Source organism: Nesoenas mayeri (assembly GCF_963082525.1).
Source record: "Nesoenas mayeri genome assembly, chromosome: 11".
NCBI lineage: Eukaryota > Metazoa > Chordata > Aves > Columbiformes > Columbidae > Nesoenas > Nesoenas mayeri.
Window position 1 is genome coordinate 1,318,141 of NC_137563.1, and position 144,179 is coordinate 1,462,319.

General features: G+C 39.4%; 3 protein-coding genes across 3 annotated transcripts; 1 reads left to right on the forward strand and 2 right to left on the reverse strand.

Annotated features, from left to right (window-relative positions):
• Positions 1-1,632: 1,632 nt before the first annotated feature.
• On the reverse strand, positions 1,633-10,629 carry CYP19A1 (cytochrome P450 family 19 subfamily A member 1; the record flags this gene model as incomplete). Its single annotated transcript, XM_080351195.1, has 9 exons — positions 1,633-1,884; positions 2,547-2,788; positions 4,233-4,395; positions 5,041-5,155; positions 6,059-6,173; positions 6,835-7,011; positions 7,331-7,485; positions 9,017-9,167; positions 10,485-10,629. The coding sequence occupies 9 exons, from the start codon at positions 10,627-10,629 to the stop codon at positions 1,633-1,635; spliced, it is 1,515 nt and encodes a 504-aa protein (XP_080207321.1).
• An 18,841-nt stretch (positions 10,630-29,470) lies between these two features.
• Positions 29,471-47,076, forward strand: GLDN (gliomedin; the record flags this gene model as incomplete). Its single annotated transcript, XM_080351164.1, has 10 exons — positions 29,471-29,782; positions 33,067-33,118; positions 35,329-35,346; positions 36,390-36,497; positions 37,877-38,023; positions 38,663-38,782; positions 42,126-42,212; positions 42,294-42,419; positions 43,155-43,305; positions 46,617-47,076. The coding sequence occupies 10 exons, from the start codon at positions 29,471-29,473 to the stop codon at positions 47,074-47,076; spliced, it is 1,581 nt and encodes a 526-aa protein (XP_080207290.1).
• A 1,509-nt stretch (positions 47,077-48,585) lies between these two features.
• DMXL2 (Dmx like 2) lies at positions 48,586-97,971 on the reverse strand. Its single transcript, XM_080350861.1, has 44 exons — positions 97,785-97,971; positions 91,361-91,486; positions 89,698-89,769; positions 88,928-89,006; positions 88,124-88,280; positions 87,128-87,194; positions 86,076-86,254; positions 85,195-85,378; positions 84,028-84,202; positions 83,011-83,244; positions 82,028-82,305; positions 81,154-81,850; positions 79,471-79,592; positions 77,820-77,909; positions 76,864-76,981; positions 76,381-76,500; positions 75,689-75,916; positions 73,281-74,960; positions 72,887-72,997; positions 71,982-72,151; positions 70,632-70,729; positions 70,304-70,469; positions 69,099-69,363; positions 67,323-68,422; positions 66,034-66,225; positions 64,430-64,506; positions 63,623-63,753; positions 62,769-63,017; positions 61,031-61,212; positions 60,540-60,670; positions 59,194-59,279; positions 58,750-58,951; positions 58,308-58,425; positions 57,443-57,505; positions 56,960-57,046; positions 56,759-56,880; positions 55,870-56,008; positions 55,223-55,283; positions 55,009-55,136; positions 53,443-53,520; positions 52,751-52,842; positions 52,165-52,217; positions 50,843-51,060; positions 48,586-50,098 (listed from the first exon to the last, which is right to left on the reverse strand). The coding sequence occupies exons 1-44, from the start codon at positions 97,869-97,871 to the stop codon at positions 49,889-49,891; spliced, it is 9,222 nt and encodes a 3,073-aa protein (XP_080206987.1). The 5' UTR covers positions 97,872-97,971; the 3' UTR covers positions 48,586-49,888.
• Between the last annotated feature and the right edge of the window lie 46,208 nt (positions 97,972-144,179).

Below are 144,179 nucleotides of genomic sequence, written 5' to 3' on the forward strand. Positions count from 1 at the left end.
ACTTGTCTGTGTTGTAAAATTAAACGTCTGTGCTTGAAAACATGAAACAGAATGCAAAACCAGCACTTACAAACAGACATAACAGAGCTTAAGGCTTACAGTAGTAGTAGATAAGTAATGCTGGTTTGAGCCCGACCAGTCTTATCTCTCAAGTCCTGGGTAACTGCCACTTTAGAATGAGTAGATTAATCTATTACTTAATCTATTTCGTACTATTTTAAAAAATATCTTTACAATACTATATCCTCTGAAAGCAGTGGGAAATTTGAGTTTAGAACATCCCAGATTTCATCCTTGTGTCTAATACTTTAATAATCAGTTCATCCAGGCATACACACATTGAAATACTTTTTTGTGAGTCTTAGATTGGAAAAACATCATGAAACATTATTTAAAACTTGGTTTTGTGCATACGACTTTTATTTGATAATTACTTTGTTTTCTAACATCCACATCTATGTGCTGTGAGCAGCCCATAATCACAGTGATGTATAAAACACAGTCTTCAATTTTGGTCTATGTTGATGTATTGAACGTTAATGGAATAGTCACTTGATATAGTCACTTGATGTGGCTTTAAAAATCACTTAAATTTTTACAGTACCTGGTAATATAACAACATTTAAAAGGGGAGCTCTGTTTCGTACTATGGCATACATACATTGAAAAGATGTAAACTGTTTATATCTACATGGCAAGCTCTGAAACATTGCTTCACCAACTGCAGGGCTCAAATGTGCAAGTGTATGAGGAGGGGAGATGGACCTTATTGTGCAAATATTCATGCAAATAGACCACTGCAGAACAGCAATAATAAAGATATGGAGAACAGGGCTCAGACTAGTTAATAGCTCGAATTAATTAATTGAGCTATTTTCCAAATGTGGACAAAACTAAGTACTGTAGAAATCTGAGGACCAGAAACACTATATGCAAAGCTTATCAGAAAAAATATACTTAAAATACAATGGGAAATAATTCTGCAGACTTGCTTACAAAAAGTAAAAAATGGGACTTTTATTTCTTCCATAGAATAATTATGGTAATAATGTTTCTGAAATTCCAGCCTACAAATTCAGTAAGATATAATACATTAAATAAATCAGAGCAGCATGCATTCTCCATATATCTACATGATTTCATATAATTATTTCAAAATTAGAATGAGAAAAGTAATTTATTAAGTCCAACCTCATGAAAAATTTTACTCGGGGAGAGACCTATAATTATGAGATGGAAAAGCAGAGAATAAATTACGGCCATAAAAAGGTTTTGTGTGTGAAATAAACCAAGATGTGCATACTGTGTATAAAATAGCAGTCTGTTCCCAAGAAGAAAGATTCTTCAGTGGGTTTCTTTTTAAAGTTCTCATACAAATGGAAATGTGTGACCACTGAAGTACTCTTTTTCCCCTTTTGGTGCTTTATGATACAGAATGAGTAAGAATGGTGGGATGTGACCTGTGCGGTGGGGTTTTGTTTGTGGTGGCTTTTTTGTTTTCTCTACCTAGAGCTCAAACAGTTTCTTAGTTTAAAGGGCACAGAGAATGTAGAAATAGATGTTACATTAGGTATTCCAATTAGGTGTTTCTTAGTGGCTGGGAAAGCACTGTCACTTCAGTGCTGATCCAGTTTACTCATCCTGATTCTTCTTTGTGCTGCTTCTTGGTGTGAAAACCATTTCCAGCAGAGGCTGCTGTTCTATGGGGTGCATGGATAAGTCATTGTTTTTCTGGATGTTGTGAAGGCCTCTTCCTTTCATTGTCTGTACTCTGCACCGTCTCAGGAGAGTCACCAGAATTGCTTTCATCATTACCATGGCGATAAATTTTCCTACACAGCCCCGAGGGCCAAATCCAAATGGTTGGAAGTAGCGTGAAGGAACCTGCGCAGAATAACATGAGGAATAAACTTTACATTTTTCTTCATAAAAGTAGCCAAAAATATGATGAAAATTGCTAGTAGATATATTCTGAAAAACTTGTGGAAAGAATCTCTTAGGAGCAATTCCTTCTCTCCTTTACACTGAAGAGCCCTCCCACCCAAGTCAGGCCAAAATACAGATGCCTATAGAAGGTATAGTATTCTAAAAGCTAAGATAGCAGGGAATGTAAAGTTAAGCAGTTGGATTCTGCCAATATATTTCAGTCTGTTCACCCTGTTAACTACAGGGATTTTACCACAAGCTATGAAATGAAGCTTTCTCTCTTTAATCTACATTAAAGTTTACTAAAAGCTTTTCCAGAAAATGTTCATCGTAAAGCTCACAAATGTCTGAGATACAGGCTCATACTTTGTCTAAAGATAATGACAAAGCCATACACTAGGATCGGACTGGATGATCTTTCGAGGTCCCTTCCAATCCCTGACATTCTGTGATTCTGTGCCCAGCTTAAATAATAGTAATGAACAGGATGTATGGCTAACTAGGCACTTAGACAAAGAGAAAAGTCTTATGGTCACAAGGTTCTTGATCAAAACAAGAGGAAGATACATAGTCAATAAATAATACCCAATTTCCTGAAAGAAATAAGATAGCATACTTACATTTTTCTCAAAATTTTCTAGAGAAAACTCATTAGGCTTTGGGAAGAACTCAAGCTTATGCATACGTCCAATATTGAGAATAATGTTTGTCCCCTTTTTCACAGGATAGCCATCAATCACATCATCTTGTAAAGCTTTTCGCATGATTAAGTCCACCACTGGCTGGTACCTCATGCTCTCATAAATGAAATTCTCCACGATTCTTAAATTGGGCATGTCATCACTCTGTATATCTCTGTCACCTTGAGGAATAAAACAGATGGTGAAAGGTTGGTTATGAATTTAATAGCTTCATTGTACAAATAGTGAAGCATTTTTGGAAGAGTCTCAGTTGCTGAAATGGTAGGAAGGATCTAGCAGCTTCTAAGTTGTTTGATGTAGCCTTACCTATTTGGGAAATCTGGCATATTGCTCATCAGCATAAATGCTACTTTATTAATTTATGCTGCTGCTTCTTGAAACACTGAGCCTTGTTCTGCTTTCTTGTCAGTGACAAAACTCAAAGTCCTTCCCTGGCTTTTGTATGGCTGAGACCATCAAGTCAACAACAAAGAAATCTGAGAGCTGACAGCAAACAGAATCCGGGAATAGGCTGCAGATAGGAAATAACTTTGTAGGGACCTGAAAGTTTCAGCAGGTGGTTGGGTTTGGCTGGATGTGGAGCTGTGTCCTGCTGCGCCCTGGCTGTTTCAGTGACCACCGGTAGCTCCCTGCCAGCTTGGTTCCATCAGCAGCAGCATCAGTGCCACGATGCACCGCCAGTGGGAGCCTTATTTGAACTTCAGGCTCCAAGCAGTTCAAGAACTCCAGGCCGACCACTGTGGTGGCCGTTTTTTGAGCTAAAAGGCATCTTTACTACCCTAGTTGATCCTTTACTTAAGGAAAAGGCAACAAAGCTCTACTTTGGCTATCACAAAGAAATCAAGGCTTTCATGAAGAAATAGGGAAGATGAATGAGTACTCAACTCTCATGAGGACAACAAAATAATGTTTAATAAAAGCACGTTAGAAAAAGAGTAAAGGAGTTGTTATACGCTTTCCAGTGTTTAACTGAGCAGAAGCAAATCTTCAATAAGAAAGGATGAAATGAGTTTCTATATTAGTTCAGTGTCAGGCTTGGAATGAAGTCTAGACAAAGGGAAGAATACAGATTTGGAATATTTTGATTATGTTTTGAATAGTTAGTAAATGGTACTTAAAGCAGTTGATATCAAAATGGATGACAGCAGAATACAGTTTTGATTTTATCTCGTCTTTTGTTTCTGCAGTCATAGTGAAACTTATGCTCTGTACATACACAGAGAAACATTGGTGGTTAGGAATATTAGAAATGACCATATCCTTTTGCTATTTTGAGGGAAATGGAAAATAATTTCAATGGAACTTATGAGGTGAGTGTTGATTTGCGCTGCTGTAGCTGAGGAGTGAATATAGCACATTCTTTCTAATAGATTGTTAGTTCTTATGATTCCCATTTCAATTTGCCTTACGAATTGCTCATCTTCTCCCTCACATTGCTCATCTTTAATAAAATCTTCTACATGTAATGGTAGTTCATATATTTTACAGCAAATGCTTCTGCTAGAAGAAAACACTTAGAATTTTCAGCCTTTGAAAAACTGAAATGAGATCAGTGCTGAAGCAAAATTATGTTCCTGCATCACTGACTTTGCAGCTCCTGCTTACCCATAACAGTCTCAATTTCTCTCATCATCTCCTCTTCCACTGTGGGGTGCTCTGCAATCAGGATTAGCATGAAGAAGAGCGTCACCGACAGGGTGTCGGGAGCAGCAATCATCATCTCCAGCACACACTGGTTCACGTTCTCCGCGGTCAGGTCCCCTCTGTTCTGAAAAAAACGGGGCATTTGGGGCCAATGTTGGTTGCCGACCTCTGATGGCAACAAAGGTCGCGATAGCAATAGAACGGGAAGGACCTAGAAAATCTGTTTTAAACAAAAGAAAAAATCTTGGCAGTCTTTCTCATATGCTAAATAACATTTATTTTTTGTCTTTTGGAGAAAATCAGAAAATTCATGTTTCAACGACTCTGTATAATCCTACAGAAAAATAAGAGTTTATTCTTAGCTCATATGCCTATTGATTTCTTGCCTTTCCTCACAGAGTTTGAGCTGTCGGAGATTATACATGATAGGATTTATGTAGTATTTGAAGCCTTGGTGGACAAAAGGCAACACATCATGATAAAATACAGAGGTTAGGGAAGGACTGGAGGATATTCAGGGATAGATGCAAGAGTTTTAAGGGTGTTGTTTAAGCCATGAAAAAAATCAGACAAGCACCTGTTCCCAAAAATGCAACTGTGCAAAGTTTGAATCGCTTAGGGATTCTACAGAGCCAACTAATTTGTGCCCCTTTATGATGATACAACTTTCAGATAAATACATGAAGTTCAAGTTTTAAAGCCTGTGTTGGTTGTGACAGGAGAATGTCAGAAACATTAGTTAGCCGTATTTTGAGTACATCGCCAATACCTGTGCAAAAATCAACTGGGATGCAAAATCCATGTGTTCATCCAGCTTTTCAACAGTGGAAAGCTTTTGTCGTTTCTGTTCTATTAAGATTTCCATTGCTCCTTTCAGATCCTTGCTGAAAACAGATGAAATCCAACATACTGATAAATGTCTGCACCTTTTTAGTATATACTAGGGTGTGATTAGAAACGTAGAGATGGCAAGAAAATGTTAGAGAGGATAAATCTTGTGTCTAGTTCATAAGACTTGTCAGTCACTTTAGATGAACCTCCATCTTCCCCTTAAAGCCTTTAAGTTATATAGTTCTATCAAAGCAGTTCATTACACATGCCTCATAAGTAGTAGTTTCCTGTCAATAGATGGAATCCAAATCCAAAAAGAACAAACTGATTGCCAGTTCTTTTTATATCCAGTCCTCTCTTGGCAGAAAACAGCAAATGAGGTCATAAAAACAGAAGCGGCACTTCTTATTTTTGCAAAGAGGAAGATGGTAAAAGGTATTTGTTCTTTATTTAGCAAAAATCCCCTTCAAATGGATTATAATGCTGAGCACCAAGTTTTAACTCAAAAATGAGTTATTGACTCCAAAATGCACATTGAGGGAACCAATAAATAGAACCATTCTCATGGGTTGGCTCTTCTGGGACAGTTTGCTTTTGATCAACTGTAGCCTGTCCTTGACTGCATAGCAAATGTAACATCACGCCATGCAATGGGTTTTTCTTGTCTGTTTAAACTGAACCAGTAATTTCAATTTAGTTTCACATCTGAGCTGGCATTAATTAATCTTTCGGTGAGTAAACGAAGGTCGAATAGACAAGGGCTTTAAATAATCCCCTGAGATCAGCAGCAGTGGCATCTCATTCTGTTGCTATCTTGGGTCTGCAGGTAGGGGACCTCAGCCAGCCACCTTTGCAAATGTCACCATTTATTTTCTAAAAGGCAGAGGAAAACATGAACCTCCCTTGCAGAAAGAAAGTGTCTTTTGCAAAAGAGCTGTAAAACTCTTGATACTTACGCTGCCTCTTCATATTTCTTGCACAGCCAAGAAATCTTGAAAAAGATGTCAGGCTTTAATAAAAGCGCTTGCCAAGCATCAAAGTAGTTCTGAATCTTAAGTACAATGGCATGTTCTGAAAATAAACATTAAGAAAAAGCAGCATAAAATATAAACCTCAATAGTCAAAATAACAAACGTTTCAGAAAAATGATTAATAAGGCTCTGTTCCCTACTCCAACTAAATTAACTGGAATTTGATAAACAATTGGTTTCAATGGTGGTAGATGACATCAGGAAACATTTCTAGTATACTGTAGGAAAGGTATAGATCGTTGTAAGGAAACCTTCTTGGTAGCTGCCTAAAAGGAGATAGTGGTGTGTCAACCAAGGCAAATAGTAACAATTCAGACATCATGATAATACTGTTTCAGTCATATGCTTTGGAGGATGAAGAAATCACAGAAGACGTAAGTTTTAAGGCAACTTTTCAAGGCAATCATTTAGTTTGGTTGAAAGAATTAGATTCTTACATGTGTGTAATATTGGGATTGTACCGACTTGGTGCATAAAAATCTCTTTAAGTGGTACTATTTATTAAGATGAGTGTGGCAAGCTAATGTATAGTTTTGGTCATATAAAATCTTTCAAAATTCAATTTCAGTTAATTATATGGTGGTAAAAGAGTCTGGTTTTGCTCTGTTTTCTGAAAAAAACCTGCTGAGTGATGTCAATGAGTTTTCCTTGGAAATGTACTTTAGATTCATCATAAAGTATAAAAATAAAGCTGTTAGTACCATCCAAAGGGATGCCAAGAAAAAGCTTGTTGGATGTGTCAAGCATGATCCGTCTCATGAGATTCAACACATTGATGTTTCCGACTTCAGTGGTTACTTCCTCTAGTCTGTCCAGGTGATCAATTGTCGATTCAACACAAATCGCAATCATACGCACCAGCCCGGGGCCAGACAGAGCTGAAACACATGTGCAAAATGACCAAAAGATTGGTTGACTTTCACACCTCGTTTATAACTTATCAATTGGCAAGAATGGTGTCAATAAAATCTGAAGCGTTATCAAGTGGATGGTGTAAAATCATTCTAAAACGTACTGATTTATCGCCTTTTGAAAGAAAAATGTAAGCGTTTGGAGTTAAAATGGCAATGAACTCCAAGCCTGAACTTTCCTTGCATCCAGCCACGTTGTATGTCAGCCACACATTTGACGCCAGGTTCACACCATGGTAAGGAAAGAGATTGGGCATCCTCTGTGCATTAACGAACACTGATTTACCTTTGGTGAAAAAGGGTCGAATTTCTTTCCAGTGTGCTGGGTTGTTATTAAATATGATGCCATTTTCATACATGCCAATGCACTGTAATCCAAGCTTGCTCCCAAATCGAGAAACATAATGCCAATGTTTCATTACATGGAACACACTTGAGGATCTGGGAAAGAAACAGGGAGAAAAAAGCCCAGAACAAAATACTGTTTCATAGATTGCACAGACAGATTTTATTCTTACATGTATAGTTGCTCTGAAGCACTGACTTGCACTTTTAGCTTGGCAGAAAGTACAGTGCTTGACATTACCTGTTGTTCCTTTTACATACTTCAAAGTCTTGATGATAAATGCCTTGAGAATGTAATTAGAGCAATAACGTATTCTGTTTAGATTTAAAACTTTTTCTGTTAAAATGTAAATGGTTACCAATTGTTTTCAATCTGAATATTGTGTATACATAGAAACATGTACATATATAAGGTACACTCAGGCAATGACCAATATCAGATACTTCAGAAGATGAGGTATAATATATTTGACAGTCAATCATCTAATCGTGATGTGTATTAAATCACAGCTATACTTTCACAGCTATTTGGTTATAACCAGACACGTACAGAAAGTGTAAATATACATGCATCATTTAAATATGCAGCGTCATAATATGATGAAATGTGTGAAAGAAATATTCCTAAATAGACATGTTAGGGAAACCTGTGATATGTATAATTCTTTTTACATTTGACAATATTTATTTCCATATGCTGGCAAACAGGTTGTGAGCAGCATTATTGCTTTAAGATAGAAGTTTCTTTAGAGGGAGCCAGCATTTCAGAAATGTCGACAATGCAAAACATGATCACATTAAAGCCAACAAAAAGAAAATCAGAATAGAGATTGAAATGAAACAATGCACTACTTTCTTTATCATGAAGCATACTCTATGGGCCAAATCCTAGATTTCTTACATGGGTTTAGTTCATCTTTTTTCAGTCAAGTGAAGTAAATGGGACTTTTGCTATTGACTTCAGCAGTGCTGGGTTTCCACTATAGATTTGCATGACCAGAGGTGAAGTGAAGAGTGAGATGCTGTGCGGTACAAACGGACAAACACGGATTAAGGAGTAAACCAAGAGTAAAACCAGGGACGAGTGCGTCTGCAGGTCCAGCATGATGTTTAATACTGTGTGTAACTGGAGTCTATGAGCAATCCCATTAATTGGAGAGGAATTACTCATAATCCTAGAACACTGCATTTGCTTAATTAACTTGCTGGATTGGAGCCATAATCTTCAAGCATTACCCCCATTTTAAGGAGAAGCTTAAGAACACAGGAAACTAAAATTTGGCTTAAATCCTGCATTGCAGTCAGTCTAGGTTCCTGTACAGTACGTTGCCCTAATATTAAATGGAATAGTATAAGAGATAGTAAAAATATTTTAGTATTAAGCCACAGTGCTTAATCTTCCTTTCCATGATGAAAATGAGAAAATTCACCCAGACATCCATATCAGTGTTTAAAGAAACAAGAGATTAGAAAAAGCTCTGTGAACAGCAGGAAATAAAAGGTTTATGTTGGGATAATTTTTGAAAAGAATAACTTCAATTGTACTTTAGGAAAAAAGCAGCAAAGAGGTTGTAAAAATATGAAAAAAAGCTCTTCATATTATTAAGGGTAGAAAATAAGGATTTACTTGCTAATTATAAATGTTTCTTCACCGCTGATCCAAACTCTGACAAATTCTCCATATGTCTTATTGTAGTAGTTGCAGGCATTACCTACTCCCATCCAGAGAAATCTCCCGTGTGAAATGAGGGGACCGATCCCCATGCAGTATCCCGGCCCTAAGGAATGCGATAAGAAAAGTTTGCTCTCAGCAGCGCTCACTGATAACGTACCTTTGAGCATCACCCTCTGAAAGCAACATTTTAATGTGACAGTCGAGATCTGCATTGGGCAGTTCACATATATAATCCTATTTCTCAAGTTCTGTCTCAAACCCACATCTCTGTTGAAGCCCCACTTACTATGTATGGAAGCCTATCGCCTTTTTAATGTATATACAACTGATGACACACATTACTTCTTTGTACAACTTCAAAGTGCAGCTCTGAGATTGCTGGCATTTAGAGGGGCAGTGGCCAGATATTAGAAAGAAGAAATTATCTAGGAACAAAATGCATGTGGTTTATTAATTTGTGATTTTAACAAATCTTCTAGGGATCTTGACTGAATTTGTGTTGAAGTGTCATAGTAACACCTACAAAAGTCAATATCCTTTTCATGTAATTAATGACACTTCAAGTCATTAATACCAGAATGAGCAAACAGACAATTAAAGGAAAGAATACTGTACTGCTGTGAACTTATGAAAACGTACCGACGTGGGAGCTCAGAACGGATTAGTAAGCATTTAGTCAACAAAGTTCTCAACTAAATCTTTCCACTGTAACTCAGCACCAAGTTTTTGTCTTAAAACAAAACGGAGAAAGTGGAAACAGTAGGAGAGAATTTGCTTTTAATTCTTTTAAAGAAGTTTCCTTCTTCAGTGAAAGCGAAATTGGCCCCTTTTGTCTGTAAAACATAAATCTAACACCATAAACCAAAATAAATTCAGTATTTACTAAACTTTTTGTATGCTGCTTAAAATTTCAAAAGTTGCTTATGACTCCCCTGTTTCCTACCAGGAGTCGCAAGACCTCAGATTATTTAATGCTTGTAAACTTAAAGCATATTAATTTAGTTCTACCTTCTAGTTGATCTGACCTCATAAACTACCGTGTACGTGGGAAAGTATTCACAGAGGGCTATGTGTTCTGCTTGAGAGCAATACAAATAAGGTCCTAGATAATAATTTGTTTATAGCAAAGGCAATTTAGAAAGCTTTAAACTTAAAACATATACAAAGTCATTTATAACACACATGAAACTGAACATCTAGAGTATATACATAATAAAGCAGAAAACTAAAAGCTCTATAGTTATATAGCCAAGCCAGATTTATTATGGAAATTCTGAGGTTAGAGTGAGCCTGATTTCTTTTATCAGTTATTTTTACAAGCCTGTTAGTTTGGTTAGCACACAATCATAGTTCAGCATTATTTTCTCGCTTACATTTGAGAAACAAACCAAAAATACACTCAGAGCTAAAGTTAATTTACCTGGTATTGATGAAGTTTCTTCATGATTCCACATCAGAAAGAGAAAGAACATGAGAATGAGGATGGGCACTGTGGCCACGGGCACAGTATCGGGCACGAGGCTGCTGAGGTTGTAGTGCATTGGATTCAGAGTTTCCAGTACCATCTTTTCCCAGAGATTCTGCTTTGCCTTAGAGAGAGAGAAAGGGGAGAGAGGTGGATTTTCAAAGCTCAGATATTCAGCTTTAGTTGGTACCTCTCAAGCCCTTGGTAGGTCTTGCAAATGAGCGAAAGAGCTCTTGAGGTAGCTTTATTTTGTAATGAGAGTGGCTGCCGGGACAGCTTGCCAGGACACGCTGCATCACAAGTCCAAACAGACATGCACCAGACACCCTTTTTACTTGGAAATAACAAAGCTTTCCTGACCTTGCTATGGCTGGATAGCTGGGCTGACAGGCAGGTTATCTCTAATATTGACTTGGCTGGCCAAGACTGAGGTTTACTCCTTGCAAATTTCTAACCAAAACACAAGAAATTAAACTTTCAGCAGGTGTGGAAGCATTGGATGAGTTCACCTAACAAGCTTTTATCTCTATTGTTTTTCCTTCATGCATTCCTGTAGTGCCCAGAGTCCTTGAATTTCTAGAAAAACTCCGGTAGTTTTTCACGATGCAGATAGTGCACCCATGTACAGCAGTTTTGTGTGCTTTCTTCTTTAATTGTCAACATTTCTTTATGCTTCTTCTGCTGAGTACTTTGAAACCTATAGCATATGCCGTAAGAAACAGGATCGCGGCTTGTCTGGTACCATAAGCTTCCCCAGGCGCTCAGCAGCACTTGACACAGCGGCCGGGGGTGCAAACACCAAAAAGACCCCACAAGACATGCACAGGTGACCGGACAGGTCTGTTCTGCATAGGAGGAGTAGAAATGTTCCTTACAAGTTGTTTTGTGTGGTTTTGACTTAAATCATAAAATATGAGAGGTGGTTGTACCTGAGAAGGAAGACGTTATTCTATGAGTGAGAACTCACGTAACCACAGAAACATACTGCTTGTAACTACACGGTAACTTATTAATAAAACACCTTCTTAATTCTGCTCTGACATGAATTAAGAATAGATTTGCTTTGTTCCTTCCTGTGACAACATTTCGAAGTTGAAGGATGTATTTACTTAAAATGAAGCTTTTTGTTACAGTTTGCTTTCAGCAAGTGCTTTCTTATTTATCTTGTGCGTTGGCCTCGCATTGCAGAAGAAAGCGCAGTTTACCTTGTAGGAACTGTCAGTGCTGCAACTCGGCCAAGTAAAGTCACTGAATAGACTGGAAAAGTTTAGAAATGGAACAAAGCTTGAGTGCCCATTGTGCACGAAAGAAGCTTTCACCAGTCCTGCTCATTTTGTCTTGAAATCATGTACAGGTAATTTTCTTTGCAGTTGGTTGAGATACGTGTGAGATCAGAGGGATTCGTTGGTTCTGATTGTTACTTATTATGGTGGAGGGGGAGTGGGAATGGGGCAAAACAAGCTTTAAAAATCGAATAGTTGGAGGAAAGAGACTTATAACAAGGAAGTGCTGTTGTGACATAGTAAATGGATGTGCACAGGCTGCCTGACCTGGCACCAATTGTGGCTTTAACAGGCAGGAAAGCACGGCCAGCAGAGGGCCCCTCCGATCGCTGATCTTTCAGTTTTGACTACAAAGCCTGGGAGAAAATTCTGGGTTCTGTTAAAGGTTTTCTTTGCAACGGGTGAGATGGTGAATGATAACAGGGTCCACAGTAAAGAAAACAGTCCATGTACGTAAACAGCTGTGAGCCCTTTTACTCCAGTTAGAGCTTTGTGCTTAATGACTGTGTCAGCAAAGGAGCAAATTACATATTGTGTTATAGGTTAGAGCTGAAATTGTCTCATGGTTTTGAGAAGGAGCTCATACAACTGCCTGAAAACTCTTGAAGAGCCATTCTTGAGGGCCAGAATTCTTTCCTCTGTAGTGGTTCATCTGCCAGCAGAGATGTGAGGGGGGAAATATCTGCTACTTGTTATAAATCCCCAAATATTAGTGACCAATATTAGCAGCATCTGAAGCAACAGACCTGGGTTTAACTGAAGAGTTTAGAAAAGTAAAAGCTTCAATAGACTGGTTTCACACAAAAATCTATTGGCTTCTACAAGCCCAGTAAGTGTCTATTTTTCCAGATTAAACGTTGTAGCCTTCCTTTCTTTATAGAAGTTGATTCTACATATTGCCTGTTAAGAATGACAGTTTCTTGCGGACTGTAAAGGTTCAGCCTTTAACATTGAAGCCTGTAGATGGCTTTTGGTGTGCATTGCACAACTAGGAGGCCAATGTCTGCTTGGATTTGTTCTGTGGGTGCTGCCTGAACATGCAATCAATTTACTGTGGAGACGTATTCTAGCAATGTTGTGTGATTACTATAGCCTTGCAGAATAATCCTGTACCACTTGCTTACTATGAAATCTAATCTAAACGGCATTTATAAATGTATCTGTTCAAGTTAGAGGAGGAGGAAGAGGGAAGGAAGAGGTGGCAGCTTTCAGCAGAAGCTGGAAGTGGGAATACAATAATGATCATTCTGGCAATCTAAAGGGGTTCTTGACAAGGAAAGGAGGCAGTGGGAGCCTAATATTGTGTCAGAGGGTGAGACAAATGCAGAATATATTAATGATTTAGTGGTGTTGAAAAAATACACTTGTACCGTAAGTTTAGAAAAAGCATATATTTGTTGTCGTTTGCTATTATTCAGAATTGTGGTTTCCTCAATTGCATTGAGCTTGCTTATGGCAGCATTACCTTGTTTCACAGCTGAATAGGATGTAGCCCTAGGGCATGTTTCAGTTTTTAAGCTCTGTCAGCTGCCTTCTAAAATGCTGTTGCTTATTCATTCTATGTTAGTGGTGGCCACCGGTGACTTATCCTGTGAACAATACTTGGCTTTTCTTATCTGCCTTAGTGGCCACAGAACCTGATTTCTTGTTACCCCTCCTACTCCAAGTGTACTGTAAGTGCAAGGCGAAGAGCTGGTTGGAGTTGCAGTCCTGTTGTAAATGCTGACATTCCTCTTGTTTGGAGTCTGGTCACTTAGTTTTCTGGGCACCAACTAGTACCAGCATGTGTCTGGGACTTAACTACTCAATGCGGGTTGAACCCATTGGCAGAGAAACAAATACATTAAAAATATCTTCTATGAATGCAGGACTCTATTTAAATATTACTGTTTGGGTAACTGCAGTGAAGGCAGTGCCTCTTTTATGTGCCTTTACATGGTGGTTGCAACCTTCATTTTTGAACTTATCATCTTTGTGCCTGTCATCGCAAGTCATCTACTGAGGTACCTTTGGGGTTAAGTCAGAAGTTGTAATGTATTAGATGAAGAGTAACTTACACATGTATTTAGGTATCGTGGAGGAGTCATTTGAAGCCAGTGTAATCAGCTTGGACCTGTAATTTCTGCAAGGTGATAGTCAAATAAGATATCCTACAGGCTCTTCTTCTCCTTGTGATTTATGTAAATGATTTTTCTGGTACAATGGAGCTATAAGACCTGTCTTTAAACATTCCACAAAGTTATTGGATCCTTTTAGTGACCTCTAATGCCAAAGATCTGTTGTTGCTGATGTATAACCAAGTACTGACCAGGATGCTAAATTCTTGCTGAAATGGCTAAATGAACTTTTTGTGTTGCTATTGATCATAGGGCTTAGCGAGCTTCCAGAATAAAGTGTTTATAATATACTGTCAGGTTGGTTTGGCTGTTGTCTTCAAGCCCAGCCAGTGAAAGTTCTGATGTTCTGAAAGTCTTGATTCAAATGTATCTTCCTAGAAATCACTGGTTACTTTGAATGTCTGCATTGGTCTTCAGAGCATGAATATTCACATGCTGAAAAATCACTTTCCACTGGAGTCTTCAGCCTTCAAATTACTAACCAGTTGTGAAACCACAATTGCCTGTGGTGAGCAAGACTTGGAGTGGCAACCTGCTCTGTGTAACTACAACTTTGGTAGTCATCTCTCTCCTTTCTGGCCAGTGTCCTTACTATTTCCTTGTAGCTATTTGTAAAACATGGATGTGTGAGGCAAGGTACACTATGTGCTTCCCAAATGACTGTACAATAAGAGTTTCTGCTTTCTGAACACTCTGTAATTATCTAGTGATTTTTCCTTCAGACGAAGAATGATCTAAAATTAGAATTTGGACTGTGTCCTCTTCTGGGGTGTTAATTGCAGTCTGAGATATGATTTGGAAAAATAACTTGCTGGTTTAGTACTTTTCACAGAAGATCTCATTGTTGCTTAGGAACCAACATCATGTCCATGAAAAGTACTATCCATGTTAGATGGTAAAAGGGTTTAATCTGAAACATACATCTCCTGAGGCAGAATTGCTGTGTTAGTGCTTGTAAGTCATCAAAATAGCTATGGAGGTATGCAAACCTTTGCAGTGTTGGCAAGAATATATTGTACTGCTTGCCTACCTCTGAGTTTCCTTACAACACCAGAAGCTCAAAACTAACCAGAAAATGATCTGTGGATAGACACAGAAATTTCTCTCTCACACACTTTTTATCAGATTCCTCGTTACGACTATGGCAAAGCAGACCTATATGAGGAGGGATTTCTCTGTGCAGACACTAACAGTTTGCTAATACTATTGAGTGGGAGATTTTGTTTCTAATTTGGCAGATAGCCGGCAGCTCTGCCATAACTGCATGTGTGCTGTAGCACTTTTATTGCTAGCAAACACTTGGACCAACTTAAGCAAAAAAAGTTGGTTGACACAGAAGGATCATTTTGTAATAAATGTAAATGAATTTTTTTTTATTTTTTTATTTTTTTTATTTTTTTTTTTTCTGCTTATAAATGCCAAGTATTCTACCAAAGTATCTAAATTTATCTGGGTATTTGAAAAAAACAGACCAAGGAAGAATGCATGACTATTCTCAAACTATTCTTCCTGCAAATGCTTTTATAAATCAGAGTTAACTAAAGTGTAGTAGCTTAAAGACAGCACTTTTCCACAGCAAATACCAACCGAGAGAGATCAAGCTATGACAGAATAAACAAACCCTCTGGGTCGCTTCCAGACTAGTTCTACCTGATGACCTTTTAACCATCTTCTCCTTGCTGCGACAATGATCATTGGAAATGTTGGTTTGTCCAAATTGACTCACTTTCCAACTAATTTTACATTGCTATACATCATCAACAGTTGACAGTGTCCACTTCATGCTATGTATTGTACCTTAACTTCATTATGGTACACATCTTTGCATGAAACATAGTGAAAGGAACAAAATCCACATTAGAATAGACAGAATGAAATTGGAGACAACAGCAACACTGAACAGGTTTGGGTTTTTTGGTCAGTGGAGCCTGTATTTATAAAGCCTATAAAGTCTTAGTATTTCTTGATTCTATAAACAGTTAGAAAGGTTGAACGAGGTGAGCACTTTCTAAGGATGACTATTGTGCAAGAACATTGAGCCATTCTTTTCAGAAAGAAACTTTGTAGAATACTTACAAAACATATAACACCTTACTGTTATTTAAAGACCAAAGATTTAGTTTAAGACCTGCAGATTTTCTACTAAAACCAACCTCCATTTAGACAGCAACAACATAGAATCTACACGAAGTTAATGGCAGTAACTCAGAACAAAGCAGGTCCAGAAGGCACACTCCCTGCGCAACAACAAAGAGCGTTTCTCCAACAGCTCACTCACACTGTTTGAAGAAAAGTGCTAGAATATGAATTAAAGATTTACCTGTGTCCTCTCGTTACTTGTTGATTTTTGCCAGTGAAGAGTGCTCTCTTTGCTACTGATGTGCTCCGTTTAAAGATCTGGATAGGTTTTCTGGTGCTCACTCTCTGTGGCATCTTTTATGCAGGTGCTTCTCGTTGCTAAGAGATCAGTTGCTTAGAGATGGAAGTTTGTTTTTTGTAATAGATCAGGGGCCATCGCTATTGAGAAGAGAATTTTGTAATTTTACCTCTACAGCTTAATGTATCTGCTGCAAAATAGCCAATGATAGAGATTCACATGCCCAATGCTGATTAGAATTGTAACTGGAGAATAAAAACAGAAAAGTAAATGAAGTTTATAATGATGTTTGGCTCTGAATATCAAGGAAAGAGGTTTGTCATTTAAATGAAGGTGCAATTGGCAGGCATAATATTTTTTCCTAGCGTATCTACATGTATTTTTAATTTCCAAACGAAAGGAAGAAAAGTCCAAACATTTTATTCTAAAATTGGGATGCACAAAGTTGTCAATCACCTTTTGAAAGATACAATCTTGCACTGACATTGGAAAAGTCTTACTGACTATCCAAAGTATTTCTGTGTGTGCTGTTTCCTTTATATTTCCCAGTTGGTTTGATAAATTGTCAGAACTTCCTATACAAAATAAAGGCTGCTTTCTGATGCTTCTCTTTTTGCAGTAGCCTGGGGAAACTTGAACAAACTTAACCTACAAAAATCCAATATTCCAGGTGTGGTCTCCCCAGGGCAGAGCAGAGGGGCAGGAGAACCTCTCTGATCTACTGACCACCCCCTTCTAACCCACCCCAGGTACCACTGGCTTCCTGGCCACAAGGGCCCCATGCTGGCTCATGGTCACCCTGCTGTCCCCAGGACCCCCAGGTCCCTTTCCCCTACACTGCTCTCTAATAGGTCATTCCCCAACTTCGACAGGAACACCTATATTTTTTATTATACATGCAAATGTTAAGAATAAACTACTTAACTACTTGTATTATTTATAAAAGCCTCAGAACGATTTCTGTCTTTGTGAGCATGCTTTGCTTGAGGCTGAGGAGTCCAAGAATGATCTGGACAGTTTGCCACACAAACACATTTTGATTCCTTTTCTGAGATCATTTATTTAATCAAAACTACTGATTTTTAAAACTGAAACCTCTGAAGTTTTTGTTGGAGCTCTTTCTTCTCTCAGTGCTACGTATCTACTTAACATTATAAAGAATTGGTGCCTGAATTGTAATTCAGGGACAAGAAGGCAGTTGAATTGGTCATGAAAAAGTCACAAAAGGGGTTAAATAATGTGAAAATACTTGTTGATATTTAAACTAGGTTTTGTCAAGACTGACTTCTGTGGGATATATCTTTAAATCAAATATTATTTCTGTATAGCAGAGAAAATGTACTTAGGCTCTTTCATGCCAAAGAATTCCCGGAACTTCGTATAATGCGACCAGAATGATTGGACTTGTTGTTCACTACAAAGATCTGTGGTTGAATAATACAAATTCCTCAGAGCCTGAGTGGGCATTCACTGAATTAACAAAGTTCTTTTTTATATCATTAAAAATGGTATACTAAATATTTTACAATAGACTTTTGAGGAAAAAGGATGCAAAATGCTCTTCATAGTTCAGCAGAGGGGATGCAACCCTGGAGAGACCCTGTGGCTCATGTGGCAAAATTGATTAGACTTCTGTTGTAGTAAAAAGGGCTTGAATCTGAACTAGAAACTATGCAGAAAGAAAATAACTTCCATTAAAACAGTGGAAATGAAATCACTAATATCAGAATTTTGAAACTAGTAGGATGGTATCAGGCTCAGATCTTAATTCTTTTTATGTCCTGATGGTTTCACTGCAGTCATTAGAGTATGAGATAAATTCTCACCTTACCCCACACTGGTATATCTGTCCCCAATATACTCCATGTTGGTTTAGGATAAAAGGAAAGACAGACTTCTGTATGAACATCGGCTGTCAGCACCAGCTCACGCTAAAGATCCATCTGGCTTCGTGCTCTGCCTCAGATATTGGCCAAAACCAGATGCCAAATGGAGAGTATAAGCATTGGGCAAATATATATACTTTCCTCCCCCTGCCTTCCCTCCACTGTTTAAGGACAAAGAAATTTCAAGTGACAGTGTTAGCCATCCCCATGCTTGCAGTAATGGCTACCTGTCTTTTCCAGGGACTTCAAGAAATACATCGTAGTAACTTGACAAGGCATTTTACTCTTACCTTTTCTCCTAAACAAGTCAGTTGTCAAGTAGTGAGAGAGCTGATGCTACTGCAAGTATCTGTATTAAATACTTCCTGTGCTACTCTGTGATTTAGAAAAGTGTATCAGCCATGGGAATAGCTAATGGTTCTCCCACTGGTCAGCAAAATTGTTCAACAAAGCATTCACTGGATATTTCAAAGCTTGTAATTCCTTAAACTTGTATTGGGTGAACTGCTTGCAATTTTTATTTGTTTGATTGTGCTTCAGTCCACTGTTGAAGTAATGAGAACTATAACAGTGAAGTGCAAGGCGCAGCAGAGGGTTTACGGGCAATCTGCTTGGAGCCACGTCTTCCACGTCCATCCCAGACCCGCAGGTGTCTGAGTGCTGCTTCCAAGCTGCTCCTTCCCTTGGCCGGCACGCACTGCACTGCACCCCGAAACCTCTTTGTGTCTCTCCCATCAGTGTTTCTCTGAGTAACTCTCTCATACTTTTACAATAATGTATCTATTCATTGTCATAATTTCACCCCTTTAAAGAACAGCGTGTACATGTGCAGATGGATGTTGAGGGAGTCAGTAGCACACAGTATTGGAAATCACTTAATGCACATTTTGTGCATGAATTTTTCCCATGCAGTGTCCTGGCAGGAGCTGGTCTATTGGCTGTTCTAACATTACACTCAGTGCAGAGATGATCCCCTTTTTTGCCACCCCAGCAAAGTTTTCTTAATGCAAATCAGAACTTGGCTTCTCTAGCTAATGTCATTTTTAAAGATCATCTAAGGATTCCTATATCGTGGGATTGGCTGAAATCCACTGGTACTGCCCACAGTTTTTCTTTTGTGCCTAGATTTAGAAGATCTATATTGCGTGCATTTCAAACACAAGACGGGTTTGACAATGCGGTTCTTAAATCTTCACAACTCGCTTTCTAGGGCATCTTCCAAAACCCCCAAACTTCCAGAAAATGCGTGTATTTTAAAGTAAAACATAGTTGTGTGGGGAGGTCCATTTCTCCCAGGAAACTCATGTAAAACATTCGACTGAAGGGTGTGGTAAAAAGGCTCTCTGCACTAAGGCATATGTAGGGTATAATGCTGTTGGCTCTGAAGTTACAGTTTTCCCTATATTGAATATAAAAGCCTATATACTCAGACAGTAAAGTTCAATGGAGTTTTCACTTGAAACAATGGGATTTTCATCCTTACTTCAGTGGGAGTAGGATAAGGTGTCCTTTGAAGTATATGCAGAGATTATAAAGTAAGGCACAGTAAACAGTTTTTGAAGTTTGATTGTTAAGGCTTGGCTTATCTCTGCCTATTTTTACCTCAAAATCTTACCTTGGAATTGAAGCGTATGCTAGTGGTGTGTATTAATAACTTGTCCTTCATGCTAATTCATGGTCATCTAGAAAACAATTTCACTTATCCGCTATGTTTTCCAAATATATCTGATAAGGTTGTTATTCCCTTTCTAATTGTCAAAGGGATCCAGGACTGAACAGATGTATGGGGCTTTGAGATACTCGGGGATGGGGGGAGGATTATGTTGCTGTCATCTTTTGGAACAGGCACTAGCTATTATTCTGCACTGTTCTTGCCTATTAAGAGGATTTAAACCTTGTAGTAAAATTAGGCTGTATTTTCTCAGTTAGTCCCCCCAAAATCACTCTTCTCATTCCGTCCAAATCAGGTTGGTAGAACAAAATTCCTAATGAAAGTCAAAATGGAAAGAGTTAACAATATGGATGTTTTCCTCCTATTAGTCTGCCTGCAGATAGTTCAAACCTTCAGACTATGGTAGACTACACTTCTTAATTCAAGAAGTACTGCTTATTTTGAAGATGGGGACAGTGTGTTCTTGTCATAGGCAGACGCGGCTATAGTGTTGTATGATAGGAACATGTCATGGATATGCTGTCTGAAACTCTGTATTAAGTATCTGAGCATCTACAGTTTCAGCTTGTTAGCTGTTAAAATCGTTTATATTTTCTTTTCTTTGCTGAACTGGTATTGCAGCTGGCAAGAAGAAAGGGATGTCTAAGGACTTGGTGTCCTTGGTGTGCAGGAACTAGTGATGACTATGTCAGATTTTCTCTCTTTGCCTGTGAATATAATAAGACAAATTTGAGAGCATATCTTTGGGGTATATGGAAAGGTGCTTTGAGAGACAACCTATTTCCTTGTCATGGAAAAACGTTCAGGCTATCCAGAGTAGTTTAGGGTGAGTCTTCAGATTTCTACAGGCCTCTTTGACAGCTAATACTCTTTCTTTTTAGTAAGTTCTCCTGCCACTGAGTAACTATCCCTGCAAGTCTCGTGCAACGTTCTCTCAGGTGGTGACTGCAATAGAAGCGGTACAGAACTTGTGCCTGAATGCGCAGCCATAGAGGCAGAGTGCATTTTCTTGAACTTTTAAACCACTTTGCTTCAGCAGCTTGAATACACTTGCTGTCTATTGGTGCCGTTTTCAGGAAAATGCTCCAGTATCCACTTAATTTTCCCAAGCCAATTTCTGTTATTTGGCCATTATAGTGGGAACAGGAGTCCACTGCGTTTTTGTTGTATCACATGGAATTATTTCTAATGGTTACTTGGATATATTGTGGGATGTTTCAGGCATTTTTTTTAACTAATAGGGATGCTTTCCACCAAAAGTTAAAACCAAAAATGTTAAACTTTTGCTAAAAGGGAAGTGCAGCCAAACCTCTAGTGCACTATAGTCCAAATCAGTCAAGCAGTCATCATGAGTGCTGACAGAACAGAACATCTTCAATGTCAAAGGTGCTGCAGGCGTTTCTTCAGTAGGAATAACCACTCAACACAATGCTCAAGATGAGCTTGGAAAGAAGGTGTGTGCAACAATCAGATGAAAATGCTACTAACCACTTAGAGCTGTTCTCAATCTCCTAAACTGCTTCTTCAAGTGTTGTTGGTGATTTTATTAATGGTACCAATTTCCGCATCAAGACACACTCTGAAGGGCTCAGAGAAGCCTGTCTGTAGCTGCTTCCCGACCATCGTGCTGCTCTAAGGCTCAGCAGCTTTGCAGAAGTGTGTTCTGTGCACGGGTCTTAGTGCTTATCTAAGAGAGGTTTCTGTATTAACTTCTATCCATGAAAGGCTGACAGTTTTGTATAAACACACGGGCTGTATGTTCAGGCCCTCTCATGTAAGCGTTTGGTGCAATGCTACAATTTTATGCTATACAACACAGTGCAATAATGGTAATTTTCTGCAGAACAAGCTGCTGGCAAAACCAAAATAGTTACTTGTGATTAAGTACCAAAACAACCAAAATTGCCCTTTGTTTGTGAGCTCAGAATTCACGAGCTCTGAGGGAATATATCCCAAATACTGTTACCTGTAAAAAATTAGTTTTGACTTTAAAGTTATAGGAGGTAATTATGCTTTTTCTGGGTCCTTTCTGATAAGCTATGAAATGCAAACAAAGCAGAATTTATCATAGCCTGCGCAGGTAAAATTTCTGAATCATCTGTCATTATGGTTATCTGCCAGTCCTACAAGGAAATCTTAACTTGACCATTACAAAACTGCTCATAATTACTGGGGTGTTTGCACAACTAAAACACACCGTGTTTACTGAAACTCTAGTTCTAACAAGCCAAACTCAGACTGCAGAAGCGGTACTGAAATTCATTCCCCCGAAGAGACATGTTTGCTGAAGATTTTGTCTAAGACAGCAGCATAATGGAAACAGTGCCAAGTCCTGTCTGCACACTCAGTGTTTGCTGGAAACCAGTCCATTTCAATACCAGAAACACTCAGGATTAGTATCAGCTCTAAATGAAGCTTTTGTCAATAGTCTCACAACATCCCTGCTTAGGGCATTACTCCCACACTAACACTTTTAAGCTAACACTGAAGGAAACACCTTGGTGGCTGCCAGCAGAATGACCATGTTATTTGGTGCTTTGCACCTGCAGAAGGTGCTTAGCACCTTTGAGACTGCAGTCCTATAGCATCCAGCCTGTTCTACACATTCAAAAGTCTGATAAAATTACTCTTAAAGTCTTTCTGACATGATCTATTTGTTAAGAAAATTACTATTTTTTCCTAAGACATAATTTGTGGTATTTCTTGTCCTTCTGCGGTATCTTCAGACATCGCGTGTGGAGACAAGGAACACAAATTCAGGCAGTGCAATACGATGGGGCTCTTCCCAGACGTGGTACGTGCCAAACCGCTTGCTTGTTGATGTGGGCTGGAGCTACAATGCCTGTCAAGGAACTAAGTATTCTGCCAGCGTGCCCCCTCCATCCTGTATTCCCAGAACAATTTGGATGTTGTGTCATAGCCATGTGCCATTTGGAGATCTGCACAGAGCTGCACATTTTCTGTCCGGTAAATTAGGACTTACACAGCTCTGAAACGAGGGTGTTTGGGAGAAGGGGAGGGAATGTGCCCCTGCTTCCCACTGGAAGAACCTCTGTGTCTTCCACGCTGCCTCCCTAAATAAGGCAAAATATTCAAAATGCGGTTTGATGTGACTGCATTTTATTATTTAGTTATATGAGCCTACTTAAATTTGAAGTCTAATAACAAAAATCTAATACAGAAGGAGTCAATTTTATGTTTTTTGCTTGGTTTGTATTTCTGTGGTGTGATGACTTGAGAATATAAAATCTTTGAAACAGACGCTACCTTTGAGGAAATGTGTCTGAATAAGGTCGATCTTATTAACCCCCTTTCCTTGAGTGGTAATACTGCTATGGATATGACTCATTCTTGCTTGAGTTCACCCAGGTGTGTCTGAACCTGTCCTGCACTTGCTTTGTTAGCGGCTCTCAGGTAGAAGTCCATGTGGTCACTTAATTTCCATGCCTGTCTTTAAGAGGCACTGAGGTGTCACAGATGAGACTATTGAAGGTTCCTCTAAGGCTCCTCTTTTACCATTAGAACCTCCAAGAATGTGTTCCATGGTTTTGACTTGAGTTGATATGTAGTGTCTATAATAATATACCTAATACAGCTAGCAGTCCTGTTTCGCTTGTGAATGTTGTGAGATCACATCACCATCTCCTCCATTGATAAATTATCTCAGTGCAGCTGGTGCATTTCTTTTGCAGCTTCTTTGTGGCTATTATTGCGTTTGGTTTTCTGAAAGTCGTAGATACCTTTAGTAAATTAATTATTTGAAATATCTCCTGTATTATTTGTTAAACAATTTTATAGTGCTATTTCTTTCTCTTGGCTTTATAAATAGTCTTATGATATATTTATGGTGTGTATAGTGATATACCAAATGAATATGTTAAAAGTGCTCGAATAGCAAAAACGGTTTTAATTCCCTGTGAATCACGATGGTTAATAAAATGAATGACAGAAAGATGATGGGAAACAAGGTGGAAAGTTGTTGATATTCCATACTTTCTGACTGCAAATTACCAAGTGGCACAGCCAGCGTTAGTCAGCTCTTTGTTAGATTGCACTATGGGCAATATTAGTTGTAGGAGTGATGGATGCAACATACGTGTGATAGAACGTGGAGAGGAGACATTTCTGAAGTAGAGCGGCAACCTTAATGCTGCTCTACTTTATATCCAGCTGGTTTTCATCTTCCAGTCTGGTACCCTTGGTCCACAGAGACATCCACACTTTCCCCTTGGACAGATTCCTGGAGGGTGGGTAGAGTTCCCACAGTGCACAGACTCCGAATTTCTCCTGTGTTGTTGGAATACCTTCAGCAAAATATGTTCTTTGTTGTTGTGTGTACCACTCTCAATGTAGAGACCATTTAGGTTTGATAATTAGTCTGATAATGAGTGGCTTGGTTTTGGGGTGGTTGAGGAGTGTTCTGTTCTGCGTTTGATTCCTTCCTGAACTGCAGGATCCATTGCAAAAAGAAAGGACTATTTTTCAAGGATAGTTACCTATGAATTTCTCCAGTTCTCTTAATTATTTTCAGATTCCAATGGTGTTACAAAGATGTGTCAGATCTGTTGAGCCACTTATCATTTGTCATGTGTTTGGATCAGTTGCTTTTATTCCTGTACTTCAAATTATGAATGGGCGGATGTAGCCATAGTGTTTGAATTGTTCTGTTTGAATTTGCTTCTTAAGTCATCTATGATTCAACTCTCATTTTTTCTAATGTGTGTTGGAGGAATTCTGAGCAATTTTCTGGGAAAAAACTCTTTAGCTGCCAGTGCCCTAATGATGCATCTCTAAGGCATCTTCCTCCAGGATTACTGAATGTCCATTCAAGACAGTGAAACATTCTGCTGGCGCCATTGAATAGGACTCTTTGTGCTGCGCCACTTGCAGATGTCTATGGGGTTTATTTTGAATTTTAAGCAGCAGCCTGGCTTACCTAGTAAGAAACTGGTCTTCATTGGTTCTTAATTTATGATCTAACATCACCACCAGATATTTCAAAATAACAGCTGGTATAGCCTTTGCTCTGCATATATTTATTTATTCTTGCAACTCTGTGTTTAGTAGGAAATGCCTGCACTCAGAGGTATTTCTTAGGGAATATGTTGTTGATTCCTTGAGGAGCTTTATATCCTTGTGCCACTGCAATACACAATGGAAGCGTAAAGGGGCCGATGTATGGCTGCAGCTGTCACAGACAGGTATTTGGTAAGCACTGGTCAGCGATTCCAACTCCTTCCATACAGATTTTTTGCCTGTAAAATGTTGCCTGTAAGGACGATGCCCTATCTAATTAAGTGTTGGCATCATCATTAACTTATTCCAGCACTGTTCAACCTGTAACTTTTTTCTTTTTTTTTTTTAAATTTTTAAAATTTTTTTTAATTGGCTGCTGTTTTGCTAATAATAGACATTTGCTCAGGGTCCACCCATCTGCTGGAATTGAATTCATGATTAAGTCTTCCTGCCAAAGTATAGCAATTAAAAAATAATTCCACGCGTCTTCCTATTAATACCTTTTACCCAAGGCTGATATACAAACCCACTACCTCTGATACAAAATTACCAGAATTATACTATTCTCTGTATATTTTCCTTTAACTTTGAAAATACTTTTTTATCTTTTTTTTGTTTGTTTTTTTTTTTTGTTTTTTTTTTTTGTTTTTTTTGTTTTCCCTCCATTTTTCTCTTTTCCTCCCTTCTTGAAAACAAGCCTGTGTACCCCTATGTTATAATCTGTCTGGAATGTATATGCAGACAGCGAGTGGGCTGCATTCTGGTGTCTGTCACTGGTACGGGGCTGAAGCAATTCTCTGGGTAGGGGTCACCATGGAGCCCGGTGCAGCCCGAGTCTCTGTAAGTCAGCTCTGGTAGCTGACCTACACTTATTGCAAAGACATTTCAAACCTACGGATTCCATTTTTTTTCTGAACATGAATAGACTAGGACCTAATATGAATTTCAAAATCAAGCCTTTCTTTCTGCATGTTGCCAGAAGCCTTTTAACATTTTCAAGCTAAGCCTTTGCTATAGGAACAATGTTGGTCTCGGTGCCAATCTTGAATTGCAAGTGTGATTTGGAAGGGGGAACCGTGCAGCTGCTCAGCTGTGTCTCATGGTTTGAGCAGTGAGCAGAGATGGAGAGAAAGGGCATTTATAGCTCTTCCTGAGTCTATCCCGGCTGAACACGGGTCCAACAGTCACCAGCATCAACCGCTCCAAAGGAAAGCACAAGAAACTTCCTGAAAAGCATTAACCATTCATCAGTTTGGGAGTCCTAGTAATGATCTTTCCCTTCTGCTTTGCAGGTTTGGAAACTAAAGTAGATTTGGAAACCTAAAACAAATATATTAAGTCTCTATCACATTTCCTGGGAAGAAGGGTATTCAATAAAATCTGTAAGTTATCATGCGAGGTTGTAAAAGCTTTATACTAGTTACTAGTAAATATATATATATATGTATACTTTAACTAGTTGAGGAAAAAATTACCTTCTTTCTAATAGCATTCATAAAGATTTTAATCTGTATAGCTTTCAATGGCATCAGCAGAGGAAGTTTGGTTATCTGTCTTCTCAGGGCATCATCCCCAGCAACTCAGTCCATCCTTCAGCATGAATTATCCACGGGCAGACAGCATGGCAGTCCCTGGTGGGCTGTGTTGCTGCGACAGCTGCCTAAATAGATGAGTTTTCAGTAATAACAACCTTTGCAAAGTAAAACAGCAGTGGGAACATGAGTTTAAGTGTGACACCATCTGAATACATTCTCAGCCTCAGAATAATCAAGTGATATTCTTTATTATACACATAGTGTGTGATTTGGATACAAAAATACCTCTTATGATAAAGCTATGTTTTATCCCCTGACGCTTTATTTCAACTGTACGACTAAGCTGGCATTGTGAAAAACATAGATGTGATGTTGTATCTACAGTTTGCATATTTATATTGATAGTTTCGTTCTACTTTCCATATAACTTGGGCAGATTTACACCGGTTTTGTATGCCATACTTCACTGCATGTCAGTTACGATGCATGGTTGTGTTAGGACATACTTTAGAGAACCAAATTCTGAAGAGGCAGGAAATAATTGAAATGCTGCTTGCTGGCATTCTGCCTTCCTACAAAATAAGATAAATAAAATAAAATAAAATAAAATAAAATAAAATAAGTGATGGGTGCAGGGAATAACAGTTTTCTCACATTGGTGTAGATTACTACTGAGCATATTTTTTCTGTCCTTTTGGTAAGGAAATAGGAGTAAGTTCCCAGAACTTATGAGCAGCATCCCCAAACTTCCATTCGGCTTTGCTGAGCACCAGTCTACCATTGGGACCTTTGATTTTTGTCATGGAGAGCAGACAGAGCCATCAGCTGATGACAAGTGCTGTACAGATGGACCAAAATTTCAGGTGTGTTATGTAGGGACAAGAGATCTAGAGGGACACATAGGCCATAGGGTGGTAGCAGAGGATGAGAGGATATGGAGATATTTGAATGAAGTGCTGGTTATATGGTATGGGGAGAGATTCGGGAAGGCACGTCCACAGCCCGGTAAGACAGCGGCTTCTGCCGCTGCAGTTGTTAACAGGACCGTCAGTCTAAGCTTGGGAACCCATTTGCCACAGAACTGCTGTCAGCTGGTTCCTGCCTTTCAAAAAGAAGGTGATTTCTTGACAGAAGTGAAACTCTATGTCCTAGCAAAATAACCGCAGTACTGCACAGACGTCATCTCATCTGTGGTACAGGTAAGAGCTTTGGAGCAAGTAACAGCCTGGGGAAGAATCCTGCAACCCTGCCAGCTAAGCAGGTTCCGTACCTCAGCCTTGGGTAGGACGTTCACAGTGACCCAATGGCCTGTGCCATTATTTTACTTTATTTAATAAAAAATGCTCCATTTATTTTTATTGTAATGCAGAGAAAATCCTGCAAGATTAGACAGATGGGGAAACAAGAGCGCTGTGTTGCTTCTGTTATTCTCCAAACGGCAGCTCATGATTATTATACTCTTTTTACTCAATCATTATGCTCTGAAATGGACAATAAAGATGAAGAATTGCTGTTGGTTATGTTACATGGTCTCTGGTGTGCAGTTCTATTTATGTTCTCAGAAAGAAATATTTAGTTTGCTGTTATGATAGATACTTACTAGCTTTATGTCTATGAAATTATAAACTATGCTTGCTTAAGATATGTCTTCTGGGAATCTGAATGCAAGGTCATTCTTTTTCCTTCACAAGATTAATACTATAAGCAAAACTCAAATATGCGCTTCTATGATAAGCTAGGATATCAACTGCAGAGCAAACAATTATTCTTGTATTTGTATCTTGTATTCAGAAAGACTATTTGCATAGAAGTAGAACTTCATGATAGGTTCAGGACAGTCTGCCAAGGCTCCAGGCCTTGGAGATGACCTTTCAGGCAGTTTTGTGCATATTTGGTTTTGTTATTATTCCTTAGAATGTCAATATGTGATCTGTATGACGTTAGGAGACTTACATACAATAGATTGTCTGCAACAGTATGGTAAAGAGCTCAAGAAGTAATGTAACATTCAAGGAGATTCTGTGTTTTGATGAAGATTTCACTGAAGGCTGGTAGTGGGAGTAGAAATAGAACTGGACAATGAAGTTGCACTTCTGACAATGCGTTTACGTTGTTGTTTTTTTTGGGTTTTTTTTTAATAGCAAAATTAAGTTTTAAATGGTGTACTGGTTTCTGAAAATACCCATTGAGGCATCAGATTCCTGATCTTGTTTTGTAAAATATAGAAAGCTGAAAAACTTCCTGTGACATGGCAGGAGATTCAGGCCAGACGTGAGGAAGAAATTTATTCCAATGAGGGTAGGGAAACACTGCAACAGGTTGCCCGGAGAGTTGGTTCTGAGTTTTGTAACTTTCATATTACTAGTGAAGTCTTCGTATTCAGTCAAATTCTGCTGTGCTTTACAACAGTGTAATTCTGGGTAATTAATTTTCTTATCTTTACTATGAATTAATCAGGAGCAAAATTTGTTATATTGAAGATATCCCATGTCACAAAGGAGTTAGCAGGAGTAATTTGGGAGAAGTCTGTGCTTGAGCATGTAAAGCAACAGGTAAAGTGTTATTAGTGAGTGATGAAAACAGCAAAGTGCTTGTATGAGCTTGTGCTTGTAAGGAGGGATTTTTACTATGCAGTAGCACTTACGCTTGCATCGCAGCTTTGGGGAATGAAGTTAACGAGAACCTCGCTAGCTAGAAAAAGTCATGTGCAATTTGAGTCGTGCCAAAGGCGGCTGTGACTGCAGGCGGGGGCAGACACAGGCGGTCCGAGCGTTCCCCTCGGGAAACGACTGACAGCGCTTCCCCGTCCTGCCCGGCTTCGCTGGGAGCGGGGAGACGTGTCCCCGAGGTGCCAAGAGCCGGCGGAGCGCGGTCCCTCTGCTCGGCGGCGCTGCCTCCCCGCGTCCCCCGCCCCGCTCCGCTCCGCACCCCGTCCCTCCGCTCCGGCGCGGCCCGGCGCGCCGCCACTCCCTCCGCCCAGCCAGCGGCCCACGGAGCCGGGGGGCATAAAGCCCTCCCCGCCGGCGGCCCGCCCGTCCGCAGCCACCCCGCGGCGATGGAGGCGGCGGGCGGGCGGGCGCTGCGCTGGCTGCTGGCCGCCGTGGGGCTGCTGTCGGCGCTCAGCGCCGCCGGGACGCTGTTCCTGCTGGCGCAGTGGCGGGAGCTGGACGCGGCGCTGCGGGAGCTGGAGGCGGCGCGGCCCGGCGCGGACAACGGCTCCGTGCGGGACCTGCTGGGCGCCGCCGGCCCCGGCCGGGCGCCCCCCGCCGCCCGCAGCAAGCGGAGCCGCCGCGGGGAGCGCGCCCGCGGACACGTGCGCGCCGACAACGACGAGATGCTCATGCTGCTGACATACTCCATGGTGCCGGTAGGGCGGGGGCGCCCGGCCCGGCGGGGTGGGGGGCGGGCACCCGCCCTCCAGAGGCTCCTGCTGGGGCCGGGGAAGCGCCGGCGCGTCCGCCGGGGGTCTCTCGGAACGCAAAAGGTTCCACTTAAATTTGAGAAGAAACTTGTTCCTGGTGAGGGTGGCAGAGCCTGGCCCAGGCTGCCCAGGGGGTTGTGGAGTCTCCTTCTGTGCAGACATTCCAACCCGCCTGGACACCTTCCTGTGTAACCTCATCTGGGTGTTCCTGCTCCATGGGGGGATTGCACTGGATGAGCTTTCCGGGTCCCTTCCAACCCCTGACATTCTGGGATTCTGTGACTTGCACAGACACGAGGCCCCGATGGGGGACCGGTAGCTTATTCGAATTATTTCAAATTTGAAAACATAAATGGCTTTTTAGAAACATATACCAAAAGAAATGGAAAAAAGCAAGGGGTATTTTGTTCATTTGTTTTGCTGTTTGTTTGTTTGTTTAATCAGATGTTAGAAAACTTGCTACTCCCGTGAAATGTTTTTGTGTGCTGTAGCTACGCTTTTCATCACAACATTTAGTCAAAGCTCCTTCCTGTTTGTTTTAAGAAATCATCTTGGTGTTTGGCAGCTGCAACTCATTGTGTCCCATGCCATAAGAATTGCTGCTTTGAATCTGAGGGGTCCACAAATAAAATAATTGGAGAAAATATCCCAATCCTGACCCTGAGTGCTGTTAATCCCATTTATTGTTACGTGCTCAGGCTTAAATCATGTATGGCAGTCGGATGTCTAGATGATTTTGACAGTGGCAGTTAAATATGCTACTCTGCTGTCATTAAGCAGCATGTACGGATTAAATGAGTATTATTGCCCTTTCAAAATAGTACCAAGTGACATTGTGTATATTTTAACAGCATGCAGCAAGACTTGTGTAGCTTCTCTGTTTAAATCACCACTGCGACTACTGCTGCGTGCAATGCGCTCCATTTAAGCGTATGTGTCCTGCAGGGAGCTGCTTGGCGACTTTTTGTGCCATTTTGTTCTTACACATTCCCATCAAATATTTCTCCTCCTGGCTGCTGCTCCAAAGGGTGGGTGACTGTGTGCAGACCCACATGCCCAAGAGGAAGAAAGTCCTTAGAAAAATTTTCAAGCACCTTGCAGTCCATCGTTTTTATATTTTGTATCCAACTCCCATTAACGCAACGTGAAAACCCGAATGCTTTTGTAGCACTGAACAAGTTTCCTGACGGTTGGTGAGATGATCCCCGTTACATGGGATGGCCCTAGAGCCACGGTGCAGCCCCTGTGAGATGTGGGCCCTGCAGGGAGGGTTTGCGGGGGTGGGATCTCTCATGTGGGGAGGCACAGATTGCTGCACATTGTGACTGCAGGTGTCAGATCCTGCTGCTCTGCACGGGGAGATCCGCTGCGCCTGCCCTTCAAAAGTCTTTGAGATAACTTTAGGCATCAAAAATCATATTTTAGCTTTTGTGGTATGAGTATATTTTTGGTTCTGTGCCTCTTATTTATTTATGCATTTATAAATATATATATTCATTCTGTAAGAGAACAAAAATAGGAAATTGGCGAATCTGTTGCTGTAGGAAGGTTGATGAGAGGGTAACAGTCTAAGTTTGTGAGCATTAAGTTTGAAAGTGAGATTTAAACCAGTGCAGGAAGTGGCGGCTTATGGATATTGAACGATCTGAGTAGTTGCTTCATAGTTTGGGTTGTCTCTTTTTCTTTTTTCACCCTTTCTTCATGGGAAAACGAATCTTTTAGCATTTAAATAAGATACTTCTTGGTGTGTGGCTGCTCTTCATGGCAGAGGTGATGCTGGCTGATTGCATGACTGGCGGAGGACTCATCTTCTATGGTTAAGTTGGAGGTTCTAGGCTATTTGCTATAACACACTCACTTCTTGAGTGCCAGGTGTTTTAATTGTCACCTGAATGGCACTGATTGGTAAAAATAATGCTGAGATAATGAGAGGGCTGCAGAGCAAGCTGTGATCACTTCAGCAACCTCAACAAAACCATTCGGATTAAAATGCAGTTGGGATTGGAACATACGTGGACAACACGTGTTTTAGAAATGACAGGGTAGAAGCCAAGTGTTCTCAAGGGGTGTGAGGGGAAAGAGAAAAGCAAATTCTGGTATTCAAAACCAGTTAGCTCTTCTCAGCTCATTTGAATTGAGTCTAAAACTTGTATTTATAAGAGCTCTTCCAGCAGAGTCTGGAATCCAGTAAATTCTCAGCATATATCTGACATAATTGAAATCCATACTCAAATATAGTTTGATTTTGCAGCAAAAGAATACGTACCATGAAAATGATTGTCTTCTATTTGAGTCTGTTAGATTTGTCACTTGAAGCTAATGGTGCGTTGATTTTAAAGATCATGATTGACAGCAGCAAATAAACTTGCTGGGATTGAACGTCAGGCTGCCTTTCAGATTGACTTGCACTTGGTTTTTTCTGTCTTTTGGGAATAGTGCGTTGCGCTATTTGCAAATAGGGTAATTGCACCAAGATGAATACAACGGCAGCTCTGAGTAAATTATTGTAGATTCCACAGCCCTGAAATAATCATATTTTTCTTAGCATAAACATTAGACTTTCCCATAAAGACCTGAGGCACTTCTGGTGCTCGTGTTCATAATATTCTCATTTTTGCTGGATGGTTTGATGAGTGTTGACTCTCAGCATGTGGGGTGGAACATGAAATGTGAATGTTTGCCCAGCCAAAAGCCATGTGTTTTGCAAAGATGACCTTTTAATCGATAAACTTGAGTCTGCTCTAGATAAACTTGATCGATATACTTGGGTCTGCACCGGTATGAGTGTCTGTTAGTGCTTGGTTTTTATAAAGCCTGTCATTGTTAGGATGAAGTATTTTGAATGGGCGAAGGTCCATTCCACATCTGTAGATGGTGGTTATTCCAAGATAAGAAATCACTTACTTGGAGTGTAGGTCATCTTTCTCCCTGGATATGCTGTGTTGGAAAAGCGTCTACCCTTTAATACGAATATAAAATAAAATTGAATGTATTATTTATTGGCTGATTTTGGCCTTTATGCCTGCCACTGATAGAGGCAATGGATGGACACCAACTCTGTTTTACAGATGGATGGTATCACAATGTCAAGGTAGCTCCAAACAGCTTATTCTTATAAGCACAGAGCAGACAGTTGTATGTTTGGTTTTGGAATTATTTCTCTAGGCCAAGCAAACTAGCTACTGTTGCGATGTGCATTGTTTTCAACTCCACTTTCTTTGCAATATTAGGTCCGAGTGATGGTGGATTTGTGTAACAGCACAAAAGGGATATGCTTAACAGGTATGTTTATTGCCTTAAACATTGCACCTGTGTTAGCTTTGGAAATGCAGAATCTCAATATTTTCAAAGAACTTGAGGTCAATGACTCTGTCAAAGAACTACGCTATTTATTCTCGCGGAATGTACATCTCAATTGGGTTATTTATTAAAAAAAAAAAAGACAATAGGTGCTACTTTGGGACTTATCTGTACCTGCATATTATAAATGTCAGAATTTGAAGAGCTCGGTTGATGACACTTGGAGCTATTTCCTTCCCATGTAGTTTTCATAAGCAAATCTTATAGACTTGTGTGTTTAACACACTAATTGAGGTCTGAGGTGGGTATTTCTGTGTATGTCCACACACTTTGAGGCTAACGGGGGGTGAACACACAGGGTGTAGACACTTCCTTCCGTCGCTGGAGCTGCTGTGGGAATGTGTTTGCACCCCCTGCCTTGGCCCATGGGAACAGGCCATTGGGTTTCACGTGTTACTGCTGGGGCTTGGAGCCGCTGCTGCTGGGACCGGGTGACGGCAGCATTTTCTATGTTATTTGGCGAAGAAAATGTCAGGTAGTAGCCAATTGAATGGCTGTGGTCTGGCTTCGAAGTCTGTCACACACTGAGTCAGGGGTTCTTTTTGGAAATAAGAAGACTAGAAATAAGCCACTTTCAATGAGTTTAAGAAAACACTTCACTTGCCGTCTGGTTTGTATTTTCAAATGACTGGAAGGTCCATTTGGCTCCACCGATTTCAACGTAAACGAGAATTACCACAGTACACACAGGTGTGAAATGCTGCTTCTGGAAGTTTAGATCAGTCCTGATGGCAACTGAAGCTGCATCACAGGCAACCTGAGTTTGTTTCTTTGGGCTCCCGACTTCGGAATTCATGCTATTTGGTGCCTTCTGCACCTTTTGCTCTCTTGATGCTACCAAATTCTGTCTCTGTTACTGTTTTTCTCTGCTGCTTTTCCAGGACGTTTCTCATTTCTCTTATACAAGGATAATCAAGCTCCTCAGTTTTTGAGCTGAGGCAGTGACTGAATGCACTAATGGATGTAACATGGTAGTGTGGAAAAAATGGTCATTTACTGGAAAATTGGCAGAAAGATGGTAACTGATGTTACTGCCTGTACTGATGAAAAGGGATAATTGCTGTAATGGCATTCTAAAATGGTTTTCACTTTACTCATAATGCTTTCTAATTAATCCTGAAAATTGCCTTCCTTGGGGGAGTCTAGTAATTACTGTTATTTTCTGTCGTAGAGAGTTTTGTTGAAACAATACAGTACTTTGTTGGCTGGAGAAAAATGTTCACAGGACTCATTTGGTTCTTTAATTGCGACTACCACCTTCCTTTGTGTTCCCCTAACCTGCTTTTCCTCTTTGTGGGGTTTCTTTTGGCGCTTTCTTTCTAGAGGATCACATAAGATAAATCTTGTTACAGAGGCATTTTCTTGCTCACTTTTGCCTGCTGCGCTTTCTTCTTGTGAAGGTCCTGTGCTTGAACTAAGAGACAGATTTTATTGTGTTACATGTTGCTGAATAAGTGAAGCAAGTCCCATTTCTAGTACAGCAACCGGGTTCTGTGGGGAGCTGCCTCCAGTCTGGAGAACAATTACATGTGAAAAGCCCGATTGTTGATAGGAATGAGAAGACTTTTTTCTTCTTCCTATTCAAACAGTCTGAATCCTGAACTACAATGAAATGTCTGTAAGACACAGAAGTGTACCATGTATTTTTAATGTGTCTTTGCAACAGGATTTTCAATTGTGACATTCACAGTGTTGTAAAGCTATTCTTCTTCTACTGAAGCAGGATCTTGGAGAACACTTGTATAAATTAAATATAATGGTTGTTACAATGCCATGGATGCAAAGCACGTGAAGGTACTCGAGCCCCTGCCAGTGAGATTACATTGTAGAGGTGCTTGTTTGTCAAACCTGTACCAACTGATATTTGCAAAAAGCAACATGTGTGTATGTAATTGATTTTAAGGACATTCTTCCAGTAACTCTGAGTTTCTGCTAATGCTCAAATAGTTAATTTTAATACAAAGCAGTTAAATCCATAGATGTTAATTTTGAATGCTGAGAGGTTTTCCTCCCCTTTTACCGTTATGAACTAATACTAGTCAATTCAATTTGGAATAGTTTGTTTGTTTTATTGCTGGCTTAAACTCATCGTTTCTTTTTTTCTTGTTTTCTTTTGCTGCTCCTTGTTGCAGGTCCCCCCGGCCCCCCAGGTGAGACACTCGGATAACTGCAGTTATATTTTTGAGTAATTGAAACAGTCACGGGTACAAAACGTTGAAACGTAGAAACGGATCTTTTCTAGGATAGTCTTCTTGTGCTGATGAGAATGAGGGAGGGTTGGATGACTGCCTGCCCTCCTAAGTGTTTATATTTAGGTCAACTTGTGCCCCTTCTGAGATGTTTGGGATGATTTAAACATTGTACTTCTCTAGTGGAGGAAACAGAATTGTTTCATGTTTGCTAAAACATAGTTTATCAAAACCATATGGAATTAAGAGTGTTTAAGTAACATGTAGCTGTAGAGATGACTGTGTGTATATATATAAAAGAGTAAACCGATAGTATAATTTAACACCAATAAAACACCTCTTTAAAAATGTTGGTTACTGATTCCACCCTCCCACCTCCCCCATAACTTTTCCTTCTTTCTTATTTAAGTCTCTGCTACCACTCATGTGGTTGCTGAGCTGTAGAACAGTTCCTTGCCCTCTTTCTGTGCTTGAGCTGTGGGTCTGCTTACAATAATTCTCTGTATGAGGAAAGGGTCGGTGCTTTTTGTTTGGGGGGGTTCAGATAGTGATGAAGCTTGTGTGGTTTGTGGACGATGCTACAGTCACCGTCAGATTGAGAAACAGAACAAGTTCCGCTGTCTTTTCCTAGAAATGGAATCCGAAAGGCTGGTCACAAGCAACTTACCTTTGTTTTTATAGTGTTTTGTTTGTTGCGGGTGGGTGGGTTTTGTTTGTACTGTTTGCTTTGGTGGTGGGTTGTGTGTTGTGGCTTTGTGGGGTTTTGTTTGTTTGCTTTGGGATTTGTTGGTTTTCTATTTTAATTATTGTTATTGAGGAGGATGCTCTATTGGCGTGGAGAACTTAACGCTCAATTAGTGGATTTGGTGTGTCTAAAGAATGTATAAATATATATATGTATATATATATATATATATAAAAGTATACTATATGTAAATGTGGTAGATTTAAGGATAAATTGCATTTAAGAGTGAAAATTCAATTATACTGTCTGGTTTGTTCAGGGCCTCCTGGACTGGATGGACTGCCTGGCTACAACGGATCGGATGGAGTCCCAGGTGCTCCGGGACAAAAGGGAGAACCAGGAATAAATGGAAAAAGAGGAAGAATAGGTATATATATATATATATATATATATATATATTTGGTAGCTGTTTAAAAACCAAACCAAACCATTCTTACTGTTTTATTTTAGATCTTTGTATGGGGACAAGGGCTTCAATGTTTACAAAGAAGTTGCGTGTTCCAGAATTCTGTAGCATTCATTTTCTTACGCTAAGCTTTGGTAGATTCCTTCAGACCCAGTCCCGTGAGGAGGGTGCTGGACATACTCACAGAACATTGCAAACTAAGGTTATTGAATACATTGTATTGATTTCCAGTATTCTGAAATTCCTACTAAATACTGTTATTGTAAGAACATTTCAATTCCCTCAACCTGCCAACATAATGGCCCTTTGACTTCACGTCTTAGAAAAAGCCAGAGTATGGGGCTGGTAGTTGTTGCACGTTACCACAGTTTTGGTTCCAGATTGGTAATAACTATGGCAGGAACAGTATGCTTCCATATTTTTCTTCTTTTTTGCATTGCCGAAGACACATTTTACCCCCAAATTGTGATTCCCATTTCACAAAATAAATTTAAATAGTAAAGCAATTAGTTAAAAAAAAAAAAAAAGCGTTTTCTTCTCAAATACTAACAAATGTAATTTATTTGAAACCTGTGCGTGCAAGAACACTGACATTTCAGTTTTACAACCACTATGTTTCTCCTAAAGCGAGAGAATACCAACTGCCACCAAAGCAGAGGATGCAGGTGTTTGGTGTCTCGGTTGTGCAAACTCACATTGTTTCCCTTATTGCAGAACTAAATCATGCAGGACAATGGAATATCTTGTTAAATATTTTACTGTGGTTTTACTTCGCTACATGGTCAAGTGCAAAATCTACGTGGAATGTGGACTGTTCGTGCTTCTAACAGGCATAGAACGAAGGTTATAAAGCCGTGTGAAAGCAATACTAGGTGGCTGTATCTGTGCTCTAGTGGGACAATGCAAAAGATTAAAAGTGCAATCTATGTTGTAAAGTTAGTGCATAACTGCTTTAAGATCAAGTCTAGAGACAGCATGAACATGCCCTTCTGTAGCACCTTGCAAATGTGAAATAAGGGTATTACTTCACATCTTTCTTTTGTATTCCTGCTCACCCAGAAATTCTCCAGCCAATGTTAACAAGGCCCAGGTCTGTGTATTTCACGTTCAAAACTCAGAGATCCCTAAGTAAAGAGTGTATTATTTGCAGCACACAATTGTGCACCTTCTCCCTTCATATTAGGTTACAGTGTTGTTTTGAAATTGGAACAAATTACAGCTGTCCAGCTCAATCTGGGCGAAAATGACAGCTAAAGTGAATATGTTTTGTATTTAAAAAAAATGATTGGTGCTTCATGCTGGACCAGAGTTCTTGGTACTGAAATGCTCTTTATTTCTAGGTGTGCCAGGACCAAAAGGTGATCGGGGACAGAAAGGAGAACCCGGAGAAATGGGTTTGCCTGGCAAGGACGGTGTGCCAGGGGGAAAGGGCGCAAGAGGAGCGAAGGGCGAAAAGGGAGATGCGAACAATGATGTGATATTAGAAGGTAGGAAGAAGCGCCCTAAGGAGCTTTCTTGTAACTGTGTACTCGGCAGGAAAAGAAATGCTCTGCTTCATGGACGGAAACATGAGTTGATCTGCAAGAGCAGGACCAAGCAGCGCGTTGTCCTCAGCGCAGTGTTGAGTGTTGCCCAGCCCAGGGCGTTCTGTTCTCTTTTTAATGCGAGTCTTCAAAAAACTTTCCTGCTTGGCCATTAGGAGGTTGGTGTGTACATGAATTGCACCCTTTCCAGTACACTTCCAGTTGGCCTCCTCCTGCTCTTCCTTGCAGTGTAGTTTTATTTTTCTGTTAGAAAATAGGGGGCAGATTTCCACTCGGGAATAAATGAAGCAGCCAGAGATAAGCTGTAGTGCTGTAGCCTCTGAAGCTGAGGTCTTACAATACGGTAAGCAAAAGGCAACAGAGCTTTATAACTCTTAATTGTGCCTGTAATGCAGGCAGATAAATTGCCTTGATGTCCTACAACTTATGATGTTCTGTACGGTTACATTCCAGCCAACAGCATCCCAGTGAGTTCGTTGCGCTGTATTTCTGTGTGCACAAACCCCTTAAGAAGAGAGAGGCTGGTTTAGAAACCTCAGAGTCCATCATGTAGACACATACAGTTCTCTGCTTTGTACACAGGTGCCAAAGGTGAACCTGGACCAGCAGGGCCCCCCGGGCCCCCGGGACCCCCAGGGCCTCCAGGGAAACGTAAAGGTAAAGCACAGCTTCAGGAGAACGTGTACAGCAGCAAATCCACAGGTCAGTTCCTTCCGCTGTTCCTTTTAGTATTTAAACAGTTTCAAGATGAAACCTGTTGCTCCAGGTCTCACAAAGCGGGAAGCAAGTGTTTCATTTTGCTGACATCAGTAAAGCTGCATGAACTTAAAGCTGAGCTTAAAGCTTTGTGGAGTGGGTTTCCTTCAAACTGCGGCTGCGCATTGCACAGCAGACACTGTTAAAACCAAATAACGAGTATCCAGATTGGCAGGGCATAGACCGCGTGCTGAGCCCAGCAGCTGCTGCACTTTTGTTTTAAAGTCATTGATTATTATTATTATTATGAGCTGGTGGTTTGGATGCTCAGGAATTTGGGTTCCGCAAACATTGCGCTACGGTGATAACTGTAAATTTTGGTTCGAGGTATTAGCTGGTTATGGAAAGCAAAGAGAAGCAGAGAACAGCTTACTCCTAGCTTACTCCAGCTTGGGAATGGAAGCCAACGTTTGGGTTTGGATCTGCACGCTGGACCTGGGTGGTGTCGCACTCGAGGTGGTTGTTCCAGCCCTACAGTTCTGGGGTCGTTCTCCTCCCGGCTGAGATGCGCCTGTTCAGGGAGGGCAGAGTGATCCTACAAAGGATAATAGCAAAGGATGGCTCAGTCACTAATCTGTCACATTTCTGCAGAATAAGAGAGTTGCTGTGACAGTCTTTGGTAACGTGGGGTTTATTTTGTAATTGGGAATGTGGTTTCTTGATGGGCGTACCGAAAGGGAGCGCCACAAGGGCTTCATGCACTTACAAAGCGTGAAACAGCAATCTGTGTGTCTCACTGTTAATAGAATGACGTGTTTCTATGTCACCATCGCTCTGTACAGTGTGCTGAGATGAAAAATCTTTTAAAAAATATTATCATAAATGCTATTAACCAGTGAATATTTCATATGGAGTGGAACATATATCAATTATTTCTGCCTCTTATTTTTAATGTAGCATGTAATTGTAATTTTAGTGGCATGTAGGAACCTCAATGAGGAGATTTTGGGTGTTGAATATCAGAATAGAGTGCGAAGAGCTGCTTAACAACAGACAGTAGAGAGCTGGAGGAGATTTTCATCGTATTTCAAATTCAGAAATGGATGAACTGTTGTACAAGATATAATTGGAACAGCTACTCAGGTCACCTCTTTTCAAGTGGTGGAACAGGCTGAAGTGCTTTGGAGAAGTTATCTGGTGGGTTGGTGATGGACGTTACATCGCAGAGTCAAATGGGAGCGAGGAGGGGAACGTCCTCAGGGGCGTTTGTGCCGCATGAGGCAGGAGGCTGAGGGATCTCATTAGCAACATTCAAAGAGTAAAACAGCATTTTTAATTAAATATTCATATCCCTTTGTAGAGAAGAGAATACACATAATGATTTACAACTGTAATTGACTTATTACATAAGAATACAAGAATGGTTTCTTTAAATTAAATTTTGAATCAGGTCAAAACTTCATTTCTCCGAAAGAAGAGAATAATGAGTTGGAAGCTCAGGTGTATTTGTTCCTATTTGTTCTCAGTGGTACTGGGAACCGTTTGCTAGTTCTAAAAGAAACAGAACGTTCTGATCCACTCCCTTGCTCTGCCTTTCCCACCATCCCCAGACAGACCAACTCAATGGGTTTAATATCTTGCAAACTCCATTAACTCTCAGCTGGAATATTTTATGATAGGAATCAGTGGGATATTTATATTTTTATATTTTTTTTTCTTTGTGAAAAGCACTGTACATTTCTAATAACAGTCTCTGATTTAATCGCAGTTGCTTTCAGTTTCATGCAGCTGAAAATCCTGAGTACTGCAAATATCCTCCAATGCAAATAGTGCACTCAGCTTCATTATAAACACTGACCTGGTTCTGGGCTATTCTATAGTCCTAGATAAGCTCCTGTACAGGAAACTGCTCATTCAGTATTTAACTGTATCGATTAGACTCAGCTCAAGAAAATTTACTTACGCTGAGCGAGTTCCTTTTTGAGGTGTTTTGAGGATATTTTGAGATCAGAGGCTGGAAGGGGATCCAGAGGGATTGCTGGATTCCAGCTATAGGCACTGATCCTCCCATAGGTGGATTCACTTATTGTGCCTTATTTCAGAGAGATGCTGTGATCACTTCCAGACTTTCAATGTGGCATCACCAAATGCCCTAGATAAATGTGTAGAAGAAATACGTGTTGTTCTCGATCTATCTTGGAGTAGTTTCCTTCTGCATGAACAAAGAGAGAATGTGACCTAGAGGAGAAAACAACAATGCAGTATAATCTGTCCCTTCTTTCCTGGATGTCACAGTACCCTTTCAGCGTTACTTTACAGCTATTTTGTATTTTTACTGTCTTTCTCATTTAAACTTCATCACAGCCCTGTAAATCCCAGAAAGATACTGGAAGGCAACAATGAAAATGAATGTCTGAAAGAATTTGCAGCCTGTGTGGCAAGCAGAGTGCAATGTGTTAGGAGATGGAAGTACGAATGGAATTAGAAAAGAAGGCTGCGGTGAGCTCAGGACACCTGCAGCACGGAGCTGAGAACTGCTCTCCCTGCCTTTTGACTCTAAGCAAACTGAAATGCATCACATTGTTTTATAGACAAAAGAGGTCTGTTTAAAAATGTCCATAAATACTTGCATTCAGACTTTTTTTAATAGTAAAAACTAAGAGAAGAGCCAGCCAGTTACTCTGTGAATTATTGAAGGGTGGGGAAAAATGTTGCCAGGTGTTTATTTGTGTCTAATGTGAACCATTTCTATGTGTGTAAGGAATATAGTGTATAATATCCCTCAGGCTTTCATATTGCCCCTTTAATAGCATGGATGACTGACCTCCATTCTTATGCATTACGTGCTCAGTGCATGTCTTAGTACTTTATTACGATTTTGGGCATTAACAGCACAAGCAAGATCTCCGGTGTTGCGTACAGAATACACCCCCTCTGCTGGTGTGTGTGGATTTGGGCGTGAAGCTGTTGAATTGAGCCATCGCTCATTCTCAGGAAAGCATTTCTGGTATTTGTGCTAAATCAGCCGGTTGCCGGTCCCCTCCGTTGTCTGAAGGTGCCTAAGGAAAGGGGCAGCTCCGTCTTTCTGAGCAGCTACTCAGACATTCACAGCGAAGGAGTTAAATCTGTTGAGCAAAACTGGTTACTCCTCAAAGCTGACTGTCAGCCCGACAAACCACACTGAGTCTTTCCTGAGCTCTTTTCTTGACCACACCAACCTAAGCTTTTTTTTCCCACCAGACGAAACAAAATCCCGGTTGTCATTCCTGCATTTTGGTGGAGTCACCGATGTGCACGTCTGTCATGTCAAGTATAGAAAAATGACATGTTTTTCCTGTCTGTGTCGCAGCCCTGGGGGAGGCGTGTGCAGTACCGAATGACGACACCCGGGCTGGAAAAGCTGAAGACAGAACCCCTGGTCCTTCCAGAAAAGCTGGTAAACTGCCCCAGAGCATGAGTAACTGCTGCTCACTGTTGGAATGGCCCAGGTGACCAACGTGTGCTTGTTCCCTACCAGAATGTGTCATAAGGTCTGTGGGAAGCCCTGTTCACTTTGTCACGCTTCAGGAAACGTTTGGAACTTGGATGCGGGAACCCGCAAACGTAAGCGATGAGCGGATTTGGCTCACCATGCATTTTTCAGGTAGGCTGGTAGTAGCCACTGATCCAAAATCAGTTGTTATATTAACATTGCTTTCTTAATTCCTTCAGGCTAAACTAATATTTTTAATCACATATTTACGTGAGTTTTGCCCATGTCTTTTTCAGAATGTTTTCCATCTTACCTGTCCAATACTTGACCATACATATGGTTATAGACATTTAGACATTGGTAGTATCTTCAGACATATTCAGAGTCCAAAACAAATTTTGAAAAAAGCTTGAGGATTGTGGTATTTTTGCTTGTTTGATGATTTATTTTTTAATACCTAACCCAAGTTTAAATGCCTGTTGTTCGTGCCTTTTTATTCTTTCCTCTGAACAGTTTCCTATGGCTTTACTTCCCGAGATTGTAGGTAGGAGTTGTGCCTTTCCATCCAGCTGGGCGTGAAAATGAATCCGGTGCTGCATGAGCTACATTTAGTGCAGGAAAAGTTCTAGGACCCAAGTGGAAAAAGGAAATGTTTTCTGTGTATTTACCAACTGTGTTCAGAATTAGGTCTGTGGGAAGCAGGCCCTTGAACAGCACCTCTAATAGATTTGCTTTCTCGATTCTTTTATTATTCCAGCAAGCTGAATCACAATTGAAAACACGAACAACAATTGTTGTCTGTCAGATTGAGATTGACTTTCAGTAGAGACTGAATTTTAGGGTAAAGGTTTCAAAATCAGATGAACCAAACGATAGTCCATTTTTCATGTTTTCCCCTTCATTTAGGAAGCTCTATAAAAGAATATGAGAATTCCAATGCCTTGCTGAATGACACCTACAGGATCGTAAACATCACCGGATTCTTTCATGGATGTGGTCACGCGGTACAAAACAATCATCTGTACTATCAAAAGGGAGGAACCAGTGTCATTCTGAAGTAAGTCAAACGTAGTTGGCTTAAGGCCAGTGGTGTTGTGGAAGGAGCAATGGGTTAGAGTGACACAAGTGAAGCTCAGAAAGCAGACCACTTCCTTGTACATTTTATATCTCCTTTTGGTCCTGTTTAGAATAGGAAGAGTGGAGGAATGGTTCAGAGTTCTTTCCAGAACAGGACAACTGATTCTTTCCAATCTGTAACTAGAACCAAGTCCTCATGTGTGCGTGCAGGTGCTGTGGGACGGCAGTGCAGGTCCATTGCTCTGCTGTGGCAGTTCCTTAAGGAGGGTTCAGCTCCACGTCTAAGTGGTAACCTGAGTAGTTACTGCCTGATAGGACGACTGAGCCTGCAGATTAAGCAGCAGCCGTGTGCAGAGGTGACAACCGATTTTTCTTTTGGCTATCCTGGGGTCCAGCAGGTTTCTATGGTACATCGCATTGCCGTGGGTGTCTTGCACTTGGATTCCTTGCTGTGCTTGTAGTTGTGAGAAAGATATGGGAACGGACTAAGGAATTTGGGGCTCAGAAAAGAATATCTGGTTTAAAAAATAAGCTGTGCGCCTAGCAGAGTCAGAGCTGGTTCCGCAGCAGCGTGGGACGCGGCTGAGCGGCTCTGTGACTGTACCCTGTGCAGCGTGGTTCCCGAGCTCGTCGCTGGGTGGGTGCCCGTGCTCAGCCGCTGCCCGTGCGGCGGTGCCGGGGGTGCACGGAGGCGGCAGCTGAGGACGTGGCGACCTGCTGGACTGCCCTTCCCGCTGCGGAGCAGCGGCTCCGCTCCTTGATTTCCTTGTGAAAAGAGGTTCCTACAGCTCTCCCAATGTATCTCCCTGAATTGAAACTGGGAATCACGTCTCTGTTTTTCAGTCTCTACTCAGGACAGAGACAGACAATACAAATCAAAACCAAAACCTCATCTTGTGGGAAGAGCCAAAGACAGACAGTCCAAGGGCAAGGGAAAGATTGCATCTGCTTTCAAGTTCTCTTACATGACTCTGATGTTTGAGCCAAGAACATTACTATACTTTGATGTCTATTCCCAAGCAGGTGTGAGTGCTGCCTTCCTATATTCATTTGGATGCCAAGGAATGTGAGCAAGCGGCTTGGATTCTATAATATTTATTCTGCCAAAGACAAGACCACTTTTTGGCAATCTCCTTCATCTTTAGGGCTTTTTGTTTATACATCTGTGAAAGACCATCTCTGTCTAAGCAATACCCAGTGACAGGACAGAGGTTCATCAGCTTTGCTTGCGTACCGTTAATTGGGAGGTGCCTTCACGCAGAGATGAACACGGGCTATGTGTGGAATCCAAAACCTCTGTAAGAGTTGCTGAGAGATGGCCTTGCTGTTCAGTTGTTCGCCCTGAGGTTATTTACCTTCAGCACAGGCTGAATGAGCCTGTGAATTCTATGACAGTGAAGCCCTTGATTTGGGGCTCCAGAAAAGCTTCTGAGAGGTTTTGTGTTGACTTTTGTATTGACTATAGAGAGAAGAGGTGAGGCCTTGGTGGGTTCGCTTTGCAAATGTTGAAAAAAGTATTTAAAAGGAGTTTCCTGTCATATTGAAAAGCTGGTGACACCAGGTCTGGCTGAGCTTAGGCAGGTTTTCTCAGGATGATTGCTTCGTCCTTTCTTCCTTTTTTGTTTCATAACATGGTTTCCCGCCTCTGTTAGTTTTAGTTGGCTTCATTTTAGCAACTGGAAAAGTGTTGGTAGCTTTAGTTCCTTGTGGTCGTTGAAAATACTACAGTACATCTTGCCATTTACCCCTCGGTGCCGGAACATTAAGGACTTTCGGAACCATTTGGAGTTCTAGACTGTCCTGACTGGACAGGGGACAGAACACAACCTCAGGAATGAAATGGTCGTTGTCACTTTTCTGCTCCCTTCAGGATTTTCACATGAAAGAGGAAAAGACAGGGTGTTCTGTGTTGCAGATCGTGCACATTTCTAATGAACATGTAGAGGCTTTTTATCCAGTTGTCTCTTCATAGGAAGAAAGAAAAAGAAGGAAAATCTGCATTTCTGTGTGATTATTGATGCTCAGGGCTGTCCTTCCAGCCCTTGATGAGGTTAGTGACAAATGTGAAGCAACTGGTGAGATAACTGGGTTGACACACGTTCTCAGAACTCTTCTCTAGCCTTGAAGCCTTTTGTTGTTATTGTACATGCGTGCTGCTGGGATATGGAGCTGCTGTAGACACACGTTTTAGAAGAGCTGAGGGGAATCATGTAGTCAGTAATTCTTGGCTTCTCTTAGGATGATTTTTCCAGCATTTGCTGTCAATGCCTCTTCCACAGAAAAAATATTTTTCCAGTATTTTTCCTTGCCTTGTAAGTTCCTGGATCTGGAATGTTCCTGTCATTGAGCCTGTATTTTTTCTGAGAACATTTGTAACTGTAGCAGATTCCTGTATTGAGTGCTGATTTTTTCTCAACTTGGGGAATGGAGCTGTACAGTTAGCTGGAATTCAGCCGGTGGGGTGCACTGTTCCAGAGGGCATTACTCTAAAGGATAAATTGTGCTCTCTGCCTTTGCTAAAACACTCTGTTATTCAGTAATTGAATGCAAACTGCAAATGTGTCTTGAAGGTACCTGGTTACGCTCTTAAACTAGTAGAGGAGCTCAATTTAGCTGATAAGTGCCACTGTCCTCAGATTATCATCCTCTTAAGGAATTTCAAGGAGTAAGACCAATTTCTTACATCAGAGATGAGACACTCAGGCTGTCCTGGTGGGGCCGGCTCAGGTCAGAATTTTGGCTCTGCAGAAGTGGAATTTTTATTCCTTTGATGTTTTCTTGGGCAAATCACTGCATTATCTGAGCTGTTTCCAAAGATGAACTGGAAGACTGGGTGAACCTGCCCAGAATTCAGGTTGGTTTGCTCAATCAGATTTTCTCTCCTTAGTTCTCACCTCGTAGAAAGCAAATAAACCTCTGTCAGACTTCATTTCACAGGCTTGGGCCTTCACCCGCTATGTAATTCTTTTTCATGCCCGTGCCTTTTAGTTATTTCTTTCATCCTGGTGATAATAAAGCTCATAGACTAAATAAAGTGAAACCTACCAAAGCAAGTTCATGGCCTTGTGCATCTTTGAGATTGGTTGTTACTTTGGAATTTTCTCCTAATGTTTTGGAAGGTGCTTTGAGTGCAGAACTTAATCTTAAAAGGCATCGGAATGGTCCTTGAACTCAAGTATTTTCAACAACGCTTCTATCACTAGTGATGCACTCGGAGTTGATTCTACCAAGAAATGTGTATGAAAATGGATTTTTAACACAACATACCGAATACTTTCTATCTCATTTCAGATTTGGGCTTGATAAAGCATCGTTGAGCACACTGCTAATTGAAAATGCCTTACATCATGGTCGTAACTACCTCTTTTCTAACTCGAAGACCTATTTCAACGTAGCAGTGGATGAGAAGGGTCTTTGGATTATATATGCCTCAAGCACGGACGAAAATATAATAGTAGCACATGTTGATGAAGAAACATTTTCAGTCATTCGGCATATCAACACTACATATCCCAAGTCTAAGGCTGGTAACGCGTTCATAGCATGTGGCATTATGTATGTTACTGATACAAAGGATATGACAGTAAGTTTTGCATTTGATTTATTGAAAGAGAAGCAGATTGATGCAAGGTTTGAGTTACGGTCTTCACAGTCTGTTCTTGCTATGCTGTCATACAGTTTAAGAGATAAGAATTTGTATACGTGGGAGAATGGAAGCTTAATGATATATCCTGTACATTTTGGCAGATGAAGATATTTTAAAATGTCATGTATGAGAGCCATATTTGACTAAATAGATGATTTCAAGCTATATGATACACACTTGGGGGTCTCTTCATTTGGTATAATTCTCTGTTCACTGGTGGTGGTTTCTGAGTGTGCACAGAAGGGAGATCAGGCACCTTGTATAAACACACTTCTATTATATAGGCAATTGTCGTCCTTTTAAAAGAGAAGCTGTTCAGTATTGCAGCTGGCACACAGCACAGATTTTGTTTTTCCCCTGTTATTCAGCTGATAATTATATCTAATGTACATTTATTATTCTCTGGTCGTGTGCTCAGCAGAGACTATTTATAACTTTCAGTTGCTATTGTCTTATCTGCAATAATTTTCTAGTCAGTGATTATGGTCTAGTATAAGTGTCTACATAACAACCTTTTGTGTACAAATACCTTTGCCATGTTCACTTACTACTTTCCACTGATTCTCGGGGAATGTTCTTCTTGGACAGAGATACACAGCTGTTAAAAATAATGGAGATAAAGGTGGTTGTTCAAATGGAAAAATCAGAAAGCTTCAAGTTCAGCAAGTCTAGTGAACTGTTCCATAATCAAAAGCAAAATCCAGCCCAAGTACAAGGAAAATGGGAATAATGGGATTATTAAATATTCAATGTACGTGAAATTGTGTTTACTAAATGGAGTGTGGGAAGAAAAGTAACGAGGTATAAAATTGAAGAGAGGAAGTAAAAGATATGATTAAAATTCCCTTTTTAACAGTGTTTGAGTTGCTTGTGTTGCTGCAGACCTTTCCTTGCCCTCTCTGCCATGTAAATTATACCGCTATAACTTGCTTGTAACTATGCTTAACTCTAGTAAGGTATATTGATTAAAAACCATCCCCACATTCATCCATACAAATGAAATCACAAAATGCGGGGTATAGGTTTTTTTGCTGATAGTCTTAGAAAAATAAAATACCTGGAGCAGGAATGCGTGTATTCATCATAGTGCTCAGTGACTTAATCTGGGATTAAACTTAATTCGGAGAATGCCCACTCTCATTCAAATATTTCAGAGCTGTTGGGGAGAAGTAATAGGAAGTTTTTATTTTAATTTTGTTCTAGTATTTAATATTCCTAAATTTAACATTGAAACATAAATCCCTACTGTTTCTTACAGTATCTGTATTCAAAGTCATGCTCCTAGAAAACCCTCACCTGTATTTCTAAGCTGCTTGTGTATATTGGTTAAAGTTCATAAAGCTCATTCAAATATTTAGAAGCAAAGTATCACTTAAACACCTTTTGGTTGAAAAAAAACCCAGAACCAGCAGCTTTCTTGCAGCTGCCTTTGGTCACGAAGAACTAAATTCTGGTGACCTTCTGGTTTCCTGGGACAGCTGAAAATAACATGCAAACAGCTAATCCGATTTATGTCAGTCCAGGCTGAGGCTCAGGCAATATCTAGTCAATCTACCAGATGTTTAGTTAAATGTATTTAAATAGAAGGAAGAGTTCTGGGATGGACTGTTCCATGAAATAAAAGTAATTTATTTAACTTACAAAGGGAAAACTAAACAATGACATTTACTCTTCTTTCTTTTCGTAACTCCTGTACTTCACAGCCTGCAATTTAAAATCACCTTTGGAGAAAGGTGCTTTTTATTCTGGTATATTTTACAATACAGCACAGACATCAAAATTTTCATTGGAGGAATAAGACAGCGTGTGAACATTTAAATATGCAGACACCCGTTCCAGTCTCTTAAGAACGTGGTTTTGTTTACAACAGAAAAATACATCTGACAACAGTAGCTAGTTATATTACAAGCAAACGATATTGAACTCTGCATAGTTTATACAACATACTGTGGTAATAATTTAATTACCAGTTTTATCCACTATTTACTAGATGGCCACATAAAGCCTGACATTCATCTGAATTGTGGCATTATATGTTCCATTGGTATTCTCTTAACAGCTTCATTTAATGAAGTATATTCTGGACAAATGAATTTCAAAACTAAAAGCTGACTAGAATCATGGATGTCTTCACTACAAACATTTAGTGCTTACAATACATTCCTAAAGTAAAGGCAGGTGACCAATAGATAACACAGCTTCAAAGAAAGGAAAAGAGTGTGCAAATTAAAACCATCGCATTTAGAAGTGTGTCGATGTGCAAGTTGCAGTATCAACGGTGTATTAGTACCAACTGGGAAAAAAAACCCTCAGCATTAAATGATACGTGTTACACAGTACGTTCTTGATTGCACATTTTCCACGGCATTGCATCCATTACACTTTCTCGCAAAAATCAAATACACTGAGTACCCTTAATTAAAACTGAACTATTTTACAATGAGAAGTTGTACACATGCTTCAATTAGTGGGAATAACTGGAATAAAAAGAACTGGAATCACATCAGAAATGCTTACTGACTTGTAAAGCCACAGTGCTTGTTAAGTGACTGACAAGTGTCAGAATCTTTACAATACACTGAGTAAATGCAGCTTGGGGGTTACTGAGCAATAACTGAGTAATAACCCCTCCTCTGACTGTAGACTCTACTGGGTGTAATTTACTTTTACAATACAGTACATGCATTTCCACCCCAGTGATCCTTATGGGCATACTCAAAATACACCTGCTGAAAAGTGTTGAGGTTTGGTTTTATTATTTTTTAAAGTTTTTTTTGTAATCTTTCCCCCCATAATACTTGATGCTGCAGTAACCACCTTGAAAGGAAACTGGATGTTTCCTTTCCACAGTGCAAATCACGGTGATTTTAGCCACTTAAAAGGACATTATATAAACCCAGGGTTAGCTCCCACACCACTACAGAATGTCAAAAATGCCGGAGGGTATGTTGAAAGCACTGGGGAGAACCCTCATTTTCAGCGTGCCGTCTGCTCCACAGGAGAAGATCCGATTGCCTTGCACAGTTTCAATCTGGGTGACTCCAGCACCAATATTTCTGAAAATGGACTGCTTAGCATGTTCATTTTTAAACGAATGAATTAAATTATAGCCAGTCAGTCTCCACACCTGTATCAAAAGAATAGCAAATGACAAAAGGAGATTAAAATTAGGATTTGTATCTTTTCCCTATTGTTTCAGATTCCTGTTTTAAACCCTATTCAGCAATTATAAAGGGTATTTTTTGTTCCTTATTAGCAACAATTACAAGTCCAAGAGGTCCAGCTGTAAGGAAAGAAACTGCTTTCTCCTTCTCTTTACCATGGTCTTGTATTTCCCTCCTCTCCTATTCAGGAAACAAGCCCTTTGAAACAGGGACTGTATTTCCGTTTTGTGGGGTTTTGTTACTGTTGTTTGTTTCTTACTGCTTGTGGCATCTCAGTAGCATCAAGCAAAATACCAGAGCTTGGTGTTACAGAAACTTTACATGATGTTGAGGTTACTGAGCGCCTCCTATATTAGAAAAATATCCAAAGGTAAAACCAGAACATTTTAAAGAGAGAAAAATAAGCCAAGATTTCAGAATCATACTGATACTGATCATACAGATCATACAGTATCATAGAGATACTTTGCTTTATCAACCTGAAATTCAGTCACACAGCTTAAAGGAAAAACTGGTTTATCTTCTTTAGCAGAGAACAAAACCTACTTGCTTCAGAAGGACATAGTTCAGTTTACGTTATTAACATCAGGCAAGCATGCTCTACCCCAAATGTAGGTTTGGGGGTTTGTTTGCGTTGTTACCACATTCATCTGTCTATTTACAGTGCTAAATACTCTCCTATGCAACTCAGTCCTCCCGTATCTTACCTTCATGTTACCTTCCGCTGAGCCTGTAACAAAATAGTCCTCAGAAGGATCCAGGGCAAGGGCCTTCACAGCTGATTCGTGTGCTTGGAAGCTGGAAAGGATTTGCCTCTGTCTGATGTCAAAGATGCAGACGTATCCCTTCCTGCCGCCAGAGATCAGCAGCTGATGCTTGGGTGCGTACTGAAGCACCGTGGCCCCGTGATCGTGACAAGTGAAGGCTGAAGGAGCAACATGTCAGAATGTAATAGATTTGAAACTGTAAGTAGCTTTCAATGTAAAAATGCATTTCTTCTATAAATCGTTATCTGAATATTTTCTAACTTGACAGATAACATGATTTCACATGGGTAATGTCATACCAGCTGGCAGCTTTTTGCTCTCAGAAGAGCTATATAGATCTAATGCACGAGAAAGCATGATATGCAATCTAATTTATTTTAGCATACAGGTGCATACCCAAATTAAAAAAATAAGAAAATAATACATTCACCATATTAACTTAGATAAGTTTCTTGAATTAAAAAATACTACAGCTGAACATTAAGGTAAATATTAATTAACTTATAGATATGTATTATTATATTCTAATTTCCTATTTTTCATAGGAGCCCAGATTCAGTTTCTTTAAAATGAGGCCAAACTTGTGTGAAATCTGCTAGTTTTAAAATGTGGATCTCAGCATGCATCTGTGGCTTATTCAAGTACTGCAGTTGTTTGCAGATGTTTATGATGGTTGAATTTGTTTTGTTAAAAAGCCCAGGATATTCTATTTGCCTTTGTATGTGTTTTTCTTTCATAGCACAACGTGACTGAATTTTGCTTTAGTTTGTTACATAAAGATGAAATTATTGAACATGGTCAAACAGACACAAAGGTCCTTTAAGAATTGAGTCCAAGTGCTGACAGACAAGGCCAGCAGACAGAATGCACTGCTTCTACTGTTGCCTACAGTTGTCTTCTCCTCTGCCCTTCAACAGAGTACTGGATATATTAAGGGCCAGTTTAAGTAAAAGCTACATACATATGAGAGTTCAATAATGCAGCCTTCATTAGTTAGCTGTTAATTTTTTTTCAGGACTGTATGCAAATATTTCAGACCTTAATACTGTCACAAAACCAGCTTTGTGTATGACATTCTTTCTTCATACTTTTCTACATGGAGCTAGAGACTACACAGTAGCAGTTCTGGTGTGTGCACTAGTGTGCAACGCATATTTAGACCAGTTCCCAGGGCAAATTTTTCCCCTTAGCCAAAAGCACACCCGTGTTCTATTTCCTTAGTCAATAAGAAGCAGAAGTTTAATTTTCACTGCAGTACTTACCGTGTATGAGACTGTTACCAGCTGAAACCAAAGTGTCCCAGAGGCACACGTTTCTGAGGGGAAAAAACAACAAGTCACTGTGGCCTGATGCTCAGTGATTCACAGGGTGACACGACTTGGGAAGTGTTCACATTTTATGTCAAAACATAGAAGGTAGAACCGAACAAGGAGCCCTTGACTCTCTGCACTCATTGGAGAGCATATGCAAAGAGTTAAGAGCTTTAATTCATTCTATGCTCTTTCAGAATTCTTAGTGGAACAATACTTTCTACCTTTAAGCTGTGTACTAGTCCTAAGTTGTACCAAGAAATTATAGAAGTTGTTCTTTTTGAAGAATTCTCTTGACTTTGCTAAAAATATTTCTCCCCCCAGCAACAACATTATGTCAAATGAGTTGCATTTGGAATACACCTTGAAAAATCTACTTAACTGTTGTTGACCACTCCTCACAAAAACTAAATTTGGGAAACAAGCTTACAACACTGAGCCTTAAAACGTCAGCAACACATTAATGCACAAGAGTAGCAAGTTAATGGAGATGAACAGGCAGCTTTGGTGAAATTCCTCATGGTTTCATTAAACACACCTGTTATCATTGGACTGTCCCGATGTAGCAACTAGACTTGAAGAGGTTATAAACGCAAAGTCACTTGTGGTTTTACTGTGGCACTGCCAACTCTATTGAAAACAAAACAAAAAAGATGCAATCTTACTAGTTATTATCAGTCTGATGTCACCGATAGCATAATACAAACAGTTGGTTACGCAGAGTTTAGAAACTGATGGGCAACACAGTTTGAAACATCAGAGAATGGAACAATGGATTAAAAATCCGTTATAAAATAAAAATACACTAAAATAAGTGAACTATAGCAAATCCAAATATAGTGTATCATAACAGCCTGAATTTCAAATTAAGCATGGTCTTCATGTACTGTTAAGCAGCAGTAAAAATAACTGAAGAGCGTATTTTTACTAAGTCCCAAGACTTAGGACAAATCTTTACTGTCAGCTCTGATTTTTAATTTAATCAAGGGTAAATGCTAAATTTGTAATTACATTGCAGCTTATGGTTATTGTATAACTAGTTTTCCAAAGATGTATCATTGAAGCTCTGCAGTTGTTTTGATACAGTGTGCCAATAAAAAAGCAGCGATATAAAAAATGTGTCTGTGAAACTCTGATGCTATTGATGTGTCTGAAGTCTCAAAGACTTAAATTTCCTCTCTAAAAAGGAAAAAAAAAAACCAAAACCCAACAACGATTCTGTGTACTTACCAAATAGGGCTTAGGATTTGAGGTGGTTTGGTTTACTTGCCAAATACTTAGAAATCCTTCGCCATCAGCAACTCCACACTGCAAAGATCGAACAGTATTTATTAAGCACAATGTACTGGTTACTGGGTGCTGACTTCAGGGAAAAAACACCTAAACCACCAAACCACTGCCTGCACATTAAATATCAACAACGATTGTCGGGTACAGAAAAGTAGTTTAGAAGCCAAATGAGTTCATTGCTGATTGCTTAATGATGATTTAATGATTGCTCTCCTACGTACCTAACTCTTTTCTGGAAATGGAGGCTTTGGAAGCTTATCTTTCAAATCTTCATTCTAAATGCTAAAGCTTACAGAGGCATCATTACTTTTCTTGAAAATGTTTAGTAAAGTAAGCAGCACGACAGCGTGCCATAGAAGCATTATAACAACAATTGTGGAAGGATTGTACGATACCATGAATGGTAAACTGAGTTAAATTTGTTCACCAAAACGCATAACAATACTGTATATTCTATACAGCATATTCTGTAACTATAAACATTCTAGAAAATGTTTTAGAAATAGTAAGACTTATTTTTTGTATTTTCTCCTTTTAGTCACATTTCATGAGTCCCGCCTGAGTGACCTCCGTGTGAAGCGCTGGGGACAAGCAGTACTCTTCATTTCTTAGTTAAAACTGATTCTCATGAGATGCTATGATTGCAGTATCTCTAAACATAATCAAACCACTATTTTAAAAAGGTTTAAATGAGTTTTTATGCTACATGAAAATAGGTATGCTGGAAGATAGTTTGTATTTCCAGCTATTCCTAGATGTTGAGCTTTTGCTGGTTTACAGCTATCTTACAGTCCTGTCCAAACTCCTTTAATTCACTTTTTATGTCTTTTTAAGTCTACTGAAGTTAAACAGTTTCTCAGTAAAGTGCAGACAAGACCTGCTAAAGGAACAGAATGGACAAGACGAGAAACTGAAAAGGTGGGTATTCCTCCCAATTTCTTTATTTGTCCACTCTGTTTTCTGCATCTCGTAAACCTCACAGAGTCATTTCTGGCCAAAGTGTATGGCTCCTTTGTACTCTCCACTGTACTGGAGTATACTTACATTCTTCAACTAATAGGCTGTCTTATTTATATATCTTTAGGGTCAAAACTTTCTCTTGGCCAGAATGCAAAGTGTGAAGCACTTCCAGACCTGTGCCTAGATTGATACAAGTTTGCTTCTACAAAATAAGTAAGCTCAATATCACTTTCAAATGTTAATTTTAAAAGGTCGCCACACAGGAACAGAGATTTCAGAACAGGGAGAACAAACAGTCTGAAAATGCAGCGAATGCGATATAGGATAGCAGTGTGAAAGAACAGAAAGGAGAATAGGAGTGAGTGTTTATTACAAAGCTTCCATATGCAGCCAAAGTGAATGAAATGATACTCCTGATGCCATAATTCTAGGACATCTTAACAGTTTTGTGTGTCACCAGTTCAAACTGTTTTACAGGTCACAGCACAACCATATGTTTCCTTGTGAAGAAAGAAAAAAAGGAAACACCCTAAATGTTGTACTTACCTTATTGCCCTGGGAATTGAAATACATTCTTGTGACCCTGGCATTCCCAGCCTGCCGGAAGCAAACCAGCTGCTGCGGCCTCGTCCACTCAAACATTCGGACGCTACCATCTTGTGCTCCTGTGAGATCTGAGGTTAAAAGATAGATGTTCATTAATACTATAGTATTTCACAGAACGTTATCTCTTCTGTACTATTAAGTGTGAGTCACTTACAATACTGATGGACTGGATGTGAAGCCATTCTCTTGACATTATTCAGATTTCTTTTAATGAGCTTGATATAAAAGAAATAAAAAAATAGTTTTGAAGAAAAGACACAAAGGCACTCTTCAGTTTTGTTTATACTACTACATGGTGAGTGTCCCCCAGCTTGTTAATCTAACATCATTTGCATCTAACTGCATCCAGTTGCAGTATAGTATATAAAGCCTATTTATGAGAGCTGGTTTAGACATGAAAGTTCAAATAGTATTAATATTCTACTATACAAAGAACTTAAGCACATGCTGATGTGCATGCTTTTGATATTAGTCCCCATGCAAGAACTGAAAGTTTGGGATTGTTCTGGTTTGGGTTGGCTTTGTTTGTTTGTTTGTTCCTTTATTTTGCTCCCAGAAACTCCAGGTCCTACCTGAAAACTCCCATAAGAAAGAGATTATTTTCTACGTCACAATAAATCTATGCCACAATATACAAGAAAATGCTTAGTTTGGCCTCCTTTCTGGCCAGGTCTTGGTCATTGTAGGCCTTTTATGTCAATATTGAATTAACAGTGTGACTAATGCAAGCTAGATCTCTCAACTGAATAATCCACTTAAAAGCTAACAGTCTCTTGAGCTGCATGCAGCAGAAGCACTTACCACACCAGCTCCGGTGCTAGTTTGACCACTGCCTAACCATGGCATTGATGAAGACGGTTGTATCTGACTCACTCCAAAAGACGGTGCGGTTGACTGAGTTAGTGTTGTGGTAGAACCACGAAAGTCAATATCATCAGAACTGTAAAAGAACAGCATTGTCCTGCTTTAAACAAATGTTTCTTTGCTGCCAATGCTGTCAGCTTATCTCATTGTATGAGCCTAATTGTAGTGGGTAGAAGAAGTGACGATAATGAGACAATGAATTGATAATTCCTGCACTTACGTTGTACAAATGCTTTCAACGTGCTCCAAAGCTTTTGGTGTTTAACCTCAACAGATGATCCTAACTGTGGCAGACAGATGTTGGGACTGTAGGCTCTTTTGAGAAGAATATTGTTGGAATACTCCTGACCTGCGTGTCTATATGTATATCTATTCTGTGCAATGGAGTGCGGTACAGATGCGTGCTTGTTGCAGCTGATACATCTACAGTTCTCAGCACAGTAAGGGAGGAGACAGGAACTGAGGCTGTTGCATTACGCAGCTAGGCTCGGCCCCCACAGCTGCTCCATGTTGCAATGATGCAACGGCAGCTTTTGTAAGGTAGCATTTCCTTTATTAGCTTGTGCAGCATGGGACTTACATCACCGAGCAGTGCAGATGTGCCCCAAATGCTCACACCCCTCAAAACCTTAGTTTTTCCATGTGTAAAGCAAAGACAGTAATATTCTTTGGACTTCCCTAACTCTTTTTTTGTAGAGCAATCTGGAACCTACTGAAGAAGAGTAATTGAAGTTTTTTTGGTATGATCCACTTGTGCTTACACAGGTATTATCTATGCAGACTCACAGTTAACCAGTACTCTCAGTATAAACACAAACAATCCTACCTTTTGGACTCCCTGTCATATTCTTCTCCAATCCATATAAATGACTGAGCAGCCAGTAGAGCTGAAATATCAAGTTCCTGAACATCATGTGTAGATGCCAAAACAATTTCATTGCTGTTTGCCTGTGCAGCACAAATAGAAGATTTATACTAACTATCATTAAGACTTTTTTTTATACTTACTGTAATATTTGAGGCTTACCTTATTAACTGCAAATGCCATTATCATATCTGATTCTTTGTGAATTATTTTTGCTTTTCCTCCAGGGTAGCCAAGATCTGCTTCAACCTACAAAACATTTATAAGGAATTTCAATTCTCATGAAAATCCATTTTGTAGAGGTACATTCAGACTGCAAAAATCCATACAAATTTCATGCAAGAAAAGTTCAGTGGCCTCAGCATTGTTTAGGAAGCTAAACTTTAGACTTCTCATACTCTTTGGTGTTCTAGAAGCCAATACGTTATATTTAAGTGTGAGAAACACAAAGCTGTGTGTGCAATACTATTTACAAGGTGTTCACTCATCCCAATTATCAGGACATCCAAAGTTAATTCAGTGATTAAAAGCCTGACACACAGACTCCACAGAACATAGAGCTTCTGTTAGTCACGTTAGAGAAAGAAAAGCCAGTTCCACAGAACTTTTAAGAGTGTGCTAGAGGTTTGGGAGAAGGGATACTACCTTGGTTTTGTGATCTTCTGCTACGCAGTTTTGTTTGACCTGCTCCACACGATCTTCTACAGACTACATAACATCACACAGTCACAAACACAAAACACATGCACAAACAAATATAAAAAAAGAATGAAACATTCCAAACTAGATTTTAAAGGCCACTCTGTCAGTAAATGATGACAAATGTATTTTTAAATTTTTATAAAAGGCACAGAAACTAAGACAGGAATCTAAACAAACTCACTTAAAATGTAATGCCTCCTAGATGAACACAAAATGTATGATATAGTAAATAAATGGAGGAGTAATACACACACAAAGTCCATACTTACAGGAAGTCTTAAAGATATTACCCAGTATACTTATTTCCCATGGTACTTATGTGCTGGTTTAAATTTTCAGTTACAACTCATTACAGTTGTAACTGGTAAAATTCGTAAAGCCCCATATTATATATTGCTATATAATATTAATTTTATATGTATATATTACTCATGCATATATACATATACATGAAACAATAGCTTATTTAGATCTCTTTTTCAATGTGACACACAAAAAATATTACATGAAACCTCAAATTTATTTACTTATGACCCTTATTGCAAATGTTCTGTTTCTTTATTTGGACAGTGTTCAAACACATAAAGGTAAGGTCAGGTACGTCTTGCCTAAAACTATTCAGTTCAGTTGATACTTCAATAAACAACATGACGGTCATGTTGATTTAAAAAAAATCCCAATGCTGTTAAATGAAAGAAAGGAAATTGAAACGCCAACAAAAGTGGAAAGAAAAATTAAAATACCGAAGAGACTGAGGAACAGTCCGAATAGAGCTTTTGTGTAAAAAAATGTTACATCCTTTGTTTACCTCACTTTGTTTTCTTTTCTTTGTGAATATATATCTTATGAAAGTCTCCTGAAGCAGCTCTTGCTTCACAAGGAAATGCCAGAGCCTTTTTGCTGGAAGAGCTGAAGAATCCTTGGATCTGGATGACATGGGAGGAAAATAAACAACCAAAAGAGAAAGCTGTAATGTAATTAATACTCAGTGAATGACTTCAGATGAAATTTCAATTTGAACAAAACCAAAGTTTAATGTCTCATTTCTTCAAGGCAAATATCGAGAGATATTTTTTTCCTTGTATTTTTTAAAACCCACAGCATGTTACTAACTTCCAAGTACTCCAGTTTAGTCTGCTGACTTGCTAAGATCTAGCCTACCTTCATTTGGCTCTTTAACTTCAGGTGGAAATAGTCTTTAGTAGTTCTATGATCAAAGAATGTGGTTTTGCTGGTAAAAATATACTTACTTGAACGGTGTATTTTCAGGTTCCATCATTGCTTTGTTGCGGAGGATAGCTGGTCCTGCGCCTATGCCAGGGTCACTAGGGTAAGTACTGATGTAGTTTGGTGGCGGGCCTTCAAATTGGTCCATTCTGTCTTGAAGAATCTGTTCCCAGTGTTCCAAATTTTTTATTACAGCAATGCCCAATGGTGATGTCACCGGCAGATCTAAACGGAAATGTTAATAAATTAAGGCTTAGCAAAAAAAAATCACTTAAGTTGCAGTGTGTATAAAAATACTAGATAATACAACCATCCAAAAAAAAAATCTTGTCAGGAAATGTACTTGTTGGCAATTGTAAAAAAATAACGCATTAAATTATTTAATTTTAAAACTGAAAGTTAAAAAGCAAAGTCTGACAGAAGGCCGTTGTACAGAAAGCAGAAGTGTAAAGCAGCATTTAACATACCAGTGAATTCCAGACCAGCAATGGGAAAGAAGTTCTTAACATTGTGCAGAACTAATTTTACCATGGTCAGATGAAGAAGAGCCCAGCTGTATAGAAAGAATAGATTTAGTTGTGTTAAAACAAGATTAATATAGTTATCTGCAGAATAGTTTTCACCTCCTACCAAATACACAGATCAGAAAACCTGTGTAGATGGTTCACTGAGGTTTACCCGACAGGTAGAGAAATACATATTTATTAGCTCTGCAACACAAGGGTGCCTCTGAGAGCACCTCTCTGGGACAGACTGTTCCCCTTCCCTCTGGTTCAGCTCCCAGATTATTTTACTCTTCCCGCAGAGAAAAGGGTGGGCATGCATGAGTCTCTGCAAGATGAGAATTAAGTACAAGTGCCCTAAAACACCTCCTGAAATTCTCCATTGAGAAATCATGATGAATACAGAAAAGACATTACTTGAGTTTGGCATTCATGGTAGAAGCTTTCACACTCAAAGAGTCTCACAGATATTAAAGATACAAGTCCTGTACAGTACAGTTGTAAGGGTTAATAAGAGGCTTGAAGAATGCATGAAAGAGACAAGAATTACAGAATGTCAGGGGTTGAAGGGACCTGGAAAGCTCATCCAGTGCAACTCCCCATGGAGCAGGAACACCCAGATGAGGTTACACAGGAAGGTGTCCAGGCAGGTTGGAATGTCTGCAGAGGAGACTCCACAACCCCCTGGGCAGCCTGGGCCAGGCTCTGCCACCCTCACTAGGAAGAAGGTTCTTCTCATATTTAAGTGGAACCTTTTGTGTTCCAGTTTGAAGCCATTACCCCTTGTCCTATCATTGGTTGTCACCCTCCTGTCACCCCTCAGTGTCCTCTTGTCCAGCTCCAGAGCCCCAGCTCCCTCAGCCTTTCCTCACACGGGAGATGCTCCACTCCCTTCAGCATCTTGGTGGCTGCGCTGGACTCTCTCCAGCAGTTCCCTGTCCTGCTGGAACTGAGGGGCCACAACTGGACACAATATTCCAAGTGTGTTCTCCCCAGGGCACAGTAGAGGGGCAGGAGAACCTCTCTGACCTATAGGAAGGGTTTTATTTGTTCCCCCTCCCCCCAAACAATACACAAGCCACACAGCTTTGACTTCCTAATCCGGTTTTTCTAGGCAAGTAAGTGAGGAACTGTTACTGTGGTGCGAATTTGTCACTTCTGTAATGCTATTGCTCCAGATAAGCCTGTCCAAAGTACTGAAATTATTTGACTTCAACTGGAAAGCGCAGAGGATCTGTATTCTCTGTAGTCAGGAAGAAAAGGTACGCACATGACACAATGATTCTAAAATAGTGGCAGCTTCTGCTAACCTGTAAGAATTGGCATCTTTGTGTTCCTGGATCTGTACATCAGAGAGGAAAGCATCATCTTCTTCCTCATCACTGTGAATGCTTTCATCTGAATCATATATAACACCGCTGTCTGATAAGGGAAGAAATGGCTGCAATGCAAAATAAGAGTCTGCTAGAAAAGCAACTTTCCAATCTCTCAATATTCAACTCTTATTTTAGTTATCACTATCACAGAGTTTAATTGACAACAGCTTAACCTATAAATCGGTTTCCCTAAAGCATAAACAAGTAGCAAGGAGAAAAGTGTTAATTTCTATTATTGACAAGAAACATGCTTTAAAAGTTAAGCAATAGGCTTGTAGGCTCTTCATCTTTTTGTACGAGGATAATATTCTGCAGCTTACTATGAAGGGCACTCAAAATCTTCACATTATTTTTGTCCTTTAAAACTTAGCAGAGAAGAAATACGCTTTTATGAACAGTAACTTACATTTGCCATTTTAAATTACCTTTGCCATAAAATAGTCCCACATGCTGAGCTCTGGAGGAATAAACTTTTCTTTGTAAGAGGGTCTTTCTGCGGGCACAGGTGGTGGGACAGCGCTGTCTTTTACTGGCCTTCCTGGCACCAGCATTCTCATATTGAATCGACGACGATGTTTATCCATTTCTTCAGATGGAAGAGGTGGTGCTAAATTCAGGTAATTTGAAAAGCTGATATTAATATTGCATCTTCGGAAATGGAGGTATTTTATAATTGAAGCAACTAAAACCGTCACTATTGGTACTAATTTCTACTGATTCAGAAATCAAAGCCAGCCTAAATAAAGTAAGTGTAATCATGCAAAGAGTTCACTTATGATAAGTTCAATAATAGTGGCATTTATACATCAGATATATAATGAGAAATACATTTTATTATCTGGATTAAGTTTTCAGGAGATGTAGCTTTTCAATAAAAAGCTATTAGCTGAAATCTATTCTCCAGAAAAAAATGAAAACAGTTTATTGAGAAATAAAATACAGAAAATGTCGCTAAACTAAACTGCACAATTAGCAGTAGTTATTCAAAATATAAGACAAAGAACTCTTAAGACAGCAAAGAGAATTTGAATACAGAAGAAAGGATTTTTGGCAACTGAAGTCTATTTTAAAGTGTTATGATTTAAAATGTCTTAATAGTTATCAACCTATTAACACAGAATTTGTTTTTCAAAGTGTAACTGGCCAGGCAACAGTGAAGATCACACTTACTTTATTACAAAGGAGCTATATAGTTGAAAAACTTTGTCTTTCAAGCCACTACTAACACTCATCTACACTGCAAGTTTTTACAAACCTTCAGTACCATCCTCTGAAACATCAGAAGCTGTAGCAGCTTGCAGGTTAAAGGAAACAGAATACATCTCAAATGAAGATGACTCATACAAGTTAGTCGCAGTAACATCTTGTGAAAATAACTTCCCTAAATAAGTTACTCCATGAATGACAAATACCTGCTAATGGTGCATTGCCTCGTTACTATTTTGTTTAATATTTCAGATATGAAATATCTAATTTTTGCACGGGTTTCAAGCCTAGCATTGTTTTCAAAGTCTATGTGAGATGATTTTCAGCATTGTTGCAGTGTGAAGCCTATGACAAATGGTTGTATTTGCCCTTGTCTCCAGAGCCTGAATTCAATCTCTATTTCTGCTTTTCCTCATGCAATATATTAAAACATGCTCATCTCTCTTTGCAAAATTTCTGGTTTTAGTTAGAGTTTACAGATACATAAAGTATTTTTCTGACAGATGAAGCTGATATTTCTTCTCTGTGGACTTGTGCAAGGTGAAATCATATCTTGCAACAGAAATTGGTTTCAGAAATACTGTTTCCAAGTTACTGCAGTCGTCAAACAATAACGTTCATCTCTCACATACAGAAAACCACAGGTATTAACACCGATTCATACCACCTGGTTTTTCACTAAAAATAATGACATAAAGTCCCCCAAAGCTGTTATAAGTAAGCATCTAATAGTAATATTAGCAATACAATAACTGTACAGTTTTTATGCCAAATTCAAAATGTGCTGGGTGCCATCACAAAGGACAACTACAAGACTAATAATTTTTCTGCTTTTTAATTACTATGACAGTTTTCTTGCCAGTAGCTACTTAAATTCTGCTTTCTTGGGTTTAGTTTTTAAAAGGAAGGAAGGTATAAAAGGCAAATTGTTAGGATGCCCTTTAGAGAACAAGGTACCTGGAATGTTTTCTGACTGCCTGCGAGGTTTCACAAGAAGTTTCACTCCTCCACCAAAAACCGCAGCCCACATTCGACCGTTCAAAGGATGGGCTGCTAGTCGAAATAATTCGTTACATGAGTTGGTTGCAAGGGCGTGTATAAGGAGACTCAGGTAGACAGCTACCACAGCTTCGCAGAGCAGGATGTTTAACTTTGGTTGATCTTCATCCTGAGCTGAACTTAAGAGATTTATAAGTGAACTCACACCTGCAGAGAGAAAAGAGGAAAAGTTCTGTATTCAATGAGTAGGAGCACAAATGGAAAAAAAGGGAAATGTTTCGCCTCTACATTTCATGTTAAACATATATTAATAGGCACACGATACTTTTATTCAGATGAAACATACTATGGGCAGTTCAGCTTGCCTGTGGAATTCCTGCACGCTTTCCCCAGTTGACCTCCAAACACTAAAGTTATGCTTGGGTGCTGGGAGTAGCTGTTTTGATAGCTATAGCAAGTAAAGTACAGGGGTAAGACAGTGCTATAGAAACCGCTAACAGAAAGAGCTTTGCTGGGGGTGAGGCAGACTGGAGGAAAACATTTTAGGATGACAAATTATCAGCTTATTGAGTTTATCCTAAAGATCATGGTCTCTTCTTCAAGCAAGATGTTTACCCTATACAAAGTTTATTCTTATTTGTTTTGATATGTGAAAAAGTTAAATGCTTTTATTAATTCGAGAACAGGATCAGAAACACTTATCCATTTCTGATCATCCACCATTTCATCCATCGTATTACGGGACAGTGAGATCACATTTCAAGTGTGGAGCTGGCTCAGCGGTGCCCAGAGTAACCCGAGTTTTGTCTCACCAGGCCACTGAGCAGGGGCTGAGTTTGGAGTTGCGTGCTCTTCAATGCTTTCTGTCCTCAGTCTGCGTCGATCGCTCAAGAGCAGCCCTTGATAAACCATCCCTGTGAACTGATTCGCTTCTGTTTGACTGCTAAATACAAATCAAGTTTTTTCTCATGAGAAAGGATTTCAGAATATTTTTCATAACAAAGTGTAGTTATATATACAAGCTTCTCATTTAATCAGAAAATGCAATACTTTAAATTCTATAGGACTGTCAAGAATTTTATAATTTCATGGTACAGAAATTTTCAATTGAAACTTGGATTGTTGCCATGTGGCATTATCAATTTTAATATGTTATATGCATAGCTCCAGATATGAAAAAGGCTTTTACAAAAATTTCAGTAATATATTTGTTCTGAATAATAGCTTTTTAACGTTTTTACAGAATTCTCTTCCAGTTCCAGTTTGGAAATTAAACTGCATGAGTCCTGACTTCCGTTAAGCTGAGATGTTTCCCCTGCAGCCCTATTCAGCAATAACTGTGCTGTGGAACACGGCATTCAAATGTTTTTCAGAATCGTCCTAAGTGAGAGTGACACTAAATTGTCCTGTTACTTATTGAAAAAATCTGAATGATTTGTGTTATTTTATCCATGGAAACCTGATCTGGCATCTCAAAGCTAGCCATGTGTAAACTGTATAAGTATCTACACCCATACACGGATATTTAATCCCTTTTTTAGACATATGCAGGAAGAATTTCCATTTTAGATATTCAAGATTACCCCAATGTAGGACTGTAAGAAAACTTGTGGTTTTACCTGTAGCTGTGGCTGTCACATAGTGCTTGATAAATTGATGCAGAAAGCGAAGCTGCTAAAGAATGAAGTGTGTACACCTAAAATAAAAAGAACCAATAAGCTATATGTAAGTTATACATAAACGGTGAGTAAACTACAATTCTTTCTAAACAGCACTGGAAATTGATCCTAGTTTTAAATCAAGTGCAGGAAATAGTATCTGAGTGTTACTTTAAGTTTAGAGCACAGTACTTAGAAAATCACAACTGCTACTTCAAGATCACTTGATTGCAGTCAAAACCTTCTAATGTTATGTCAAGATAATTAACTTTATTCTGTCATAGAACTGCCACAATGAATGGCTATACTGAAGGAGTGATAAAGTATGTCCTGTTACAATAATTAATTTGATAGAGTGATTCCTGGAAGCCTTGTTATATAATAATGCAGTTTAATACAGTAGTAGTTGCTCAATATGCATGAAATAGAAAACTTTGTGTAATAATTGTATGCTTCTTTTATTTATAACCTCTCTTGTACCTCAATTATGTGCTCACAAATTTCCGGAAGTCTCCAGGAGTAACAAGAATAATAGCCTGTTATTGCCTCACAATACAACAGAAATACTCCAGTTCTTAACATAGAGGAAATGCAAGGGTTTCTTGGAAAGTCTGATGCAATCCACAGCGTGAAGAAAATGGTAAACTCTTAAAAAGGTGGACTTGAAACTCAACCTGTGCTCATTTCCATCTTTTCCTACTCTCTTTCCATTGAATCACATGCTCAGATTAAAGCTATGAATGATCTAAAGTAGTTTTGCAGTTAGGCAGTGTCAGCTCTTCTTTCTGAATTCTCTTTTAAAAGAAAATGCATGTGAAGCAGGAGTTTTTAGAGTAGGAAAGCAGCTTGCTATAGCATAATGAAAAAGGAGTTAACTGATGTAAGAGACAGAATGAGATGTAAACAAGCTTTGGCTACAGTTTTAGAAGCTTAACTGCCTCGCACTGGAACAACTCATTTTGTTTCCTAATTTTTCCCTACTTCATGTATTTAACAGGAATTCAAATTTTAATGAGTGTCATAGTCATAACACTGTGTCATACTTTCAGACTCTTTGTTTTTTTCCCCCCTCTATTTACTGAATCTGAACAGAATCTATTCACCCCAGAATATGGGCTTAGATAAAGCAGTTCACCACAATTCCTTTAAAAACCAGTACGCTCAAGGAAATTCACACTAGAATAAGTTTTATGATATCTATATTAATAGAAAGTTACAATGTCAGTCTCCTACCTCTGCTTTCATTAATCTCCCTACAGCATTTGACCATAATGATAATTAGTTAACTTATATGATCATGTTATTTAAGAGCCAAGAATTCAGTGTTTTAGTATATGTCCACATTTGGAATAGTTTCCTGAGAATGACCAGAATTGGGATGAAAGGCAACTAACCAGATTCAAAACGATGTTAGAAAGCAAGTGGTTCACTTGCATTTTACTTCAAGGGAGGAGGCCAGTACTGTTAAAGGGTAAGTGTTGAAAAGTTACCTCAAACACCACATTTTATTTTCCATGCTCACTCCATAAAAAAACATTTAGTGTTTCCTGAAAGCTTTTCATTACCTTGACATCTTCAACGTTAGGATGTGGTGGTGATTTCATCTGCACAATAGTGTAAAGAATATCATGGATGTGGTTGTTTAAATACAGCACAGGATTAGCTATCACCGTTTTTGTGGATGCAATGCTTGCAGAAAGCAACGGGAGGGTTGTGGGTAATGGAAGTGGAGACTGAAGTTGTTTTACAGTAGTTTCCTGTTTAAAAGAAAACATTGTATTTAAAATTATTGTTTGGAGAAAAAAATAAGTTTTTAAAAAAGGATAATTTTCTATCTTAAATATTTTTCCAGAGTTATTCATTTTCTTGTACTGTCTACTCAGTACAGACAAGGTTTTTACTGTCACTGATGTCAAAAGCAAATGCTCAATTACTATAATAACACATATCAGACCCGACAGCCAAGTTTGCTGGAATACTTTCTGATTTCGTGCAGGAAGAGTATTTTTATGTAGTTCATTAGGAAGTGTTTGGATTGACTATTAAGAGACACTAACTAAAAATGCACTTGCTGTAGCTTGAATTGATATAATACTCACTAGTCTGAGTTCAACAACAGTAGTTAAATTTGCACTAGTCTGAGTTTCTCAAGTGGAAATGAACAGGTTTTTTTCTTTCTTCTCAAAAGAATGTGCTAAGCCTTGTACCACCAAACAGTTGCCTACTGCTCCTATTTGAGATGTGAAAAATGTACGACTAGAGCAAGTTAAATGACCTGCCCAGTACGAGATTATCTGCTGTAGCTCAGTTTAGTCATTAACATTTGCTGGAAAATCTCTTTTTGTATGAAATAAATGTAGACAATGCCATAATATAGCAAAAGGGAGCACTACCCTGTCTAATTTGGTATTATTTGTTGAGCCTTGCAGCTAAGATCCCATTCCTTGTAGCTCCCTTGCATGATTTGCAGAGGTACAGGGAATGAGACTCATATTTCAGCCATTGTGAATTTGATTTATTATATGGGTACCCCCAATATTAAGATCAAAATTATCGTTTAATTGGAACACAACTATAATGCTGCAGCTGTAATATAAACATCAACATTTATATTCCATAATTATAGATAACCTAATCCTCAGTGTCATATAACAGATTCTTAAGAACCAAATGATCAGGACGTGGAAAACAGCACAGTTAAATACCAAGTTCTTTACCTGAGAACATTAAAATCATCTTGACCATTAGACTGGCAGAAGATAAGAAGCATCTATTTAGGCACAAACTTTAGCATTTGACAAAACTGACAGTCCAGAACTGTTCACACTTGTGAAATGAGTTGAATTTGTTTTACCTGCTGTGACTCTTGCAGCAAGAACTTCAGCTCCATTCTTACAGATGCCAAACCACCACCTTGTGCCCCATGAAGACTGCAGTAACTTAGAAAAACTCTCAGAAGAGCTTGGTTCTTCTGCAGCCACCACTTCCGTCTTTCAGCATGTTCGCGTTTTGCTTGTAACCTACGTCTTTCTATCTGGTGCCTTTCATATGAACCAATGTCTGGCTTATCTATAATATCATCATGATCAAGTAGATCCCCGTTTACTTTGGTATATGTTTTACAATAGTCTTTGCCCCCTGCATCATGGTTGCATATTTCATGCATAGCAGCAATCTCTTTTTCAAGCCAGTTGTACAGCTGAAATCTGAGCTTTCCTCCATCTACTTCATAACCGGTAGCCAAAGTCCGCAGTTCAGTCATAAGGATCTTCAAACAGGCTCTAAACTTCAGTTGTTCAGCAATAACATCGACCTCAGTTTCTCCTGCATCAGAAATCTCCTCATGCAGTGTTTGTGAGATGTTGGTGTCTGAGGTTGGCTCATCATCTTCTCCACTCTTAGATTCAGATTGTGAGCTTTTCATCATTATCCCAACATCCTTGTCCTCTTCATCTGACCCATTTTTGTCTTCACCCCAATCAAGAGTAAGGGGCTCATCATCAAATTTTACTGCGGGTTGACTCCAGTCAAACTGTGCTGAAGACTCAAGAGCATTCTCCAAAGCAAGGGAAGTGGAAATTGGCTGTGACCAGTCTATATCACCACTTCCAGCACCACCTCTCAAGGCTTTGGAATCTGAAACACCAGCCTGTATTGGAGGACTAGATGAGTCTTTCTCTGCAGCTACAGCAGGCTTTTTTCTTACTTTTGGAATTTTGGAAAGGACTTCAAGTGCTAGTACAGGACAGCCCACTTTAAAATGAGCATTCGCAGTAGTGAAGAACAGTTTTCTTTCTATAAGATTAATTTTATCAACAAAGCTTTTCTCAGTTTTCAGACCTAAGGTGGCCAAAGTCCCTTCTGGTGAGCTGAAGTATCTTCGGATGAGCAAAGGGTGGGTCCGAAGATAATTGTAAAAACTGAATACCACAGGATTGCATGACTTGACGATAACTGAGGGATTAAACAGATATGACATCTATTGAAAATGGCTTTAAAATGGTATTAATCTGGTTTGCAATGTTTCCTGCATTACAGAGAATTGTCAAAACACAAAAACAAAGACCGTTTTGGGTCTAGTTGCCAAAACAAAATGAAATAATTATTTATTCCCCACAAAAAGATTAAAAGAATGAGCTGAATAAGTAGAAAGATACTAAATTCTCTCATTTGCCTGTTACATTCTACTCAGCTATGCCTAAAAAAAGCTGGGATGATCAGCCAGGTAGAGATTTCCCCAAGGGAGTAAATATGCCACAGAAACCTGCGTTAATCTCGGAGACAGAATAGGAAATCTGGTTAGAACATTGCTCATTTCTAGAAGCAAGAATGAAAATTGAATCCAGCAGAATAAAGACTAGCCAGCAATTAGCAGTAGAGAGATATTGCAGGGAAGTACCAAACCAAGAAGGCCCTCCTGAGCTTATCTGACAGCAGAACTAAGTTTAATATAATTTCTTTTTAAGAAGAAGAAATTATTGAGTGGGCTAGTATTATAGGTAAGCCAATTAATTATTTTGACATAATGGCATCTCAGGAGAAGGGACTGGATACATACAGAGAAAGTATTTCTCCTTCTCTACTTTGTCTTCATAAGTTCATCCTATCAGACTAATGATTTTTCCCTTACCTGGGTTTTCATCATCATCTTTAGGTGTTTGTTCCAATAACGTGTCCAGTGCTCTAGTGTAATCTTTCATTATCCAGTATGCAATGCTTCTCAGAAATGGATCAGAATGCAATTTAGTACAGTTGAACCCAGCTCCGTCCTTATGGCAACCCAAAATCTTTTCATAAAGAATGGAGGTGTATGTGACAGAGGTCTCAAACTCAGATTCATATAAGCGAGCAATAACCATAGCCAACTGGATGTCTTCCATTTTCTCAAGGCACACCTATGATAAGAAGTGGGGAAAAGGTTGCTTTATTAAGGAAGACTGTTCTTTAAAATACAATGAAGTGAACAGCAATTTATGTTTACAGAACAGCTAACTTCTTCTATCTGTTCTGTAAAGTATATATTAATCTTTGGGTCACAAATGTGGTAAGTGATATATATGTAAGTAAGATATCTTATTGCATGTTTGGAAAGAGGTGTACTTTCAGGAAGTATAATACGTGTAGCAGTATATCAGCATGTCAAAAATTAATATGGCAGAAGATACAGATTAACTTCCAAATTTAAAGTGAATACGTTCCTGGTAAGATATTCTTCACACAGCCTCATCTGCAGAATTTACATCTCTAAGAAAAATCTTTGTCTTTTCAGGTAAAGACAAACATACCTCATATAAACAGGTAGGATAACTAGCGTTCTCTAATTGCCATTCTCTCCTGAGAGGTGCTGCTTAGGTTATGAACCTGCTTGCAGGTCTCACCTCCCTTGTGGCAAGGCAACATCACAGCTCACTAAAAAGGGATCCTAGGGCTGCTTCAGAAGAGAACTCTGCCTTCTTTTTTAACATAACGTTGTAACAAGGTCATGCAGAATAGCTGAAGGCTGAACAGGCTGCTGCAGCTTAACTTTGCTGATCAAACAGGCAGCTCTGCCAGAAGGGGCATGACTGGTATTCCCAAGAGTGCTTCCTGAGGACTGATATATAACATCTGAACAATTACTCAGGCCTTCAGATCAGCTCCCAAGCTGCTTTTCACAGTGTTGTGGAGGTAAATGGTATGTCTGCAGGGCACAGAGAGATCATGTGTACACATACCATATCATTTGTGCCGCCACGATTTGTGAAGAGACCATCAGAGAACAGCTTGTAAGGATACACTTACATAGTTCAAATTAGTAACTGAAACTTAATTTCTCAAAAGTGGAAAAGTGGATACCTCTATAGCATCTTTCAGTGAACCTGCGAGCAAGAAAAATGCAGCTGATTGTTCAAAGCGTTGTTTTCCCAACAAAGCAAAAGCATTTTTTAAAGCAGCTTTGCGCCATCTATCTTCACTAAAGTTGTGGCTGAAAAAAGCAGTCATCTTTTCATCATGCTGGGATCTGCATAAAGAAATGCAATGTATACAACTATTTATTATGTAACCTTAGCATACAACCACTTTAACAACATCACTTTAAATTAAACTCTCATCTTGAATGAGTTCTGCTTTGCATTCCTGGGTCAGTTAAGATTTAATCAAACTTAGAGTTAACAGAACTCACCTGAAGAGACCCCACACCACTGCCTTTTTCTTCATAGCAAGGTAAAAAAGTGCAGCATCTAAGGCATCGTTGTTCCTCTGGAATGAAGCTTTTGCAACCTGTAGTAAATAAAACCTACTTTTATTACTGAAAATAGGATGGCTGCTTTTACCTGACTCCCTCTGTCAGGGAGGACAGTCGGGTGACTCTGTTCTTTCTACAAAGCAACAGTAATTTCTGCCAGAATGTTTTATTTACATGTGACAGCTCTCATTACACTGCAAATGTTCTTAAGAGTCAGAAAAGCAGCACTACTGCAGATATGAACCCCTCTCAACACAGTGGAACAGTAACTCATTGTGTGAAATTCCTCTTGCAATCTATAATTTAAACATACTTAAGCTAACACAAGTATTTCTTTAATGGACACTTTTTTATTTTGTATAGGACTCAGTGATGTAATCACATTTGATTTGGAGTATCTGGATGATTAAGCTTCACTCCTGGATTCTCTGAGTACCCTGTAAGTTTTTAAAATGTACTTTTACAAGAGATGACTTGGAAATTTAGTACCATAGTAAGTACTTCTGTTCCTCGGAGACTGCATTATTTGCTGTAACTCAAAGCAAAAGCTGGTGGTGATTCAAATCCATCAAACTCCGAGCTACAATAAAGCTGAAATTCTTACTTTAGTAAGGACTTAAATCTCAATGGTACCTATGGGAAATAGTTTTAAATATTATCTCAGAAATATATTGCATTTTATCCATTGTTAGACCTCCCATAAGAAAACTCTGCATGGAAATTAGTTGTGTTATTTTGGTTTTACATAATATAGGTGCATATTTCCATAAAACTGTAATTTTGTGACTCTTCAGATGAGTCAAACCTGAATTTATTTGCATTTCAGATCTTTTATGTTCTATAGTACTCTGTTATAAAAAATACAAAATTTGCAAAGAGACCCTTTATATAGTTTTTATTGAGTAATATTTTAGATATATTTATTTCTTAAATAAAGCCCTCTACTGAACTCAAAGCATAATTGCCTGTTTCATCTGTAGATGTATACTCATACCTGAAAACAAGACTCTTCTTAAAACAGAGTACTTAATATGATTTTCACCATACTGTTAAATGTGCAGCAGGGGAGCAATTAGGTGCTGCAGAAATGGCTTTTTCCCTAGGTCCAGTTGTATTATATCTTACTATTGAATAACAACATTTGTAAGGCAGGAGTACCAACATCAGCTGTGCAAACTCCTGGGTGGGCTGGAGTACAAAGAAATGTGCTACACGCAAGTCACCATGTGTACCTGTTGGGGCACACCTGACAGCATGGAACTACAATCTGCAAACAATGTCAAGTACCTTCTCAATGCATCTTCGGAGGGTGTTGATATTCCTGACCCACCAGCCAATGCCCATGGCTCTTAATTCAGACCACTGTGGGTCTCCCCTTTGGATAGCTGGAATCATATTGATCAGCTCCTCCTCAGCCTCAGAATGAAAAGCCCATGCAAAATGGCAAGTAGACAGGCCTAAACAATAACATAAGAAAATTCAGAAGATTAAAACTTGTTAATAGGGAAATGGACTATGTCAGACATGCAAAGTGTGATCTCCCGCTGAAGAATCATGTAGACCTGACAGAGGCTGCTTCGCTCCAAGTGAGTATCTTTTTGCTTTCTAGGGATGTCCTCTCTTCAGTGCTTCTGTCCTTTTCCAGCATCGCACTTACATATGTACTAGAGTTATATGGTGAAAGACCGAAGGAAAAATATTCTATTGCCTTAGAGGCAGACCCGTTCTGGGCCAGCGACCTTCCTGTCTGCTGTTAGGTGGCAACTTGATCTTCTTTCCTGTATTTCACAACAGCATTTACTCCAACTGAGCAAGGGAAAAAAACTGCTGTGATGAAAAGAAGAAAATAATCTCTAAGATAAAGGTGTGCTCGTGTAAAGCAGTATCTTCATTCCTCCAGCAGAAACAATGAAATATATATATAATCTCTATGTTTTCTTGTTGGGGAACTTACTCGTGCCTCAAACTGAATGGGGCAGAATCTTATTCTGTTCTAGAACTACACTTTTTTTGCTATTGACAGTGCATGGAGGGAAGCATGTACTGAGCCTTTGCAAGATAAGGGCTTCAACAGTATAATCTAAAATTAATATGCAGATAATGGAAATACCATAATATTATAAATCAAATATAACCAGATCCTGTTAGCTCAAATGGATCAAATGAAAGCAACACTTTGCTCTAAGAATTACCTTGGTGAAGGAGCTGAACTCGATACAGAGGTGGAAGTGATGTCAGAAGGCAGGTGTGCAAGCGCATAGCCAACAAATATCGTAAGCCACATTCATCCAAGGTATCTCTTCCTGTGAAACACAAAATATTGACTTTCGAACATATAGACAACTTGTCATATGCAGTGTGTGAGGAATGTATGTTTCTAAACTTTCTGAGAACCTGAACTACAAGTTATTTATTATGTGTGCAATATAAGCAGAGATTTATATTTAAGTGTTTTTTCTTTTACTGTATCTAATCTGAGTAACTGATGCTACTTTTCAGCTTTGTTATCCCAAAACACCCAAGGATAAAGTTTACCTTTGCTGAGAAGAACAAGAGTGTTAATTCAATAATATGTCAGTTACTAACCTGAGTAATTCTTATCTCTGTTCTCATCTAGCTCAGTGCTTGTTGTGGCCACAGTGTCTGCCAAAGCGACCAGGAACATCTGCTCCAGTCGAGTGAGGCCTGGCAGACTTGAGTGCATCAGGTGGCTTGAAAGGACACTCGCATGTTCTCGACCAAAGTAAGTTGGACCGTACTGTGAGAGATTAATAACTTTGGATTTACTCTCCCTCTTTTCAGGCTCAAAATCAATAAAGTCATCAGTTGTAACAGGCTGAATCTGGAACAGATCTGAGTACTGATCCTCTGTTTTTCTCTTAGCGTGGTCTTCAGAGCCCTGAGGTATTTTAGAAGTTTCTTCAGAAACATAAGTAGCATCTTGATCTGCAGCAAGCAGCGCATACAGTGGCAGCGGGGGAATTGAGTCTATCTCTGTGTAGTCTCGAGTACCATCTTTTCCAGCTGTGATGGTATCCTTCGCAGTACTACCACTTACGCTAATGGTGCGAGAAAGATGGCGTTTGGGACCAGTTCCTTCTCCAGCTTCTGTGTCTTTCACTATTGCAACTTCTCCCGCAATACATTTAACTAAATGCGATAGAATGGCTTTGGCTCGGCGAACTTTACCCAGGTCCATAAGTTCTAATAACTGGGTTGGATGATACTGAGGGAGAGTAGGTGAAAGAACATGAGCAGCTTCAAAAAGGCCACCATCCTGAATTACAGTTGGAGTGCCAAAAACATCATCCACAATACCTGCCCCATCAATTACACTGGTCTTCTTTGCTATCAAGCTTGTTTTGAGTGGATCTTGCGTTGCTGAGTCTTCAGTAGTAAAAACATCACTTTCTGCATCACCAAACTTGACAGTGTGTTTCCACTGGGCATAAACATGCATTTCACAGTCCATTCCCACTACCAGTATGCCGTCTCTCACCCAGGACAGAGAAACAGGCAGGGAAGGAGTGCCATCTACGGATGATACCAAATCAATTGATCTAAGCAACACCCACTTCGACTTTATACCTTGTTTTATGCTACCACCTAGTGGTAAAGTAATGACAGCTACTCCTTCTTTACTGCTCGTTTGATCTGTTACAATTCCCGAAAGTCTTCCGTACATGAAGATGTTGGCACCAACTCCAACTGTCAATATATGTGAGCCATCTTCTTTTGATACCCAGTCCAGATGCACCAAATGCTTGATACTGGGCACCAGGTATTCATCTTTATTCAAAAAAGCATCTGATTTACTGTAAACAAATAAATTACTATCTACGCTGATCCTTGAATCAAGTACGCTTCCAACCTTAACTAAATCATCCAGATGAATTGTCTGTTCCAAAACCCATTCTGATCCTCCTGTAGACTCACATTCAAGTATACAAACATGCATGGAAAATTCTTTGGAAACAAAACCATTATGCTGTATTGGTTGTTTGTATGCTACTGCAAGACGTCCCGTATATGAACAGCTCACGGCAACTGGCCTCCCTACTATGCTCACTGTACTGCTGTTGTCTTCTCCTTCATCATTCATTAAAGGCCATTTTCTCCAATGATATGTTTCCCTTTCTTCATTTTTGCCGTTTAGGTCTGTCTCTACAGTACATCTCCAGAACCGCACTCTGTTGTCTGAACACGCTGTTACTATCAAATAAGGCGCAAGGCAGACTGGGTATATCGACGAAGAACTCAAGTGACCTGAAGTTAGAACAAATATTTACTTTTAGTAATACAAAGTAGAATGTCTATATGAAAGAGGCAGACACAGCACTGTCCAACTACTGATAGAGAACTTTACAAGCTAGTATTATTTTTCTAATTTGGAATTGAGTAAGGGCAAATGTATTAACACTGATAACAGTACTGCAGCTTGAACATCACTAATCAGCTGCAGTGCCAGTCACTATTCAAGGAAGATAAGCTTGAATTGAACTAATTCAGAAGAAGGGTTGCTAGAATAATGAGAAAAATAAAAAGAATTAATCAGAAGAGATTAAGAATTTTAAGACTAGCTTCATGTAGCCTATAAAAATGAAACCTAATAAAGACAGGAGACACAGACAGACAACCAGAAGAAGGGGTAAGTGCATCAGGTAAAAAAACCCACTATATACCCAACATATTAGTGCTGGCAGGTGAACAAGTGAGTATAAGTTGTTCATTAACAAATTAAGACCAGAAGTTTCCAACTACTAGAGCTGTAAGTTTCAGGAACAGCTTTGCTGTGGGAACCCGATACATTTATGAAAAGGTAGCATGACATGGACAAAATGATTTGTTTGAGAGAGCCTTTTTAAAAAGTCCTGTGTTCCCAGTTTCAGTAAATCAGAATGTGATAGGCTGACGATATCTCTATATATCTAGAATTGTATAAATCAGGAAGTAAACTAATGGACCAAATGTATAGAAAGAAGTATTATGTTTACCTGCTGAAGGAGTTGCTCTTATTACTTCTACACCAAGAGGAAGATCCAGAGGTTGGCTGTACACAAGTCTGGAGCTCAGAATGAGTTTACTAGCAGTCTGAAGATTAGCAATTGATGAAGATCGTGGAATGGGACTTATGCCAGGTGATATATCTGGAGAAGAATCCACAGTCTTTTGCTCAGGTACGCTAAGTTTATTCTCTGATGAAGCAGCTTCAGTTGGTTTTGCTATAAAGAAAATGGCCAATGGTGTTAAAAAAAAGTTTATAAGTAAGGACAAGGCATGAATATCCTATAATCGGTTTTATTTTTCTAAGCAGTGCTTAAGTTACACAGAAAATAATTACATGACACGCAGACTGCATTAGTTTTATTACACGTTATGAATCTTCATTTTGAAATATCCATAATGTTCTGAAATATGGATAGTTTAAAATGAAACCAGTGATTTGGGACGTTACTCGTCCTATCAAAAATTTTTTGTATTGCAATTGGCATAGAATGCAACCAATGTTTGTAACGAACCTGACTGCTTATATTGCATTGATAAATTATTCCAAAGATTCATGACTTTGAGGCTTCTGCTTGACAAAGGTGACACAATTTGTTTTAAAATAAACCACCAGGGTTTAAGTTGTCTTTCACATTATTTAAAATAAACGTCTGTCTCTAAGAAAATTACAGTCACTCACCTAAACAGGCTTGCACAGATTTGAGATGAAGATGCCACATCTGAAGAACAGAGCAGCCATTACTGTCTTTTTCAATTACTACTAGGTAGAACTTTTCTGAGAAAGGTGGTGGACGATACCCTGGAATTTAAGCATATTATCACTATCATGAAGTTGATGTTCAACGGAAATAATTTTCAATAACAGAAGACTCTCTAAAAACTGATACTAAAAAAACCTTTTTATATACACATTTTAATTTATAACATATAGCATTTTGAAAAAAGGACTTTGTCATAGGAGTTAAAATGTTTCACTGAGGAAATCAGAATGTCTTTGTTTAATACTGTTACCATGTAAACAACAATTAATATGAGCAACATGAAACAGCTGTTTTACTGAATTCTACAGATTCTCATTAAGCATATGCCAGCTAGATTGCAATATTCTTTAAGAACATTTTTGGTACCTACTTCATTCATATTAGTTATTTTGATGCTATACCTTGTGATGGCTGGAAAAATATCTCAGTTTCCTTCCCTTCCACATCTTCCTTATGTGGTTTGTATCCCAAAATGAAATCTTCTTGAAAGACATGAAGCAATTGTGTGTTTGAGCCACACTGAAATATGAAGCGATAGTTATACTTCCAGAAGAGTATAGCAACATTTGGTACCAATGAAATGACTTCTTTAGTGCAGTCTAGCTACCGATGAGGATCACTTTCTTTTATAATTTTGAAAATTATTTTAATGCATCAGAAAAACTAAAGATTTTCCTCATATTGAGAAGAACATATTATAGAACCTATTGTTTGTACATTCAAATAATTTAACTAGATCTACCATGCTAGACAAATTCTGTAATAACATTTTTGCTGCAGTTATTGACAGATGACGTAGGATCTGATTGGATTTGATTTCTTTGGCTGTTGAATAAATGACAGTGGCTGAAACTCTTAGACTTCATCCCTTTTCAGCGGGAAGACGCTGTCTGCAGTATATTGCTTGAGAAATCTAAAAAAGGGAATGAACTGCAGATTTTCTTCCTCTCTGATACCTCAGGAGCTGTCCTTCCTGACAGCAACAAATGTCTTTGCGGTACCTCCACCTCTCTACAAGGGAGGTTGATGGCACTGAAATCCTTTCCTGCAGGCAAGGAAAAGACGTCCCACAAAGACAGTGATGGCAAAGTTTTCTAGCTGCAAAACACCCTCTTTCTCCCGAGAAATAAAGATGTATGCTTAGAAAATACTGTTATACTAACAACAGGCTTTGAGCTCCTAGCAGCTAAACAAAAGCTGTCTGACTAAAACATTCAAGATATCTCAATATTCACATAAATTCAAGGCAGTCATCATGGAGGAATGTCACCTCTTTTACCTCTTTTCAACAGATTAGGTTAATTAAAAGACAAAGCTATTAAACACTTCTATGTTAAAGCATTAACCATTTATTTACTTTGTTAGTTATTGCATCAAGTTCAATAATGCATCCTGGTCGAGCAGTGGATTGTTGGCTCACAATGTTAAACACTTCTCCAATGAGTTTCTGAAACAGAGAAAAGAGTTAATATGTTTTTCCTGAAGACAGAAGGAAATTGTAGTCATTTACAATAAACTGATGCCTTAATTTTCCTTGTTGGGATAAACCATAGCAGACTTCTTCCTATTGTCATTTTGGCATTTATGAATAATGTGTTTATCACGACATTTGCGCTATTGTGAGTTTGCAGCTATTCAGCAGGATAAGGCACCAGTTTTTACGGAAACGAAATGTTGCTTATTTAAAGATTTATCCTTTCATAGCATAACTTAGTATCTGTGCATGAGAAATGCAAATATTCCACCTCACTTTTGTTTAAAGCTTCAGGTTTTGTAACAACAAGTAAAAAATAAAAAGGTACAGAATCGCAGAATGTCAGGGATTGGAAGGGCCCTGGAAACTCATCCAGGGCAATCCCCCCATGGAGCAGGAACACCCAGATGAGGTTACACAGGAAGGTGTCCAGGCGGGTTGGAATGTCTGCAGAGAAGGAGACTCCACAACCCCCTGGGCAGCCTGGGCCAGGCTCTGCCACCCTCACCATGAAGAAGTTTCTTCTCAAATTTAAGTGGAACCTCCTGTGTTCCTGTTTGAACCCATTACCCCTTGTCCTATCATTGGTTGTCACCCAGAAGAGCCTGGCTCCATCCTCCTGACACTCACCCTTTAAATATCTGTAAACATGAATGAGTCCCCCCTCAGTCTCCTCTTGTCCAGCTCCAGAGCCCCAGCTCCCTCAGCCTTTCCTCACATGGCAGATGCTCCACTCCCTTCAGCATCTTTGTTGCCCTGCCAGTCTTGAGGTATGGGGTCAACTGCCTCTTTCTATGTGACCTCATATGTGGGCCTTGCACCACATGCTCACCTACCTCCTCTTCAAGATCCAGGTCCTCAAACTTATTACAGAGGGGCACCTGGGGAAGCAAAGCAGGTAGGGAGGGGGATTGCCCACGGCCCCGAACTGGAACCTGCTTCCAACCCTCAGCATCTTTTCTGTCCCCTACCTCTGCCCAGCAGCGACAGGGCAGGGGCTGGCTCAGGTCTTCTCCCTCTGCCCGACAGGGCAAGGGGTTCATCACCCTTTGGGGGTATCCCCCTGGAGCCTCTCTGAGCGGCACGCCAGGGAGTTACTGCACCACTAGATCTCCTTTTCACACTCCCTGATGTGTGAAACTATATAAACTATAGTTTCTATATAAACTGAATGCTTTATTGATTTTTGCTGGAATGTCCCCCATTATTGCTCCTAGAACAGATTCCTCAGACTAATCTGAATACTGAAAGGCTCTGTCTTGCAAGTTATCTTATAAAATAACAGAAGAATGCAAAAAAAATGAAAAATGTGCTTCTTTATATAATAACATGCAAGGTGGAGCTTTGCTTGAAGTCACAGAAATGAAAGATGTCAGGGAAATTTTCAGTCCAGCCACTTTTAGTAATAAAAGCTGTATGTCTGTCCACTTATTATATAAAAATTATATAGAACCTAAGACGGACAGGCCACCGGAGGTCAAAAAACACCCAAACCTTAATTTTATTTTAATACTTTCGAACTACATAAACTTACAGATGATTCAGGGTCAGATAACTCATCCAGAAGTTTTCGTGCATCTACAACAGCTTGATAGAGTCTCAGGTTTTTGCCATCAGAGGCAACAAAGCAAGCGCTAGCAGAGTTGCAGTACGTACCTAATGGAAAACAAAAATATTCTAGTTAAAGAAAAAAATGGCAGTCAAATGGCGTCAGGTAGTCTCGTACAATCCAATTCACACTATATATTTCTAACATAGTTTTCATGAAGTACTGAAGCAAAAAAATCTAAGTTAATGTGTGCATTAAAACACCATTATGCTCGGGAGGGCCAGCTCCAGCTTCCCCAGCTTCTCAGACATCTTCGAGTAGGAGCCTAAGGTGAGCTGTCCAGAATGCTGCGGCGTTTTCCCTTGGTTACTGTCTCTAGGCTTTTGGATAAAATTAACCTCTATAAATATTCCCTTCTACCGTCCAGTTAAAAGTGCAAATATAGAAGTGGCGGGAGAAATATATCTGCAGAAGTGCATAATGTAGGAAAAACTGTCACAGAGTGTCTTTATTGCTTCTCTACATTGTACGGAACAGGCTTGACACAAGTTTTTCTGTGCTGATGTGTTTTTCTCTTACATCACAAGAAGGAATCACCTTGTTATTTGTGTTTAGAAGATTCTGTGGGATTCAGACAGCACAGAATGTTACTATGTGAGCACAGAAAATTGATTTATATTAAAATCAAAGATATGTTATGCATTTATTAAGCACATTTAGAATTGTTAAGCTTGTACAACATCTCTGACACATATTTAATCATTGCAAAGGTCAGGCTGGCCTTAGCATAGTAAAATATCCTGGCACTATTAGTATAAAATGTAATGTTACATCCACTGCACAAATTACATTTTTAGTACCATATATACCAAGATGACAACTACCACAACGGCATCTTTTGGATAATTCAAAAATAACTGTCTGAGCAGCTGAATAGAGGCCCTAAAATTAAAGACAAAAGCTGAAGAATTGTCCTAGGGCATTACATGGGATGTTGTACTGCCCGACCTCTGAAAAGGAATACTGAAAAAGTATTCCTTGCCGTTCTGTAAAGTTTCTGTAGTCTATTTCTTTAAAAATACTTTGTGTTCTAACTGGGCTTTTATAAACCGCTACTGGTCTGAAGAATTTCAGTATTGTTTCAGGATCTTCTAAGCAGAGTTCTTAGCCAGCATGGTAAAAGAGTTGATACTGCAAATTTTGGATTAAAATCTTTCTCAATAGTTCAGATGTTCAAGTGGTCCAAATACTAGTTGTGTTTAACCCACTGCCTCCTGTGTCTGTATGTGGCCAACAACCCAGATACCCAAGTCATTAGAATACTTGTATTGTTGAGAACCATGCCAAGGCAGAGAACACAGTGAAGCTGCCTAAAACACCAAGGAAAGGGATCATATTGTTCTTTGTGAGAGTGATGACTGCTTACTCACACAAGGAAGTTACTGAATGTCAGATGATCCGCAGTAACTAGACACACTCAGACTACATGAAATAGTTGAAGTAGCTTAGCTTAAAATGAAATAAAAACGCTCAATTTGCATAATACAAGGACACTGCTAAAAAGTTAATCAAAATATACTCTAAATACAATAGTAATTTATTTTAACAAATTAATTCTATGACTCATAGTGTTAACACTATATATGGAAACATACTAAGTAGACTTACCAAGGCAATAACTGGGAATAAGCGTTGGAAGCCAGGCTACATTAGAGAAAGCGGAGGTATGAAGAGAGTTAATTCGAGCCAATTCAGACACTCCTCCAGTGTATGACAAAGGTCCTATAGGGTCTACACGCCAAAGAATCAGCTCACTATAGATTGCATTTGGGTCATGAAATGTACGGGTTGCTGCATTTTTAAGTTGCTGCCTAGAAGAACCTTTCACATGTTTAATAGGATCCATTATTCTGTTTATCCTCTCAGAGTCCCAGGAACTGTCTGACTCAGGAGTTAACAGAGCATTATGATGAGAAGAAGTCAGCAGTAATGGTAAAACAGAATGGCAAGCTAGATCATTGAGGTGAAAACGGTGACCGCAGTACCTGAATTTATGTGATACAGTTAGCACAGTAGTGAAAGCTGATTTATCAGCAAAAGTAACTGCCCACTGATTGAGAGAACCATCTATATGTTTGGAAATCATCATTACTATGGGAGAAATTATATTCATGTTTGCACTATCCTGGGCAAAGCTTGTTCTTTTATTTTCTAGAGCCTTATCTGGGAAGTCCATTGTCTTCTGACATACAGTATTACTGTTATCTTTTACAAAGACAGGGCAAGCATACATCATAATATTTTTGCTAAGGGAACTAGCATCTCCTGATGGAAATGCAACAGGAATCTTAGAAGAAAATGAAACCTAAAAAGAAAGAAAGAAAAAAAAAATTAGAATATAACAACCCAGCTTAAGTCCAAATAAATGTTAGCTGTTTCACAGGAAGTACTTAAATTCATACTGATGTTCGATATAAAAGAAAGGACACAATGATTGTTGACTAAGATAATCAATAATTTAAAAAAGTCAAATATGCAATACCTGAACTTGTCGAAAGATGCCTGGAGTGTATTCATCTAAATATTTCACATGCCACACCAAAAAGGTACCATCAATAGGATGGATAGTAAAAAGCATATCTGGATTTCTGTTCCATTCAGTTAGAAGCAACTCAATTTTCCGATCTAACAAAACGGTTGGAAGAGGCATGCGTGGGCCTGCCAGCAGAGATGTTTTGGGGCTTCCCTCTCTTTCTCCATCTTCATGTTCCGAAGAGCCTGTACCAGTCCCTGTCTCTGATTCCCTATCTATAGACAAGTCTGCAACAGAAAAGAAATGTGCCATTTTATCCATTGTAAAGACTTCCCTATGGGTTTCTATTCAAAACAACACAGTATTTTTAAATCTGTTACTAGTACTATTGGATGAGAACGTTCATGCAAATTGAGGGTAGAAACATCTTTCTTTGTTCTCCTAACTATGCAATACAAGTAATAATAAATATAACCATAAAAATCCAGATACTTAGAGCCCAAGATTTTTCTGGTCAACTATACAAACCCCACATATTTTATATGAATGCTGGTTCCAAATGAATGTGGGGTTTGTTTATATTTAGAAGGTAATAATGAAATACATGGTATGTGATCCTTGATGAAGTAGTATGTATTGTATGTTCGGTAAGAATTATCACACCCTTTACTGCACTGGTCATCTAGATTTGAAGAACCTAAGCATTATAAATGACAAAATGTATCATCATTTTACTGTCACTAATTGGTCTTACTGGTTTCTGTAGACAGAAAATGGAAACGAAAGACAAAAGCTACCTTTGCCTTCCAACAGAAGAGTACATCATCAAATCTTTCATGCCTACAATTACAGTGGCCAAAACTACGGCTGTAAATGTCTATTTATTTTACATTAGTGATAAAATGTTAGCACTTACAATTCTTGTGCTAAGTAGTTGCATTATTGCATTAATGTGCTTCAAAATAAGTGCTACATATCACAATATAACTAACCATGATCTAATTTCATATGTAAACCTCTCTCTTTTTCTTCCATTTCTTCTTCCTCCTCAACCTCAACATCAAAATCTTGTTCCAGCTGTTGTTCAGAAATTTTTCTTAGATGCTGCATAAATACTTCAATAGAGGATGTAAAATTAAATTCTTTATTATTCAACCAGTGAACAACGAAGCCTCCATTTCCTTCATCCATATTAAAAGCTGTTCCAGCCAAACCTGAAGGAATATCTGTGGTAAATTTTAAACAAATAAGAAAGGTATATATTAAACTGCCAATCTTTTATGTATATGTATACACACACACACACGTATATACACAAATTTCTTAATTAAGACATTTAACTTATTTTAGGTAGAACGTAACTTGCGCCTGTAATATTAGAAAAGGTAAGATGCAGATCAAGTTTCTACATGCAATTTAATTTTAAAAACTAAAGAGATTTCAACATCAATAAATTTACATGAAAACTGATTCTTATATGAATGATAAATAACACTGAACAGTTTTAATTGCTTTGCTTTGTACACTGCAGTCTTGCCATTTCATGTACAGGTTTTAGGCAAGGCATATAATTACTCCTTAAACTTTTCCTTGTTTAAAATATTCTATATTCTATTCCATAAAAAGCATCTGGTTTCCTGCCAAAAAATCTGGTACAGCTTTCTTTCATTCACTATATGCTCTGTAGGATGCAAATACTCCATTATATACCATTGCCTCCCAAAACCCAACAATCAAATGCTAAGCGGATGTGAAATTTAGGTTTCTTTTGCTTTCTGATGTGCAAAGATAAATTTAATTGGCTTTTAAAAATGCTGAAAGGGTTCAGAATAAATTCAGCCTCCTTTGTCTTACAAAACTCTATGCCAAGTAAGAGACTTGTGAAATAAGTCCTCCTACAAATTCGCTGTATTCAATTAGGCAAAGCAAAGAACGTGCATCTCAGCCCCCTTTATTTTTTCATTTTGTGCAAGTACAGTATTACAGTTCAAGAAATGGTTGTATTTCACCTGTAGTAGGGTTGATGCTTGCTGCTATGTGAAAGTGACCAAGTGCATTTGCATGATGTGAAATGTGCCGCTGAACTTCGTGAGTACCCTGTTGATCTGGCAATACATCTGTGTGGGTAACAAGAACTGAAGATCTCCTTTGTCCTTTTCTCATATTTTTCAAATGGTGAATTGTCTGGTATAGTTATAAAAAATAAATTAAGAAATACTTAAAAAATTGTAAGGTAAAAATTCACACTTATATAAAGCCTAAAGCTCCTAAATTTCCTTCTACCTAAGAAGTGAAGACTATTTTCAAAAGGATTATTCTGAGCAGATTAGAACAAAGAATAGTGAAAGTTGTGTACACCGGTTCTGGCCAAAAGCAAAGCTCTTCTAATAGTCTTCTGAAAGTTCCTTTTGATATCTGTTCCAACGACAACACAAAAAACCGCACTATTTTGTGTAACACACATAAACAAGATTACAACGATCTCAAAGCAGTAACCTTTGCAATATTATTTTCTAATGAATCACTTTTGTGTAACTGAAACGTGCTGAGAGCACATGGAGAGCACAACTGATCCAACAGCCCATAGCACACTTGCTTCTACTTTCCCTTTTTGTTGATAGTCATGATGCATAAGAAGTAAAAACTTGGTCTGATTGTAACAGTCTACAAATGAGTGGTGGGGTGGTTGGTTTTTTTTGCTTTGTTTTCTGGTTTTTATAAGGTTTTCTCTTACTGTAAACTTAATAGACTTGATATGACCACCACTGAAATTTAGAGCCCCACAATAACACCTTTTGGAAATGCAATTATCCAATCTGATAACTAAATATTAAGAGAGTTTGTTTACTGCTTCTACTGTTTATATATTTACAGATTTTCAAGGCCAATCAGAATGAAACCATCACTTACTATTCCACGTGAAACACTGTCTCTTCCCAACGCTGTTATGTAGCTATAGATAGGAGCACATTAAGTTATAAGAACATGGAGCTTGGCTGCAGAGATCCGAAGTCTCTGACTTTGTCGGTGTTTACTAATAGACTTCCAAAGCTTATATAACTCACACTATGCTTATACGAACCAGATAATACACATTCTTCATTCTAAGTCCTTTAAATATTTAAGCTTTAAGAATCTTGAAATAAAAAGCTGACCAAATAAGTATTTACTTGTACCTCTAGTGCATGCTGTATTTTGTCCTTTTGCTTTCCAGATTGAGAGGCAGCGCTGCTAATGCTGGAGGTGCTGGTTTCACAGATCTGCTCACCGAGAAGCGTGTCTTCTGGTAACAACGTCTCTGCCCACAGCCGACAGATGCCGTCGAGACATGATGTGAGTAACACATTACAGACCAGACCCCTAAGAACAGACATAGCAAGGTTACCCAATGAAATTAAATTAGCTTTATGGACTTGACAGAAATTAGGGAAACTTACAAGTATTTAGTAGTTACTGTTTCATCCAAATTTCTGCCTCTCTCCTAACTAAGGGGTTTGTATCAGTAGTGATTCTTGGCATGCTGAGAAACCCATGGACTCTTAGCAAAAGTACATGAGAATATGGAATTGTTATTATTTGATAAATACAGCAGTTATTATAAAACTGCAGTTATGAAACTGCCTAAACTTACAGGACTATGCAAAGCATGCATAAATTTTATTAAATAATAAAAAGAGAAATTAAACAACTAATTAAACATCAGTATATACGACAAGGTGCATAAAATAGATTACTGAATGCTAATCATTTAGACAAATGTTTTGTTTCCAGTGTTACAGCACCATTTGGTGAAGACAAAGCCCTACAGCCGTGCTTCTTGCCATAACTTGAGAAAGCACTGAAGTTTAAAGTATATTTTAGAATAAATCTCACCTATTAACATGACTGTCACTGTCGTACTAGGTAATCCAGAAACTTTATGGGAAGATGTTAATATGTTTTATTTCTTGAAAGCATAAGCAGAAAATCTAATCATTTTCTTGATGGCCAAACTTTAAGCAGAGTGTTAAAACACTTGGTCAAAGGTTTGCTTTTGTAAAAAAGAAAACTTTCGAACCTGGGCATGTACTTGCTAATGTTACGCCATGAAAATCCTGTCACTGCTCGAGGATGTGCCAAATAAACAAATGAGAAGTGGACAATGCCTGGACATTTTTTCTTTTCTTCATTCTCTTGGGGCAGAAGAGATGACTTCCAACCGGTCATAGGATACCAGACTTTTAGGAGGCAATCATCCTGGGTAAAGCAATAAAAAGCCCCATGGGGTTAGCTAGCTATCATTGAAAATGTCACAAAAAAGAAATCCCAAATAATAAGAAAACTGCTGTTCTGGTATCTTTCACAAAAACTTGATCAAGGCCAATGGTACCTGGGATAGATTAGAAGGGGGTGGTCAGTAGGTCAGAGAGGTTCTCCTGCCCCCCTACTCTGCCCTGGTGAATATTGTGTCCAGTTGTGGTCCCTCAGTTCCAGCAGTACAGGGAACTGCTGGAGAGAGTCCAGCGCAGGGCAACAAAGATGCTGAAGGGAGTGGAGCATCTCCCGTGTGAGGAAAGGCTGAGGGAGCTGGAGAAGTGGAGACTGAGGGGTGACTCATTCATGTTTACAGATATCTAAATGGGGAGTGTCAGGAGGATGGAGCCAGGCTCTTCTGAGAGACAACCAGTGATAGGAGAAGGGGTAATGGGTTCAAACTGGAACACAGGAGGTTCCACTTAAATCTGAGAAGAAACTTGTTCCCGGTGAGGGTGGCAGAGCCTGGCCCAGGCTGCCCAGGGGGGTTGTGGAGTCTCCTTCTCTGCAGACATTCCAACCTGCCTGGACACCTTCCTGTGTAACCTCATCTGGGTGTTCCTGCTCCATGGGGGGATTGCACTGGATGAGCTTTCCAGGGCCCTTCAACCCCTGACATTCTGGGATTCTGTGATTCTTGTTTCTGAAATTCATGGAATTACATGAAAATACAGCATTACATGTGAGATGATAATTTAACTTAGTTCAGACTACAATAGAGTTTGTGGTCCAGGACTATTCTATATTACTTATTTACTTTACTGAAACAAATACAAACCATAGCAAAAACTGATTTAATTTTCTTTTTGTCCTTACCTTCCCAGCTGTTGCAAAGTATTCACCATCAGGAGACCATGACATCAAATGTACTGATACTGCAGTCCTAAAGAACACAGGAATAAAGTTCTAAGGTGTAAGTAAAGTCTATTTATTCTATAGTATTATTCCATAAGTATTCAGTTGATTAAGTATTACTGTTCATTATTTAAATAAAATATATTCATATTTTACAGTTGTTGCTTTAAGCATATTTTAGAAATAGCAGAAGCATAAGAAATATTTGCTACTATTAAATAGAATATTTAGTATTTTCACAGATTTACAGAAAAACGGTCCATTAAATAAATTAAGTATGGCGAGCCTAGGCTAGATCAGATCAAATCACAGAAGTGAAGTTTGTCCCACCTGCTCTTCTACTCCCCGTGAAGCCAAGATAAATAGTAGGAAAAAAACAAAGTTGCAGATAAATTGTGATGGGTCAGCTGCCTGAAAGAGCAAAGCAGCCTATACAGTGCTTTATGGACCCAAAATCTAAAACGGCTTCAAAAAAGACAAAAGAAAACAGGTTCATAGGCAGCTGCTTCCCAAGTCTGCATATGTCTAGAAATAGCGGATCATGAAGCATTTCTGTAACATGGACCTCAAATAGAACTGGGTAGAAAGAGTTTCAAGACCCTCTTTCTAAGACTGAGGAAGCAGCTCTCATCTTCATCAGTGTAGTGTATCTGCCTGCTGCTGTTCCTCTGCTCAGTCTCATCCCGTACCTCAGCGCTACTTTCAAAGATGAGAAAATGGGGACAATTTTGATCCCCTGGCAGTGCTACAGTTTGGGTAGGCCTTTGACTAGCTTTTCTGTTGGTACATCACTTGAAAAAGTGAGGAATTTTTATTTGGAATAACTTACTTTTTAAATTTTATGGTGTTTTAAGGTGACTTAAAAGCACATTTTAAAATACAGCTTTGGAAAGAAGATAGGGTTGATATATGAGGTGATATTGCAATTTGTCTTAAAATACAAATTATCTCACTCACTTGCACTGCCAGACACATTTCCAGTCATTTAAAACTGGGAGAACTTTATCATCTTTGATCTGATTGTCAGGATCATCATCTTCATCTTCTTCTAGGAGGTCACTAGATGGAGGGGCCCACAATTGCAAAAAGTCAGTTGCTGTCAGCAGCCTATTACCTGAAAGTCAGTAATATCACAGCTGTGAAACCAAGATGATGCATATATATTGAAAGATTAAGCCTAATATCATATTTTGTTGAGAATTATTCAAAACAGGTTGAAACTTCAACTTTATCAAGTCCGTTCTAAATATGATAGGGTATGCAATCATTATACAGCTATATATTCATATATTTATTAAAACATTTTGTATTTAAAACATCTTTTTAAAAGAACATCAAGGGGTTTTCGGCAAGTTCAAATGATAAATCATATTTAATAACGAATGTTTCAGATGCTAAATAGTCATTCATATCTCAATTAAATACACATTGTTAGATGTCTTAAAAATATTTGTGACTGGCTACATTACTGATTTCAATTGTAATAAAATTCTGCTTAAATGATTATTGGCGGTAATTTGACTCAGTTAGCAACTTAATGCTGTATTTGCCAAACTAAGTTCTTGTGTAGGAGACTCAAACACTTGGCACGGCATGTTCAGAAATGCTAGCCGTTGCCTCACATTTTATGCAACACTGGTGAGAACAGATAATCTAAAATATCCATATTAATGCTCCCACTTTTACAATAAAAATAATTCGTATTCTTCAAGTTCTCCTAAATATAAATGTCGAACCAATACTTCACGAAGTTCACATTACCTTGAGGATCCCAGGCCAGATTGTAAGTCATAGAACTGAGGAAGAATTGCCCAGTTTTAAGCCACTGACACTTCAGTTGCTGTAGTTTGAAAACAGTAATGGATTAATTCTCACATCAACAGCAAAATACAAAGGTACCAGTATTTCTTTCTCTATGAAATTTCTATTAAGCCTGCTGCAAAAACATTCAGGATCCAGTGGTAAATTGCTGAATCTAATTTTAACAATTTAATTGTTTTATAAAAATTAAATGGGTCACAGAGTACCCTGCGAATGAGATCTGGACCTGTCACACATACAAATCTATCTGTAGTTTACTTTAAACTAGTTAGGTCATACGTTTATAACAACATAAAGCATGGCAGTACAGATGCAACAAAGATTGTGAAACCTGCTTGAGTACATACTTAATGCTTGAGTGCTCAGCCATGGCTGTACTGTTAGAATAAGCCTGGGTGCACATACAGAAGTCTAAGTCATGTTTCTGTACCACAGATCTGATGATCCCTTCAAGTTAAACATCAAAATGTCACCTTGTCATTCTAGGATGAGATGCAAGAACAAGATGCTGTGAACTTAGGCAGAGTGCCGTCCCCTGTTTGATTCACACAGTGGAAGATTCTACCCATACGATCTTATTATTGATAGTGCAAAGTGTTTATCCATTAGTCTTGTGTGTGCCGATGTAATAAAATAATAATAACTGGCTGAAAGACTTTTGCCTCTTCTAAGAACCTAACCTGAATTACAATCATTAAATACATACGTACACAATTTCTTTTATGAGAATTTATACCAAGAGGTTCAAAAATGCAAACAGCATTTCCATATGATGCTGCAATCTGTAAAAGAAAACAAAAATATATTCAAAATGTGAGGTAAGGAGCTGAGTGTTACAGCTCCTCAGTATTCTCAAACAGCTAAAGAATTTTCAATACCTCTTCTATATGCCATCGTTCAAGAAAATTAATACAAATGTCATTAATTAATGTATACTTCCCTAGGTAAGTTGAGAAATACATAGTTCTGAACAAGCCTGTCTTTACAATTTTAACTCTAAGTAGGGAAGACATCATGTTTAGTGGAACAAGCACTGTCAATCAGATCTGATATATTCTTCTAGGGTAACAACTGTTAATACATAAGGGAAACATGATGCCTTCACTACTTCTGCTCACGTTCTGTCCACTTCACATGTAACTAATAACTTAATTATTAGTGTCTGGGTCTCGGCATGTTCCCAGATTCCATTTTGTACCACTAAATAATAATTTTGAGCAACAGGAGGAAACAAGTCTATTTGAACACTTAAATACATTTTGAGGGGAGGCAAATGGAAAAACTGAAGTACATATACCACTGAACCCCTCTATTTCTTTCACCCACTTGTTGCACAGAAACCTCCATATGCAAGATGGTCTTTATTAGGAATTTATCTGGTCACGTGTCTAATACTCATCTGCATATTAGTACTTTCAACCATCTTTAAAATTCCTTTTTCTTCCTTAAAATATTTTTATAAGAAAAACTGTTTCAGTTCTTAGTATTTAGGATCTGGTTTCCTCAAAACAGAAATGATATAAAAGTTGCACAACATTTATTATGAAATCATATTTCCTCTTTGGGGAGCTGGGGCGAGAGAAGGTTGTAACAGCACACGCCCAAAGAAAAGAACAGACCGTGCCCAAACGCTAACTAGGGCTTTCTCAATACTGCAACCAATTTTTAACTAGCTGATATCAGTAGGCAGTAACACATGACAGAATATTCTTTGTGTGCTACCACAACTCATAGAAAGCAGTTTTTCCTTTTTTTCTTAGCAATTTAAACTGTCTCTTTAACATTGTTCAGGGATTAAAAATAAACCCACACAGCCAGTCAAAGGGCCACGCAGTTATGATGGTTCACACTCTAGCACTTCTAAGCACATTAAACATGCTTAAGCTTTTCTGAAAATTAAAGTATTTCTAATTTATTGCTTTGCATGACACATAAGCACACATATGTGTATATATACATATATGTGAATGATTTAGCCATGTATTCTTTAGCTAGATAAAAGTATACAAAAATGGAGACAATAACAATAATTTTAGTACCAATCCAGTTCTGATACTCTACTGTAACCAATATATATATCCCCATTTTGTGAGACCTGTTATTACAGGTCCTGAAAAGGAATTAAAACCATTATTACAAGATGCCTCCTGCTTCCCCTTCCCTCCATTTAAAGAAGAAATTGCTATTAAATTTAAACAATTCTCAGAGTAACACAAGAGGTGTTACTCGGAAAGTAACAAATCAGTAAAAACTGATCTTTGTCATGAAATTAACTCATTAACACCATTAATGTATTATGAGGTATTAAGTTGCTGCTTATTTCGAGTATTGCAATTTTTAAAAAATTCTATGCAAATGTGTGAAAATTCTTACCCTGCCTTGTCGCTGGGAGCACTCCACACAACTGACCTGGATGTTGCCATGTTTAGCACCGGGAATGATTTGCACACATTCAAAGTCATTTGCCAGAATAACAATGTCACAACCAGAGCCATATGCCTGAAATGTTTTTTAGAAGAAATACAATTGAATATTGATTTTAAAAACTAACTGAATACTTATTAGATTATTTATGTTTTTGAGAGATCTGTGATAATCTCCACTGAAAGAAGATACTACTAAGCAGCGGGTTTATTCTTTGCCAATTCAGAAGCACCAGCAGAATAAGCAACAAGCAACAAAGTAGCAAAGGAGACCTCAAATCTCCTAGAGTGTAAATCACATCAAACAGGAACAGTAAAAAAATAAAAGCCCCCAAACCAACTCCTAAACTTCTTCTAGCTGTGTGTACTTTCACTGTTGACTGTTTTGTGCAGTTGTTTTAGCTTCTTTGAGGCTGTAGTTGGTGGTTTGGTTTTCTTTCCTATTCAGGTACACCTCCTCCTGAGTGTGCATATGAACTTTTCCAATATCTGTGTGTACACCACTGTAAACCAACAAAGATTTGTCTTGGTTATAGTGTATCTTGTGCACTACGCAATACAGTCTAAATAATTTGTTTAAGAATAAGTTATAGAACAATGATCACTTCAGCACTTTTTGTTGGCAGGACAAATATATATATATCTGTCTGCCAAGCTTTCACCTGTCCTAGTGTGCCAGAATATTCTAAAAGCCTTAATCACTCCAGATGATCTGTTCCACTGAGCTCCCACATTCAGGCATAGAAATCCCCTCCCATCAATCTACCAATAAACCTTTTCTAAACAGTTCTAGCTAGAAGTCTCTTTTCTTGAAGTAAGTTTTCCACAAATTCCAACGCAATAGGCGAAGATTTTAGAACAGCTCAATTAAGCAGTATGCAAGTTCTCTTACGAAGTTAAGTAAAAGGTGGTTGTGAATTAAAAGGGTGGGTTACAGTAGAATATTTATTTTTGTTTGTTAATGAATCATCAGGATGTAGAGGTCTCTTTCCCAAGTGAAACCTTGTTACTGTCACTCATACCCTTCCTGCTCCTTGCACGTGTTTGGCACTGCACCAACAAGGGGCGCAGCACAGCTGGGTGTCCCGTGCCAACAGAGAGCACTTAGTCCATTAGAGACCTCAGCTGGAACAGCTTCCCAACAGGGGGTATCAGCCTTCAGCTCCAGGTTCTTGGAGCAAGTGCTGTCTCTTGGTTCTGGGTCATTATCTCAGTGTAGATATTTATTCTGAGAACGTCTTTCATTTTTTGAAATCATATTAAGGTATATTTACCTGAAATGTTAAATTTACTTTAAGAAGTACGTTTATTATAACCCCTCCTTTGACAAAAGGTGTCCCCTCATTTTACAACAAGTGTTCACTTTTTCACATTTATAGTCTCCAAATTTCTCAAAACAGAAAAGGTCAATATACTTCTCTGTACTGAAAGATATCTCCACATTTCACATTATACATCTAAATACAAGTTTTCCATTTGATTACTTTTCTAATATGCTCAATATATTAACATGTTTATACTTGAACAGAACACATTTCTGTTAAATGCTCTTTTCACTTTGTCCTTTCACTCCTTAAACTGGTAACAAAGTAGAAGCACCCTATATTGGCAAAGAAAATGGAAGTGTCGTAATATCTGTCATGGTAGTTCCTTCTTAAGGATTCAGCTGACATCACCCTCAGGGTCATTCACACCACCACAGGTCTCTCCTGCCAGAACAACAGTGGCCACAATATTTGTGGCAACATACTAACAATCTGCATAGCATGATAAAAGGAATGGAGAATTGGTAAGCCACACAAAAAGGAAAGATGGAAAATGAGATGCTGAGATACTGTGATGGACGAGAGCAGCACAGAGGTCTTAGAGAAACAGAATTATAAGCAGTCACTGAATGAAGCGAGTGCAGTAAAAACCACCCACATGGACTATCTGCCAACCTCCATTTCTAATGTCACTGATAACTTCAAAGAGAAAATTAAATGGAGTTGCAAAGCTGTGACAATGCAAGGATGACTTGCAGGATCCACAAGCAACTAATAAGCTGTAGTTTGCCAATGTCTGCTCCAACTGTCGAGATCTGGAACCACATAAATGAACAATAACAAAGCTCTAATTGAATGCAGGAGCACCAGACAGAAGTAGGCCGTTCTGTCCTACCTTAACAGTTTATGCTATATCCTCAGTTTTCAGGTAATACGAAAGCAGCACATGCATCTCTCTTTTTCAGCTACCCATGTTTTCCTGTTTGGTTCTCTGATTTTAATGTTGAACACTGGAACTAACAGACAGGGAAACAATATTCCTTCACATTCTCTTCTTGTTTATATTTCCTCTGTGTAAAAAATGATTATTTCTATAACCTGCAACTCTTTACAAATTTGGTGTAAGTGAAATAGATCGAAGTTCTCAAGCTCCGGTGTGTACCATTAGGGTACAGAGGCACTTCAAGATGGTAAACAATGTGGAAGAAACACAGTCAGCCCACAGTGGTATTAAAAAAAAAGTTCATAGACATCTAAAATTACATAAATTCATTAAAATCTGTATTAAAACCTGAATTAAAGCCTGTATTAGCTTTATGGTACTCCTCCAGTACAACACTTTACTTAATTTTTTGGCTATGGGTAGAAACATATATAATGCAGAAATTCCTCCACCTCCCTAGTACTGAGGAAGACACCTGAATTCTGAAGCATTTCCAAATCCTCATCAACAGACACGACACTTACACTTTCCCCTGGCTAAGTACTAGTAGAATTACATACACTTAATGCAAACTAGCAGAATAACTGAAAAAACCTCCAACCCACTACTAGCCTGCAGAACAGGCGTTCCTAAATTTATATCTGAGATGAACTTATAATTAAATACTTTACGATATGCTTACAGACAGAGCTTCAGAGAAAAAAAGAACATAGTAAGGATTCAGATGTTAAGCATCTGTAATCTAGTTCTCATAAACATGACACAGTGGAGAACATATATGCAAGCAGTAATAACTGAGAGGGAATTTAAAATAATGCTTTTAGTAAGTAAATAAGGTAGAGGAGAACCCTACAGAGCTGAAAAACCCATTCTCAGTGGTGGGATCTTGTGGACATAATGGTGTGGATGAAGATTTTGCCATTTCTAATGAGGTAAAAAAACGTTTACATGGGTTTGGGAGACTTTGATCTGCAACAGCTTCTGAAATCTGTTACACAGTTCAAGGCCAAGTGTTCGTACTGGCGCTGAAGATGCCAAGAAGCTTGTCTTTTCCAAACATGGCAAATAATACATTAATTTTTCTTCACTTCTATCGGAAAAGTTCTTAGGTACAGATACCCTTAAAATCTGATATTCTTTTTTTATTTTCCCTTAAAAATATTTACAGATCTGTATTTTATGCACTTCATAACACTTCTTACAAGAACCAAATATTCATTATCTTGTGTTTGTGGAACACTAGCTAGAGCTTGGAATTTTTGTACTTGCAGAATCTAGTGTTTAGGTAATTGACATACCATGGATTTGTTTGGTTTTGGTTTTAATCCTAGACTGACCTTAGAAACAGCTACATTGTTTTCAGAGTTTGCGGGGCGGGGAACAACCCTGAGCTTGTACAAAGAGAAGAAGTCATATGAACAGAAACAGAACAGCTTGTCACCTTTATCTGAAGCCACCTTACTCCACATCACAGAGGGTCAGATTGGTAACGTACAGTTGGGAAATGCCAGACATAAGCCAGGATTGCTGCAGGCAGATGTAGAAGCATAGGGAGGAAAGAATACTATGTGCATTTCAGATAAAGGATGCACAAAACCTTTGTTGCCAGCCTCTGTCTTATCCTAGCTCTATTTCTTTTGGATTTATTTTGCTTTATGGAGTCACTAATACTTGGGTTTTTGCAACTAAAGAAAAATTAATGGCAAAATTATTTCTTTTCCCTTTCTTATTCTCAGAATAACTAGATGACTTTCACCAAAGCTTTAAAAAAGTACAGTTGAGACAGAACATGCTATCAGCTACAGTGACTTGGAAATGAAAAGCCTGCCTCCAGCCCCAGGAAGAAGTCACGTAAACAAGCCAAGAGCAAACCACAGAGAAAAGGAAGAACGAAGAACCTGAGAATTGCAATGTCCATCATCAGGTGAGAACAAAACATGTTCCTTCTCTCAGAATCCTAAGACTGCTGGAGTCCATCTAAAAAGGACATTTCTCTTCCTCCTCCTCCTTAAAAAAGTGTGAAATAGCTCCAAAGCTACAAACTAGTGAATACATCTATACACACACCCAAGCTGTTATTCTGCTGTTAAGTGGAGTAACTTTAACATGAGTGACTCATTTCTGCCTACAAAAAAAGACATTTTCAAGTCCCTATGATGAATCAGTTGTAGCAATTTTGAACTAGTTCTCACACATTTAAAACAAATGCCTTAACATCAACCAAAGCACAAGGGAGCACATGCAAACAGTGGCTCCTTGGCCACAGCCTGACTTCATATGCATTCATATAGTACAGCACATACTATGCAGATCTATTGTGACCTCTTGCCTCTTAGTGCTTTGCTTCTGCTGTGCTTTAGGGGCTGACAGGTATTGGGCCTTAAGAGCATGTCTCGAGTCAGGCTCTGCCACCGATACAAATGATCTCTTGCCTAAATTGCAAATCCTGCTTCAGGATCTGAGTTAAAGTTATGACTCCAAACAAGTAAATGGTTTGGGGTGACAGATCTATGTCAAAACAGTGTTATTGATGTTGACCAACAGAATTTAAGGTTGGGCACTATCAAAAGCGACACCTGCAGTGCATAGTAGGCTATGATGCTACTGAGAGTCACACAGGTGACTAATTTCTTAAGAATATGGATATAAGACCTGAAGCTGTGTGCAAACAGATGTTTTTAACCATGCAGTTTAGTTAGGATCAAGGTCTAGAAGAGCAGGAAATAATAGCACAAATTCAGAGAAAGGAGGAAAAGGGAAGAAGAAAGTTATGGTTGTAGAAGTCCAGAAGATGATACCTTTATTAAAACACACGGCCCTTTAGTCCCTTCTTCACTATATTACAAAAAATTGGATGCAGCAGCCAGAGAAGATGATGAGATCTGTTATCTGCAGTTCCATAGTTAACGTGAGACCAAATGATTTGGCATTTCATGTAAAACAAGCCTAGTTATTGTCAAATTCTTGTATAAACAGTAATATATATCATTATTCATTTTTGATGTTATCAAAACTATTATGAGAATTAGCAAAATGTCTTTTATAAAACCAGTTGATCGATGTTTCAAATCGTCACGGTAACAAGAAACACATTAGAATATAAATATGAGTAAACAACCACTTATATAAATATCAAAAGTAAGAGGTCCCTTTAATAGCAGTATGGCTGCATAGCAGCAGAACAAGGAAAATAAAGACAGACATGGTACCTTTTATTTCTTCAGGCTTTTAAGCATTCATTACTGAAATTAGACATCTGTGACAATCTAAAGTAAGCTTTACATGTTTGACAAGTCTGCTGACCGTTATCTTAGACTAAAAATTATGCTCTGTATCATTTAGCCTGGAAGTGGTTTGTGCCTGGGATATAATCTTGTAAGTGTTAATGTAAAATCTAATGAGACAATTTATTCCCAAATAATAACATACTGATTAGATGATAGTATGCAAAACACTGCAGAAGCTGATCATTCATTAAAGCCAGAGAAGCGTACAGTAAGCTGAAAAAGTGGAAACTGACATTAGAATACACAAAAATGGCCTGTGGATGATAAACAGTCTTTATTATGTAAACTACAGGACTCTCTGAAATTGACTTATCTCTGTCAATTTCTTTCCTCCTCTAGTTTAAGAGGTACATTTCACAAATACCTGTTTTTTTAACCACAGTAACTGAAGCCAAACGCTCATCAATAGCGGATGGGCTTCTTAAGCAGCCTAGTGCGCCCAGCAACATTTGGGGACGCACAATTTGGGTGTTTCCCTGGCTCCTCACTCGAATTCCGAGGTGACGGTCCCAGCCTCCATCTGCAGCGGCACCTCGGCAAGAGCCAGCAGCGAGACCCCTCCCGGCGGCCGGAGCGGGGGCGACGCTCCGCGGCGGGGTCACGCCGGGCCCGCAGTGTCCGGGAGCAGCGCGATGCCCCAGCGGAGCCATGAGCGCTCCCTCCCGCCTATCGCCGTGCCGGCTGCCGCCACAGCGCCTTCCCCGCACCACCCCGACGCCCCCGCTCGTAATCCCCGCCCCACCTGCCGCGGTGCAAGGGCCCGCAAGCCGCCCGGCAGGTTAATCCCCTGCAGCCCCTCCCACCGCTCTCCTCAGGCCTACAACACACCCTCCCCTTCCCCCACCGCAGCCAGGCGCCCCCCCGCCCCGCCACCATTACCGTGAAGGGGATGTCCTCTACGCTGCCCACCGAGTAGCAGTTGTCCCCGGGGTTGACGGCGCCCGTGAGCACCTGGTGCAGATGCATGGCGGCCCGCCCCCCGCTCTCCCGGGGCCGGCAGCGCCGCGGCTGCCGCCTCCGCCGCCACCGAGCGGCCGAGACCCGGATGGCTCCGCGCGCCCGCCTCCCGGGCCGAGGCGCTGCGCGCGGCCGCCGCGAGCGCGCCCGCGAGGGGGGGGGGCGGGCGGGTGGAGGGGGCCGCGCACGCGCGGGCAGCGCCTGGATCAGGTGAGGCGCGCGCAGGCACCGCCCCTGCGCGAGCGGCGGCCGTTGGGCGCGCGCCTGCGAGGCGTTTAAAGGGCGGTGGGGGGGTGGGGCGCGCGCGCAGCGCGGTCCGTAGGTGCGAGGCCCGCGGTGCGGGGCTGGAGCCGCAGCCCGCAGGTCCCGCAGGTCCCGCAGGTCCCGCAGCCCGAGGCGGGCGGGGTAGCGGGGTGAGAGGAGAGCGCGAGGTTTAAAAGAGAAAAGGGAGACGCGGGCAAGGAGCGGGGGATGCGGTGCGCTTGGCTGACGCCTCGAGGTGAGACCGTGGCAGGGCGCCTCACGGGGGCGGGCGGGAGGGAGGAGAAAGAGGAGCTGGGGGGTTTATCAGCTGCTGCAGCGTTCCGGCCGTGAGGCGGGCTGGGGGGGCGTGTCCCCCGAATGAGCAGCGATAAGCGTGCCGAGAGGGGAGTGCCGCCCGCCGGAGGAGCGGCTGGGCAGCGCCTCGCTGGCCGCGGGCGCTCAGGGGTGTCCTCGGCTGGCCGGGGGCTCTGTGCGCCCCGGCTGCGGGTCTCGCACTCCGACCTCTATGCAGAGTGCTTCTGAGGGACGTTTGAGTGTTATTATTAAGGATCTTCATGTTTGGTTATGTCTTGGGGAGCCGATGAAGCTCTCGGGAATCCCGGAGCGTCCGTCGGGCTGGCGGTGGTGCCGCTCGCAGCCGCTGCCCGGGGTGCGGGCTGGGCAGCGTGTCCGAGCCCCAGGGCTCGCCCTTAGTTCTTGATTCAAGAGAAGGGCCGGCATTACAAGTCAGAACTGTTTGCTATCAGTGAGAAACGACGATGCTTTAGGGTCCTTGTAAATACCCATTTACGGGAAATGGATGAGAAAATGACCAGTTCTTGTGTGATTGAGGTGTTTGGTTGTATTCTATGCACATTATGTGACCTCACAGAAACTATGGTGAGCCCTTTGCTGCTTTATTTGTAATAACTGCCAAACGTTGTTGAAAACAAAAGCCTTTCAACGTGCCTATCCTTATCCTTCTCGGAGGTGTGAAGAATGCTGGATCCTGAAAATTGATCGTCAGGGGGTCTAAACTCTGAAGGGAAAAAAAAAAAAACCCACCCTGTATACAACGGTCATGACATATGGAAAATTCTCCGTTTTCTTGTACTAGGTTGTACTAGGTCAATATGTTAGTGTTGCAGTTGTACTACTGGTGATAATGATTAAAGCTGCAACATTCAATCTCCTTTAAAGTTTATGGTGTTTTTGTCTGAGTCAGGACTGCAAGATTTCTCTCACACTATACTGCTTCTTGAAAGTGTGCATTTCCTACTAAATAAGTGAGTTTACTCAGAGTGTTGAATTAAATGAAGACATAGTAAAGTCACCTTTGAATGGGAAAAAATACTCATTGTTATAATAATAATTAAGATTTTTGTTTACTCCTGCCCTTAGTAAAGGCAATTTCTTTTTAAAGGGAACAGTATCTCCAGGTGGGATGAAAGGGGGGAAAAAACATTTTGGTCTTCAGTTGATATAGTTACATATTGCATGTAAGAAGGCTTGGAGGTAAAAGCACTGTCGTGTAGTTTGTTTGTTTGTTTTTAAATCAGTGGAACAAAGTCCAAGTAATGTCTGAAAGCACAATTGGCTTTCCAATTGGCACAGCTAGTCATAATATTAAATAGTATGGTAGGAAAACAGTGTGGTCTAAAGGAAAGCATTTTCCTTTCTTAGGTGTACTAAAGCTATGTGGTTTTGATGACAAAAAATCTTCAGTGAAAGCAGAGTGCTTGCAGGATCAGTTCAATCGTCCTGTGTAACAGACGTGATGGAGAGTTTTGGTTTTCAGCCCAGTCTTCTGTTAGCTAATCAGAGGAAGGCTGCCAATAATCTGGGGCATGCCAACTGTGTGACGGACTTCCATCTTATTGCTTGGGTTGGTAAGAAACTTCCCACGGTGTTCGACTTGCATGATGCTCTAACTCCACTGAAGCTTTGCAGTGGGACAGAGAATGCATGTTATCCTGAAGCTGGTAAAGTTCAACTTAAAGAAAAAATAATGCCAAGTTACAGGCTTAATAGTAAAATACTCTGTGGCTGTGGAAAACTATAGACATGGTCAGCTCTGTGCATGGTGCTATGAGCAAGAATCATTCTGCAAGTATCTGCAGATAAGGCCTTCACATTTTTTTCCTGAAAACAAGTATTTTCACACAAGTTTTGCTGACAGATTGTTTTATTACCTTAATTCTTCCTTACTGGTGACTCAAATACCTCACACTAAAATAATTTTCAGTGCATGTAATAGTGATTTCTATGCCCAAGAACATGAAGCAACAACAATGCAGAAGATTCAAAAGACTACACTGTAAAATGTGCATAGGGAAGTAATCCTGAAGCACATGCAAAAGAAATATGCTGCATATAACCTAGGGAAAGCAAGACTCTTCAGAGGTAGCATGCAAGAGAAGTACCTTTTATTTCAAAGCTGAAATGCTGCACTTCAGCCTTGGTATCTCAAAACCTGAAGAACACACCCCGTTACAAGCACTCTGGTCATTTTTCTGTGCTCCTGAAGGCCTTTACCTTCCCACAAGAAATTGAGAACATCCAAGCACAATGCTTTTATGATTCTGTGAATATTTTCCTCATGATGATTGTTTCAAATCTTCGCTGCATTCTTCAATAAATCGTATTTTTCCCTGAAGAAAAGCTGCTTGCCTATTTTTCTCTGGAACTCAAATTCAGCTGTTAACTTAGCTTGGAGAGAATTGTGTTTCAGTCTATAAGATGCAACACCTGTTCTCTGCTATTAATTTCTGAACTGTAATGTGGGGGGTTTCATACTACCTTTGTTATTACTCATAGAACAAGATTGCCCCAATAAAGATCCTAATTTGTAAACTGTTGTTCATTGTGTATTTCTGCAGAAGACCTTAAAGGCATTCACCTGTGAAGGATGGTCTCTTTTTCTGTACTCCTAAAAGACCTTGCTATAGCACTGTTTTTGCTTGGATATTTTCATAGCTCATGTTTATGGAAACAAACAATCTTGCTTCCCCAGGGCTATCTAAATGCTGAACACTTTTGGCAGTGCATACGTGTCTAAACATTTCCCCCTGTCTGGACCCCGACTGTCCTGTAGAGTAATTACTCACACTTCCAACCTAAATGAATTTAGTGTTTGGATCCTAATAAACAGTAAAAGTCACTGTTGGTTGAATACAAATAATTTTCTTCAGATGGAAGAATTAATACTTGGTACTCTTGCAGTTCTGATCATCTGTGTCTCTTGCCTTTCTATATGTCTTTCCAGCATCCAGAAAATATAATCCCCCTAGCAATGTCATGAATGACCATGTAGGATTAATTCTAAGTATGTGTTCTTTAACTTCCACTCTAAGTGATGGTTTGGTAGAATGGCAAATGTCATTGTCAATTGCACACATACAACTTTTCTGATATATGAACAAGCATTCCATATCATAATAAGTGTTCTGATAGCACTAGACATACATGAAAGATGTTCTGGGAGTTTACCCTAGCCAGCTTTTATTGGGGAGGTGGGGGGAACTCAAAACAGACACTTGTGTCCTTAAGGAGGCAATGAAAGGTGTTGCATGGGGTTATTTACAGCACAGGTTCATATCCAGCAACTGGAGGACACCAGAAGAAGATTCCTCTTGTGAACTTCTGATGACAGTGTTTTCAGGCACAGACCAGATCTTCAACACCAACCATTTTATAAGCACAACAGGAACAATTGTGCAGTGAAGGCTGAGGAAGACTTTCCCACAGAATTATATATGGAACAACTTGATTATTTGTACCTTCTCTGCAAAGAATGTGAGAGGTCTGTACAGGGTTCTAAGTGTGGAGATTCTCAGTGCAGAGACAGTTAAAGATTGTTGATTCCTATGTCAACATATCGATAAGGAACATGTGGATTTTATTCCAAACTTCAGACTGATCTGCAGAATACTGCAGTATGTGTCAAAGTGAAATTTGCTTCACTCCTTATATAGCATTGAGAATCTCTAGGATTATTTTGGGATGTGAACTGTGTGTTCTGATCTTGCAGACAATTCTGAGATTGTAATAAAGATGTATGCTTATGGAAAACATCCTCTCGGTTCTTACAACTGTGAACAGGATATGAGAAGTGACCTGAATGCTAGCCATGATCAATTATGCTATGCAATGAATTCACTGAAAGTGCACTCTGGCTATCCAGTCATACACCTTAAATTAAGTAAACATAGAAGGTGAAATTTGGGCCTAAATAAGCAAATAAGTTTTGCCAGTGACCTGGTGGGAAGAGCATATCATGTTTTCTCTAATTTGTATATATTTATTTAGGTTCCCTCCCCATGGTTTTCCCTTTCCTGTCAGTTTTTTCCACCTCCATGTCCCAAACTCTTGAATTCCCTAACTCAGTTTAATCAAATGCTGAAGTCCCTTGTCTGTATTTTGGAAATTATTGACAGAGAAGACAGACTTTAATTAGGCCCTGGATGAAAAAACTGCAGTGAGAGGCTGATCGTTCGGTCTTGTTTAGCATAAGACAGAAGTGATTGTTGGTACCTTGGGTTAGAGGAAGGAAGTGATGGTGTCAAAGAGAAGGTTGATGTCCCAAGGGACATTGCAGGGCAGTGAGAAGGGGACTGAGGAGTTGGCAGCTTCATTTGATCCACTGCTCATGTGACAACTCATCTCACAGAAAAAGGGTCCTCTAGTGCCACCAGCCAAATGTGTGTGGCAGCTGGCTTCTTGACCTGTCTTGGCTTCAGTTTTTTTTGGCTACATTAGAATGGGTGAATTTGGGTTATCTGGTTTTGCCTGAAAAATGAAGACACATGCTAATTTTGTAGTGGCTAAAGGAGTGATGAAAAAACTAGCGGTTCATTGTGTACAATGTAAGGAGCAGCTAGTATTGAGCGCTCACTACCATTGGGTTAAGTGGTATGTGCTGAACACCTCTGACAGTTCGGTGATGGACGTGGACGTGTGTTCTGAGCGTGTGCTCAGGAGTAAACGAGTTAAGTGGTGGTGATATTTGCCAGCAGCGTGATATGGAAATGCTGCCCACTGCATCACACAGATCTGCTGCCATCTGTTCGCCAAGGTTTGCTGCACTGAGATGAGCAGAAAATTGTATAATTTTCCTTATGTTAAAGCTGTGGAAAAGCTTGCCTTTGTGCTTGGTTTTTGTTTGTTTGTTTTGTGTGTGTGTGGGGAGGGGTTTGTTTTTGTTTTGTTATTTATTTTCTCTGAATTCAGGTCAAGTCTCTTTATTCTTAATATGAAATTGCTATGGATGTTATAAATTTAAGGAGCCTTAGTTACATAAATAATATTTGTCTCCTGTATCTGATCAACATTTCTTTTTGTTGGATCATAATGGTTTTTTTTTTTATCTCTTACTGATAATGTACCCAAAAGGGATCATTTCACTATGACCTTGTAGTCATAGTTACCAGACAGTTGATATTTTGATTTTTTTAGAGTTAAGCATATCAAATAGAATAGTCACAATTGTTGCCATGTTTGTTACTGATGGGTGTTTGCCATTATTTTTGGCCAAATAATCTATTTCAAAGACTGCTGACTGGGCAGCCCAAGCAAGGCTGTGAGGTGCTCTGTTTGTTTTAGGATCTCAGGTTACTAGCCTTTAGTATCAGATACTATATTATAGAAGTAACCTTATCTGATCTTAAATACAAGTTTTTATTAAGAGAACCAGCTGTGTAATAGGAAGAATGAGTAGGACTAGTTAGTATCTTTGACTATTTTCCCATCTGCAAATAGCTGTTGGACATCAGTTGTGCTGTATTACTGAACTGTACTAAAAGATGTGATGTACAGCGTATGGGATCTGTGAGCTGTATATTCTGATGTTCAAACGGTCTCCAGTTTTCTCTGTCCCAATCTCTTTGTACCTCATTAACCTGTTCTGGAGTCATCAGCTTTCACTTAGAATCTGTCAATGTTTTGCTGGTGATGAGAACAAGAGTTGCTACCTCTTACCTTCTGCCTCTGCTCTTTGAGGATCCCTGGAGCAGGAGACATCTAGCCTGAACTTCTGCGTTATCCAGCAGCTTTTTGCCAGTAGCACCACAGAACAGCTCAGCTGTTGCTGCGAGTAGTGAGTTGTCAGCCTTGAATTTGGGCTGCTTTGTATCATAGAGCTGAAGTAACGGTGTCAGGCTCAAGAGCAGCCAAGTACTCTCCATTTGGCTCTTGAACCGGGCTCAGTGCCAGCACAATGATTAATTATTCTCTTTATGTCTTGGTTCTAAGTAAATAAAACGTTGAAAAGAAGATATACCTAGGAGAGATGGTTCAGCATTGCAAATGACTGGATTATTTGGTCCTGCCATGACCACAAAATGACATTGAAACAAATCATCTACTTTGCAATCTAGTTACATAGTCATTTATTATGGTTTATACAGCTTAATTTGATGCTTGGGTGCTTAGACCTCTAGCACCAGTGTAAACTCTCCATGTGTGCACTTGTACTAATGAAATCCAGTTAGTTTGTAGAGCTGCCCATTGACCAGAATCCCTGTTCTGAAGAAAAGTCTGAAACATTTTATTGAAAAAATATAAACCTGCTACTATGAAGCAGGAATTAAAAATTCAAATGTTGAAGTAATAATTGTTGGAAGTATTTTGGAGTATCAGACACTGAGCTGCCTAAAGTGTGGTTTCCCCATGACTCCCCCGGGTGACTAAGGTGGGAAACTGGGGATCTGGTTCTAACCAGAGCAGCTGAGAGGGCTGTTTTTTCTTTTTTTCTTTTTATTTTTTAAATGAGGGAAAGAGGTGAGAGGGTCTCTGTATTTTGCTATATAGGCCCTAAGGGAATTATCTTGTTATCCACACCTTTGTTCAGTCAGCTTAGAGTCATATTGACCTGGCTATACAATTTGTATTTCTTGATGGTAAAAGACACGGATGCAACATACATTGCAATGCATTTAAAAACACTTATCTATGATATGGGTCCATTTTTAAACTTTGGTCTCTTGACTGTTCCAACTTCCAGATAACAGGGTGGTTTAAAGTTGCTGGATTTTTCTCTTGTTTCCAGCTGAGAGAAGCTGAACAGATGGGAGTGGGAGAAAAAATGACAAGGCAGTGCAGACAGTGTGATTAATTTGTTGTGGTTCTTCTTTTGTATTCTTTTTTGTCATTCTGTTTTTAATTTGGGAGGACAGTGTGCATACTGCAGAAAAGGCAGTAAAAATATACAAGTATGTTTTAAGCATTGTTTGTCCAAACCTCAAAAATGTCTTCAGTTGCTACCTGGGTGTAGTGGGAAGGGAAATAGTGAGACTGTATTTAGAAAGGGTTGCATCCATAAGGTAACACAAGCAGCAGCTTTCAGAACTCTGCCAGATGGTGTTAGCTGTGAGAAAGTTCTGTGATTCATTTGCTGAAATGTTTGTCATGGCAACTGAGGAGTTTCAAACTTGTTGGTGCAGTAATGGTAGAAACTGCCATTGGTCTCACCAGATGTGACACTCAGCATAAAGGAAACTTCTTCCGACACTCCTTCCCAGGCTGCCGACTTTGCCCAGTAAGATGCAATTGTAGTATTTTTTTTGCATGTAGCTCCATCTCAGGGTTTGTCAGACCTTAAATTTGCTATTTCAAAACCCTGTAATACCTACTCAAAAATATCACAATTATTCACTAATTTTTCCTTTACCTTATGTTTAAAATGTATGATCGAAGGAGAAATGAGTGTTCACTATCATTAAATTATTTTTGAATAATAACCAGTTTTCAAGAATCAAGGGAATGGGTAATACTCTACTTTCTACTGACTAAAATATCGAAAGATAAAAATTAGAATTACTAATAAGAAAAGTACCTAAACTGCAAAGATAAGCTTGATCGCAGTAGTTTTAGATTTAAAGTGTTATTTTCACAGCTGATCCTTCCAATACAAGATTAAAAGAACTATTTTAGGTATTGGACTTAAAAAACTGAATATCGAATATTGTTCTACTCTGGCAGAAACTATACCTTGTTTTCCTGTGGAACCACTTTAAACAGGTTGATTTCTGTCCTGAATGTTGTTTTGTATATCTTTTGCTAAGTGATTAGAAGGCTGACAACCTGACACTTGACAAACCACTTCCTAAACCTGAAAATCCTTTTCATTCATTTGCTTTATTCAGGCTAGAATAGAGCATTGCATGTGGAAAGCTAATTTTAGGGGGGGCCAAAAGAGAACAGGATTATAGCATCTCACCTCTAAAGCTCCCTTACAGATCAGCCACACGGGCACACAAAGCACACTGAAAAGTTCCTGTCAGCGCTGGATTTTAGTGTCAGTTGATAAAAAATGATAACAAAGGATCTGTTGATTTTTACCATAGGAGCACGTTGGCTTTTTTGTTCTATTTGACACCAACTAATTAGGTTGGTCTGTTCTCAGAGCGACTGCATAGAAACAGTTGCTTTCATGTGTTGTTATTCTTTGACAGGATTTCTTTGCTTGCTAAATTGAATCCTATTCAGTTGGAGTTGAGGCAGAGACAATATTGATTCTTGGGAAAACTTGCAGAACTCCTGCAGTTCTGTACTCCAGCTTATTCATATGTTTATATTTAATGCTGGCCTTATATATGTAGGTATTTCATGAAGGCGTGGGGGTTGCCAAAGCATGATGAAATACATTTAAGATGCAGATGCAATATCTTGCTGCCATTTTTATAGAACATTAGTGACACCCAGTGGTTATTTTTGGTCATGGACTAATATACATTATAAAATTCATTCTAAGCCTTTTTCCTTATAAAAACTGGAGCTCAGAGAACTCATGTCAAAACCGAGATCTGTGTGCCTTTGTCAGGTATATATTGTCTGTACTTTAGGCTTAGTAGTTTGAATGAGCTTAACCAAAGGGAATGGAGAGAAAAAAGGCACTTCAGACTTGTTTTGAAATGGTTCTCACTTGATCGCAGACTTAATGACAATGCGGAAAGTGTTCTTGTGCTGTAAGGAATGTGCTCCTTTTCCTTCTTATTTTCTTTCTCTTCCCTACCTCCGCTCCTTATTTCATTTGTTTAATTAGTATGCTGTGTTAACATTTTCTTTTCTTCTGCTGTGGCTTAGGTGCCTCTGTAGAGAAAGCTGGCTTTCCTATTTTACACGGCTGTCATTCCCCTTTGTACCTTGCTTGTTTTGCTAGGACTTGATTTGTTGTTTTGCAAATACGTTAAATAATTTTTTAATGTTTGCAAAGTGTTTTGTAGTTATGGGTCAAACGATTTATCTTTTTACTATGTCAAATGTTGCCTTATTCACAAGCAAAGCCTGCTGCTGGAGGCAGGGAGAATTTTGGTCTACTAAGTTTCTTAGGATTGGTTTTTACATATATGTGGGCAAGTTGTAGTTCTATGTATGTGTGGTCTTCATCTGTAAAATGGTGACATCGGTGTATCCTGGATTTTGAAAATGAGAATACTAAAGCCTAGTGACTTTGTTAGGATTTGGTGTGTGGTGGTTTTGGTGTTGCTTTGTTTTTTTTAATGGGAGACAGGCCAGTGCAGTGTGCAGGTGCTTGGCTTGGTGAACCTAAACTGGAGAGTTGGGCAGGGAAAAATTGAATGGAATATAACAAGGGCAAGTGTAGAGTCTTGTATCTGGGCAGGAACAACCCCAGGTTCCAGTATAAGTTGGGGAATGACCTATTAGAGAGCAGCATAGGGGAAAGGGACCTGGGGGTCCTGGGGACAGCAGGGTGACCATGAGCCAGCACTGGGCCCTTGTGGCCAGGAAGCCAATGGGACCTGGGGTGGGTTAGAAGGGGGTGGTCAGTAGGTCAGAGAGGTTCTCCTGCCCCTCTGCTCTGCCCTGGGGAGACCACACCTGGAATCTTGTGTCCAGTTGTGGCCCCTCAGTTCCAGCAGGACAGGGAACTGCTGGAGAGAGTCCAGCGCAGCCACCAAGTTGCTGAAGGGAGTGGAGCATCTCCCGTGTGAGGAAAGGCTGAGGGAGCTGGAGCTCTGGAGCTGGACAAGAGGAGACTGAGGGGGGACTCATTCATGTTTACAGATATCTAAAGGGTGAGTGTCAGGAGGATGGAGCCAGGCTCTTCTGAGAAACAACCAGTGACAGGACAAGGGGTAATGGGTTCAAACTGGAACACAGGAGGTTCCACTTAAATTTGAGAAGGAACTTCTTCTCAGTAAGGGTGACAGAACACTGGAACAGCCTGCCCAGCCCTCAAAGTTTGTCACTTGAGCACGTAATCTCTATAGCCTTAACTGTCCATTTCTGTATAGTATTGATCAGTTTAGAAAGGTAATAATTCCATTCAGATGGCTAGTACTCCGCTTTGTGACTGCAGAGGAGAATCCATGAAATTGAAGTGAGACCAGTGTGGGATTGATTTTTCTTATATCTGTCTTATTTATCAAGACTTGAGCTGAAATATTCAAATACCATGTTTTTTTCAGACGCATGCCTTTATAACTACAGAATATATATATCACATCTCCCAGAGAAATGAATAATGCCATAAGGAGCTATTTAATCATGAGCATGGAGATTGCTCTGCAGATTGCTGTGCTCTGACAGTGCCAGTCAAGATGGAATAAGAAAAATAATGCTGGAAAAAAAGGCATCAGATTCATAGTTACTTACAGAGCAGTAAACTTAGCCTGTACTTTCTAAATATCACAGAGAGAAACATGCACAGAGAAAAGCAACGGCCTCTATTCTTATTAACTAAACTTGGCAATACAAAATTAAAATTATAACTTAGAGTTCTTTGTACTACCTGATATGTCTCATGTTGGGAGGCAACCTTGTTGAGGAGACTGGATTTAAGAATATTCTGAAGGAGAATGACTTTTTTAACCTTCTCTTACATTTAAAATACTGAGCATATATTCAATTAGGCTATGAAGCTTGATAGAGAGTCACAGACAGTCAGCTCTGAACTCTAAAAACTCATTATCTTAAGCCTGTTCTCTGTTTTAGCAATTCTTCCTGGTAGAGTTGCACGGTGTATTTTGTTTTGCTGTCAGATTAGGTCAAGCTGGTATCAGCTGAACTTGTGAAGGTGCAGCACAGCATGTGTGCTCCAGTGTGACAGCATTAACACAGTTGTGATGAGGCGTGTTTCTTTCACATAGACATGACCTTAGGCTACGAGCATTTAGCTTATCAATGGGAGGACTCCTTTGCACAACAGGAATTCTAGTGGCAGAGATGGTGGTGTGTGAGAGACTGCATAAAGATAAGTGAATGGAAGAAGATCAAGTGAGAGATAAAGTGTAACAATATGCCTGCATACCTCAGTGAGATGGAGAAGTGACACAGTGACAGCTATAGGACTTTAGTTGCTCGGTGTGACATTTCTCAGTGTCACAAAGACCATCTGTGTTCTGCTTGTGTACAAATCCCATCTGCTTTAGTGACAAGTCTTTCAAGGAAGGACTTTCTAAATGAAATATATGCCTGCTGTTGTTCACTTGGCATCCCTAGAAGAGTGTGAGGATACATGGAGTCCCACCAGCTTTGTGGGCTTAAGTGTTTTTGCCTTATCCAGTGTTTGAGTACAGGTTTGTACCAAGACAGTAATCGATACAAGGCAGAGCTTGGACTGGAGCACAGCTGTCAGGTCAGGTAGCATGGAGTTATCTCCATTCATGAAATGACATGGTTTGCTCTGCCCGATTGTGTGTGCACTTTGTAAGTTTAAGTCAGATTTTTATCTCTCTACATAAGAGCATTTCCCTTCTCAAATAATGACTGATAAGAAAATTTTCAATGAACTGACAAGGGAATTGGAACTTCTCCTGCTTTTGAATGAATTGAAGGAGATGTATTGAAAATTCTTGGCTGGGTTCAGCTATTTGGAAGAATGGAATGTGGATAAGAGGGGCTTTAGGAGACTGAATCTGCACACACAGAAGCCAATGGTAAGAAATACAGGAATATCAGTGTGATGAGGAACAACTGCTAGGAGAAGTAGGCATCTTCAACAACTACTCTGCAACATCCACGTACTATTTGAAAGAGAAACACATCTGAGTGGCATGGTCTGAATTACTTTTTATGAGTAGGTTGTGGGTTATTTCAATAACTTGTTAAACTCTGCCAAAGCTTTGAGTCTTAACTAACAAACACTTAGAACATAGGTTTTGAATCTTGCTATTTTTTCTGTATACAAATCAGACATACATACCAGCCAGCAGAGGTGATGAGCTTAGTACTAAAGATCCGATTTTCAAGCAGTTATATCTTTCTGTTGAGGAGCTTTTCCGGTTTCTGGTCGCTAGCAGGTGAAGGGAAAGGCTGGGGCAGTGTGGTGGTGCAGTTGTTCTTGTGTGTGTATAGGTTTTCTTAAGTGTTCATTTTTGGATAGGGAGAACATCTGAAAAATTTCCGTCCCAGGGTATGTTTCTGAAAATTATGCATATGAGAAATGTGGTATGTAAATAGAATGGGTGGAGTCATTCTGAGTTGGAACCAATACACCAAAGTCTTCTCAAGTTCACTTGCATTGTAAACAGCCGTTTGGTTTGGTCTGAAATAGGGCATTTACATTTGTTGTTCCTGCCTTTGGACACAGGAGTTTCCAGTCCTTATTGAAAGAAGAAAAAACACGTAAGGGCACGGAAAGTGGTTTTCTTATCTTTTATTTGAAACTATTTTTCTTATTATGCTTCCGAATTGAAAAGAATAAATCATACTTTCAAGGGGCAAGTTAGATAACAATTACACCAGAGTAAAAGGGGAAGAATGAGAAGCACACGATCCTTCATCAGCCTGTTGGCTCATGTGTGTTCATGCAAATATACATTCATTATTCGCAGTTCATAGTTGCTCAAATTAATAACATTCAACATGAACACTTCAGGAAGAGAAGAATGGGCTGGATGTGAAAGTATTTATTTATTGCAAACAGTAATAGCTCTAATTTTAGATGAGCAGAAACTGCTTCCAAACATAAATCCCTGCCAGAGACTGCTCAAGTATTTCTTTACATTTAATATATATTTCTCAAAATGAAGCAGTGTGATAAGTTGCAAAATTACAGATTTATATATATATATTTAAGAAATATTAGGGTTTAGAGGTGAAGTAGTTTTTTTTCAAAAATGCAAAACTGTTAGTGCAGCCACAATCCTGCTGGAGTTCAGCATTACGCAGTGAGCCCTGCTGCTGGTGCTGAGGCTCTTCTGGGCCTGCCATTAAAGTAATGAGATTTAGAGAGGCAGATAGTCAGAGATTCACCTGGCATGGGAGGAGCTCAGTGCACATGTACTTTTATGGGGAAAAATATTCCATATTTAAAATGTAGCATAGGAAGCAAAATGATGGCTCTTGCAATTAAGATAACTTTTATAAATATTCTGCTATTAGATAACATAGATTTAGTAAATAGTTTGTCATCTTTGTATTTTAAAATATTTACTGAATCTGTTGTAAAGAACTTACCAATAGGACAAAATTCATTAACATGATGTATTGTCTGGCACAGTCTAACACATTTTACAGTGGTACTAGGAAAAAACTCACCAACTTTTGAATATTGAAGCTTGATCCAAAGCATATTTAAATAAAGGATTGATTACTCTTTTGATAGGACTATGTGTTTTATCTTCAATTGCTGGCACCACCCCAGAAATTATTAAAAGCTTTAGAAATATTGTTTTATGAAAGCTATAACTGAAATACACTATTTGAATTGAGTATTACCTATCTGAATGGAAGGACTGCCACTATAACATTCCCTCGAAAAGAATTGTAATAAATAGAGTACTTAGCTGAGTTGAATTGAACTGCTAATAACTGCTGGCTGGTTTATGTCCTTCAAAAAGGAAAATCCTTGGGAAAAGAGCCCAAGTCAAAGGAGATCATCTCTTTTCATTTGGTGGTCCCCTGGCCTCGCTTTAAGGTAAAACCCTTTAAGGCGAGGTCATCTATGGATAATGGTCAGATTACTTGGGAGCAGGTCTGTACTATTTATGCATCTGAAAAAGATTGGTTGGAAGGAGAAGATTCAGAAAATTGATTTTATTTGTTTTTAATGACAAGCCTTTGGAGCAGTGTATGGGAACCAGTTACCAGAGAAAGGAAATCTGACTTGATTGACTTGATTTTAATTCATCTTTTAAAAAAAGTGCCGTGCATCACAGGTGGGCTCAGCAGACATCCCATGAAGAAAAAGTCAATGGAATGACTGTGTTCAGTTCTTGTTATAGTAAGACAGCTCAGCAACAAAAAGGATTTTAATGTTATTGACAATCTCAAGAGGTTGGGCAACATGAAGATTTGGGCTCCCAAAGTATGACAGTTTTATTGGTATTGTTAATGGTTGCATTATAATAATATTTGCTGTAGATGAAAGCTTAGCCTAAATGGATAACTGTGCCAAATTCTTTTGCATTCCAATTCTGCTAGTGGATGAACTGCTTTTGGTGTCAACAGATATGGGACAATTTTGCATCTGATGATCCAAATGCACTTGATGTGGGTAAGCTTTTTGGATCATCCCCAGCCCAGGGACTTGGGCTTGTCACAAGGGTTGTGTTGATTCAGCTTGAATTTGTGTCCATCCTTTTTTTTTTTTGGAGTAGACAATATTGAGTCCAGGGGAAGATGAACATTTTTGCATCATACTTGAAAGTGTTTGTGTCTCAGCGCCATAGGAACAAAAGACTCGTAGTAAGGTCCTTCTGCCCTTTTAGCCTCCCAGGAACAAACTTGACAGATGGTGCCTTTAATCTCAGCTGGCTGCCTACCAACTACACCTGCTGCAAACCAAGTCAGTTCAAGTACTGGAGAAGAATAATACCCTTTTCACTTTTTTTTTCTTTCAAGAGAGGAAGCACAGCCCAGGAGGGTGTTTGAATCAGGCCTTGCCAATTGAACGCAGTTCTCAGGTTTTCATGGGGTACTACTTTGCCATTTAATAAGATTTTCTTTTTTTTCAAGTAGTCTACTGTTTTGCAAAACTCATTACATTTTGTTCTTTTCAGCAAATGGGTTCAATCATGATGCAATTTAGATAACTAAGTTGAAGACTGTCATCTTAAAGTGGATGATGTGGCTATTAAGCAAAATAAATGCCACATTTAAGAAATTGCTTTTTGATGTGGTATTTGTTCCTTTTCTGATTTTTCTTCTGATGACTTGAGTGGGATTTTGGTAACTGGTTCTTGGAAACACTGAAGTGGTTTAAACCTGGATGTATCACTGGCTGTCAGTTGCATTTAGGCATGAGATACTTCCAGCAGCATGGCCGCTTCTCAACAAGTTAATGGCTCTATATGTATTTCCTTTGTATAGAGGTTTGCTTGCACATGCTTACCCTAGAACCTCCTTAATCCTCTTTGCAATGTTAAACAATGGCATGAGCTATGCTAGTTGTAAAATATTCCTACAGAGCAACTAATTCCACCAGTTCTTCATCTTATTGGACAGTTTTCTCCGAATTACCCTGGTTACTCGCGACACTGTTACTGGTTCCAACCGCCAGTTTGTGCATAAGCATTAATTCCAGCACCTCTATAAAATCAGAATGTACCCTGCATGCATCGATATGTGTGAGCTCTCATAAAGTGATTGCATACTAACTCATCTTTATTTCTCCACTTTGAGAAACAATGAGGTTCTAGAAGTTTGTTCAAATACAGCACTCCTTACTTTCTGGAAAAAAGTACCTGGTAGGAGACAATGTGTGCATTAATCCTTACAATTCAAGCATGTTCATTTTTAATATTGTCATCAACTAAGAGTTTAACTGGTAACTCTTATAATCCCTTGACTTCAGATTGTGAGTCGCTCACAAAAATGAAGCTGTTACCCAAAATGAAATTTAATAAAGTTTTGAGGCAATGCAGCGTTCGTTCTAAAAGTGCTGAGGTGTTTAGGTTAAAGTCTTGACCTCTCCCAGCAGGACAAGTTAGAAAAGTATGTTACAATAACACTTCATCTTTATGTATTTTGACTGGTGTAATAGGATGAATTTTCCAGCAGAGGGAGAAGTATACTGGGTTATTGGGAACAGAGCTGCTCTTTTGCAACCCCTCGTTTAGCAAAGCTATATGCAAAGCCAAAAATTCCTATTACTTTGCTTAGCAGACACACTTATTTGTTCTGCCTGGTGTTCTTTTGAAATGTCAACATATCTTTCTGCCAAATTTGCTATCAGTAATTTTCATATAATCATTGGTTTGGTATTTTTTAACATAATCAAATAGCTGAGTGCCTGTTTTATAAGGATTTTTTTCCCACATCCATAATAGTGTGGTCTAATGAGTTGCACTTTCCACTGATTGCAGTGATAGCTGTTCTTTAATTCTTAATTAAACTATGTTAAAATATGCTTTAAGGGATGTATGTGTGATAACATTGTTTGTGTAGTCACTATCAGAGTAATGTATGGATAACAGCTGTAAAAAAAAAAAGTTCTTTTTGTTAGAACAGTGTGTTATTTGAAGAAAAATGCGAATGGAGAGTCCAGTGTGCTCTGGATAGGGAGCAAATCCCTTGATGTACCCAACTTGGTCTGTATGTTTTGTCATCACTGTCCTTCCTCTACTGGCCGCAGAACTGTCCTTCTCCTCGCCCCTGTCTCAGGGATCTGGTGGGAGTGCATGGGTGTAAGTATGTATTTGAGTCTGAGTTGCTGCACAGAGTCTTTTAGGTGCTATTTTATGCAAAAGAGTAGCGTCATCCCCAAAGACTTTTAAGCAATAGAACATCTTGTTGCAGAACATGATACATTTTGATCTCTGCTGTCTCAGCAGTTTCAGCTTCCTTTTAAGAGACTATCAGAGAAAGAGGGTGGTAGGAGTTGTTCAAGTTTAGTGAGGCCACTTCTACTCTCTGCAACAAAATTAACCAATATGGAAATAATTATTCTGCAATAACTAAATCCTCTGTCCTTTTTGTGAAAGTGGCAGTGTTCAGCAATGAAACTAACGACACTGGGAATATTACTGGATAACTTGTCCTCAGAGACCAATTCATGTAACATTGTCAAATTACACAATGTCAGTGCAAGGTATTGAAGAACACATTACAATGACGAATTAGAAGTGCAAGGTCCTTTGAATAATGTAGTTCCCGTGAAGGTGGAAACTCATTTCAGAGCAGCTTGTGGGACTTCACAGGCTACCTGGGATTTATGAATATGGCAGGTATTTTGCTTTTAGTGTCTAGGGGAGGGGGGACTGTAGCTCTGCAGTGAGGCTCTTGTTTGTATGAGCTGTTCACGTGAGATGGCAATATGTCCCGCTGCCTCCCTTCCGCAGGGGATTTGCATAGAACAATTGTTTAGATAATTCTTTAACTCACAGAGCAAGAATTGCAAATTTAATTTATTGCATTAAGGAATTACTGCAGCTCTGTTAGTGGAATCAATTATGTATAGAAAAGGACAGTTGTAATTCTAAGCCTTTGCAGGGATATAGGCTGCTTTAGCTGGCACTGAGTGCGGTAGCACTGAGCAGGTATTGGACTCCTGTGAAAGGACACTGGGAACTTTCATAACCAAATGGTATTGGGGACTAGGACTAAGCAAAATAAGATAACAAGCTGGATACATAAAAGCAGCCCAGTCTAAAACTGCAGTCCTTAAATACCTCGTTTGCTTCCCAAGCTTGGAACAGCCTGCCACAAGTCCAGAGGAATTCAGTTTTTCTCAGTAATGTTTTAGGCACCCTTGGTCATGCTTTTGGTTCCCTGTTCTTGATAAAGTAAAGCAGCCTGGTACCTAACTTCTAAGCCTAGTGACATTCCATCATTTGGGTCTTTTGAGGCTTGCCTCAAGATATATTCTCAGAATATAGGTAGCAGATCATACCTCTCAGTGTCACGGAAATATCTTCCTGGGTAATAGTTTCCCTAGTGAGTTGGCATTTACTACAAGCAAAACAAACCCAAACTATAGTGTGAGACTTCAGCAGTAATCCCGGTTTTCACAGATAGAAGTTTACGGTATTAGTATCTGCAATATGATGAAGCTTTGTGCAGTACAAAGACCGAGATGTCTGCCTACGCTTAGGCAGCTTTTTCATTTGGGGAAGTATTCTTTATCTGTTCCTTTCTCGAAGATGATGCATTATTGAATATAGTGAATGTGAGTCTTTATTAGCAAGTTCCAGGAGATTTTCTGGAATGTTTGAGCAGTGTTTATGAAGCCTTTTTCCTTAGAAGTCTTGTGGAGTTTGGGATGGAGTGGCTTTCTCAGTGATTTAGATGTGTGTAAAGAGATGTTCTTGCTTTTTAGAGACGCTTAGTTTAATTGATTTTACTTGCTCACACATCCACCTTTACCCCCAGAACTGAGTGAAACTTGGAACTTCGGCTCTTCTCCTGCATTCCACTAAAATCCTGTGAAACGGTCTCTTGCTTGTGATGTTACTACAAAGCTGTAATTCTCCTGTAGTTCGTTTCACAATAAACTTGGAGCATCAGAAGATTTGGCCAACTGTGACCTGAGTTCCAAGCTTATCACAAAACCTAAAAATGGGCCAACTTTCATGACTTCTTGCTTTAGTATGAATGTTTCACAATGAGCTGCTTTGGTTCAGTGGTTAGCAAGTGGGTTGACAAACTGTGTTTCTACATTGGTGAGTTCATCGCTCTGACATCTGCAGTGATATTGGAAAATATAAGATTATGCACTGAAAGCTGTCTGTGAATTTGTAAGTGGCTGTGTTTTGGCAGTCTAAGGATATTGCAGTAAAGTGTTTCTCAGCTTTAATTTCTTGATAGTCGCATGACCAAAGATACAAGAACATCCACTAGCAATACGTCTCTGCTGAATTGTGTAGTTCACATGACCCTAACTCAGCAGCAACGAGGCTGACAGTTCATTCCTTTGGAGACTGTCAGCAATGCCAATGAGGTGGCAGCAGCAGGATCCCCTGGCTAAACCACGTATCTAGGGTGCTGAGTCCTTTGGCGTTCTCCGTTCCCTGTGGGAAAAGGCACACTGAACATGTCACTGTTAAACCATATTTAGTAAGTAGACCAAGTGAGGCATAGACTATATCAGAAAAGCTTTAAACATACACACCGAAGCAGAGAGTTAACTGAGCCCTGCGCCAATTATCACTGCAGCAAGTAGGTGCAGTCGAGCCCGGGGGACGGGACCCGTGCTCTGGGACTCACCTCAGTGTGAGGTTGTGGTGGCAGCTCAGTGCCAATCTAGAGCGGTTTTCCCTGCTTTGTGTGGCGACAGGTGGATGGATACAAGCTCTGTGCCCTTCCTCCTGTTGTGTGGTGGGGTGGTTGTTGTTGTGTGGTGGGGTGGTTGTTGTTGTGTGGTGGGGTGGTTGTTGTTGTGTGTGGGTTTTTTTGTTTTGTGGTGGTTTTTTTTTCAATATCCAGGTGTCAGCACAAGCTCCTGATATCAGTGGTACAACATTCCCGCAATTTCAGGTGTTCTCCTGTCACTTGTTAACCTCATTATGCTCAGTTTTATCTTGTTGTTGTCCCGTTGGCCATGACTTGTTATGCTATATTAAGGTAGAAATTATATGTAAATCAAACATGTATTAACATGAGGAAAATATAAGAAAACCTAAGAATTTATTGGAGTGTAGCACCAGATCAGCAATATCAAATGATGTTAGAGGAGGATGTATACAATAGCAAAATCCCTTTCTCTTTGAGCTCTTGGTTTTATTTACCAACTTATTTCAGAAAGAACTATATTACTTTATGTGGTGAACCAACTCAGTTCTAATGACAATATCATCCTCAGTGTGTGGGCATGCATATGTCAAGATAAAGATAGACTAATCTAATTTGAAGTAGACAGCTATTGTGATTTGGCTAGAATTGTCTCTGGTGTCATAACTTACTCCATGGTACTTATTGCAAAATAAACGTCGGTAGTTTCCTACTTTTGAGGGTGCCCAGTCCTAGTTCAGCTGATGGTAGAATATCGCTGGATCAAATTGGACTGCTCTTGCTCATGTTCATCAGCACTGAAAGAATAGAGAAGAAACAAGTGATAAATGTGGGGGGGGGAAATGAGTGAGAGAGATGGATAAAGAAGATGAAAACTGAGAAGTTTGCTCACTATATAGGTATGGAAGGCTACTGCAATTACAGTTTTCTCTGCATTGTTGTGAGGATACATGTAAGGAACCAAGCTGAGCCCTGTGTGGCCCGGTGCACCAAAAGCAGAAGGAGATATTGTGGCAGAAATTCTGGACAGTGCACTATTTTACCACATCCCATCCTGCCAAGGCCCAAGAGTTGGGTTGGCATTTTTATACTCTTTAAGTAAGCTGGATAGATACAGAACCATGTCAAGTAGGCTCCGTTTGCACTGGGGAGCTGTGGAGGTGGCGCGAGCTCCCGTTGCGCAGCAGGACCTGCCCGTGGGTGCTGTGCTGCTCTGGCGTTCTCCTGCGGAGGGTGCCGGGCTGTACTGTGCAGGAGAACTGTTTGCACCACCTCAAGACTGACTGTCCACCCATACAAATGTATCCTTAGCTTCCTGTTCCTCATTGCTACAAGCCCATTAAGAAGTTTCTCAGATACTCAGCTTGGCAAGCAAGAAAATCAGGTCTTGTTGGGTGTTTATGAGGACATTGTGCCTTCCTACAGCTGAATTTTTAGCATTTGGTGCTGATTCATGAAATTGGGAGCTTGGTACAATCAGAATTAATGATGTTTTGCCTCCAGTTTGGACTCCTGTCCTGAAAAGAAAAGTTGGATTAAAAGAATTTTTCAAAAGCACCCAGAGGGAACAAATACCACTGACTAAATTAATAGGTGACCGAGCATCATTGCATTGCAGAACTATACCTCTAAATTGGATTTTCAGTGCAACAAATCCAAGGAAAGGAGCTTGACAGTGACAGATATTTCTGTGTGTGGTTTATTCATAGTGAAATGGTTGCATTGTGTTTTTTTTTCTTTAGTTTTGTGGGGGCTTTTTTTGGTTTTGTTTTTTGTCTCACTTAAATACGTAAGGAAAACTTTGGTGTAGGGGAAGTGGGGAAAGTGTCTCTTTTCCTTCAGTGCCATTTTTGATATCTGAAACCCGCATCATTCTCTGCAGCATGCTGGCTTGGGCTGGTTTTGTGTTCAAGTTGCTGATCCTCTGTTGGCTCTGGTGTAAGCTTTCTCGGGTCTATTTGAGAACCCACTCAAGAATGCAACATTTACATTTGCACGTATGGGCTGTGCTGTTTGTACAGCTAGAAAATATGCACACAGAACATGCTTCTGTAAAAATCTCCATCATGAAACCTGAATAGAAACAAAGCCCTAACTTTAAAAACTTGCTCATCTGATGGCTTTCTAAGACAGAGGGATGCTTTAGTTCTGTTTCAGAGGGACTCTGGCCAGGAGGCAAGCATCTGGGTGTCCGTGTGTCCTGCCATCAGCACATTAAGTAAAACAGAAGGCTGTTAGGCTACTTATGTACGAAGGCAAAGTCTGGCTTTTGAGCTTATGTCCTTTACTGCATCTAGCCCTCCATCTCCTATAAATAATATATTTATATGCACTGGGATATGTTACAGCCTCTTAGACTTCACTACCTTTTACCTTAGCTTAGAGACTACTGAATTACTTCAGAGAAAGGTCTTCTTTACATAAATTACCTATTTTTTTCCAAGATACGACTAGAAATATCTTTATAAACTGATCAATGACAGAAATGTCTGTTTCTGATACAGTACAATGAAGTATCACTGCTTGTCACTGTGCTCAACAGAACCTTTATTTCATGCATGAACAATGACTGGAACAAGCCACACGAGCAATGCTAACATAGTTCTTATTTGTTCAAGATTTGCCCTTGACGTTTTGTTGCACATCTGCAAGTGGTTTTCTCTGCCGCGGGGAACTCGGGCAAGTGGCTTGGAAAAATCCAAGGTAATATTTTTTCCTCTTTGGCACTAAGCTTTGGGATACTAAACCTTGTACTTGCAGAGATCCGGTGAAGAATTGCCCTTTTTGCCCTGTGAGTTTTACCTGCAGCCTCCCTGAGCAAAGATGTATGCTGATAATTTCGGGTGTTTCTGCACCAGCAAGCACTCTAGTTAATGTTGCAAACAGACTTTGATTATAACCCTCTTTTTACCCCACCAACTACATCTTTGAAAAATTCTGCTGTCTTAAAACTGCCGTCATTAGTCTCAGCTCACAGGTTTTGAGGAAGGTTTCAATTAAATGCAGTCAGCTATTGTACAAGTGGGAGGAGAATACAAAATTGCCATTATTTTTGTTTTGCACGTAATAGCTTGAAAATAGTTACATATGTACTTAAGCTGGGGTGAAACACGATTTGCACATGCAGAGCTGTTCATCTTTGCAAAGCTTAGAGCTGGATTCTGTTTCATCATATTGTAACTTAAAACTGAACTACCCTAAAATCCTATTAACTTATTTTTCCCACGTATTAGGAGCATTATTATAGAATGGGAAATAGTTTGTTCTTTCTGTTGTATGGGTGCATTAGAAAGGCATTCAGCTGTTTTTTCCAAGACTGTACCTAGTTATGATTGTAACTCTTGAGGACACTTTATCAGTCGACACAAAAAACCACTCATGTTTGAATTTCATTTGAAGCAGCATTCCATTGCCAATTAAATGTATTTTTTGTCATGAAATCACATGAGCTTCAAAGAAACATCTCTTGATTCCTTCTCCCTTCAATATGAATTTTTAAAAATTACATTTTGTTCCAATACTTTTTGTAAAATATTTGTCACTTTGTTGTGGCGTCTTATGAACTCAGTGGTGTTGGCACAGGAGATTTACCTTACTGTACTGTACTGGGATACACTATGGTTACTGACAGCTCCTGACAGAGAAACAGACAAGCTGGTGTTTTCTTTAATCGTATTTAAAAAAGATAAGTCTTATTGATAGGCACTGTTTAGCACTCATTGAGAAATCCTGTAATTAAAATCAAGATCTCACACTTGTATTTGTAATGACAAAATCTGATGTTTTGACATTTGATGGAGAAATAGAAACTGAGGACTGAGCAAGAGGCAAAACTGTCCTCAAAACCCTTCCTGTTACCTCATCATATTCCCAAATTTTGAGATAACTATTTTCAGAAAAGACTGTATTTCCTGTTAAACTTCGAGTTTGTTTCTGAAGTGGCATTTATTGTCCAGATTTACTCTAATTTGGGGAATTTTTCAGTTCTGACTTCTTTTGATGTGGAACTAAGGTGGAGAAAATAAGTATTCTGTAGCTTGTTGGAGTTGTTCTACCCACAATATAGCTACAGAATTCATAGTCCTTGGACTTTGCAAAGGTCTGATCTGTCACTCTAGTATTAAGCTCTTTCAGTGGTACATTGGCAAGAATACAAGCGAAGGGTTGATTGATTTTTAACATACTCTCCCTTTATTTTTAACCTGACGGCAGTGTTGATGACAGTAATGGAGTATTCCACTTATCTACTTTAAAATTAATGCTGTTTAAATTATTATAGATTTGTGTGTGTGAAAGTGGGCTTGCAGTAAATTAAAATCTTTCATTCGTCTTCAACATATTTTTGATGTTGTTAATATATAATGTATTCCTATGTGATAAATACACATGTTCTTAAGTCTGGCAATGATTTCTATAATGCCCAGACCCTCTGCTGCAAGAATAGCGTGATAGTCAAGTAAGGGAAGGAACCTGTGTGAATCTCTGGTATGTCAAACACCTTGTTCAGAATGGTAATAACTTGAGAGCACCTTCTTCAGATACAGAGTGCTAAACCTGTTTACAGAGCCGATTTTTGGTTTTAGCACCTGTGTGCCTTTTACTTTGCGTTACCTCTTGGTCAGTCCCTACTTTCTGTGACGGCAACATTTTCTTACTAATCTGACCATGGTCTTATGTTCAATTTTCATTGCCTTAGGCTCAGTATCAAAACTCCTTTAATCTGTCGCTGGCCTTGGGCTGCGATGTGACAGCAGACATTACCCATCTGTCCTTTAATCAGTGCCATGGTTGCTTTGCCCCAAGACTTGCGGAGGAAATGTGCCAAGCGGTGAAGCAGTCGGTGTGAGCAGCGCCAGGTTCCCAGCTGCGAGTCTTGAGGTAGCGGGGCTGGGGGAAGCGAGGGCAACGGGGCTGCTGGCTGGCAAGGCGGCATTTCTGTGCCCGTCAGCCTGGCAAATGCTTCTGTTCCCATTACAAACCAGCACTGAGCCATGTCCAGAAAAAAATGCATGGAATTGGGCTCCTTTTTGTTTAAAAGAGTGTTTGCTTAAAGGAGTGCTCCTAAAGAATCATTTATGGTAGACTTGGTTTTTTTTAACAAAAAAAAAGAAAGGAGAGAAAAGCAGTAGTTTTAGAAAAAGCCAGCCTCTCCTCCCCAAACCAAAGCACAAGTATCAGCGTGCAAATTGGCAAGGTGGAGATAGGGATCTACCCAGCTCTATGGAAAGCTTGTTACAGAGGTTTTGGAGTCCCTTATTTTCTCGCATGGAATATTTCCATTGACAACAATACAACTTGCGTCAGGACTGGTATATGTTTCACTGCATATGTTCCCTTTTATCTGTTACTTGAACCAAGTTCCTGTTTGTCCTGGGAGAAAGTAAGTCTGTGAATTTCACAAGTTCACTGAAAAAGGTCGGTGTAACATTTGAGATGGAGAAGTGCAGGAGTACAGTCGGAGAGAGAAAAGGAATGAGGAAAGTATGGGAAATATCTACTTCAAAAGTGCTGGGCTTTGAGCAACATGTCTGACTGGTGTCCATGTACTAAATAATTTGTCTCTTCAGAATGTCAACAAAGAAGTAACATGGCTGATTTATTTTGTGAAGCCACTGTGGTTGCTCTACCTTGTCAGCAGAACCCACACGGACATGTAATATTGGTAACAAACTAAAAGTGTTTTTGATTGGCCTTGAAGGAAAACAAAACAAGCAAAGAAACCACCAGTGGTTGGTTTGCACCATTGGAAGGTCTGAACTCTGCGAGATGTCATTTTGAAATATTTCCTATGTTTTCTTTCACTTAGTCTCAATACCTCAGGCTCAGCTAAATGAAGAACTAAATTAAAACTGTCATTTCAGCTCATAAATAACAGATGTCTCACCCATTTAATTATTTATAGTCTTGAATCTTTCAAAAATGAAAATGGCTGTACACATTTTTAATGTAGTTCTTGGTAATTTGCTGCATGAATGATAAGATTCTAGATAATCCCAGCACACAAACATGAAAAATAAAACTTTGACTGACTTGCTTATCTTATGTGACTGCTTCTTCAATCCCCTGTGACTTCTTTTAAATTAAAATTTAAGTGAAATCTAATCACAACAAAATGATGTTCATACACTTGCATTAATAATTTATCTGCAAGAGATCACAGTGCAGGTAGTATGGACATCAGAGATTCGTTTGCTGCCTGAAAATCAATGCTTTCTCTTTTTGGGAAGATTCACCTTTTCATCTGTGTGAACTGTGTTTGGACGGATCACAAGTCTGAAATATTGGTGTTGAAAGACATTGAGGCTGTGCCAGCAGAAAAAAGCACGTCTACCCCCCAAAAAACCCAACCCAAAACCCCCATAAAAACACACAAACCAAAACCCAAACAAACACAGTGAACCCCCCAAAACACACAATCAAACAAAAAAACCCCTGAAACTTCACTCACCTGTATCCCTTAGATAATGACAAAATTATGTCACTTGGCTTTATGGCTTATTTTGGTTTTATGAACATAGCTACTTACTGGGTTGACAGAGGTTCACAGCACACAAACCAAACACACACTGTGACCTGGAACGTGTGGGTGCGAATGCCATGATTCACTTCAGAGTAAAACACTCCCCACTAAGAAAACACACCTATTCTTCTAATCTCCTAAGCAGTGCCATCTAAATTCTGTTGTGAGAACTAGAAGGGGATCACTGACAGTCCTTGCATAAGGAAAAGGTGTTTGGGTTGAATGGAATCTATGCTATGTACCCTAAGAATGTTTTGTTGTAGAGCTGAAGAGGTCAAGTGGAAGAGGGCTGTGTGGGGTGGTGAACTGAGAGAGCCAAAATCTCCAATATGTGATTCTGAAGGAATTGTACATATGGTTAGAAAAGCGTTTGCAGAGTAACCGTGGAAAAAAACGAGTGGGAGTTCACATCTTGGCAAGTTGCAGCTGCCAAAAGGCTCAGAACAGTGACTAAGGAAGTTGTATTGCTGTTCAGTTTACAGTGTGTTCAGGAACACAAAGTCTATTTATGCTCTTTCTAGTAAACAGGTGCAGTATTCAACAGCTGATCACGTAGTTCTAGCTGGAGCAATCTTGGAGACCCAGATCTTTCGGAAATGCTTGAAGATCAAAAAGGTTGCATACAGAAGGATTTGTTAGATAGAGCAAAATGTTTATACAGATAAAAAAGAAGGAAATCTGACTCGATCTACAAAATTTCTTCCAAAATTAAATGATTTTGCTACTTTTAGATTAGGTAGAGCAGCATTATTACCTAGTTATTTGTTAACAACCTTTGCGGGCATAAATGAACATAGATCCTTTGAATTAATGGTGTTGCTGTCAATTGTACCTGCTAAAGTTTAAGTCTAGTGTTTTCAATTAGAAACTGTTGCTTTGAGAGGGGAGAGACCAGACCTGTCCTTGGCCTTGAAGGGCTGACTAAGAGTTAAAACTTGTACCGGCGGCATATTAGAGGCGAGTGTAGCCACTGGCTGTAGGATTCACCCTAAAGAGAATGAGCAAAGCGCTGTAGCAGCCTAAATTTTTGGTGGTAGTTCAGACTAAATATTTTTGTGTCTGCTGGAAAGAATTGTGCATTTGCAGTCTCATCGTGGTGCATCTAGGGCATGCCCTGATAAGCTCTGCTTCTGCGGGCAAGGTAGACTGACTGTAAGCTGAGTTTGTGGGAAAACCAGGGTGGAGCTGAGTGGACTTGAGCGCTGATGTTCCTGTTGGTAGAGAGATGGGGCTGAGGAGTTTGGGGAGAGAGAAGTAGAGGGTGGGAAAACACAACTGTTTTGGCCTAAGAAATGGGTAAGAACAGTTCTGACGTGTTCAGTAAGGACTTGGGTGTATAGGATAGCCAACCAGTGACCTCCTTGAGCATCAGAAGCTGCCAGCTGCATGACAGGGAAAGGCACAGCAGCAGCAGCCTGTTGGGCGACTACAAAAGAAGTCAACGTGTGTGCTGTGGGAAGGGAGGGCTGCTGAGGACACGAGGAAGATGTCAAGTCAAGGAGCCGAGGAGAGCTGCTGGGCCTGACTTGCTGCTGAAAAAGGCAGCTTATGTTTCCAATATGAGCAACTGGAATACTCACATAAACTGATTAAGACTTCCTTGGTGCTTAATAAGCTGAACCAACGTTGGTGAACAAATGTATAAAAGCACTTCTCCATGTGCCAGGTGACACAGGCAGGAAAATCAATCTTTTGCGGACACCACTCATCCAAACTTGGCTTCCAGCTCAGTGTGCTTTGTAAATATTATGTCAACATGATACTGCATAACAAAGGAAAAGGAATATACTGGCGTCCATTTTCTCAGCTGCAGAGAAATCTCACCGGCTGTTGTAATTGGAGAATGACAAATCAGGATTAGAGACTTCTGTTGTCAGTTTACACTGTATAAGGATTGACAGAAGTAAAATAATGATTTTTAAGAAGCTGATTTAGGCTGTGGCAGTGTCCCTTTAATGATGTTTTGCACCAGTGCAGAATTACATATCGCAGCTTTTTACTAGACACTGCCCTCTGCAAACTTTCTGGAAAATATTTTCCATCATTTTGACATTTCATTTAAAATGAAATATAGAAGATATTAGAAATTCATGTTCATGACAGGTATTATTTGTTTGACTTTGAAATATACAAAGAGCACACATTAATGCACAGTGACTGAAGTGTTACAGGGCTGTGTGTCTGCATATTCATGGGACACTTTTTACTCCGCAGGAAAGTGCTGCAGAATCAGAAGAGGAGTGACCTTTTCTAGTACTAAAAATCTCTGTGTGCTACAATGAATAACTTAAAAAAGATCCAGCTGAAATGTCTTTTTTTTTCCCTTATATGTATGTACACATGTGTGTATAACCAAGGAAGATAGAATGTTATTCTTCCTTGCAAAGCTGCACAATTTCACAGTATTTTCTAAGTTGCTTCTGTTTACACATTCAGCACAGGAATTCTTATCCAAACTGTTGTATTAATACAGACATATCTGTATTTTAGCTATAAACCCAGGACAGGTATTTAGGGACTTGTAGGAAGGTGCCTGCTGTGGATGCTGCTGCAAACAGGGGCAGCCGGGCCCGGCCGCTGTCCCGGCGTTTGGTCGGAGAAGCAGCTGGAGCGGTGTCTGTGTCTGCTTCCCAGGGCCCTTGCTGGGAACATGAACGTATTACATCTCAGTGCTGGAAAACAGGTCACTCTAAGCTTATACTGAAGTATAAACTGAGACCTGATAAAGTGGAAGTTCCTCTGGAATTTTATACTTTTTTTTTTTTTTTAAATTTAATTATTTGAGAAAGTTTACTTGGTTAGGAGACCTTTTAACATGAAGCAAGTTGTATTTCTTTTATACTGGAGAGGAAATGGACACAATTTTTTTTTAAATGCACATACGCACATGTATGATCACAGCAGCAGATAAGTTGTAAAGTGGTTGAATCTGTTAGGAGTTCAACAGATATTGATTGACAGCTCTTGTTTGACCAGATAAGGTACATTTGAATTGGAACTGACAGTTGTCTTCCTTCATGGTTTAACTGCTGTGTCAAGAACTACTCTTCCTGGTTTTTAATAACCTGATTAACTGTTTTACAAAGCCAATGCATGTTGCAGGTACAGTGGGCTAGGCATTTAAATACATATATATATATATCAAACATATCCTAAAGAATATAAGTTGTTACTGAGGAATGATATTTTGATTGACACGATTTCTTCTGAGATGGGGTTTGTCACTAATTTGTACTGAATCTTGTACTGAGCTGACTTCTATATTTAAGGTGGTCACAAACTTTGGTATATAATTGTAAAGCGTTCCTATTGCTGATCCTGAGCTTGCCCCTGTGGGTGTTGAGGTGTGTCCATAGCATCTCTAGTCTTCGTAAAACTGAGAGCTACTACATTGGAAGTCAGTTTAAATAGCTGCAAGAACCACAGGCTTTCTTCCTTTGCTGAGCTGCTGTTCCAGAAGGCCCTGAAAACCTGACCTATTGAAGGGGAAACTCCGATTGTAACTGATCAGTGCTTAAAAACTCCTTTTAATTCTGTTTCCCCTTAACTACCAATACTGGAACTTAGTTCCCAGAAAAGGTACAAGGTGGTGGTGTTTGTAGTAGGAATTGACTCAACTTGGTGACACTTCTCATTCTTTGGCCCTAAAAATTCCATTTCATTGTAGTGATTGCCATGTTTTTAATGAGACCCTGGTGTCATTCTACTTTGTGTACTGATGTTTGCCCATGCAGTCATTGGAAATGCACATGAATAGCACAAAATTACCTGATCTAAGTCAATTATTAACTGTTTATGTGCAACCACTGAATTTCCATGTGCAATTGTACAGTTAGGCAATACCCAAGTTTTGGTAACGTAGATAACTTTTGTTGATGTGCGTCATAACTAAGAGTATATGTATCTAATGCAGAATGATTGATGATATCATTACAAGGATGTAAAATCCTCCTTTAATAGGATTAGTAAGTAGGTATCGTTTTAACTGGGATATAGTTTGATTTATTTGTTTAATGGCTGCTGTACTGCTCTGCTTCCCAGTGTCACTGACGCCATCTGGAGCTCACGTCTGTCTTTAGCTCTTACATCACGTTTGTAGGGTCTCCAATAACTGCTGAATAAAACAAAGAGAGTCAGTAGGGCAGAGACAACCTTGTATCCATGCATCTGTCAAAGATAAAAAAATCTAACTAGTGAATATGCAACCAACATCCATAGACTAAACCAGCCGATAAAGTCAATAATGTCTTCTTGGACTGAAGTGTATAAAACTTGCCGTTTTGTATTTTATTGTTCAAATCCAAATTAAACAAATTTCCAGCTTCCCTTTGCTATTTTCCCCGTGACTTCAGTTTCCAGTTACGATTGTTGCAGACCTTACACTTTTGAACGCCAGTGCTGGGTTGTTTTCTCATGCAAAGTGGTCTCTGATCAAGAGCAGCTAATTATGTACTCTGCCCACATGCATCAGCATGTTGATTATGTGGAATCTCCTGAAGAATTACAGTCAGTGCCAATCACTGTCTAGATGAAGGTCAAATTTTACATCCTTCTACTGATGTCATCGCTTTTTTTCTATACTAATCTATAAAGCATGTAAGGAATCCTTGGGTACACGTGCTTAACAAAATGTATTTATGCTTTCATCTAGTGTTTTAGCATGCAAAACCAGAGCTCTGTTCTTGTTCAGCGCTATTTCTATAATGTTTATTGATACTGGAGAAAGGAAACACTAACAAGAGCCCCAGGGTAAGGAGTATTTAAAGCTGAAGAGTGATGTTATAGCTATTATGCCTGTTTTGTGCAAGGCTGCGTTTCTGGGTCCAGAAGGGCATATATATGCTCAGTGCAATTCTATATTGTAAGTTGCACTCCTAGTTGAGTCTGCTCCTGCTGTTTTAGCATATGAATGGCCCACTGCAGATGGTGCTCTGGGAGTTTGTGCCATGCTTGTGCCCTAAAGTCCCAGGACTCCTTCACTTACATTCAACATATTTGTTTAATTGCTGTTTGGTGATTGCTTGTATTAGGCTCCCACTTGGGGCAGTCATATATCTGGCAGATCTGGGCAATCAACAAACACTTTAATCAGTTTGATCAATAGAAGGGTATCTTTTTCTGAGATCAGACACCAGCTATGGAAATAGCTCCACAGTGTAGTAAGCCAGTGTTAACTCATGAAATGTTTGCCCAGTTAAGCTTTTAGTAAATATAAATTGGCAAGTCCAAAATACGGAAAACAAAACCACCACCCCAAAGCAAAAACAAACAAACAAAACCAAAATGGAAAGATACGAACAGATTCATTTCATGGCAGTTCTCTGCATTTGAAGTGTCAAGGCTGAGACTCACATAAATATTGTCCAAATATGGAGACCAGGTCTATATATGTAGAATACAAAGATTCTGCTCTTGTACTGTATTTCTGCTCATTTGAAGTAAAAAGGCTTTTCTGCCTCCCAGTTCTGTTCCTAGTTATCCCCTATGTAATAGAAACAATAGTGGTTGTGATTAAGAACCAAACATTCATTTCCAGATTCCAATTTTCAGAATGCAAAATAAGTAGGAAATTAGTTTTTCGCTTTTTTCCATGCTGCTATACCAACCGCACTGTCTGTGCCTGCTGGAAGTGCAGTACTTTCCCTGCCAAAATGAATGTGTTTGTGCTTTACTTTCCGCCCCGAGTACAGCTGTGTACAATGGGGCTGCCTTAAAGGGCTGGCTGAAAACTCTTTCCTAACAAGATCGTGTAAGGCTAAAGCCTTTGTACTCTAAATCATGTCTGTGAATGCAGAGGGACATGCACAATCGGTTTTTGCATATGATGAATTCAGCAGTTCAAAGTAGAGGTGAATCAAGATGGTTATGCATGGTACTGCTGTGTTGGCCACACATTTCAGTCTGTGTCTTCCCTTAGCTGAATGTACATGAAAGTGGTGGGAGTGACTTAACTTCTATTTCACTAATAGACCATTGCCATATATTTTTGAGTTAAACACTTAAATTTGCTAATAAGGAAGAAGTTTGGAATATTTGAAAGATTTCATTTGAAATTGCTCTTAATGGAAGATAAGGTTTTCTTACTTTGTATTTTTAGATGAATTTCACTATGTGCTGGAAATGAACTTTCAAAAACAGAGGAAAGTATAGAGGCTTTTAAAATTTTGCTTATAATGAAACCTGAAATCCATTTGGATTCTGGCTGACCACTTCCCTAATATAGCGAAACTGTAGGTTGGTTTGTTTTCCATCCATAGTAGATTTAATTTGTTGGGATTCAGAATGATCAGAGATGCAGTCATTGATTCCCTTTATTAGAAGAGAAGGTGGTGTACTGTAGGAGATTGAATCTACCTGAGGTACCCATGCATATTTGGTTACGCATGCTCACGGTACCTGTTATACACTGGTGCGGATGCTCTAATCACTACTTTTCCAGTGCTCAGTGATGGAGATTAAAAGGTATTTTGCTGAAAAGTCAAAGTTTCATTAGAAAGGGGCATTTCCATACAAATTCTAGATATGCCATGTCTTGTTGTGTTACTTAAAGGAGGACGTGGTGAGAGAAATAGTAACGTATCTTTTTATAGGATCAAAGTCCCCAGAAATACACGCTCTGTTCTGCTTCAGCAATGGTGCCCAGAATAATCCCCAAATTGTTTTTCTGCATTTTTATAAGTAAACTAGGATTTTGCCAATGCAAAACATTTATAGATTCATGGAACGTTTCTGATGTGATTTATGCCAGTGTGATTCTTAGCATTGAACAGATTTTCATTGCAGAATCTCTTTTCTTGTTAATATTTAATGCTGATATGCAAAGCAGGCAGAAATAGTATTTCTCATTTATTAACTTGCGTAGTCAAATTGATGCTATTCTAAATAAGACGGCATTTCTCATTTAATTGTTTGATTTGTGTAATTGAGCTATACCAAGTCAGTGTGTTACAGAGCGTGGTACCCTCGTGTGGTCTCTTTCGGGACTGCTCTGACCAGTGTCGGTCAGCGGGACAATAGATACGTGTGGTCAGCCCAGCACTGGGAATTCAGGGTTATGGATTCCTGTCACATTGGCCATTCCCAGCATGATGCTGCACCAGCCCCAGTGTCATAGCTTCATGGTTTGAAAAACTGCATTTGAATTCTTAATCTTTGTATGGAAATAATTATCTCTTGACTTGGGGAAATATCCAAAGTCATAGCTGGAGGAGCTCTTATCTGAGGCTTTAACAGGATATGGGAAAATGTTCATTGTCTCTTTCCATTTTAACTTGACTTGAACGTGTTGTATTCGTGTTATACTGACATTCACTACAAACTCTAGTGCTTGACCAGGAATACATTTTGCTAGATAAGATTTTGTTAGGCCTTCAGTGTTTTTCAGTTTTAAAAGCACGTAATAAAGTTTGTAGGAAGCTCACATGCCCTCAGCTCTTACTGTTTGGCTTGAGAGTTGAGAATTTTACTGAACTTGGGTAAGTGAGCCTGCCTGGCTAATGAGGTTGTTCTGAGCCACCCAGACTCATGATACTTCTGCGTCTGGGTCCGTGAAAACTCTGCAGCAAGAACTGCAGTCTCACCCAGAGTTTATATCATCTGAGTCCGCACCCAAAGAAAATTCACACATTTTTAGGCAGCACTGTGTTATCCTCTCAGACACGTGTCTAGCAAGTTCATTGTGTAGGACAGGATTCTCTTGTGTCCTCCGTTAGTTTTGTTATTAAGCAATAGCATGTGCAAACATGTTTCAGAAGGATGTGCCAGACTTTGTCTGCAGTTAATTTCTGAATGTCAGTCAGCAACACTTTTTGTGTAGACATATTAATATTTGGGAGCAGATTAACTCTTTTGCCATTCAATTTGATTGTGTATGTTTTCTTTGAACCCCTATGATGTTTGTTTAGATTCATATCAAATAGACTTATAATTTTAGTGTCTTTTTTTAATTAAATAAAATAATCTCATCAGGGCATATCAAAGATGAAAAGGGTCATTTTATATTCTTGCAACCTGTGGCAATCAATAGCTTAAGGAATTCTAAGACAAAAGTTAATTCCTACCTATCGTATCAAATATCAAGTGATAGACGTATCCTTCAGGAATTTGTCTAAACCTTTGGAAGACATTTATAGTCTACACTTTGCAACCCCTGTGGCACGGACACAATTTTCCACAGTGCAATTATATGTTGTGTGAAGAAATATTTCTTTTGGTATGTTGTATGCTTGCTGCCGGGTAATAGAGCTGCATAGTCCTGTTTGTGCTGTGATCGTTTCCTTGCGCTGCCTCGCTGATAACCAGCTTGAGGGAGGAAACCTGTGGGTTTAGCTGCTGAACCAGCAGCGGCTGCTCCTGCCGCTTGGCTTCCAGCTGGGGAGAAATCTCACTGAGCAACATTCTCAGCCTGGATTGTGACATTTGACTTCATCAGGGTTAATAAGGGTGGAGGTCTGAAAATTCAGATTGTGAAAACAGCGTCTGTGATTTGCATATCGATCAATATGTATAACTATCACATAAAAACCACTAAACTGCATATTTCCACAGTACATGCTCTGTGATGATGGTCCCCTGGGTGACCTATTGAATCGTGTTGGCTGGATAGACATTCCCCTTGAGCATTTTCTTTCTTGCAGATATGCAAGTCTTTTCCTCCTGAGCCGTTTTTTGCCCTTGAGGTTGCTTTCCTTCACACAGAAACTTATTTATGGTTAAAATTGTTTTGATGAGTGTTAATGGTATACTCTGCTTTTACATGATGCTTTTCTTTCTTTTTTTATCCACAAACAATTTCAGGATAAATAGTTCAGAGCTCCAAAGCCCCCAGCTTTCTCCTTGTGCCAGGAAGGCCAGCAGATGAGGCACCATTTCTCAATAGCAGCTTTGTGTGGAGCTCGAGAGTGAGGGACAGGATAATGTTTCTGATTCTACTTCAGCCATTCGGGGCCACTGCACAGATTGAAGCAGCCACACCAAATCCTAACTCAGACCAGTCTGGGTTTGAGTCAAATCCTTCTAGAGAACGAATTCACAGTTTAGAGGGTGTTTCAGAAAGGTGGAACCAATATACTGCAGTGGCCCATCTTTTCGAAACACCCTGTAGGTGGCTTTTAAAGTAATCTTTACTCTTCCTTAGTGCAACCTCCCTCTATTCCATGGTGTAACATCCAGGTTGACCCAGTGTTTCCACCTGCAGAGAGTCAGGCACATTCCAGGCAAATGCGTGCCAAGGCTATTGATTTTAAGAGGAGGATTATCCACTGAAACACAAGTATTAAATGTTTTTTACAGGCTCATTTCTGGCTTTAGCGTGAATGCCTGCATCTGTATGTAATTTAGGGCTCTATAGATAAATAAATGTGGGAGTTGTTACTTTTATACAGTCCTAAAATTACATTCAACCCTTTGAAGGCAACCGCAAGGATGATGTGGTACGTGGTGCAAATGAGTGGGACACCCCTGATCTAGGCAATTTGAGGCATAGTTAAAGTTAACCTGAGTTTTACATTTCGGAAACTAACAGATAGTAAGTGTATAGTACTATTGTGGCAGCATGGAACAAGGAGTGAATTTAAAAATCTGAATTTAAGTTAATCACTCGGTAACTATGCTTTGCTAGTGGGTCCTTTGAAACATTACTTATTTATTGCCATAATAATTTATTAATAAAAATATTATTTATGTATCCATGTATGTGCTAGGCAACTCATAAAACAAGGCTGATATTTACCAAGAAGAGCTTACAGACTTAGATAAAGTCTTATGGCAATATATCACCTGGATGTCCAGGATTTTGATGTCAAAAGACAGTTGGAGAATGTGGGAAAAAATTTGTTGGTGTGTTTTTTTTTTTATTGTTCCCCTCCTCAAAAAAACCCCATGATGGAATTCTGTTCATTTACTTTAGGGTTTCTGCTTCATCATTCTCTTTTTCTACATCCTATTTGATCTTTGCTGACATTTTTCCTAGTATAATACCTGCCTGGTTTTACAGTGTACATGGGGAGGCATCTGAAGGAAGCGCAGTCATTTTTGTATTTGAAGCTAGAAATACTTTTAAAAATTGCTACAGACTTTGATGAAAAATGAGTTCAAATGCTACCATATCCAATACTGTGGAATCTTATGGCTTTAGGCAAAAACTTGAGAGCAAATGTGTTGATATTCCTTTCTGTTCAAAACAAAAGTTTAAAAGCTGCCAGGTTTTTCCCTTTTTGCGGGCGCTATTGTTTCTTTTGGGCAAAGAAGAATGGAAGTAAAAGCACGTGCCGTTGATTGTTTTGGGTTTCAGTAAATACAGCTTTCTTTTTTAAACCAGCTTTGGTTCGGTGCAATGAATGCTCTGAGAATATGCTCCACCTTGAGAAATCCGTTGTTTTCAACTAAGAACGCTCGGGCTGCTGCCATCAGGCTTCCCTTCCCGTGGCTCAAGAAATACCTTGTAACAACAGATCTGTACCTTCATCTTTAGGTGATTAATTTTTTATGTTTCAAAAATCTCATTAGGAAATACTGTTTGTTTCAAACTAAGGTTCTTGGCAATAAGTTGTCTTTTTTTAGAAGAGTTTCTTGAACCCACAGCGCAGCTTTTGGTGAAAGCAGAGAGAAATGGTAGACTGCAGGGCAGAGAAGTCAGTAGATTTCCAGTTGGGATACTCAGATACAGGCTCTGGGATCAAACCCTTTTATTTCTGCCATGTTTAAAGCTCTTTAACCCAGGTTTCCTCATTCCAGGCAAATCCTGCGCTCCGGGGCTGTGAGGTCAGTTTCTGTGTTTAGAGATGCACTGCAGAAATGATTCCTCCCATCTACTCTAAATGTTTACTTTAGGATTAAATTAATTACCAGACTCCATTGATTTTTAACTAGATTTCTATTGATCATGAAGGGAGCCTAGGGTGAATAAGCCTATAGCCTCTAACAGAATATTCAAGATATTCTTAGATGGCTTTAATATGTGACCTGTAAGTCACGAACTCTAAGTTTTGTTGTGTAAGAAACACAATGTGTTTTAAGTCATAAAAATCTCCCATTTCCTTGCCTCATAAGTATCTAGGGATGTATTATATGTATTGAAAAATTTTAATTCAGTAGTGGCACTTCCCAGCTTTGTTGTTTATCATTAATCTTTGGCGTTATTAAGAGGCCCGAATCAGGATACAAATACAGTAGATACTTACATGAACAGAGCCCACCTCACCTGCTCCCCTTTCTTTTTTGTGGGAAGAGCTTACCATTACAGTGAAAGATGAAAGGGCCGGGAGGAATCTCCTAGGAGGAGCAGCTAAGGATTTAGTGCTTATCTAGTTCAGACAAAAAGATGCTGAGGGGCAACCTCATTGTTCTTCACAGCTTCCTGGGGAGCGGCATTGGACATGGAGGTGCTGAGCTCTTCTCCCTGCTATCCAGTGATAGGAAATGTGGCAATGGTTCAAAGCTGAGTCTGGGGAGGTTCAGACTAGACATTTCTTTCCTGAGAAGGTGGTCACACACTGGAACAGGCTTCCTAGAGAGGTGGTCAGTGCCCCAAGCCTGTTTGAGGCATATGGACAATGATGTTAATGCCATGCTTTATCTTGGTCCACACCGAGTTGTTCAGGCAGTAGGATGGTTGTAGGTCCCTTCCAACTGAAATAGTTCTATTCTATTCTATTCTATTCTATTCTATTCTATTCTATTCTATTCTATTCTAGCCATCAAATTATACACCTGCAAAGAAAAGAGACAATTGTAGTCAGTCTGCTAGGTCAGGTGTCATAGTTCACCCTTAGCCTGACCATCACACACCATTCTGCAGCCAATGAGGTGTTCAGGAAGGGACTGGGAGGAAAACAATGATATTGCATCATTTCTGTGGTGGTCATGAGATCCTCTTCCATCAGAGAAGGGCAAAGCCCAAAGCTGCTTCATTTCAAATTTGATGAGCAGATACAGGAAGATCACATTCCTCACGGAAGGTAGAAGAGACCTCCCAAAGCACAGCACAAGATGAGAAAGGCAAAAGTACAACTACATGGTCAATGTGAGTGTCTGAGAATGCAGCTGCATCTTCCATGCGCTTTTTGGTTTGTTCTTTTGGAGGGGAAAGGTGGTATTGCAGTATATGAGATGCTGGAAAACGAGAGCCTGGAAAAACAGTCTGGCTGAGAAGACAAACAGGAAAAATAGATCCCGCTCGGGTTATGTTGAAATAATCTGCAAGACTGTCAAGTATCACAAAACGGTTGTGTATTTCACTAAAGATTTTCTAGGCTGAACAAATTCCTGTTGAAGTCAGTGGAACGTCTTGGTCTGGGGATTTTTTTTGTCTCATAGCAACAAAACCTTGTAGCTGCAACCACCATTGTAGCTCAAACTAATCAGCCAGCTCCCCCCGCTATTGCTGCAAAATGATTTATAGCTTTTGCCTATCCACGGCCCATGTTCTGTGCTTTGCTTTGGATGCTAACGCAGCAATACCATTTGCAGTGGAACGCAACATACTGCGATTAAGTCTTTTACAAATGTAATGCAGAACTTGGCGATTAAGAATATCCACAAACAGACGTAGATGTTAACTCTTTCCTAACAGAAAGTTCATCTCAGAATTTTCCCACTTTTTAGTTGTTGTTTTTTTTTTTCTTTCAGGTTTTCTAATTATCCATTGTCCATCAGAAATGCAATTCTTGGATTTGTAATGTGGGTTGTCATCATATATTATTTTAACAATACCCGGTGAAATGTGTATTCAGTTCACTCTGTCAGAATCATTTATAAGGCACCTTCATAATGGCATTTTCACCTTCATATCTCTATCCTCTCCCAGTCTTTAGGGGAGTTGGTCAGTGAATAAGCCTTACAGCAGCCCTTCTAAAAACAAATAAGAAACAATGCTATAAAAATCTGCGATGTGCTTTTCTCTGCCTAATCTGATATTACTGTTCGATTCACTTCGCTACTGTTACAGGGCAGCTTGGAGCCCACAAGTGAAAATCTATTGTGCAGAGAACTATCGCATCTCCTTTTGAGCTGAGTGCAGGTTTTGTGGATTTTTTTGTTGCTGTTGTTTTGTTTAAATTTGAAAATGATTGGTTGGATTTTAAGTATTTTTTGTTGCTATCACTTCTGTGCTTACAGCTCGTGTGGTTCCCCTTGAGATCTGGCTGTGCGGTTTTCTAGGTTACTGTTTTTCATTGAATTCCTTTGTACTCGGCATATCCTAAGGGTTTTCCCTCTCTCTGTAGGAGGGGAACGCCCTACAGCATCACAGATTGCCATTTGCCACCAATTCTTGGATGTCTTCCAATACCTCTTACTTATCCGAATAGAATTATCCTAGCCTCTGGATCCAAAACCTGAAGTGCTCAGGTAACACTTTCTTTCAGGATACTGAAATAATAGCTCATTAAGGAATTTAAAATATGAATCAAGCAGTAATATTGTACATATAGATAAATGTCACTGGCACTGCTTTTTTCAGCAGGAGCCTAAATTCTGCTGAGGTCATTAGTCATAGTGGCAGTTTCCCTTACTAGAGCTGCACAGGCTGTTAATATGCCTGCCTGCGTCATGTCTTTCACATTTGTCTGCTTTTAGCTCTTAAGCACATTATGTAGAAGAGGTCTCCTTTTGAAGGAAGGGGGGTGGCGTGGTGTTCTGGGAGGTCACAGGGTTTTTGAACATGCAGAGCGCTGTGTCTCCAGCTAACTGTCTCATGATGGAATTGCTTGGTCAAGCCTGAAGGGTCGCAGAAGTCAGTGGACTGGATGATCAGTATCAGCTGGAGACGTGGCTGAGTGCAATGTTTTACAATGCTCACCTCTCCTGCAAAAATAAGAATGCAGCACATGGGTGTAACTGAGCAGAAATCCTCTCCTCAGTTCTTTGTTGAATCTATTTTATCCATTTGGCTTCGTGAGCTAACTCATGCCTTTGTGACCTAAGTTCTCTCTCTTAAGCCAGGTACTATGTGCCGATGGCTTTCCCCTTGCACCTCTGTAACAGGTCAGAATGTTAAGTGAGGGGATCAACTTTTGATGCTCATATCCCCTGTTCACCCCACCCCTTTTATCCACTTATTGCAGTGGATACAATATTCAGAAATATTCCAACATGTGACTAAGGACATACAAGTTAGAAGCTCTATGTATCTAGATGCTCATCCAATTAAAGAAGCTAGTTCCTGCATTCCAAATTCTCAGTTTCTTCCCTCAGCTGCTTGGAGGTTGGATGGCCTGTGTCATGACCTGTATTACACCCTGGTAATCTTGGTAAGCATCAACCTTAGGCTTTTCTGGTAGTAAGATGTCTTCTACGTGGGACTTCATAATGTGAAATCAGCTCAGAGCTGTTCTGTTGACACTGATTTATTATTTCCCAAACTAGGTGTTATTTTTATAAGCACGATCTAGAGCAGGCTTTTGTAATGCTTGCTGTATATTTTGAGCTGGTTGAGTGATTTCCTAGATAATGCTGTAACTACGTGATCACAGTTTGGGGAATGCCCTGTAAAAACTATGTCAACACACATAAAGGAAGAATGTTCACTTATTTAAATTTCATCCAAATCCTCGTAGTTGCTACAGGCAGAGTCTTCGATGTAATCTGAAATTGTTTATTACTTTGTTGGGGAGAAGGGAGCAAGACAATGAAAATGAGTGTTTTTATTAGTTTACCAAGAACAACCTGGTGTCTACCAAATTAATAATGTGATTTCTGAATATTTGTAAAACACAAACAACAACAACAAAAGAACAATAAGACCTCTGATTTTTCTGGATTTTTTTCAGTGTGTCAGTGTCACCTTCAGTCCCCGATTGCAGGAAAAATGCCAGATTCCCAGCAAGTCAATAATGTAGCTCAGGCTGTCATTGTTAATTACAGTCAGTGCTGAAGGACTTGGTGGAAATGATCTCTTCAACCCTTAAGGAAAAGAAAGTAAATCAAAAGGATTAGACAAAGAGTGTTCAGATAAGGAGAATAAAAGAAAAGATCAAAAAACTTTCATCTGTGAAAAATCATTGCAATGAACTTTTATTGTAAAGCACTGAGGGATATGTGTTAAGGGGTATTTTCCTGAAGGACCGCTCCTGAACTCTAAACTCTTTATGCAGAAGATGGTGCTAAAAGGCAATAATTAATCACCTGCGTTTAAGTCTTCCAGGCATTGCACGAACAAGATTTAGCTGCATAACTCCTGTGGCTAAATCCCATGCAACGTTGAAAATGTAAATGATGATATCTCCATCAAAACACTCGGTGCCATGGCAGAAATATTGGAGGCAGTCCCTGTGGAAAGCGGTGGTGATCTAAGAGCTGTCAGCTGCACTCAGATCTCTTTCAGTTTTGTGTCCTGGCGTTACTCTCCGGTTTCGGCTGCTGCGCAGAGTGGTTCACACTTGCTGTTTACTGAGTAGCGTTTGATCACACAGGAAAGGGAAGTACACTGGTAAAGACAGGATGGACCTTTGCTTGAGTAGACCCTTAATTATACGGTGGTGTAATCACATTAAGAATGATTGCTTCATCATGTGAATACCTGCAAGATTGATGTCATGTAACCTCAGAAATGCCTGCAATTCCACAATATGAAACTGGGGACTTCGCTATGATGAACTGGTTTACATTCTATGACACACATTCAAAGTAATATTGCAATTAGAGTATCTAGAAGTTATAATCCTGCTATGTTATTGGCTGTTATCTGTACAACTACTGTAGTAGGATAACGTAATGCTGCTTTTGTTTGTCAAAATCTCTTGCTCTAGTAGCAATAGATAAACCTATTCTTTCCTGTTGCTGCAACTTCATTGTCCCCATGTACTCATGAGGAAGGTGGAGGTGTCTCCAGGCAGAAAACTTAAAGGCATGGACTTTCTCTCACAACAATGTCTTTGGGTATTTTACTTTGTCATTGGAATTAACACGGAGGACAGTCTCCTGCAAATGATGTATTTAGTCAAAACTAAAATTTTGATATCACATCATGAATTAGCTGCAAAAGATTGTGTTACTTAAAAAATAGTGCACACAGTTAATGGATATACAGGCTGAACTTTAGGTCCAGAAGATCTTAAATCTTTATGAAATGTCAGCTTAATATTAGTGTCTGACTGCTAATTGCTTATTTAGTATTGAAGTATAACCTTGATTATAGATTTCAGTGTTTAAAATGACATAAATGCAAGAGACATAGTAATGATGCTAGTGATGGTGAATAGACCAGATAACTCCCTAAGGGCAGACACCTTATCTTGGTGTGGCAGTGCAAAGGAGAACAAATTTCCTCACAACTCCCAACCCCTTCCTTCCTCTTTGAAACAATTATTAGCTTTGTTGCCAGTTGTCTTTACATTTCTAGATGTGTATTGCTCTGCCTTTTATTTGACATAGTATAATTCATTTTTTATGAAGGAAATACATAATAAAGGTTATTTTTGCATCGTCTTTATGTTATCAATCATCTGTTGGAACTTAGTGTGTTTTTCTGCCTACTTACTTGCAGTGTATTTGAGCTTGGAGTGACTGAGGGGCCTAGTTTGAACTGAATTTAATTGTAGTGCACTGCAATGACTTGATTCTATGTGTTGCTGTCCTTAGTGTGCATGGACACGTGAGAGAGAATGTATTAAGAAATTACAGCATAGGCAATGTTCGCATGGTTCCTTAGCTGCCTTCAAGCAAAGCTTCTCATCCTGTGAAGACCCAGTGGCTTCATAGCTGAGTGTCCTTTTCTGCCTGGGATGCTGATAACAGTGTTTTTCACTTTGCTATGTAAGAGCTGGTGGTCAGCCAGAATTGGGCCATTTCCCACTGTGAGTTCTTGGAGCTGGCACACAGCTGACATTGCTTCATAAACTGTACTTCGTGTTTAACAGCCACCCAGGGGTCTCCCGAGATTCTGGAAGGTTTTGAAATGAAAGATTGAAGGGAATCTGTTCTGGAGGCTGTTTTAAAAGTGATGAATAAGGACACAGTGCTAGTGGGGCTGAGGTTCTTGCTCAAGAAAGCAAAGCTGGATCTCCAGCAGTCAAATCACTGGGGTAATTGGTGGCACTCCGTCCTATCTCTCATCTGCTTCTCCCAGAGTGCAGCTGCGTGCCGCCGTCCACACAAAGCGCATTGCAGGCACCAGGAGCTGCACCAAGCTTCACAGCCTCGGCTATCCCAGCGGAATGCGTTGCCCTGAGCAGACATGCATTTGCTTAAGTGGAACTTGCAGTCTGCAAAATTGCGTTTGTTCTTTTTTGACAGGGTTCTGATGTGCAGACGCTCTCTGAAGGAGCGCCACACAGCGTGAGCGCTGCTGGCACAGCGAGAGGGGAGGCTGGCCACGGTGAAGTCATCGAGCAAAAGAAAACAATTTAGTAGAAAATCTTTAATGGTGCTTTTTAGTTCATTAGAAGGAAAACATTGTGTCAGCACTTTAAAAATGGTGGTTTTGAAAGGATGGCAAGAAACAGTCTTGCATTATTTCTTCAGGTTATTTGAAAGTAATTTGTGGACTTATTTCAACGGATAAAAGAAATGTATCTCCATTGTCTGAATGCTGTAAAAATGCGTTGTTGTAAAAGTGTTGTTTAAATTTTGCAATCAATTTCTCATGAAGTGCTTTTAATGGGCGAGAAAGGACGCTAAAGTAAAAGTAGCACGATTGGTTATGACTTTGAACTTGAGAACCTGAGAGACTGGCTAAAGTACTGTACGCCTCATGGGGTTCTGTGCTAAGATACTGTCTCTCCTTTTGGTACTTCCTTCTGGCTTCTCCCTTTAGGCTTTTGAAGGACATCTGCTGAATCTAAGTTATCTTGTATTTATGCATTATTTAAAAAGACGTAAATATGTATGCAATGAAAATAATTTAGTCTGAATGTTCATCTTGAGAAAGCTCTGTCAGGTCTTCTGTTTGACACTCTTTTGTACTCCGTTCTGGAGAATGTGTATGGGAAGGGATCCAGCTAAGCCCCTGCTCTGGTAAGATGCTGTTCCAGAAAGGACAGTCTTAGTTTCAGAGACCTCACGACTTCCCAGGCCCTGCAGGGTTCAGCTTGTGTTGCTATTTGAGGACTGGGTTGTATTTGGAGCCAAAAAAATGCTGCGGAGCCATGAGTGTTACTGTTCAGTCCTGGCACAACTGAAAGCAAAAGTTGTTGCTTGCATCAGCCTTACTGTGTCTGTCTCTTGCCACCTACACCAGCTCGATCAACTCAATATGAGAAAAATCTCACCCTGTTGTTCAACCACAGCAAGTTTAGGCTTTCTGAAAAGTCAAAGGTGATGGTTTTCCATTGCTAAGTGGGTAGCTAGTTCTCATTTATGCTTCTGAAAACCCTCCTAAAAAAGAGCATTGAGCATTTTTAGTTAAACAGAAGTAACATATTGGAATAGTCTAAAGCAGAAGATTCAGGTAATGAGGGCTGTAAACCTGTGCTGAGATGCATGATGGTAATTTCAAATACCCACTGGCAGTTTGAAATTGCTTCTGTCTTTACCTGTGTACTAAGCCTCATTTCTTTCTAAAAAATTAGACCTGCAGTCTCCCAGTTTGTAGTAACTAAAATAACCAGCTTATGTAAAGTAAAATAACAATAATTTAATTAGTAATCACTTAGCTGAAGATTATTGTCAGTTGTTTTGAGGCAAAGTTTGTTAGTGCATGAAAGACCAATGGAATATAATTTAGAAATTTGAGTCACAGGTTCTTTTGAAAAGATGAACTAAAAATCAGACTGGATTTCCAAAAAAACTTCAGTTATTCAGGAAATCCTGGCATTGTTAACGCTGAGTGCAGAAGTACTGAGGACCTTATTGATTCAAAGCTCATATCCAATGCAATGGTACCTGTGACTAAATGATCTGTATTACACACTTTTTTAAGTATATCTCTTCCATAGACAAGTACCCCAATAAAACGGTTTATATCATTATAGCAAACATTAGACAGTTTCTGTACTTGCAGAGTCATACTTTCTGTTCTAAGTGACTAAGGCCATTTCCATTGTCTTCAGTGTATTTTTACTCCTAAATTTCATTGTGCCACATCAAGAATGCCTGGAATTGTAGAGATAAAGGCGTTGAAATAGATGTTATTAAAGCACTTTCTGAGCTTCTGGTAATCTGATTTACATGCAGCAGCTGTAAACTGAAACAGTAATTGACCCCATTGCCCTCTTCTGGTTATTCAAGGTGGAGTAATCTCAGGGGGATCCGTTCATCTCTGTACCATTGTGCTAGATGACTGCAGAGTAATTACAAGGAATTCAGATTTAGACTTATAAAGATTTGTCACTAGCTAGTGGATATCATTGGGCTCAATAAAATCAACAAGCTTATAATTAGTCTGAACTATCTAACAGTAACCTAATTTAAACATGCAAATAATAAAAACATCTACCATAACATTTAAAAAATTTTAAAATATTACGGATTCTGGTCACAGAAGAGCTGATCTTGAAAAGCTTGATGCCAATTATGTGCTTCACTGAATTAAAATGAACTCATGTCATTAATAAAGACTCAAATGATCTACTCTGCTAGTCCAACCTTTCACAACTTCATGCTTTCATTAGAAATCAACTTTTCAATTAAGAACTGTATTCCAAAACTTAGTACTGAGTTCCAAAATTAGGTTTTCCAGACTATGATTCAGTCACATCAACTTAAGTAGTACAGAACAGTCCTGTGGAACTTGACACTGTGACGTGTCATTCTCCCGTGCTGCTTCATGGGCCCTTTCACATTGAGTGATCATCTTCTTCAGGCCATTGACAGTGAAAACGATCCAGCTGAGCAGTGAATTTTAGAAGAATAAGTCTCAGAAATAAGCCAGACGTGTACAAAGCATAACACCTATCAAAGGCAATATTGAAATCTGAAAATTGAAATGCAGCTGTCAGAGCTCTTCTGATGAGTGCTGGAAGCAATGGATAGAATGAAAAATATTAAAGAAAGCTTTGTCCTATTTTTTTTTTTAATGGTTCAAAGAACATTTTCTCATCAGAATCTTTTATCCTAATAATTCTTAAGGAAATTCCATTGATCAACTTGTGAACATTTGACATGCAAGACATTTTTGGACTTGGAGGTTGCTTGTGTTATGATTATCAGGGCTGGGAATCAGGAGATGAAGGGTCTGTGGCTAGTTTTGTATTGGAGGTTTTGTTCAATGTTAAACAAAATCTCTGGGCATATATTTTTTGTTTTCAAGGACTTAGATAATTTTCCGATGGGTTTCACAGGCACTTGCCATCAACAAAGGTTGATGAGACCTGGAAATCTTTGGTTCTGTTCTATCCTCCTGGAGTAACCGCACCAGCTCAACCTGCCCAGTCTTGGCTTTTCCCTCCATTTGGTTATGCTTTTGCCTGATTAAAGAAGTCTTAGTCTTCACAAAGCGGATTTTTCACATGCATTACCTTGTCCATATTTTATTAGACCTAGCTTAT

Coding starts and splice junctions, on each gene's coding strand:
- DMXL2 (XM_080350861.1), bottom strand. CDS start 97,871: ATGCATCTGCACCAGGTGCTCACGGGCGCCGTCAACCCCGGGGACAAC. Junction 68,423..69,098: donor AGATGATGATGAAAACCCAG/GTAAGGGAAAAA, acceptor TTAATCCCTCAG/TTATCGTCAAGTCATGCAAT. Junction 56,009..56,758: donor TATGACAGGGAGTCCAAAAG/GTAGGATTGTTT, acceptor GTTCTTTTACAG/TTCTGATGATATTGACTTTC.